This window comes from Amblyomma maculatum, chromosome 1, assembly GCF_055883805.1.
Source record: "Amblyomma maculatum isolate TAMU_Amacu chromosome 1, ASM5588380v1, whole genome shotgun sequence".
In the NCBI taxonomy this organism is placed as follows: Eukaryota; Metazoa; Arthropoda; class Arachnida; order Ixodida; family Ixodidae; genus Amblyomma; species Amblyomma maculatum.
In genome coordinates this window covers 259064295-259208473 of record NC_139344.1, presented here as the reverse complement: position 1 = coordinate 259208473, position 144179 = coordinate 259064295, and the positions used below count along the sequence as shown (strand labels likewise).

Genomic DNA, 144179 nt, shown 5'->3' with positions numbered 1-144179 from the left:
AGTCCACATCATATTTACTGCTAATATGACACATATTAATTTCAGCACCCACGGGACTCCATTCCTCCCAGCAGTGCTGCATTTATGTTCATACAAGCACTGAGAAAATTTTTTCCGTTCTTAATATCCAAGAAACCAGTAGACAACAAGTACTATCTGGCACATAAAAACAATACCAACTAAAAATGAGAAGCCAAGCTTGCAGCTCCATCTTTTGTGACATAATTAAAGCTAATAGTTTTCTAGTAGCTAGCAATCCACCGGCTTCTCACACTTTGGCCCCTCACTCATTGGCTGACAAATCACTGGTTTCAGAAGCGAATGAGCTAGAATGTGAGAATATACCTGACACAACTTATAAAAACAATGTTTCTGCACTGCAACCAGACAAAAAGCAGAGCACTGAAGGGGTGCAGAGTGGAGGCAGCTTTCTAGTCCCAACATCCAAAGGATATTAAAAAGGCAATGGAGAGCACTGCCTTAGTACCACATTTTATTTTCATCTTAGCACATACTGCACCCTCGACAAGGCTGTATTAAAAGCAGGAGTAAGATGCAACACAAACGAACAGAAAAAAAAAAAACATACAAAAACATTCAGGCATAGGGTTTTGTACTAATAAACAGGAACAGATATTTCTAACTAAAAAATTCCAAACTTTACCGCCAGGGTGGTGCAGTGGTAGGGCGCTCGACTGCTGTGCCGAAAGATGCGAGATCGAATCCCGGCCTCGACGACCGCTTTTCGATGGAGGCGAAAAGCAAGGCGCCCTTGTGCTGTGTGATGTCAGTGCACATTAAGAACCCCAGGTGGTCGAAATTTATGGAGCCCTCCACTATAGTGTCTCTCATAGCCCAAGCCGCTTTGGGACATTAAACCCCACAAACCAAACCAAATCCAAACTTTAATGGCGTGATGGAAAAACTGTACTAAAGAAGTCGGTGAGTGCATATGAGGATGAAATGCTAACTTACAGATGAAGATTTCCAAAAACTCCTAATTAATTATAAAGAGAAGAGGCAAATTGATCAAAGTGTACATGAATTTGAGGCATTCAAGATGATGATGTGTGGCAAGGGTACCCAAGTCTAGTTGGGGAAGAAATGATGAGGGTGAAAAATCCTTATTGAAGTCTTACAAACAAGCAGCACTGTTTTTTTTTTTTTCTGTACAGATTTTCAGTTCATTAGCATAACACAGTTCACAAGGTTCACAAACAACACAATTTTATTCAAGGATGTGTCCTGTGAGTGCTTTATTAGCTAGAAGCCAATTTTGTTTTAGCAGCAACCCACAGGACGCCAAGTAAGCACCCTAGTGCTTTGGAGGCCTTGATGGCATCACTGTTTGACCACGCCGTGTTGCGAGTTAGCAGAAGACTGAAATACTTGTAATTGTAATCTCCATGCAAGTTGGTCATATTAAATGACCGTGCACGATTGTTGCACGAAGGACACAATTGTTGTGCATATGACATAAGAACTGCCTTAGACAAGTTGATATTCAATTAACACATCTTGGACCAATTGCAGAAATGAGTGTATTAGCTTTTAAAAACACATTAATTGATGACTTAATAGTGCACTATAAAGTACACTCATTCGCATAAAAGCTTATCTTTACTGAAGCATGAATAGGTAAGTCAGTGTGTAGTAAGAACAGAAGGAGATGCAGTAATGAACCTCAGGAGACCTCGAATTAAACATTAGCATCTAATAAATTAGTCCAAAAGCAAGCAATGAGAACACTGGGAAAGAAAGTTTCATATCAGACAGACTAGGGACAAGTTCTTAAAAGCCAACTATCACAAAATTTTACTTTGGCTACAATGCCTTTAAATGCTATCGGCATAGCTTAAAACTAATCGTAACAAGGTTTCATAATGCTTACGAAAGTAGTTGTGTTGTTACAAGTGTTTCAAAAGCCGTGTACCAGGTGACACGTGCACCTGGTGGCTTGGTGCAGAGTTGGGCAACTTACCAGATATGATGTACGAACCGGCACTCGAGAACCATCCTCAAATCGGGCCTGTTGTGGATGGACTACGGATGGTATGCAGATAAAATAAGCCGGAGGCTGAAACGTGGCTTGGCGGTACTAAGTTGGCTATGACAGTTTTTATAACTTTCGTAGCGAATACCACACCGAAACGTTGTCAGGGCCACAAAAAACAAGGTGTGCAAAAACATGGGCACTGCATGAGTTTCAGAAGTATAGAAAACATAGGTCGAAATAAACTGCAGTTCCTGCTAGCAGTTGGCATTCATTCACAGTGCTGTAAATTAATGTGATTAGTGTTTGCGTCCCTCACAATACCCAAATATAACACATGCCCCCTCGCTGTGATTTTCACAAACAGCAGCAAGCCACCAAAACACCACAACTACAGCAGACGAGGGTCCTGCTGTGCCCCTTTCTATACCATTTCGAGCTCTCAATTGAGGCCACCCTTTTCCCAGTTGCGATTCGAAAAACTGTGGTTTTTGCGAGCGATTATCAAAACACTCCCTTCCATTACCAATGCTATATTTTGTTTTTAGCACTCTCTCTTGACATAGTACTAAAAAAAACACTCCTTATACAGAGCAAGAAATGTAGCTGCAGTTGGCCTTTAAATATAATGTGCAGCTTGCTGCATTAGCTTAGGCTGTGAAACTGTATCAAAGGCCTTTGCTCACTCTACAAAAAAGGCACCACCCTGGTCACCTGTACCCAGAAAAATGTTTCTACTGTTAACGAATTGTCAGTTGTATTATGGTACTGAAGCCACAATGAAAACCATCCAGGAAATGAAGTGATATTTTATTACAATGCTTGTAATGTATTGCATTGTAAATAAATGGGCCTGTAGTTAGATAATAATTGCCCATTACCATCTGAACAGGGGGAGAACTTAAGCAACTTTCTATGCGGAAGAAAGAATAGTGATTGTTAAGGCTTTCCAAAATATGTCACATTTGCCTAAACGGCAACATGCGTAAAGAAAACAATGACATTAAAATATACAGCTGCACGATAGCCTGGTAAGGCAATAACAGCATGCAAGTTTTCACTGCCTGCATGCAAGGCACAGTTCTGATTGGTAGTGCCCAATCTTGGCACTAGGCGAGTGGTACGTGCACAAACGCAACTATGTCAGCTCTTAACATCCTGAAATTTGTAAGTGGAATAAGTCTTCACATGCTAAGATTTCTGTAATCACTTTCGTACAGGTCTCCACAACAAATAAATCCTTCAAGAATAAATAACTAGCAGTGAAAAAAAAAAAAAAAATGCCAAAGCACCTCTTTAATGCAATCATTGTCTTCCTAACAAAATTATTCAATTTCAGTTCACAAACAAAAAAAAAACAGCAAAACAAAAGAAGAGGATAGGCATGATAAACAAGAAATCTAGTTGAGACCAGCCTTTCCTTTCACACAAAAGCATATGGATGCTCTAAACCTATCAGGTATAATGGGCATAAGCACGAAGAAACATTGGAACGGCACCACTCAGTCAGAGTGCTTCTTTAAGTCTACATGCCCCATCGTCACTAATGTGCCACAACTGATATGCAAAGTCTCACATAAATATGTCTATTTAGAAGATTCATATTCATTCTCACATAGTTCCTCAACAAGACATTTCTTTGAATCTAAATTTTTTTACATGCCACTTTGGAGAGGAAAATAAGGCTTTTTGCACAGTTCTAGGCAACTAAAATGACTACAGCAAAATTTTTTTTACTGAAAGTGTACAAATCCATACTAAAGCTGACTTAAAAAATAGTGCACCATAGTCCTGATTTCAAGATCATCCAGGCAATAAAATCTTTGGGCCTAACAGGCTATTGCTATTACTGGGTGTAGATAAAACATCTCCGTAAAAAAGGTCCCCGGAAGATACGGCCCCGGAAAAAACGCCCCCGGAAAAAGCAGCCCCTGAAGAAGCGGCAGCTAGGAAAAAAACATCCCCAAGGCAAACACTAGCCCTAAATATGATTTCTTCTGGAGCTCACATGAAAGAAAAAAAAAAAAAAACATACACATTTTATGCTATTCTTTCTTGGCTTTAAGTTAAGTGTAATCATTTGGAACCTGCGACCTTTCAGCGCCCGAGATGTTTACAAGAACTTTGTAAAAGGCTGAAGAGCCATCTGGCTCTTTATACATTGCGTGGTTCCAAGCTCCGCAGCTCGTTAAGCAACCATAAGACAGATCTAGTCAGCTTGGTAATACCACCCACTGAGAAATGTACAAGCGAATCGGCATTTGGTAGTCTCGGGGAACCGCCCAAAGCAGAAGACGTCACTAGAATTACCTCCCAGACTTTCTGGTGATGAGGTTCAACCGTTCTTTTGATGACAGTGTAGAATGGTGATAAGGGTGATGATGATGATGTTGTAAGCCAGGACGAGGCTTAACCGGTCTTGCACCATGGCCACCCTATTTAAAGCATCACTCCAAGCTTCTGGTCCGGTGAGGCCGGTGTTAGCTCGCCTTTTCCCCGCAAACCAGGCCAAGACGAGGCACTGTCACTGTATCATCGCTGCAATCATGATTTTTTTGTTATGAATGCCCGCATCAGTTCGATGTTCGCGGTCAATTTCAAGTCAACAGGTGAAACCGCTGTAATAAAGTTAACACATCATCCATTCATCACTGCAGCTCGCCATGGGGAAATGCAGTCTACATTTAGTGCAAGACTTCAGTCCTCGTTTGGCGACATTTTTTCCTGCTTAGCAAATAGGGACTTTTTTTTTTTCGGGGACATGTTTTCCGGGGCCATTTATTCCAGGGACTTTTTTACCAGGGACGTTTTTATCGGATCCCACTATTACTACCAGTTGGCTGCAATTGAAAATTTAAATTCCAAATGAACAATCAAATTCATTTTGCCATTTTGGCCCATGAAGTTGTAGAATTTTCCAATCTGGCTGCTGACTATTAACTATAGGCCCAGCTGGATTGCCAGGTTCCAACTTGGCCCCACACTTACACCAGCCATCGTGACTTAGTGGTTAGGGCACTTGGCTAGAAGCGCAGAAACCTGGCTGTGGCAGCCACGTTTTGATGTGAAACAAGGAAACTCATGTGCCGTGAAAAGTCAGTGCACATTAAAAATCCCCAGGTAGTCTGAATTATTTCACCCCTCCACTATGGCACCGCTTTCTCTCTATTTTTTACCCCACCTTCCTTTCTTCCTTCCCGGTGTAGTTGAAGTGTCAATGAGGTGTGAAACAGTTATCGTGCCTTCCTTTTCCCCAAAACGAATCTCCCGTTTTTTTTTTCCCACTTTCACTGCACGAGTCACTCAGATTTCCAAGTGCACTGTATCACATAAACCCATTAAAGCACAGGAAAGCATATTCACCTGGCTAGGAACTGGAAGTTTTCAGTAATGATTGAGCTCAGTCTCGCTTTAGTGGACGCACAGCTTGGCATTTTTATGTCAGGGTGCAACCTGTTCAGTTAATTATGATAACAATCAAGAGTCTTGGCTTATTAAATAGGTGAACAGTTCCCAGGCCCTTACAAATGCATATGAAAAAAGTGATATTAGTGAAAAAAACCAAATCCAGAAATCACAACTGGAATTGATTAGATCATAGACAATTCCATTTAGCTTCAAACAAGTCCAGCATTTTTTGACGGGAAGGGCGGGGGGGTGGACACCATTTAATTCAGAAGCAGTCGTTGGATATTACAAGATACTGTCAGGCACACATTGACGGAAATGGTTTAATCTTCTGATGCATGGCAAAATTTGCTTCTGAAGTTTGTTCTGCACTGATGAGTAACTAAGACCACCATAAAAATTAGTGGAGTGCATTTTTAAATAACCGTGGAGAAACTATGGACTATTGTAAGATGTTTGTATGAAAACATTAATAGAACTAACTGGCCTAAGCTTCCATTTCATAGAAAAATTTTGCTTTGAAGTTTGTCTTGCACTCTCGATGAGTAATGAAGATTACCACAAAGAACCAATGGGATGCACTCTCGAAAATAAATAGAAAAAAACAAATCCGCTTAAGGGGGAACTTCATATACATTGTCAGTTATGGTGTTATCAAATTATGTTCTCAAAACCTCTTTCCTAAAATTTCCCCAAAATTTCTGGCAATTTTTTGCTTGGAAGGGACTTGTAGTTATTTTCCACAAAAGATGAATTCACAGTATGCAGAACTCATAAACTTACATCAATCACAGCTTTGCCCTTTTTACATGCTGTTCATTAGAGATTAATGTAGGGTGAGACTTTAGCAGGAGTAATACTAAAATACTCAGTATCAGTGGTACAATCCAAGCAACATTAATAAATCTAGGGACAAATCAATATACAGAAGTTGTAGCTAGAAAAAAAGTCTGAAATTTGCAAAAGAGTTCTGAATTTCTTTATTTTACTAACACATTTCCCTGGAGCTTTTGAAGGCGATGCTGATACATCTAAAAAATCAGGCTTACAGTCCAAGTTTGATTCATGACTTTGCGAATCTCTGTCATACTGACTGCTTTGGAACTCAGTGTGTAAAATCTGGATCTTAGTAGTCCACATCATATTTACTGCTAATATGACACATATTAATTTCAGCACCCACGGGACTCCATTCCTCCCAGCAGTGCTGCATTTATGTTCATACAAGCACTGAGAAAATTTTTTCCGTTCTTAATATCCAAGAAACCAGTAGACAACAAGTACTATCTGGCACATAAAAACAATACCAACTAAAAATGAGAAGCCAAGCTTGCAGCTCCATCTTTTGTGACATAATTAAAGCTAATAGTTTTCTAGTAGCTAGCAATCCACCGGCTTCTCACACTTTGGCCCCTCACTCATTGGCTGACAAATCACTGGTTTCAGAAGCGAATGAGCTAGAATGTGAGAATATACCTGACACAACTTATAAAAACAATGTTTCTGCACTGCAACCAGACAAAAAGCAGAGCACTGAAGGGGTGCAGAGTGGAGGCAGCTTTCTAGTCCCAACATCCAAAGGATATTAAAAAGGCAATGGAGAGCACTGCCTTAGTACCACATTTTATTTTCATCTTAGCACATACTGCACCCTCGACAAGGCTGTATTAAAAGCAGGAGTAAGATGCAACACAAACGAACAGAAAAAAAAAAACATACAAAAACATTCAGGCATAGGGTTTTGTACTAATAAACAGGAACAGATATTTCTAACTAAAAAATTCCAAACTTTACCGCCAGGGTGGTGCAGTGGTAGGGCGCTCGACTGCTGTGCCGAAAGATGCGAGATCGAATCCCGGCCTCGACGACCGCTTTTCGATGGAGGCGAAAAGCAAGGCGCCCTTGTGCTGTGTGATGTCAGTGCACATTAAGAACCCCAGGTGGTCGAAATTTATGGAGCCCTCCACTATAGTGTCTCTCATAGCCCAAGCCGCTTTGGGACATTAAACCCCACAAACCAAACCAAATCCAAACTTTAATGGCGTGATGGAAAAACTGTACTAAAGAAGTCGGTGAGTGCATATGAGGATGAAATGCTAACTTACAGATGAAGATTTCCAAAAACTCCTAATTAATTATAAAGAGAAGAGGCAAATTGATCAAAGTGTACATGAATTTGAGGCATTCAAGATGATGATGTGTGGCAAGGGTACCCAAGTCTAGTTGGGGAAGAAATGATGAGGGTGAAAAATCCTTATTGAAGTCTTACAAACAAGCAGCACTGTTTTTTTTTTTTTCTGTACAGATTTTCAGTTCATTAGCATAACACAGTTCACAAGGTTCACAAACAACACAATTTTATTCAAGGATGTGTCCTGTGAGTGCTTTATTAGCTAGAAGCCAATTTTGTTTTAGCAGCAACCCACAGGACGCCAAGTAAGCACCCTAGTGCTTTGGAGGCCTTGATGGCATCACTGTTTGACCACGCCGTGTTGCGAGTTAGCAGAAGACTGAAATACTTGTAATTGTAATCTCCATGCAAGTTGGTCATATTAAATGACCGTGCACGATTGTTGCACGAAGGACACAATTGTTGTGCATATGACATAAGAACTGCCTTAGACAAGTTGATATTCAATTAACACATCTTGGACCAATTGCAGAAATGAGTGTATTAGCTTTTAAAAACACATTAATTGATGACTTAATAGTGCACTATAAAGTACACTCATTCGCATAAAAGCTTATCTTTACTGAAGCATGAATAGGTAAGTCAGTGTGTAGTAAGAACAGAAGGAGATGCAGTAATGAACCTCAGGAGACCTCGAATTAAACATTAGCATCTAATAAATTAGTCCAAAAGCAAGCAATGAGAACACTGGGAAAGAAAGTTTCATATCAGACAGACTAGGGACAAGTTCTTAAAAGCCAACTATCACAAAATTTTACTTTGGCTACAATGCCTTTAAATGCTATCGGCATAGCTTAAAACTAATCGTAACAAGGTTTCATAATGCTTACGAAAGTAGTTGTGTTGTTACAAGTGTTTCAAAAGCCGTGTACCAGGTGACACGTGCACCTGGTGGCTTGGTGCAGAGTTGGGCAACTTACCAGATATGATGTACGAACCGGCACTCGAGAACCATCCTCAAATCGGGCCTGTTGTGGATGGACTACGGATGGTATGCAGATAAAATAAGCCGGAGGCTGAAACGTGGCTTGGCGGTACTAAGTTGGCTATGACAGTTTTTATAACTTTCGTAGCGAATACCACACCGAAACGTTGTCAGGGCCACAAAAAACAAGGTGTGCAAAAACATGGGCACTGCATGAGTTTCAGAAGTATAGAAAACATAGGTCGAAATAAACTGCAGTTCCTGCTAGCAGTTGGCATTCATTCACAGTGCTGTAAATTAATGTGATTAGTGTTTGCGTCCCTCACAATACCCAAATATAACACATGCCCCCTCGCTGTGATTTTCACAAACAGCAGCAAGCCACCAAAACACCACAACTACAGCAGACGAGGGTCCTGCTGTGCCCCTTTCTATACCATTTCGAGCTCTCAATTAAGGCCACCCTTTTCCCAGTTGCGATTCGAAAAACTGTGGTTTTTGCGAGCGATTATCAAAACACTCCCTTCCATTACCAATGCTATATTTTGTTTTTAGCACTCTCTCTTGACATAGTACTAAAAAAAACACTCCTTATACAGAGCAAGAAATGTAGCTGCAGTTGGCCTTTAAATATAATGTGCAGCTTGCTGCATTAGCTTAGGCTGTGAAACTGTATCAAAGGCCTTTGCTCACTCTACAAAAAAGGCACCACCCTGGTCACCTGTACCCAGAAAAATGTTTCTACTGTTAACGAATTGTCAGTTGTATTATGGTACTGAAGCCACAATGAAAACCATCCAGGAAATGAAGTGATATTTTATTACAATGCTTGTAATGTATTGCATTGTAAATAAATGGGCCTGTAGTTAGATAATAATTGCCCATTACCATCTGAACAGGGGGAGAACTTAAGCAACTTTCTATGCGGAAGAAAGAATAGTGATTGTTAAGGCTTTCCAAAATATGTCACATTTGCCTAAACGGCAACATGCGTAAAGAAAACAATGACATTAAAATATACAGCTGCACGATAGCCTGGTAAGGCAATAACAGCATGCAAGTTTTCACTGCCTGCATGCAAGGCACAGTTCTGATTGGTAGTGCCCAATCTTGGCACTAGGCGAGTGGTACGTGCACAAACGCAACTATGTCAGCTCTTAACATCCTGAAATTTGTAAGTGGAATAAGTCTTCACATGCTAAGATTTCTGTAATCACTTTCGTACAGGTCTCCACAACAAATAAATCCTTCAAGAATAAATAACTAGCAGTGAAAAAAAAAAAAAAAAATGCCAAAGCACCTCTTTAATGCAATCATTGTCTTCCTAACAAAATTATTCAATTTCAGTTCACAAACAAAAAAAAAACAGCAAAACAAAAGAAGAGGATAGGCATGATAAACAAGAAATCTAGTTGAGACCAGCCTTTCCTTTCACACAAAAGCATATGGATGCTCTAAACCTATCAGGTATAATGGGCATAAGCACGAAGAAACATTGGAACGGCACCACTCAGTCAGAGTGCTTCTTTAAGTCTACATGCCCCATCGTCACTAATGTGCCACAACTGATATGCAAAGTCTCACATAAATATGTCTATTTAGAAGATTCATATTCATTCTCACATAGTTCCTCAACAAGACATTTCTTTGAATCTAAATTTTTTTACATGCCACTTTGGAGAGGAAAATAAGGCTTTTTGCACAGTTCTAGGCAACTAAAATGACTACAGCAAAATTTTTTTTACTGAAAGTGTACAAATCCATACTAAAGCTGACTTAAAAAATAGTGCACCATAGTCCTGATTTCAAGATCATCCAGGCAATAAAATCTTTGGGCCTAACAGGCTATTGCTATTACTGGGTGTAGATAAAACATCTCCGTAAAAAAGGTCCCCGGAAGATACGGCCCCGGAAAAAACGCCCCCGGAAAAAGCAGCCCCTGAAGAAGCGGCAGCTAGGAAAAAAACATCCCCAAGGCAAACACTAGCCCTAAATATGATTTCTTCTGGAGCTCACATGAAAGAAAAAAAAAAGAAAAACATACACATTTTATGCTATTCTTTCTTGGCTTTAAGTTAAGTGTAATCATTTGGAACCTGCGACCTTTCAGCGCCCGAGATGTTTACAAGAACTTTGTAAAAGACTGAAGAGCCATCTGGCTCTTTATACATTGCGTGGTTCCAAGCTCCGCAGCTCGTTAAGCAACCATAAGACAGATCTAGTCAGCTTGGTAATACCACCCACTGAGAAATGTACAAGCGAATCGGCATTTGGTAGTCTCGGGGAACCGCCCAAAGCAGAAGACGTCACTAGAATTACCTCCCAGACTTTCTGGTGATGAGGTTCAACCGTTCTTTTGATGACAGTGTAGAATGGTGATAAGGGTGATGATGATGATGTTGTAAGCCAGGACGAGGCTTAACCGGTCTTGCACCATGGCCACCCTATTTAAAGCATCACTCCAAGCTTCTGGTCCGGTGAGGCCGGTGTTAGCTCGCCTTTTCCCCGCAAACCAGGCCAAGACGAGGCACTGTCACTGTATCATCGCTGCAATCATGATTTTTTTGTTATGAATGCCCGCATCAGTTCGATGTTCGCGGTCAATTTCAAGTCAACAGGTGAAACCGCTGTAATAAAGTTAACACATCATCCATTCATCACTGCAGCTCGCCATGGGGAAATGCAGTCTACGTTTAGTGCAAGACTTCAGTCCTCGTTTGGGGACATTTTTTCCTGCTTAGCAAATAGGGACTTTTTTTTTTTCGGGGACATGTTTTCCGGGGCCATTTATTCCAGGGACTTTTTTACCAGGGACGTTTTTATCGGATCCCACTATTACTACCAGTTGGCTGCAATTGAAAATTTAAATTCCAAATGAACAATCAAATTCATTTTGCCATTTTGGCCCATGAAGTTGTAGAATTTTCCAATCTGGCTGCTGACTATTAACTATAGGCCCAGCTGGATTGCCAGGTTCCAACTTGGCCCCACACTTACACCAGCCATCGTGACTTAGTGGTTAGGGCACTTGGCTAGAAGCGCAGAAACCTGGCTGTGGCAGCCACGTTTTGATGTGAAACAAGGAAACTCATGTGCCGTGAAAAGTCAGTGCACATTAAAAATCCCCAGGTAGTCTGAATTATTTCACCCCTCCACTATGGCACCGCTTTCTCTCTATTTTTTACCCCACCTTCCTTTCTTCCTTCCCGGTGTAGTTGAAGTGTCAATGAGGTGTGAAACAGTTATCGTGCCTTCCTTTTCCCCAAAACGAATCTCCCGTTTTTTTTTTCCCACTTTCACTGCACGAGTCACTCAGATTTCCAAGTGCACTGTATCACATAAACCCATTAAAGCACAGGAAAGCATATTCACCTGGCTAGGAACTGGAAGTTTTCAGTAATGATTGAGCTCAGTCTCGCTTTAGTGGACGCACAGCTTGGCATTTTTATGTCAGGGTGCAACCTGTTCAGTTAATTATGATAACAATCAAGAGTCTTGGCTTATTAAATAGGTGAACAGTTCCCAGGCCCTTACAAATGCATATGAAAAAAGTGATATTAGTGAAAAAAACCAAATCCAGAAATCACAACTGGAATTGATTAGATCATAGACAATTCCATTTAGCTTCAAACAAGTCCAGCATTTTTTGACAGGAAGGGCGGGGGGGTGGACACCATTTAATTCAGAAGCAGTCGTTGGATATTACAAGATACTGTCAGGCACACATTGACGGAAATGGTTTAATCTTCTGATGCATGGCAAAATTTGCTTCTGAAGTTTGTTCTGCACTGATGAGTAACTAAGACCACCATAAAAATTAGTGGAGTGCATTTTTAAATAACCGTGGAGAAACTATGGACTATTGTAAGATGTTTGTATGAAAACATTAATAGAACTAACTGGCCTAAGCTTCCATTTCATAGAAAAATTTTGCTTTGAAGTTTGTCTTGCACTCTCGATGAGTAATGAAGATTACCACAAAGAACCAATGGGATGCACTCTCGAAAATAAATAGAAAAAAACAAATCCGCTTAAGGGGGAACTTCATATACATTGTCAGTTATGGTGTTATCAAATTATGTTCTCAAAACCTCTTTCCTAAAATTTCCCCAAAATTTCTGGCAATTTTTTGCTTGGAAGGGACTTGTAGTTATTTTCCACAAAAGATGAATTCACAGTATGCAGAACTCATAAACTTACATCAATCACAGCTTTGCCCTTTTTACATGCTGTTCATTAGAGATTAATGTAGGGTGAGACTTTAGCAGGAGTAATACTAAAATACTCAGTATCAGTGGTACAATCCAAGCAACATTAATAAATCTAGGGACAAATCAATATACAGAAGTTGTAGCTAGAAAAAAAGTCTGAAATTTGCAAAAGAGTTCTGAATTTCTTTATTTTACTAACACATTTGCCTCTTTTTCTTAGAAACAACCCATAACACAGCACTGAAATCAGCTCTGCAGAAAAAATTCATTTTGCTGAAGTGAAACTAGAATTGCAAGCCTGCAGCAATAACTATACTTCGTAAAGTTATATTTGCCAGTGTAACTGGTAATTCGAATTCACAACCTTTTTTTTTTTGAGGGGGGGGGCTAAGCGGGTGGGACACAATGACAAGCCTTCCATGAGCTATCATTCAAACGACTTCATGCAAGCATGAACTTGACCTCTGGACAAAACCTTTTTCACAGTTTTTCAGGAAAATGCTGCAACAACACACAGTGCAGTTGCTTACAACAAATGACTGCAAGTATGAAAGAACTATACAAAATAAGGGAAAGAAACCTGCATACAAAATGCCATAACACAAAAGAATAGTGGATCAACTTTACTAAACATAAGACGTATCAAACAATATGCTCAACTGTTCACATTTAAAAACTACTTTTCATTCCAACACACAACACACAAGAAACATGTCATCACCATAGGCATGAGCAGGGTTCTGTATTAGGGGAAGCCAAGTTTCAACGTAGCCCCTCCCCCTTTCCACTTCCAAGGCTCCTACAGCCAAAACATAGCGCAAAGATGAGGAATGGTTATAAAATTTATTTTGATGTTATGGAATAGTAACACATACAAAATATTCTGCGCTTAAGAAACACAACAAGTTTCATCATGGATGCAGAATTAAAAATTACTCGACGGCTCGCTTCTCACAACGGTTCCTTAATTCAGTCCCTGGCTTTCTAGAGAAAAAGGTGACTTGGAACGCAACAGGATGAATCCTCGGCTGCTAGTATAGTAAAAACTTCTACATGGTCATAACCCTGCACTTTTAAAAATGACGGCCCAGGTTCGACATGTGAGCGAACTTGGCACACCCCCTAGAGAATTAGAAGGAGGGGGGCATCCCCCCTCGCCCCCCCATCTGCACAAGCCTATAGTCATCACATTGCTGGCAACACGATTACCAGCATCTTTCATCCTTGCACTAAGTTGCATTTGTCAACTGCTTAATATTTTTTTCGCTTATCAGGCACCTGTTTTTGCCACCATGTAAATTTTAACTTCTGCCTGTTGCCATGATACACTTTTGCACCGGATGTACAAGTTATCCACACCCACCAGCTAGGGTCTCAAAAACGAAACTACAGTATTTGAAAATAAATAAATGCAATAGGTTTATACAATTTCGTGAGCATGTATTAATACAGTTTGGTGTGATTTGTACACTCAGGCCACGAGAGACGTTGTTGCGGAGGACTCCAGAACCACCCGAGGCTCATTAACGTGAACTGACATCACACAGTACACAGGTTCCTTGCTTTTCGCCTCCTTTGAAAAGTGGCCGCCACAGCTGAGATTCAATCTCGCATCCTTGAGTTCAGCAGTCGAGCACCCTAACCATTGAACCACTGTGGCAGAGCACAATACAAATACTAATACAGCATATATGATATCATACAGCAGCACTTATAACTGCATTCGATATAGCAGCTTAGTATACAGCACATAGAGAATGCAGGCCCATTCATCACCATTAACAAAAAGCAATGATGTGCTAAACATGACAATTGAAGAGAATACTGCTTTAATACTTACCCAATAATAAAAGATTATTAAAACAACATCCCAAAAGTGAGCACAAAACACACATTACGCAGTCAGGCTATCAGACCTGTTGGTATTGATGGCACATGCTGAGCAAGGTACAGCCATTTACAAATAATTTATTACTGCGCCCATATTCCGTGCAGTATGCACAGTACTATGGGACTTTAGGATGCTGTACATTCTTAACGTTTGTCAGGAGCTGCACCGACGAACATGTTCATTACCAAACCACTTCACATATAAAGAGCAACTGAAGTAGAGTTAAAAGAGCCATAGTGAGGAAAACTGGATGAATTAAAAGCTCAATATCTTGCATCACATGAAATGACAACTTTAATTTTTCTTGACACATACCTCTAGATGAAGCAACCCATACTTCTGTTTTACTGCATACAAGTTCAAGTGAGCTCACGCAGCAGACATCTACTTCCTGCAGGGTGTGTGTTGCTCTGGATAAAATTAATGGGGCTGTTTTTACTCACTTCAACAAATTTTGCTCAGTGGCTTTAAAGTAATAAGAACCTGTAGTGGAACTAAATGCATCCTCAAAAAGACAGTATACCATTATGCATATTGTGCAACTACTAGCTCCAAACCATTAAAAGACAACTTACACCTTGTGGGTGAAGGCCCATGCAAGTCAACTGCACCTTGCAGGCTTAAAAGCGCATCTGGAAGGCTGCTGCTATAAGATTTTTTATGGAACACATCATCAACAGTACACACTGCTGTGTACAGGCTTTTCACACACAGTGAAATATCCAGAGTGACGGCACCAAGGGTAGGCAAGGAGGGAGGTCTCCAGCTCAAAATATGCCAGGCCTACTGGAATATTTATGATAGTGCAGCCTGTGTTCAGTACCCTCAGAGAGGGTACTGAACATTGAGTGGCATTTTTATTAAAAATGCCACTCAAGCATACTGAACATTTTACCTCCCCCTGCTTCTCAGTACCACCCCACAGCGGAAGTCATGGTGCCGTTCCTGTACCCAGCTCATTAACCACATTAAGTAACCGCACCCATGGTGCAATGCATCGCCCTTTAAAGGTATTGCAGTCAGTCTGTGTTTCCCACTGATAATGAATGCTACCCATTCAATCAATAGCTCATCGTACGATTCTTTTCCCTGTCTGGCTCATGTAGCCCTTTCCAGCGGTCTTCTTGGCCAATTACTGTAATTCAGCAGGCGCTGGACCTGCTTCTCAAGAAGAGTGAGCTCAGCATGCAGTGGATCAAGGAAAGTTCCTATCCATTCTATCACGGTGTGCATGTCATACAATTGAGTCAATGCATCACCTAGGTACTTATGTAGGTGATTTGACGTGCTCAAAAGCTCAGTAAGGTTCTTAGTAGCCTCAACAATATGATCAGGACTAACGAAAGATAGACGGACCTGATAACTATCTAGCCAGCCAACATAATGACTGTTTTTTTCCATAACTTTCTTTTGATTGTATAAGGCTATCAGTTGCTGAACCCCTGTGAGTACTTTTGCACCCGGATACTGACAGAAGAGCAAGTGGCTCCCTGCATCATCAATCAATGGCAACTGCCTATTGCACTGTAAAAGTTCCTTAATCTGGGAGAGCTGTGGCTCATCCAAGCATCCATGCTGCAGATAGACCAAGTTGGCTGCCAATGATGGCAGACTTGCGGGCAGCAGCTCGCAGAGCGTAGCGAAGTGGTCGTAGCGCTGCCACCCAGTCAGGGTGATACCACGTATATTAAGCAGCTCCCTGTGGTTATTCAGAGTTTCCAACCATGAATGGTGGTTTCTTAAATGATACTTGGTATCTGGCAGCAGCTGTTTTGGGCCTGTAGCCCCTTTGAAGGCACTAGCTATCCACAGCCCTTGGAAGCGGGCATACTTGAGCCAGTGCTGATCCTCCAGATGCTTGCTGATATTTGGAGAATACTGCCAGACCATGAGGTCTACAGGGTGAGTGGCACCCCACCGCTGCACATCATCAGCCTCCATTCCACGTAACATATCATCCCACATGATGGGCCTAACCCCGTATTGAGCAATATGGGCTGCAACCTTCTCTACATGCTCCAAGAAAAGCTTATCTTTGGTGATGTTCACCATACTCATACGCCTTTCACAACGAGCACACTGTCCCAATGAATAAACCTCATCACAGCCAATGTGCACATACTGAGCATTTGGGTGCAAGTGGAGCACTTGGTCTAGCATAGCTTTGACCAGGGCAAGGGAGGCATTCAATGTGGGACACAGTGCCTGCGGGCTATGGTTTAACTCTCGAAGGTCTGCAAATTCAGGTAACTTTAACACAAACTCGAGGTGACCAAATGTCTGTACCAGGGGAATCACCTGCAACTGGTTGGCACGAGCAGAGGCCAAAATATGGGAGATTTCCACTTCCTTGTAGGCATTACTTGCTGCCAGGGGGCTAAGCACACCAGTATAAGGAAACATATCCTCATACTCCATCAGAAGTCCTGTGGCTCCAAGTTTACGCAGCAGTGGAAACACAGCATCATAGTACTCAAGTTTTGGAGGTGCACCTTTCAGGTCAAAATGAACAATGCGCTCATCAAACTGGATGGGTGGCACTCTTAAGCTCTCTTGAAAGCTGGCATGAGGTACAGATGCTGTGGATGGTGGATCAGTAAACACATCAGCCACCCACTGTACTGCTTCAACAGGTGTCCTGTCAACAGTCCTGGTGCTTTGCCAGTAAAGTATAACAAATGCTATCACAATGACAGCAGCAATTAGCTTCAAAAGACGTATCTTCATTGGAGCCATGGCAGAAGGCGACATTCCAGTTCACAAAGCATTCATACAGTACCCTGCAAGAAGAAAACAAACATTGTGCAATTAAATTTGCTAAAACTGAATAAAAATGGGACGAAAGATATAAAAAAAAAAAACGGACAGGAGATTTAGCGCTGTTAGGCCCAATGAAAATTAGGCGTGATAGCATTTCAGTTTTCACTTTGGTTTTGGGTTGCCCATACTTATTAGCATACAGCTGTAATTTACCACATTATGTGAAAAACCACCAAACACAGACATGAAATCTCACTTTAACCAATCAGTACAAACCTGCCTGCATGGCCAAGGAGTAGCATGTCTGACTCGGGGTTCAAGAGTTTCAGTGAGTTCGATTTCCATCTCAAATGTGCTGCCTAAGTTGGAAAGCCCTACTAATTTTGCCATGGCATGCAGTGCCATGACATCACACAAACCGCCAACCAAACAGAGCCCAGCCATGCTACCTGCCACCTGCCAGTGGCCATGGTAGTAACAGTGGCGGTGAAGAAAACTTGGGGTCATGAAATTAGGGTCCCGACCCCCAAATTCCACGCCTGGGAGTAGCCAGTTTAACGCCAATTCCACACCTAAGGGTAGCCAGTCTGACCAGGGACAAGAATCCCGTTTCACATCTCAAAAGTGCTGCCCAAGTTGGCAGCTGCTATCAGAGGCTTCAGACCGACGCAGACAGACACTGGCAAAATCAGCTACAAAACAAGCACAATGCGGTATGGGCATTGGGGAACGAAGAAGAAGAGGAAAACCCTTATGTCGATGCAACAGTTTGAGGTTACACAAACTGAGTGAACAACAAGATAACATTACTTCAAACAGCCATAGACAGTTCACTAGCTTTCGGAAGTTAGGACCCTGAAGGTGCCTGTTTCCAACAAAATGCTCCCAAAACAATAGGTAACAAGCTGGATTTGGACACAAACAACCTGATACCTAAGTTGCTACATATGCAGTAAGATTTGGCCTGCCGAGAGGTAGCCACCTTCTAATATTGACATTTTCTAATAGCTTCTAATAACTGACAAGATCAGCACACACAAGTTGAGCGGTCCTAAGAGGGAGCAATAACAAATGGGATTCTGAACCTAAGAACACCAGCCGCAGCTCAACAGTTCCACCCCTTACGCCCTCTCTATTTTAAAGGACGAAATTTTATACTACTACCGCACCATATATGTGTCCACATCAAGATTTGCTGGAGAAACAGTGATGGTTCACAGCAAGTCAAAGATAGCACTTTTTTCTATAAATTTTTCTATCTGTTACCAAAGGTTTGTACATACAAAAGGTTCATTCAACAGCTCAATCACAAACTTTCATACCCTTCACAGATTATGATTTAACCTATCATTGCTTGCAAATTCTTCGTTTTCCCTCAAGGTATTCTCAAGCCATCACTCAATATTCCTATACATGTGCAACAAGATAATCATGTCAGCTGGTCAAAAATAAACGGAAGTCGCTGTGTGACAACACTTCAAAATGCTGCATGAAGGCTTTCATTCAACTTTTTTTTTTTTCTTCTTGTAACGGGTTCAAATACTTTTCTCCGCTACTGCGAATCCATATACGCACGCAAATTTCTGAACACTTCATGGTGAAAATGCTACTCAAAGCGCCCGCTTCAGGTCGCGAAACACCTCGATTCAGATAACAATCACGCTTGCATGCACAACAAAGTGATTCCCATTAACAACAATACACACATGGTTGCACACGTACCATGGCACGTTACTACATACAGGTGTAAGTACAAGTGATCGCATGACCATGTGCTGCGCACGCGCAAGGGTAGGTGCATCCTCGCTGAATACAAGCACGAGCTGTGAAAACGCAAGGAGGTTAACATATAACCCACCAATTCAAATTATTCGCTGTCACACATTGAGAGCAATTAGAAAAGGATATTGAGAAACACATACGTACAACAGAACTTCGACGACTCCATACGTAGCTGTCGACGCACATCGCGCACGCTACAGGCTCGCATTGAAAACATCGGCATATACGACATCCAGCGCAGGTCATGGCACGCATGGCCAGGTAGAGCATAAAGCGTCCACGTTATCGTTGTAGCAGTTGTAGTCGTAACTAGGAGGAGCAAAACATCCCGATGTTAGCCACCGTACCGATGTATCGCAGAACGCCAGCAGCGATCTAGCAGATACACAACAGGGTGCGATGATGATGATGGCCGCGACGAGGGCGTTCAAGGTTCGAGCCCGGAAAAACCGGCGGAACGTGTACACGCTGCATGCGGAACCGTTCGCCGCATTCGTGGTGCGCGCGATAAATGATGTTTCCATCTGAAGCCGGCGGCAGCATACCGCGCAACAAATACTTGTTCCCGATAGAAAATTGCGTCGAAGTTTTGCGGCGGCCTTTCGCGCCTCTCCGATGGTAAAGATTGCCAGATTACGAAATCCCGGCCGCGGCGGCCACTTTTAGGAGGAGGCGGAAATCAAGGCGCCCGTGTGCTGTTCGATGTTGCCACACGGTAAAGAACCCCAGGTGGTCGAAATTTCCAGAGCCCTCCGCTAAGGGGTCGACGCTTTGGGGTAAGCTAGGGCTGCGGATTAAGAAAAGGCTGTGGCTAAAGGTACGTCCGACGGACCCGGTGCGTTTTTCTTCGGGATCCGTCCGACGGATCCGGGAAATATTTTTCAGAGGTACGGCGGACGGACCCGATCGGTAGGGTTCTTCCGACGGACCCAACGCATTTTTCTCCGATATGGGCCTTGGGATCCGTCGGGAAAGCCGGACGGATCCGAGATCCCCAGATGTGGTTGTAGGTTGTAGCACGGTTGTAGCAACCAACGTTTTTAGATGTAGCAACAACATGGTAGCCATATGTAGCCAAATCGAAGTTGGTATGAGGTGTACGTGCGAGGGGCAAGAAGTATGTACTACTGCATGCGTGAAATGTGAAATTACAAAGAATAGTACAGTGGCAAGAATATTGCCTAGAATGGGTGATATACTACGTGATGGCATGATGATAGGTTTACGTGAGTTGGACCGCGGCAGGGTGGCAAGCACGACCAGAGCGCAAGCGCATGTAATCGCGGTGTTGACAGCCAGCCCGCGGCCCGCACGCCCGCTCATTTGGTCCTCGTTATTATGTGGATTAACGTCTACGACGGTCGTTATGTGATTATGTAGTTTTGATTCTTCAAAGTTTCCTCACTTCCATCTGTGATGAGATGCGTCACGTAACGCATCGCTTTCTGCTCGCATTGAGGTTTGGTGCTGCAAGTTCTACGTAGTACAAGCGGCGCTGAAAAAGCTGGGCAACGCCGGCGTGTCTCTAGCCTAAGCATCGCGTCATTCGTGTTTGTTGTACAACTGGAGGTGTGGTTCGTGCTTACCGTGAGATGCTGTGATTACGGATTACGTCCTACTAGAGTGCTGTGTGAGACTACGAAGAGTGCTGTGATGAGTGCGCCGATGTCCGGACGGACATCAGTGTGTCCGTTTATGATCGGCGATGTTGCGCGTGCATGTCAGTGTTTATTAGGTGCAGTGCTAATTTATTTACACGCGCTGTGCAACAATCAGACGAAAATAAGTCATCGACAATTTGTTAGCCTGTACTACAGAGCTCAAAACTCGGAAAATGGGAATGCACATGATGCAGTTTTCGCATGTTGGAGTGGACCGAAAAATAAGTGCCCAGCCCACACCGCCGGGATGCGCATTACTACAGGTGAAATGGTTCAGGTTTCTGTAAAATAGCTGCCTGGCACAGCACCTTTCTAAATGTTCAAGCTTTGTACTATTGTTGAAGGCCACTTTATCATTAATAAAGGAACGAATATGCTTTATGTGTTAATGACTAGTGCTTTTTCAACATATTATGTTCATTTTTTTTTTTCGTTTTTCCTTAGTTTCCTTTGTTTTTCTTGCTAGACAAACACAAATAGTACACTTTTAAACTTGTCAGTCCAAAGCTGAACATGAATATCTGCAATGCATGTGACAGCTTTAATGCTAGAAAGGTTGACATGTATAGCATGTACGTACACGCTGCGACATCTTAGTGGCACGTTAGGCTACTTGCCCCAAGGTCGTGATGTTTAATACCAGTGATGGCAGTCGCACTTTGGTGCAGGTGAAATGCAAATGCTTCTGTTTTCTGCAAGATGTCAATGCAAAGTACAAAGCCCGGGCAGTCAAATTAGTCTGGAGCTCTCCACTACGGTATTCTTCATAGCTACATATGTCACTTTAGGATGTGAAACCCTACATGCCACAGGTAGGCTGCATTGTATTTTAGATTTTGTAACCTCTCATCTATGTTTTGCAACATTTGGCTAATTTTAGTTCCCAAACAGTTGCTAAAGATGAAACCGAAGCAGTTCTTGGCATGGTTTGCTGCTTAGATTAATTTGCTAATTGCAGTTCTTTGAAGCTTGCATCAATGCTGGACAGTTCAAATAGCAAGGAGTTGAATTACAGAAATGATGTGGATCATGCATTTCAGTGCTGACAAGTGGAAAGTAACGGTCCCCTCCTTGCATGCATAAGTGCCTTTAGACAAATACATACTCAGGTGTGTGATTGTGACGCATATCAAGGGTCAACAGAAGGCCATGTGGAGCCAGTGTGATATTCTTCATGAAAGCTAAAGTAAAATTGTACAACAGCTGCTGTACCGTGCAGAAAAAAATTGATCATTTAGTGCATGGTTAACTGACCATGAATAGCATCTTACTCAGAGTATGATGTGATATATATCTGGTTTAGCATCCCAAAATAACTACGGCTATGAGGAACACAATAGTTGAGGGCTCCGGTATAATTTCGACCATCTGGGGTTCTTTTACATGCACTGACACTGCACGGTGCATAACGGCCTATTGTTTCGCCTCTATTGAAATGCCCGTGCTGTGGCTGGAACCAAATCTGCATCTTTGGGTTCAGCAGCCAAGCACTCTAACTACTGAGCCAGCACAATGGGGCCAAGTATCAAAATGCATGCCATTACATTTCTTTCTAGCCTGTGGTTTTCTTGACAGAACTAATGTATACAAGGAAAAGTAAACAGCAAGAAAACACTAGTTTTATTGCACATTATATTCACATTTCAGCAAACATTCTCTAGGAAAAAATTTCTCATAATGTTTTCATGGAAACCATGAACAAAACAAAACAATGCACTTACTCCACTCGAATTATTAATGGGCAAGGTTGCATCTATGCTACTACACTGCACTTATCACAAAACCACAAGCCCCATCTGCTTTGGCCAATCACTTGATGAAACTAACGAAGACAGATGTCGCACACCTGACTAGTCGTCTCGCAACATATCTCTGCATATGTTGCATTTCAATTTCATGCCTTTCTACTTAGTTTCAACTGTTGCCAGCATTACTAGTCACCCATCTTTTCTGAAATTCCTTTTTACGCTGTTGGGATCAGCATCCTTGTTAACAATGGTTTCTGGCATTTTGGATGCTATCATTTTCACATCTTCCTCATCTGGAAGAACGAAGGAAATGACAAGCTTTGAGCAGACAAAAAATTAGGGAGACTCCTAATCTCCTGTGCGTCCTACCTTTCCTTCGTCCGTGTCTGATTAGCGCAGCTTTTTATTGCATTGAACCTAATCTCCACCTGTAAGGGTATGGTGTGCCAGCGTTAATGGTTCTTGTCTGCACATCCCACTGTGGATTCTCGTTAATTTACATGCCCTTTGCTACAAACATTATTACTAATTCCTTAATTCACGTCTCTGTTATCTAAGATATACTCATTAGCATACGGTCGTAGGCTGCCCTGTTAGGTGATAGACAACCTGGCATAGACCTCTGTAAGCCTCAACCTTTCTTAATTGGAGCTGAAACGTTGAAGCTGAAATATTTCAAATATAACTTTGAAAGCTTGGCTTAACAGCTCCTGCCATGTCGTGTGGCCTCGTGACATTTGGCTCGTGGCACTTTTGGCTTGTGCACAGGGGTCATCTGTTAAATACTGGTTAACATGCATGAAAAATACATTTTCACACAAACTGGTGGCAAATGGTCAAGTGGTGCACTGCAGATTCTGAAACGTATACCTATATTCATGCAAGGATCGCATCATCACATAACATGATCAAGAGTTCTATCAGTACCTGTAGTTACATAGCATTTCAATGCCCATTAAAGGACCACCTCAGACAATGGTTGTTGTTACCTCAAGACCTGTTCTAACAGCGTACTGACGCCATTCCACTGAGCGATGGACATGTATATGCATACCCTAGATATCTCATGATTGTGGATCTCATTTATTTCTATGACTTCCAAGGAGTTCCTGTCGTCAGAAACTTTATAAAATCGGGACAGTAGTCTTGAAAGGTGATGAAAAGAAATAACCAGGTTACCTTGACGCAATGCTAAATTACAGAGGGTGAATATGCTGCATGAAGATACCAAGAAGCTTGTACAAAGAAAAGTGAGAGTGAAATGGCAGGATTTTTGAAACATTGAAATAAACTACAAACTATACTTGTCAAACCTGTCATTAAGGAATGGAAATCATGCAGTAATCAAAAACACAACATGGAGGACATTTTAGGTCATCTTCACAAAACACATACCCAAACCTCACACACAGCTTCATACTTATGAAAGAGGACAAACCAATATGCAAGGAGTGTGGAGATGAACTAACAATAAACCATATCTTACACGTGCGCCAGAGTCGAGAAAAGAGGAAACATTTTGTACAATTTGCAACAGATCCCTTTCCATCCCAGCATGATCCTAGGAGAGACGTGCAAATTTCCTGCATTTTTGGTTTCCTAAAATGTTCCTAAACAAGCTACATCCTAAAGAACATTTTAGTCATTACACACAAAATAAATACATTAAACCTTGTTCTTGGTGCATGGCAGCATTAGTCGCTTAGGCACCATAAAAATCAACACAATGCTGTAAGGTATACCTTGGTTAGCTATGTTATATGAGACAAGCTTTCGGCCTGGTGTGGTCCTTATTCACGTGACAGCGCTGTCATGAGGGTCTATGTCCCAGCGATCGGAAAGTGACCTATTCCAATAATTTTACAAACTGAAGGTGATTGTACAGATTTCTAAAGACTGGAGTGCTCAACTGTGTTATCAACGTCCGCCTGCTTTGACAGCCTGGAGTGAAACTGTTGAAGAGAATACATTTTTGAACATTTAACGCGTTTCTGAAGGCGTTGCTTTCAATTACGGGGCCAACAAAAAGCAGGTGAATGTCAAACGCCGCCTAGATAGGCTTTCTAGCAAGACAGCGGTGTAGCGTGGAAAATCGCTCCGCCGATCCATCGCTGGCGCCGCTGACTTGAAAGGCGAACTGTTCAAACTTATCTACTGACCACACCTGAAACACTGAATTGCGCATGATCAAGGCAGAATTTCTCTAACACTGAGACTGGTAGCTATCGATTTCGCGCCCAATATTGTGAAAATCTGTCCTCTCTTCGATCATTGATACGTCCACGGTTGAACATTTATGCGCCTCGGGGTAGGCCAGCCGTGGGAACATGGATGCGTGGTTGTAGCAACGATCGCTTGCATGGCACACTCTGCAAAATTCCAAGAGTCAGCTTCTTCAACGAAATGTGCAGCGCACATTTTCTACCGCGTACCTAAGCCCGGCGATGCATGCATATCGATCCCGATCGTTTCAAAGCTGCGCGGCCGTTCAGTCGGGTCACGCTAACCTCGAGCATACGGGGGTTTAAACTACATGTACGCAAACTTCAACGACAAGAAAAAGATGCAGCCTAAGCACTTTAGTCTAGTAATCCCCTATATACCAAAGAACATTGCTGTTCACAGGGAATTCGGATCATTCACGCTTCCGGCTTTCCGGTTGTGCACTCTTGCGGTGCGGTGCAGTAGGTCTTCGCCTCGACGAGTCGATGTGCAGGCCTCTAGTAGATTCGGCATGTCTTCTGCCACGGCTCTGAGGTAGAATTTAAACGAAGAATTTAGCTAAAAACATCCTGTTTCCTCGGTCTGCATGTGAGGAACGAGCACAATGCCATTTCACATACATACTTTGGACTGCCGAATGTTCAGCTGCACGACGAGGTGTGTGTGTGTTGTGCCGGCGCTAGATCTTCAGAGGTTGATGCAGGACCTAAGACAGCGTAAATGCTAGGAATAGCTCGCTCGCATTACGGGCAGATCGGGGTGATAGTTTAGTGCGAAGCGAAAGCTGCTCGTGAATGTGCGTATCTCGATGCCAGCTGGTGGAGCTGGTGCAGTACGTAGCATATCGCCTGCAGCTATGTGCTTGACAGCGATGTTTGCCGTACACAACCCTAAGTGAAGACCGTGATCTATGTTAGAACGGATGCACTCTTCGTAGCACCTCATCGAGAGTCGCGGCTAGCTGATATCATAGAGGATGAGATCCATTCACGCGTAGCAAGCGGAATGGGGCCGCGTTCGACGTGCATATAGCCATGAGCCTGTATATCGACGTCCGCCGTATCTTTACGAGAATCGAATGGATCCGTCGGACGTACCTTTAGACACTTCGTTAAGAAAAATGGGGGCCCTGGGCAAAAGCGCAATCCCACACCATTGGCGGTCTTGATCCTTATTTCCATACTACACTTCTGCAATATACTTCATTTCATTTTAACTATACACGAGACTAAAAAAAACGAAGTCGAAATCACTAGACGCTAGTTTTTCAGACATATATCGAAAGGAGGGATTGGCAGGAAACCATAAAAAGCCTTTCTCCAATCCCTATAAGCAACACCTCATAATTAAGGAAAGGGACCTCCAGAGTGGTGGGAATTGCTGTTCTTGCAGTTCGACAAGGTCTCCCAACACGACAGATTAGGCACCCAACTAAATTTGGCCGACGTCGACCGTCGGTGAACGATCGACTGCACAGCTCTGCAGCCGGTATAGCCGGTATTCTCGACCAGCCAATGCAAGGCCAAATGTGGGTCCTGGTGTGCGACCAGTTACGCCGGTTAATATTGGCTAGTTGCCACCAAATTCTCGACAGCCAAATATCTAAGTTGCATATATATGTATACGTTTTAACAAATGCATAATTTTCGAACAAGGAAATTTTTTAATTAAAAATAGCAACGTGAACTTGCCCTCTTTTACTTTCCATTTTTACCACCGCAAGCTTCAAAATGATTGAAATAATTCATCTCGACCTTCGAGGGTCACACGCTCTGAAATGAACGCATAATATGGGGGGTATAAAAGCTCGCTAAAAATTGCTGTTAGATGTGTGCGCGCAGCACGATATGGTGTTTTGATTCGTAGTGTTTCTTTCATGTTTCTTTGGTGTATTGTTTCTTGCACGATTCACATGATGGACCTGGTCGCCTTGGGAATGCTTGTGTTAATTGTGTTCACTGCCAGACATTTCAAATGTTCGTTGCAATCTGCTGTCACAGTCACTGTATTGTTTCAGCTATTTTTTGCAGAGCATTCTGGCGGCCATCAGTTTTTTTTTTTTTTTCTTGAGAGGTGGGGGGGGGGGGGGGGGCGAAGAACGTGCGTGTTTTGAAAACGTTTGGACTGACATTTGAAACTGTTCAGGAAATTTTTGCATTGTTAGGATGGGCATTGCCTGCAGGGTCGGCCACCGACCTTGGTTTAACCTCAGTTTGACCTTGGTAACCATATACGTGAAATATTCCGATTAGGTTGTTTTTCGTCGGCCTAGATCGGGCCAGCATGGGACCTACTACATCGGCGTGGTCTAAAACCAATAACAAAACGAGCTCGGCCAACCTTGTTAACCAAGGTCGGCCGTGTTGCATGTCATATACGTTGGGCAAACGTAGCGCCACAGTCGATTTTTCAGTTGGGCTGGCCCCTCCTTGTTAAAGTTTTTGTTGCGAAAGCAACACTACGCTAGTCGTCTAGCCATTTCGCGTGGCACAGCGTGCGCCAATTAAGCTGCGCATGCACGAGGAGACGCGTGACGTCAGAGGCAGCAGCTGGTGTGTCGGACCATAGCCTCCTTTATACTCGTATAAAGGAGGCTATGGTCGGACTCGGAGCTGCATCGGCCAACTTGGAGAAGGAGAGGCCGGCCGCTGCTCAGCGCGTAGCCTAAGCTGTCCTAAGCGTAACCATGCAGCTGTTGCTTTCGCAACACAACTAGGTTTAACCGGAGCTAAGCCACTGCCAATTTTTTCACGTTGCTCGAAGTTCCCTGAATTTTGAGGTCACGTATATGAAACAAGTTAGAATTAATAAATGGGCCTCCTTCCCCTATATACCTCCAAGATGATGTCCTGCGGCCTGCACCTCCTTACAGCCCCCCCGTTATTTAGAGCTGCATTAAATCCCATGAAGACCTCATACATACATACATACATACATACATACATACATACATACATACATACATACATACATACATACATACATACATACATACATACATACATACATACATACATACATACATACATACATACATACATACATACATACATAAAGAACGAAATGTGTTCAAAAAGAAAGCTAACTTCTGCTGTAATATGACATCTACATTGTTCATTGTGCCACATTTTAAGCACTACCCCACTCAAAGCACTGCAGTCCTCTGTACTGGCAGTACACAGTTCCCATCGTTTCTTAAATTTCTGAAAGCCTCCTGGAACGCATTTTCTGGGATGGCAAGGAGGCATATTGTCGCATGATCCTGAATCTGCTATTGTGGTTTTAAGTTTAGGAAACTAGAAATTTTCGGTTGCGGCTAGGTGGCCGGAGAATATCGTGCATGGGGCACAATGAGAGTGCGATGTTTTGCAAGATAGCTGCAAACACGGAGCGACGCGTGAGCCGGGAGTTTGTCATGTTGCAACATCCAAGCCTGGTTTTCCAACAATTCAGGCCTCCATCTAAGCACAGAATCTCTTAAACGCGCTATACAAATTACTGACGGACAATGCCTTAATTTGCAGCAAAAAACACAACGAACATCACCTTCATATTTGACTGACTAATGCGTGCTTTTTGGACGAGTCCCTTGCCCATCCACTGCAACAACTACACCTTCGTTTCGATGTCATAGCCATACAACCATGTGTCATCTCCAGTTATGATGTTGAGGAAGTTTTCATTGTCATTGGCAGTGCACGGCAAGTAGTTCCTGTCCGAGTTCAACAGGGTATGTTTTTTAGCTGAAAAATCCACCATAGCTCTACGTTGAAACAATGTCGACATACAATATGGCCGACCTCGTCCCAAGCTCGGTCGATGAGGTCGGGCCGAGCTCGTTTTTGGTTATTGGCCTTCGACTGGCTGACCTAGTAATCTTATACTGGCTTTATATAGGCCCGATGCCGACAAGCGCAGCTTGACTGTTCTATAGGCACCAGTACGTTTACCAAAGTGGTACGAAGGTTAGCGCAAGGTTGGAGGCCGGTCTTGCAGACAATGTCCACCAATAAAAAATGTTGCCTGAATAGTTTCAAATGTCAGTCCGTAATGCTGCCAACAAAGCAGGCTTGTTCTTGGTGAAAAAGTTGGTGATGCTCAGAATATTCTCCAAACCTGAAATAAATACAATGAATTTTAAGACAACAGATTGCAAGCAAATGTTTGACAGTTAACATAATTATCACTAGTATTTCTATGGCGACCAGATCCATCATGTCTATCGTACAAGAAATAATGCACCAAAGAAGCACTACGAAACAAGATACCACCGCGCTGCAGACGAGAAATTGCGAGGTAGTCTTGAAGTCTTGCCTTTTCTTTATAATGCTGGCTGTGGGGACACTTTTGGATGAGTTCCGGAAAAATGAGGACCTCCTGTGGCGATAACGAAAATCTCGATGGGTTATTTTTGGGATATGCTCGGTTCGTTGGTTATAGAAGTCAACAGGAGGAAAGAAAATTTCAGAGCAGGTATAATAAATAATATTCGGTAGATGGCCGCAGGTGGCATCTGGACCCGGACATCCGGATCTGATTCGGGCTTCCGGAGGAACTTCCGACGTCCACCGGGTTGCCGATACCTTAGCCAAACTCTAAATGTCTACAAAGGGCTTACATGACAGTCTGTGAATGGAAGCGTACAAGAAAGTACGCTCTGGGCTGTTTACAAAACTGCTGCCCGGCAGCCCGTTCAGCGGATTATGTATTACAAAGGCACAAAAATATAAAAAATCTGAAATATCCGAAGCTGCCCAAAATGTGCACTAGAGATTGTTTTCTAAAAAAAAAATGGTGCATCTATCCCAGACATCTACAACACAATATTATGCAGAATGCAGTTGTGTGCCCATATGAAAAATCTTACTTTTGTATTTATTTTTTGTACTCCGGTAAAAATCAAGACTCTCAACTAAATTATCGCATTTAAATCTAGTTCTAAGATTGCAGTGGTGCATGCTCCTTGAAGGAGGCCCTCCAGAGTGTGGCGTCGACCGATTCTCATGGCATCGCGGATAATTCCATAGCAAAATAAAATCACGGGTTAAATGGTCCACCCTCCGATCGCGCCATCCACACAAGTTAACACAAGTCCCCTTGTCGAAACGCTGGCTTGGCTTGCGAACTGAGGCTCTCCATCTGCTCTTGTTCCGTTCTCTTGTCTTGCGTGCAGGTCTTTATAGAGTACTTTCTGTGGCTCGACTGAAAAGGCTAAACAGGAAAGTGAAGGAAACGGGCTTGGTCCCTGAAAAAGTGGCCACCGTTCCTTTGACTTCCAATTCATCCCGCCGCAACCGTACTCTGAACAGTAGATACCACAGCTCCAGAGACAAAAGTTTGAAGCCTTCCCTCGCTTGCCTTGCCTTCCCTGCAGCGTCAGAAAACTGTCCCGCTGTGTTCGCGTGTATGATATATGTATGTAACAGCCAGGCTCGAAATGAAACTGTCGGGCCTTCGCCCGCTGTTTGGCAGTATGGTCACCAAGTGTGGGTCAGGCTTGTGATGGCGGGTAAATCAGCGTCGTCAGTGGCGTCGCTAGGGTCACCTGCACCCGGTGCGGAGGCACGTCGCGGACCCCCCCCCCCCCCCCCCTCCCCCGGCTTTGAGCGCGTCGCAGCCAATAGCACACACAAATAGAAGATGAGAGGGAGAAGAGGATGGGAAAGGAACATGGAGGAAGAAAAAGCTGCGCATCTCGAGGTATCGACTAACTGGCGACGATGCGGCGCTCTCTCCAAAAGTCCGACCAGACGCACCGCGGAGTGAAAGCGGGTGGCCGGCGTTGTTTTCCCACGCCTCGTGGCTGGATATCCCGTATTTGCGCTAGCAACGCGCGTACTCGTTGTCGTCCACAGAGACTCTCTTTCTACAAAGCTTGTATTACACCCTCACGTTTGTGCTCAGTCGCAGCTTGAAAAAGAACCCATCTGCTCCTGCTCAGGGCGTTGTTCGGGGCCTCTGAGCGATCGTAAGATCAACTCTTACAAACACGGATCTTACTGCCAGGTGCCACTGCAACAATCCTTTGATCAGCGGTGCGGCTGTTCCAAGCACGTTCCAAAAATGAAGGCGCCTCTGAAATGTTGCAACCGGAAGTCTTCATCATGCTGCAGCTAACTGTTTTGGGATGTGCGGCTGCATTGGTTAGTACCAAGAGAGTGGTGGTTGTCAGCGAGGTCGCATAATGGGAGTTCACACGAGAAACACTTCCATCTCACTCTGTAACTGAACTCGGTCCTCAAAACTTTCGATTCCACGCGTTGTAGTTAGGTCACAAGCGGAGCCTTGTACGTGCCACATACATAGGTGAAAGCATTTTACTAAGCATTCTCTACATTCTCTACATTCCTCCTCTCCTTTCCCCCAAAAGATTGAAGTCGACTTCCGCATCCAGACTGCAAGGTTACCAACGCGCATTGATGCCGTACCAACAGAAAATATTAAGCGCGAAGCGGCCTTTTGAAGCTGGGAGACGGTGGGCATCTCCAAGCTCATTTTTTTTTTAAATGCTTTCAGTTTCCTTTCTCATTTTAACAATGTATTTACCTTTTGCAGAGAAAAAAGATAAGAACCGCATGAGCACCTTAGATATTTACTCTCAATTATTTTTTTTTTCTATAGTCAGCGCGTAGTGATCAGACTTGCTATTCCACAGAGCAGCAGGCATTGCGTGCCTTCGGTGTTTTGAAAGTGTGAGGTGGATGTGTGACTGTTACAAGGAGCGAGAAAGGCACCGAAGATATACGAACAAGACAAAAGACTGCCGAGCGTTCCGCGCTAGGGAAACGATAATGAACTGTACATACATAAAAAGAGGCCTAGCTCCGGCGTAGGGGCTTCCGCGGGTATAGTTCCGGGTGAATGCTGGTGTTTCCAGGGTACACGCATGTACACAGGCCCGGTTCAACGTTAAAATGGCGAGGAGTCTCTGGCATAAGGCATATGTGTTTTCAAGCACTCCTCAGAACAGAATAATTCGTTCTACGAGGAAACCACACTTCCCAGTCAGTGGTACCGATGCGCGCCTTTTCGCGCCTTTATAATTTATGCCGCTCCCCGCCTTTTCTTCCCTCTCAGTGCCCAGCTGCACCCAACTGAGCACTGCACCCGGTGCGGACCGCACCCCCCTCGCGACGCCACTGAGCGTCGTCCATGTTGGCCTACGCAGAATCCCTTATGCTCTTTCTGGTTATGAAACTCCGGCAAGAGTTTCGTCAACGCTGACCGTTAGAGGCGCCGCTGTGCACTGACGGCTACTGACGGGTAGTGGTCCTGTATGCTCCCACAGGCAGCGTATGCAAGAACACTACTGAAGGGCATAGAGATGCCGCCGGAGCTATCGGCAGCCCATATGACCCATATTTCTAGATGCATTTGCGTCTAAACGTTCGATTTGGACTGATTGATTGCACAAGATTTATTTCCATCAGAAAAAAAGGTTCCCTCCTCTCCGCCCCTAGCGCGCATGCCTAGGAAGACGGGGAGTATAGCGAGTCCGCGGATTAGCGGCTGGCAGGCAGCCCTTGGCTCTTTGCGGCTTCTACCGCCAGATGGATGGTGCTTCGCTGGATCGCATGGTCCACGCTTCGCAGCATGCCGGGTTATATTATATTTTGTCCCACCCCTGATATTGTGGGCAGTCATAATTTATGTAGTCGAGGGTGCCTCGCTTCACAGTGTTTGCATTATTGTCCTCAAGCTCCGGTAGAGCCTGAAACACCCAGACCGGGTACATGAAGGTATTAGCAGCATTAGTTTGTAGCCACCTACACGTCAACATCTGGTGGAGGTACCAGCCTGCGTCCCAACTTATAATGGTCGATGATTTCCCTGCAATTTTCCAGACACTCGTCATATGTCCAGTGTACTGGGGGTCGGCTGATACAGGTGGCAACGTGCGCAGGTGTCCACATTAATTGAATTTTTCTAGGATTTTGGACGCTTCCGGAGATATCGTCCCCATTTCCGAAATTTTGGATGGTAATTTTTGCTATTGCTAATTATGAATTTGGATTCCGTTCCTACACAAGCGGTTGCGATGGTTGTGGCTTCTGATGGCTGCCGCAGATACCTGCTGCCCTCGGCCATCGACTACCGAGGCTACCGCCGCACCCGTTCTGCGCCACTCGCCGCATCGACATAGGACTTTTCCTTTGCTTCCGCGTTTCAAACCTTCACTCTAGGGCTTCGACTCGTTTGGTCGTTCTTTCAAAGTTGAATTCTGGATGTTTGTTTCTGAGCAGAGGGAGGGGGGGGGGGGAAGCTGCCAAGGCGTTCCTGCTTTCCCTACTGATTATGATTTCCATTGTATCGTTTAATCCCTCTGTTTGGGTTGAGTCCTACTTATGCAAGGGTCACCCGGCCCGTCTCGGTCGTATAGTCTCTCTAAATGGGGGACTCGCACTGCCTCTGCCAATTCTACCCAAGTGTTCTGCACCTCAATTTCGAGCAGTCGCTCTGTCATTGTGCCCACGGGGCATGGGCAGTATAAGCGCCTTTGTAACGCATCTACGGACCAGGGAATTTAGTTTCTCCTTTTCTCTGGCCTTGATGTCGAGGCAGGGCGTCGTGTAACTGATTCTACTTATTACTTATGCATAGTTTTTTTTTTATTATTGAGGCTTATTCTTTTATTCGCGCTTCTCCTCAAGAGCACGATGGTTTGCATCGCGTATACCTGTCCAGTATTTTAATTAGGACTTCTCCTTAAGCCCGTGACATTGGATGACTATCCCCAGGATCCTGATCCGTACTACTTTTGGCACCACGGTTTTCCCTCTACCTAAATATTAAAGTCCCCGCTGTTTTTGCAGCGGAGGTATTTTGAGTTGTATGCGAACCCCTCTGATATTTGCGGTGAGCCCGAAAGCCCCTTTTCGGCTGCGTATTTGATGATGATGTCAATCGCTTCCTGCGAGAGTTTCTCCGTAGTCGCATCGGTCCCGTGGTTAATCTCGAGGTTTGGTCCGCATGCATGACATGCATCCATTTCGTCGCATCTACTGCACCAGTTATTTTCGCGCAATTTGATCTCGTAGTTTTCAGATCCCTTGTTATGCCTCCCAATCTGTCTTTGAAGGCTCTTCTTGCGTTCCATGTTTTGTTTAACCTCCCGCGTGGAGTAGTCGGTTATCGTCTCCCTCTAGCGTCTCTGTCGCCTCTTGAACGTGGAGTTTAAGTGCCTCCGTCCACTCCTCAATGTTTTCGATCGAGAAGTTCAGCAAAGCACGGCATGCCACAAAATTCACTCAGTGCGTGGAGTCTGGCTTCGGATACGTGGGTCGACACAGGTCCCCAGGCTTGTACCCAGACGGCCACTGACGTCCGACGGACAACCGAACTCGGCCGCAACTCGGCGGCCGATTTCGGACGTCCGCCGGAATTCCGGCGTACGTACGAAAGCGGATGGTCGAATCCGCTCGCCCAGCGGACAGCCGCCGTACGTCCGCCACTGGATTTGGTTTTACACAGCTATGATATAGTTTGTAGTCGTCGTGCTCGTCTGAATTGCGTATAAATCAGTAATGCCGTCAAGTCTGCATTATATGATGTCAGGGCGAATCGATGCGATAGAAAGCGTTTCCATTAAACAGTTTTTTTTTATTTTCCGCATGTTTCATCGTTGAATTCTGCCATCAAAATTTTTGATTAAAAGTTAAATGACCATTAAACATTTTTCTATCATGATGCTTCGGTGAAATTTTAATCAGTGGCTGAATAGACGCAGCAAGCAGCAAGCTCAAAAAGAACGAAACCGAACCTATCCTCAAAAAAATCTGATATGAGCCAATCCAATCCATCTGATAAGTTGAAGTTTAGTCATGGATGATGGCTTCGCGTTTCCGTGTTCTGCATTTACTGCGCAGTTACAAATACCTACGGCTGTAATGCACTGCTAGCATTGTTTTTGCTGTGGCTTGGTGCGGCTGGCACACTTTGTTCACCCGCCCATTCCAAAGTAAGTATTTCACCGAACTTTTGTTTCTTTAGTGGAACTTTTCGATGCACCGATGGTGCTGAGCTTTTGGGTAAGGAAACAGCTCTGTACAGCAGCCGAACGGTCGAGTGTTTTAAGCGCGACTGACTCCGCATAGAGAAACATATACTCTCTATGGACTCCGCGCCCACTAACTAAAGTGCAGCCTCAAGTCTGAGCGCCATCTTTCTCGGCATTACTGGACGCTGCGCCAGTAAGCCGCGCAACTTCTCTGTCTCTGATAAAGGAGTGCCTGCCCGAGCTTAAAGGAGTTAATTTGTTAACCATGCGCAACGTGCTGCGTTGTAAAAACTATACGAGAAATCTTTTGCACTCGAGCCTATCGTGCGACATGCCTACACTTGTGAAAACGTCGCGAGCTTTTTTTTTTTTTTTAAATGGACAGCCGCTGATCTTTCTCGAGATTTACGGCAACTACAGTTTCTAGAAGGAACGGCTGTAGCTACTAAATAACTAAAGGTTTAGTACTCTCCTTAAGCTTTGACAAACCAGGACAGCCCCTTGCGCATGTTGGTTATGCATGTGGGACCGAACCGCGCAGAACAAGCGGACAAGGAGATGAGAGAAAAAAATAAAGTCAGCACTTGTCTTTTTCTTGACCCGCTGTTCTGCGCTGTTCTGGCACGAATTTGACATACCGCCGCCGCGATACAGTTGGGCTGTGAGCTCTGGTGCCTGCAACGCCTTCTTTTATGCAAAACAGGCATACTGGGAGGCCATGCAAGCCGCAGGCTCAAAAAAAAAAAAAAACACGAGTTGAGCAAAAGTGAGATGAAAACAAAATTGTTGTTGCTTTATCCTTACAGATATTCAAAGGCTCCTCAGAACTTAATTGCATTATTGACAGCGAGATAATGCCAAAGCTACACTAGAGCCATGCAGCACCTTATAGTGCATGATACTGAGCTTATGTCTCGCACTGAAAGCTCTTACCATGTTCTTAGATTATCATATTAAAGTAGCTTTAAACCCATGCTTGTTAATACAGTGATAGCCATAAATTGAATCTAGGGCATCATGCTCACATACAAGGCTTCTGATAACTGCTGGTCACATGATGTGGGCTATAGCAGAAACCTGTACCTGGTCATCTTACAAGCATTTGTGCAATTGATGCTTTTAATGTGTTGTAAAAGTTTTTGTGTTCTGTTTCTGTATGGGAATGCTTTCCTTATTGAAGGCTAACATTTGGCTTGCTACAGCAAAACCTCTACCTAGTCATCCTAAAAACAGTACCGCAGTTGGTGCTTTTAGTGTGTTGTAAAAGTATTTGTGTTCTGCTTCTGTATGGCAATCCTTTTCTCGTTAAAGACTAGCATGAGGCTTCCAAAAATTTTTCAGATGCCATTTGCTGTAGCCGATTTCGTAGGCCAACAGGAAGCAGCACTTTGAACATGGAAAACTGTCATCCACGGGGGAAAAACAGCAACATCCCTTTGCATTCTCATTTCTTTGGTATGGCTAAAAGTGAGTATTGTATCATTATCTATATTATTAATATTGAATCATGATTGTCAGTGTTGAAGTTGTTTGAGCGTGATTTTAAACACACAGGACATCCCTTCGACATTAAGGTTTTAGCTTGTTTACATGTAGGATGTAGAACTGGTTTCAACAAACTTTATGCAGCAAATTCTTTTTACATTGTCCACCATGTTACTTTTTGTCATTGTCCATTGAAGTAAATAACCAGTATTTTACGTTTACACAGTCGTCCACTCTTAGCTTGAATGAGAATGTGTGGCATGCAGTTTGCAAAATAGCAATGCATCCGTCACAGCCATGCATCAAGGCTAAGTGGCTTGTGCGTAGAGGGACCAGCCGCTCCAGCTTCACGTCATCTGCATCTTTGTTTCGGTGTGCAGACGTGCATTGAGGCAAAGTGGTTTATGTGTAGAGAAACCAGGAGCTTCTTTGTCACATCTGGCTGTTTGTTACGGTGTGCAGATGCGCATCGAGGCAAAATGGCTGATGTGTAGAGGGACCAGGAGCTGCTGCTTAACGTCCTTCGCCTCTTTACTACAGTGCACAGCCGTGCATTGATGCTAAGTGGCTTGTGCATGGAGGGCCCAGGAGCTGCAGCTTCACGTCTGCCTCTTCGCTCAGGTACGCAGGTGCGTATTGAGGCAAAATGGCTTATGCATAGAGGGACCAGGAGCTGCTGTGTGGCGTAGTCTGTATATTTGCTATGGTGCATATCGAAGTACAATGGGGGGGCTCATGTGTAAAGGTACCATGAGCTGCTGCGTCATGTCGTCTGCCTCTTTACTATGGTGCGCAGGCATGCATCAAGGCAAAGTGGCTTATGCGTAGAAGGACCAGGAGCTGTTGCTTCACATCTGCTATGATGCGCAGCTGCATATTGTGGGTGGTGGTGGAAAACATTTCCATCAGATACAAATACATGAGGTTACTCACTAGCTGACCCTGAGGGGGCCTGTCCTGACAAAAACAAGGGGTCCCTAGTTTGGGACCCCAGTGGTGGTAGAGGGACTAGAGGCTGGTACTTCACAATGTCTGCCTCTTCGCTACGGTGTGCAGCTGCGATGGATGCAGTGGCATTTCAAAAAGTGCATGCCACGCACTCGCATGTTCAGCCTGAGTGGACGACTGTGTACCTGCTTTAGCTTTGTTATTCATAGAATAAACCTAGGCCAAGTTGGATAAATTATAGCTCACCTCATATGTGGTCAGCAAAGAAAAGCCACTCCAGAAAATCTGATGCATTTACTGTCATAGGATTCTTATTCATATACATGCTACTGACAAGTCAGATTCTTCACCCTCAGAAATTCCAGAAAAATAACCAAGGGTGCGTCTGTAATAGTCTAGCTTCCTCTTTCTCTGCAGACGAGTCAGATGTGTGTTCCATTGCTGTGGGTGGGACAGGTGTGAATCTTTGATTTTAAGCTTGCAACAAGTATGTTATTGTAGTTTAAAGGCAAAACGGTACTAATAATCGCAGCCCCCCGTGGCCTTTATCCCCTTTTAATAGTGTTGCTAGACACTGAATTATTAGTTTACTCTGCACTGTTTCTGTCTAGTTAATGTGCGGAGATGTACATATATTTATATGACTTGGAGTTGTCGACTTTGCACTTAGAAACATTGTAGCGTTATCTGATGTGTTGCTTTCATTTCTTTAATGATTTCTGTAAGGGATCGGTGGGTATGCTAGGCACCATTATTAGTCTGCTCTTTTTGGGTCACCTGTTCAATGCCCAGCTGCGGCCGTCTCCCACTTGCCCTCGGACAGGAGGCGGAGAGACGTGCACAGAGAGGCAGCTACAGCAGCTACAGTGCTTAACGGAAACGTAGGCAGAGAGGGAAAGAAGTCCCCTCTTCCGAGGACTTTGCTGTCGCACTCGAAGACGCGGGGACAGGCAGTTTGTTCTCGTTGCTGTGTCATGTAGGGGGCTCATTTTTATTTAAGGAGCTTTACGAACAGTATACAACTAAGGGGTCCTTAGTACTAAGCGTACTAAGGGGTCCTTAGTACGCTGACTGGACTCATCACCCGGAGGCAGCACAGCTTTGAAACGAGCACCTCTTTTGGAAGAACTGCTTATCGTTCAAAGAAAAAATACTGTCAGGTTGAAGGGTGTAAGGCCCTCTTCCTTGTTGGGGAGCCCATAAAAGTGACAATTATTCAGTGCAGGCGCGCTGAGTGGGGTCTCGTTGAGGATTCCAACCCTGGATGTCAACAATGGTGGGAGATGGCGGCGTTGAAAAAGGGGCAGTGTGTAACAGTGACGGTATGATGCGGAGCGGGAGGATGTGGGTTGGCTCTTCTGATGTGGTCCGCAATGTTGCTGACTCGGACGCCAATAATTGCTATAATTGCCCTGTAAAAGGAGCCGCCAAGGATGCAAGCTTTGGGAAATGGTTGCGCACGTGGGACACCGTTTTGATGGGTTCTAATTTTTTTTTTCTTTTTTTTTTCCTAGGGGACAGATTTTGGCATGTGACCTAGTGAGCCAATCATTTCGAGGTCCATTCTCTAAATTCTGTTTGTTGTGAAACGAATTTGTTGTCCCTTTTGCATTGCTTGTATTAGGGAGAGGGTGAAGAATTTATGAAAGTGGAAAGACATGCCAAAATGTTTGTTAGCCAGTCATGTGTGAGTTCGTTGTCATTGGGGATGAGAAATGTGGGCGGAGTCCCGAAGTTAATGAAACGGCCCCGCGGCCAGGAGAACTCGTTCTGAGCTAGATTTTGATCTCTTTCCTCTTCGGCATAGATCATGGTCATTGTTTCACCTGTTGTAAATACGTACATTCATGTATAAAATTTTCAGTTCATCTTCCTCTCCGTGTGCAAGTTGTTGTGGCCAGATGCAGTAAATTCACTATTTTCATTTCTATATACTGTGCCTTTCTGAAGATGGTGAGCTCTTTTGTCCAATCCTGTAAGAAAGCAGCAAAGCTCTCCCAAATCTTCCACAAAACTGTGTGATATCTTTAATCCTAACTGCGGCTTGGTGTCACTCAAAACATGTACTTGAGGTAGATTTCTCCCCCCCCCCTTCTTTTTGTTCGTTCAAATGAGGACCAGCGGACACTAACTCTTGCTTTTGTAATGCCCTAGGCCCCACCTTAAGGCAGTACTTCAATGTCAATACCATTTTTATAGCTATGGCTGTCCAACAGCACTAATGTCTTTTATACACTTCTTTTACTAATCTCTTACCCAAGTGGTGGCTTATACTGCGGGGGCGAAAGTCTCTGGACAGTATGTCTAGATTTTGGACTAGAATCGCAAATGTAAACGAATTGTGACCTTATTTCTCTTGCACACATGAAAGAACTAACGTTCAACTTTCACATCGACAAGTATGGTCCGAGTTTCCTGGTCGATGTGAAAGTTATGTGCTTTGATTGCAGTTTGTGTAGTCCACACACTTGTCCCAGATATTACATAGGGGCAAATTAGGCGCCTTTACAGGGGCAGTTTCTTTGGCGCCCTCTACCTTCCCCATAAAAAAGCTACAATGTTTCTTGCGAACAGCTGGCTGCATTTATAAATACCATTATTTTTTTTTTTGTAATTTGTTGTGCGTAGTTGAGAAATCTATGACATACATGCACAGCTGGTTGCCAGAATTATGCAACCATATTTCAGTAACTAACATCCATGCTGCATGCTGCCGGTAATACATCAGGAGCTTGTGGTTGTCAGCTTTTTGTGTTTTGTGTGACTATAAGCCTTGCTATTGTAATGTCACATATAGCGCTGTGGGTAAACAAATAACTTTACTTTTAACTCTTGTAGAAGCATGAACACTGCGCAATCACAGCGGCGGGCTATGCTTCCACATTGGGCTTTAGCCACATGTCAAATGTCCATCTTTATTCTGCTGCAGCAGCTTGCATGTGATCAGATAAGTTACTTCGTCGCAGCTGCTCTAAGGAGACGCTTTCTAGACGCTTGTAGCCTAGATGTTGATGTCGATATACCCCCGACACGCCCAGGCAATGTCTTCGGTAGAGGGTACATGGAAACCAGCGAAATGTGTAGTTTACAGAACAAAAAGGTAACAATTTTAAATGATGTTATTATTGATCACTTCTTTTCAGAGCAGGAACAATTACTTTAGAAATCTGCCTGTTAAACCGCTCAAAGTGCAGGTTTCTGCCGCCAATGCGTACCTGTGTAATACTGCAATGCTCTGGCTGTGCTTTATGTTCATATACAGCATCCTTTATGCTTAGTTTCTCTGCATGTGCACTCCATGTCTTGGGCATTGCTGAGGGTGCATAGCAGCAAGCATAACATGCCGTGTTTGGTCAGAGTGGCATGTTCAAAGAGACGACATAAAAACATTAAAATACTGAATGCCAGGTTCTGGTCAAACTACGTTTGTATATTTTGTTATTCTGCATGGGTTTTGCTGCAGTTATATGACCTTTCTATATAGTATGTGACAGTTCTGAATGGAGATGCATGCGTACAGTGCCATCTAGAAAAAGCAATTGAGAGAAACTGGCAGTTGCCCTTGGAGATGTGTAATCAAAGTTCAGCACAGATAACTTGAATTTAATTTTCCCTTCTATTGCAGGAGGAGCCCAGCCTGCTCTTTCCATCTTAGGCCTGAAAGACCAGCAACAGCTGATCGAGCAAATGCACAGGATAGTAACTGCTCCTGGAATCCCGGCCTGCGGAGGCCGCCCACAGAGAACTCGATCATCTCCTCGCTAATTCCGAAATATTAGGTTTCAATAAATACCTTTTCCTCCACCACCTCCCCAAGGGAAGAGCTGTCACGGCCAAGGATAATTAAAAAAAATTATTCAAGTAGATTCTTAATACTCCCGTTGGCCTGCATTTTACCATGCCATTCCTTAACATCGATATTTTTTTAGTGTAGACTATTTATGCATGCAGTTTTTGCAATAAAGCCAAAAAAATGCTTTTTTTACAACCTCGCATGCTGGTATGCCTATGCACTTAGCATGTTTTCAGGAATGGTGCATTTGTGTAAAGCTCAGCTAGCATATGTGCCTCTTTGATGGAAGTTTTAATTGCACACTACTGTTCAGTGCTTTGTGTGTGAAAGTAAAGCAGACAACAGGAAACTTGAACCTGTTGCATATTCTGTTGTCTGCTTTACTCTCACGACAAAGGCATTGAGCACTAGTATGTGACTGAAATTTCCATGGCACATGCTTGCTGAGCTTTACACGAATGTTATTGGCAAGTTTTTGCACCAATAGCGGGCCCTGCAAGCATGTTCCGGGAAACGTCCGAATGTCCGCCTCCGGCTGCCCGTCGGACGTCCGTGGGACGCGATCCGGATCCACGAACGATAGTCCGACGGACGTCCGCTGTACGTATATCGAACATAACCGGACTTCCGTCGGATGTCCGAAGGTCCGAAAACGGACGTCCGTCGGTCGACCGTCGGACGTCTATGGCCGTCTGGGTAGGGAGTAAAATCTAAAGTGCATGCCTCAGCGAAGTCGTTTCAGGCGATCTGGTTGTCGTCTGCGGATTCAGGACATGTAAAACACGTCTGCACTCACCTCGCACCCGTATAAGAATTATTTTGTGCACCGGACGCCGCGCTAGGCCTGACCAGTGCGGCTGACGCGATGTCGACGAACGCTGAGACCGAGTCAGGCGAGACGCTATATGATCATGGTACCGCGTGATCAGGCTCAGGTGTTTGGTACGTTTCGCGGGCGGAATTTGCGGCTGATTTTAGTTATCTAACCCCGCTGCACATCTTCTGCCTCTTCAGCAACAACTTCCATTTTTCCTTCACTTGCCGGGCCTATATCGTTAACAGCCCTGCCGTTTGGCAGAGAACCGCGTACGCAATATTGGCTGGTATGCTGGGAAGCTTCGTCTACATGGACGATATAATCATTTATAGCAGCACATTTGCTGAGCACTTAGAGGCAGCCGAGGAGGTGTTGATCAGATTGCGAGCCGCTGGCTTAAAACTGAAACATTCGAAGTGCCAACTTTTCCAGCAGCAGGTCAGATACCTTGGACATATCATTTCTGCGGACGGAGTAAAACCCGAACCAGGTAACTAAGTAGCGTCAGTGACTTCCCGAGGTCAACCGGAGTTCGAGGTGTGCGCGAGTTTCCTGACTTAGTCGGATATTAGAAAAGGCATGTTCGAAACTTTGCCCGAATCGCGAAGTCATTGACTGCATTAAATGCAAAAAACACCGAGTTCCTATGGTCGGGCGAGACATATGACGGCGTTCGAGGAGCTAAAAAAAAAAAAAAACTAGTCACGGTCCCTTTGGTGAGATCTGACTTAAGCAGGCCCTTTAATATGGCGACCGACTCCTCCAAGTTTGCCGCAGGCGCGGTGCTATCTCAGAACTTTGACAGCAGGGAGCATCCAGTCGCGTTCGCAAGAGCAGCGTTACAGTGCCACCAGAGTCCTTCAGTGGCACTGAGCGCGAGTGTTTTGCGGTAACTTGGGCCGTGCGACACTTTCGGTGCTAACTCTGCGGTCGCAGGTTCACGCTAGTGACCGACTGCCAGCCCTTTAAACGTATACTGAACAAATATCCAAGAATATTGAGAAAGCACCGCAATTGCATTCTTAATTGACACGATTACACTAGTCATCATCATCATCATCATCAGCCTGACTATACCCACTGCAGGGCGAAGGCCTCTATTTCTCCAATTAACCCGGTTCTGTGCTAGCTGCACCCACTTGACCCCTGCGAACTTCTCACAGTACAGACACACAATTCGGGTTAGTTTGAGCGGATGGCTGCATTTTTGACGTTTTCTGAGCGGCCGCCGGGTCAGAGGCAGCGCGCTCCTGACTGTTAGCCGGCGGCTGTGACGTCACAACTTCCATCAGCAACGTCATGGCCCCGCGATCCCGCCGCCCCCACACCTAAAGTTGGTTGACCGTCTACACGCAGTGTCGGTGCCCCCGCGTCACGCCGTGAACAATGATGCGAAGTGTGGAGGTCGAGGGGGACGCGGGAACGATGAATTGTGCCAGGAACACGATCGAGCAGCAAAAAAAAAAAGAAAAAAAAAAGAAAGCACGTCCGTTCTTATGCTTTGTGAGTGCCACGGGGGAAAGGAAAAATAAACGGGTGCAACCGGCCGCGATGGGGGTGTTGTGACGTGATATCCGGTTTTGTCAAAGCTTTTATAGAAGCCCGATAGGTGCGGCAATTTGATAAATATTCATAAAATACTTTCCGCTCATTTTGGTTCATAAAGTGGATTGTTTTGGCCACTTCCAATGCGATAGCTACCATATGCGCTGCAAATCTCGTCGGCAATTTTTTTATTCAGTATACTTTTCAGTTCAGTTCAGTCGTTCAGTCGTGTCCGACTCTTCGTGACCCTATGGACCATATCACGCCACGCTTTCCGGTCTCTCACTATCTTCCTAACATCACATAACTTCCTCTGCAGCGCCTCGAGGATGCCATCTAACCATCGCGTTCGCTGCCTACCCCTTCTCCGGTGACCCTCAACCTTTCCCAACATCAAATCTTTCTCCAGCGACTCCTCTCTTCTCATCAGATGACCAAAGTAGCTGAGCTTTAACTTTAGAATTTGACCCTCCAATGAGCAGTCAGGGTTTATGGTCGACAATATCGACTGATTTGATCTTCTGGCCGTCCAAGGAACTCTCAAGAGTCTCTGCCAGCACCACAATTAAAACGAGTCAATTCTTCGGCGGTCAGCCTTCTTCACAGTCCAACTCTCGCATCCATACATCACAACTGGAAAGACCATAGCACGAGTTATACGGATCTTGGTTAGCAGTGTAATGTATCTGCTCTTTACTAGGCGGTCAAGACTAGCCATGGCTCTCTTTCCCAGAAGCAGCTGCGTCTTCTAATTTCATGGCTGCAGTCTCCTTCCGGGGTAATCTTGGAGCCCAAGAAGAGAAAATCTGTCACAGCTTCCCCTTCTTGTCCCTTGATGCTCCAGGACTTGATAGGGCAAGACGCCATGATCTTTGTCTTTTTAATGTTCAGTTTAAGCCCAAACTTCTCACTCTCTTTTTGTACGCGCATCAGAAGTCTCTTGAGTTCCATTTCACTTTCTGCCATTAAAGTGGTATCATCTGCATATCTAAGGTTGTTGATGCGTTTCCCAGCAATCTTCACTCCAGCTGGAGACTCGTCCAGACCGGCCTTCCTCATGATGCACTCAGCATATAGATTAAATAGGCAGGGCGACAGTATGCAGTTGGAACAATCTTTGACACTGCCTTTCTTTGAAATGGGGATGTAAACTGACCTCCTCCAATCCTGTGGCCACTGCAGGGCTGTCCAAATTTGCTGACATAATGTATACAGAACGTTAACAGCGTCATGGTTGAGGTTTTGAAGCAACTCAGCTGGAATGCCATCAATTCCACTAGCTTTGTTCTTAGCAAAGCTGGCTAAGGCCCATTCAACTTCACTCTTCAGGATGCCCGGCTCGAGATCAGTAATCACAATCGTCTTATGTTGGGTTTGCACATCCGGGTCCTTCTTGTACAGTTCTTCTGTGTATTCCTGCCACCTCTTCTTTATCTTTGAGGCTTCAGTGAGGTCCCTGCCTCATTTGTCCTTTATCACGCCCAGCTTAGCACAGAAGCTTCCTTTGATATCTTTGATTGTCTTATACGCGTTCCTCAATTGGCTGTTGTCCTCAACAGCTTGGCACTGTATGTTCAGGAAGGCATTCTTATCTCTTCTTGCTATTTTCTGAAAATCCGCATTGAGAACCTTGAATCTTTCTCTTTCCCCCATAACTTTTGCCATCCTCCTTTCCTCAGCTATTTGCAAAGCCTCTTCAGATAACCAGTTTGCTTTCTTGCATTTCTTTTGCTTTGGAATTACCTTAGTAGCAACTTCTTGTATTATATCACGAACATCAGTCCACATCTCTTCTGGCTCTCTGTTTTCTAGATCTAATTCTTGAAATCGATTCCTCACTTCCACAGCATATTCTGATGGAATTTGATCCAGATCATACCTGAAATGCCTTCTCGTTTTCTGCGTTTTCCTCAATCGAAGCTTAAATTTGGCAACAAGAAGCTGATGATCGGTGCCTCAATCGGCCCCAGGCCTTGTTTTTACTGCTTGTAAAGCGCTTCTCCATCTCTGCCGGCAAAGAATATAATCAATCTGATTCCTGTACAGACCGTGCGGTGTAGTCCATGTGTACAGGCGCCAGGCGCCTCTTGTGCTGTTGAAAATGAGTATTCGCTATGATCAGGTTGTTTTATTGACAAAACTCTACTAGCCTCTGCCCAGCTTCATTTGGCTCACCAAGACCGAACTTGTCTGTAATTCCGGATATTTCTTCACTCCCCACCTTAGCATTCCAGTCTCCTATTAGAAAAAGGACGTCTGATGATGGAGTGCGGTCTAAAAGGCATTTCAGGTCAGCATAAAATCTCTTAACGTCAGCTTCTTCAGCAGTAGTGGTTGGTGCATAGACTTGGATAACTGTTACGTTGAAAGGGTGCACCTTGGATCCGCGAAGTGAAACCATTCGGTCGTTTTTGGGGTTGTACCCTAGCACTGCTTTGCCCATTCTTCTGTTTACTATGAGAGCGACCCCATTCCTTCTCCTGGATTCGTTCCGACAATAAAAGACAATTTTAAGTGGTTGCTAAATTTGAAAGACACAAGCTCGCGCCTCTCGCGGTGGAACCTGCAGCTTCCGGAATACGACTTGAGACAGAACACAAACCAGGGCGCATACTAACGTGGACGCATTAAGTAGAAATTTGGTTCGCAATGAGTTTTGTCCGGCCATAGACACGGAAGATCTCTGCGCTGAACTGCGAAATGGCAAAGCACTAGAGAAATTCTTTCGTGCTGCTTCGGGGAGGATCACCCATGACCCGGACAATGCTTACTTGGATGTACAACCGTACAACCAAGGGAGACTACAAAAGCGCACACTTCCAACGACGACGACAGGAAATATATGCACGGGTGTGTGTGGATCACTTGACGAAATACGCTGAAATAACGCGGCACTGCCTGACCAAAAAACAGAAACTGTGCCGCGCGTCTGTAGCCCGACGCAAGCGGGTCGGGTAGGGGGGAGCCGGTTGTCGAGCTTAGCCAGCCCGACCCGTCCGGGTTTACATGAGCTCGATTCTGTCGGGCAAAGATCGCTGCTACACCGTGCGTCGAGCAAATGAACCAGGCGCAGGCGGGAGAGGAGGAAGAGGAGGAATGCTCACGGTCCCGTCCCCGACCTGCAAGGAGGCAAGAGAGGAGGCGCCTGCCCGACGCGTCAGCGTATACATGCCCCTCGCCCATCGGGTAGGGTCGAGCCAACCCACCCCCTGCAGTCGGGCTGGCGGGACACGACCCGACGGTCCTTTAAAAGGCCCCAATATACGTAACGCACGCGCGCGCGCACGTCGGCGAAAAACCGAGGTCTATAGTCCAACGTCACGGCGTGATGGACGCAGCGAGCGCGAGCCGACGCGGCCCAACGTCGCCGACGCGCAAATAGAATCTCGCCTATTTCTCGCCGACCGCGTCAGCCGCGTCGGCCACGCTTCCCAGCATTCCTCACGCGCAGTGAAGATGGCTGCTTGCATGTAGACAGCGATTGCGCGCGCATTTCAGACACTGTTGCGGAAAAGCTGCTAGAAGGCATTCGAGCGCAGCCCTGCGTCTATGATATCAAGCGGATTGACTACAGACGCGTTCAGAGGAAAGAAAAATGTCTGGGATGCATACTGTCAGTAGTGCGACCGGGCTCAGCTGTGAGTTCTTCGCTGCGGTGCGTGTGCCATACTCGTTTTAATGCATTGCTCTAGAAGGTGTAACGAGGGTGTTGTTTCACTTATCTGCAGTACATTCAGTGGAAGAATACCAAAAACTGCAGAAGCGGCTTCGCATAGAGTTGTGACCGGTACACGCCGGAATCGAAGGCCGTACTCGATTTGGCCACACGGAACGTCAGCGGCTCAACAACCAGGGAATTCGCGAAATTTATGGAATTCTACAGGAACTGCAGCTGGCCGAGAAGTGATCCTCATTACTGTGTAATCTCTAACTTTTCTGTAATCGTACAGATACTTAAATTATGATTAGTTTTCAGTAAAACACGCACGTACACAATCATCGTTCCGTCTGTAGCCGTCGTCGACGCGGGCTCAGGCCGTTGCTGGGCAGCACGTCTCCACGGCTGGCTGTACATGCTTTGTGCCATTTGAACATTCGCAGTAAACACATCGCATCATTGCCTTGATGACAACAGTAATTAGTGCCTCGATAGGCAGTTCGTTCCTGTAGGTGCCCTGTCGTCTGCTCGAAATTTCACGTCGAAAACGTACCAGCCCTCGAGGGCGTCTTGTGCGCATGCGCGCCGCACCGGGCACGCCAGCCGCGCCAGACTGTAGAAGCGGCAATTTTTTGACGCGCCCGTCGTAGACGACGTGCCGTGGCCGACGTCGCCGACTCAGCCAGTCGCGTCGAAAACGTCGGACTATATTGGGGCCTTTAGCTCGACCCCCTAGCGTATACATGAGCCCGATAGCCGGTTTTTAGCCCGACAGGCCTCCCCGACCCGACTTTGTCGGTCTCATGTAAACCCCCTGTGTGTAGAAGCGGTCGTTTTGCGGCACGGCGTTCCAAGGCAGCTGCATTGATCAAGGGTCAAACTTTCTATCGAGATTGATGAAAGATGTCTATAGGCTTTTTGGGATTGACAAAAGGCCGACAACCCCTTTCCAAACGGCTTGTAACGGCGCTGTGGACAGGCTTAACCAAACCGTAAGCCAATTATCCCGCTATGTTTCGCAAGATCAACGTGATTGGCATTTATGAATACCGTTTGCTCTGTTTGCGTATAACGGCAGAACATGAGAGCTCCGGTGGCTCGCCTTTCTACCTTTTATTTGGCCGCGACCCAAACACGCCAGATGCGGTGGTTGACGGAGAGCTACGGATGCCATACGGTCCTTGAATAGAACTGTACAAGACGTGGGTGTTTTTATTTAGCCTCCACGATAGTATCGTACGGTCCACACTAACTAAGGCAATGGAAGGAGGAATAAACAAAAAAAAAATTTCTGGAATTTCCGCAATCAAATCTACATTAAGTTTGGGTCGCTGGAGGATTATCGAGCAGATCGAACTGACATCTAGATTGCAGGTGGTCCATGACGGGACAGCGAAAGCATTACGGAAAGCAGCCGACAGGAGAAAAAGGCAGTGCGATACCAGGGATAGGGCAGTTCCATTCAGGGTGGGAGACCGCGTATACCTTAAGTGCGTGCAGGTAAAGACAGGGCTTGTCCATAAATCCCCTAAATGGAAAGGACCGCAGCTCTCGGCAGTCAATTTCAGAATTCGGGAGATCTCAAGGGCGTCGACGGCTGTAGTTCACGCTAACAGACTAAAGCAAGCACCAGCCTACTCGTCTCTTGCCGATACGATTGTCTCACGGGAGCAAGAGGGGGAGAACGACCAGTGCACACTCGATCCCTGCCATTGTTAACAGCCCCGCATTACAGCCCGGGGGCAATAGCAGCCGGCACGAAAACTTTAGTCTTTGTGATGAACTGGAAAACTTTCTGCAGACGCAGCTTGGTGGCGCCCGATCGGCCGAAACTATAACGCAGATAACATTGCAACAAGCAATGCCAGCTGACCCGGTTCCCGCTCCCTCTCCTTCCTATAGACCTTTGTATTGGGCGAGGAGGACGTCAAAACGCCTCCTCTCTGGACTGTTGCAAACCGGTTCCGCTGCCGCTTCCACCGTGCTGACGTCAGGCGCACACAACAGCCCAGAGAGCAATATGGCGACGCCTAGGAGGCCCTCGTTGCAAAGGTCTTATAGACCTCCGTAACCGAGTAGTTGGTGCAGAAGTCCTTAGCTAACAGCTAGAAAGGATGAAACAGCTAAACTCTCTCTTTTAAAAAAACATTTTTTTTTGTTTAGTACCTAATGCTCACATTGATTTTAGTTGAATTTTTGTTTGTTCGTTGCCGAAGTTTTTATATATAGCGTTGTTTATTTTGTCATTGTGCACTCCAAGGGTATTTCTTGACGCTCGTGACGAAGAAAACAGCGACATTCGTGAACTCATACCGGAAAGGTTGTGTGTGCGTGTGTGTGTGTGTGTGTGTGTGTACGGTAAACTCCTAATGTTCGGCGAACATTCTTTTTTGGAAGGAGCGGGAGCGGATGTGACGGCTCGTGCGCGTGCACGAGGCTGCTGATGCCGGTCAGTGACTCATCGACACTGCAGAACTGCGCCATGCCGGCGTCGAGTGGCCAAACTCTAGGCATGTCCATATTTGGTATCACGGGACGAAAATCTGGCCATATATGAGCAGTCACCGACTGCTCCCTTGGGACGGGACCTGTGAAAGGGCGAAAGGGCAAATGCCGTGGTGGTGCTAACAAAGGCAGCCGGCGGCCGCGAAAACCGGTCAACCCGTGAAAAGGAGGCACAACAATGGAGCGAAAGGGCTTAAAAGAGAAGGCGAACGGGAGAGGGGGGGGATGAGGATCGCAGGCAGCGGACGAGAAGGTCGAACAGAAGACGAGCAACGCAAAAGACTGGGGCTGCGCCATGACCGACGAGTCCGGGTTCTAGCCGCCGTTCAAGTTCGGCCCGTCATCCTGACTTCACGCCTGGAAGCTGGTCCCCCAGCTAGCTGGAAACAAGGAAGCAGCGGCAGCCCTCGGCATTCCACCACCCGGCCGTGACGAACACTCAGCACTTCTTCGAAGCCCGTGCAGCACCACGCCGACATAGCGACACAGCCCAGTGACGACGAGCAGCAGCATTCGGCATTCTAGCCCTTTGCGGAGCCCGCGCCGCGCCACGCTAATGCAGCGAAGCATCTCAGTGGCAGCGAGCTGTAAGCGAAACCAGAGTCCTTCTGGCGAAGCTGAGCTAGTTGTTTTAATAAAATATGTTTAGAATTATATCCCGAGTATGTGCCTCAGTATCCTCATGCCCAGTGTGGACCGTCCTCTTCCAACAAAGCCGAACCGGATGATACTGCCCAGTGTATCCGGGAGATCCGTACGCATACTGGCTGGTGATTTGCTCCCTCCTCGAACCCACTAAGGGAAAAGGCAATGCAGCCCAAGACAGTGCTGGCGAACAAGCTTAGAAAGGTGTGTGGCGGGCCTAAGGCGACCTTCGTTGACCTTTCCAGACTACAATGAGGAGCAAGTACAAATCTACTCGCTAGCATCGACGTTCAGGAGCCCGGCCCGAGGAGCCGAATGCTAATTCTGGGAAAGCAAGCCCTACCTCCTACCTTCCCGGCCTCTGTCCCACCTGGGCTAACAGGAACAGTACGATCCACCTTGCGCGCAGGTCGCTGGGGCCACACGACACGACCCTCATGAATTAGCGGCCGTAGGAATGAACCCCAATGTCATGATGTCGGTTGCGTCGTCATCGCTGTTCGCGGAGTCGCCGCCGTGGATCCAGGAGATAAGCTGAGTTCGTTGCAGTACTGCATAAAATTTACCACGTGTTCGGTGTTGCATGTTTTGAGACGAAAAACAAGGATTTCTATTTAACTAGTATTTTCTATGACTAATACAGTGAAAGCTCGTTAATTCGAACCCGGATAATTTGAATTTTCGGGTAACTTGACCTCCACTACATGCTCCGGCCAAGCTAAATAGAGGTCTGTGTACAAAGCGTCGTAAAGCGAACACACAGAAAACCAGCCTTGCGCAAGCGAACGAGACGAGCAATCGCCATAGCCGCTGTCAATTCCCCCCTTTCACTAGGGCTAACGTCAACAGCAAAACACCGCGATGCTATCGTTGTGCAGAATTGCTCTGTGGACTGCGACGGACGGAGCATAGCGGAGGGACGCGCTAACGACTAACGCTTTTGTTATTACATACTCTCAGCGATAAAAGTGCAGGGTGGGATGGAATGGGTTCATTATGCGGGTAAATACTATAAATTTACCGTAATGCAAATGGTTCTTAACAGCACAGGTAGGCAAATGCCCCCATTTTTCACTCAGCGACACTCCATCACCCTCACTTTAAAAACATTTCCAGGCCCTCCCTCGCCCTCATCCTCATTTAAAAAAAATGCTTGGCTTAACTCACCCTCACCCTCATTTCGTCTGCCCTCCTTGACCCTCAACCTCATGTTCAGCAGATTTATTATTCCAGTTATTTTTCATTATTTTCGATCTATGACAATGTTATTGAGCCGAAGTAGGCGTAAAATTCTCTGCGTTAGTTTTCGCTGGTGGAGCCGCATCATAGCCTCCTTTTAGTGTATAAAGGAGGCTATGGCCGCATTGATCCTTTATGCTCAGCAACCAGAATTTCTCGAAGCTAACAATTGACTTCAAAAAATGACTGGAACTGCGTTCATGCCGTCGCGAATCACTAGCAAGAGTGCCGACAGCTGCTGACAATGAGATATGCACTGCGCGGAGAAACCAGGAGCTGTGAAAAGTGCGAAGAACACTTCTGACAGTGCCCTAAGATAGCCAATCAAAGGCGAAACTGCGAGGAGGAAGGAAAATAGCCACTGCCATAGTTAACCGGGTGAACCTGCCCACCAGCGAACACTCCATATGTTTGAAGGAGATAGAGCGACGAATACCCCACACCGCATGAGGAAGGAAGAGATTCGAACTTCAAATCAGCCGCAGACGGAAGACATGAACAATGTAATTCAAGTAACAACAAACGCTATCACACAGAAACGTAAATTTCTGGAGGGTCAGGGCCTCGATCGCTTCGCTTAGAGGATTAGGACATAGCATGAGAGCCTGGGGTAGTGCACTACAGTTTCAGACATGCATTTGCATGATGTCATTTGGGAGACGTCGCGTAAAAAAAAAACGGTTGTTTGAACGCGGCGCCGCAGGGTACCACCAACGATGTGATCCGATCACATCCGACTTCCTCCGAACATACAGAAAACGCAAAGAGAAACACGTAACTTTGCTGCGCTTCTGATTTTCACGAACGCCGCTTCAGTGGTGCCTAAGACAACGCCTAACTAGAGCTAGTACGATGTGCAAGATGAACAGGCCAGCAGAGAGAGCTTAGAACCGGACTGAAAAGTAACACATGCGCCAACTAGCTCGAATCCGCTCTCTGCGTCAGTTCGCCTACGTTCACATCTTCATGCTTCAAATTCCGGACAGTACCCGCATATGCGAAAGGCAGAAATCGGATTGCCCGCGCTGTGAAGGTCGACAAGAACCGCAAAATAATGAAACTCATCTCGAACCTACATGACGTCGTATACACCTTTCATTTGGACCGCACATTTCCCTAAAATATCCGAAAACACTGCCGCAATGGAAACTTATTCGCACACATTGTACATAAGTGTCACGTCTTGAGTGGTCCAATCGAAAGCTACACAGCAGCACAAACTGAAGAGCTTAATTGCCCTGCCGTTCCTGCCATTCGCAGTTTTTTTTTTTTCGGAGGCTGGGCTGAAGGAATACCCTTCCTTTGGACAGAGAGAGCGGGAAAGGAACGAACGGCGGTGGACGCGTGATGTGCACTTCTAAGAGAAATGCTGCCACGAGTACCCTTGTCTCCACCCGGCGCCTCAGGGAAATCTGATAAGACCAGCCACCATCGCTGCTTGAGTCTGGCCGTGAACCGTCTGCCCACCGCGCGGAAGTTTTTTCGAACAGCTTTCCTAATGACAGCTGCCGTCGCTATGGGAGTCTAGCCTTTCGTCTGCGCATTGCCACAGGGAGCGAAGCCCAGAGCACGCTTGTTTGCTTTGTGCTTTATCTGTCGCCTCCCATGAAGTACGGCTTACTGCCGAGTCAGTCTTTAAACGAAGCGCCGCCAGCCAAAGTTCTCGGGCGTGCAGGCTGAAGCAAGCCCCGCTGCTACCAATGTAATGTTCCAGCTGCAGCCTTCTAGAACACTGTACCCGCTCAATGGAACACCATCTTCCCGGCCTAGTACGAGCAGTGGCGTCCGTTGCTTCGCTTTTAGCTTGTTCACAAACACACATATGGTGTGTGCGTGTGTTTGGCAAAGGACAGAAAAGGGAGCAGATATCTCGCTGCTCATTCCATATACCTCACACGAGAAGAGAACAACCGCTTCCAAAACAACACGGGGAATCCGCGCAAGAGAGGAGGCCCCTTTCCTTTCACAGAAATGGCTAAGCAGAATCAGGTTTACAGAAAGCATTGCTGTCATAATTTCAACCTTCCAGCTAGATATCCACGGTCATACCATGACTACGCGGAATTGGGTTTAATTTAATCTCTACTGTCTGCTTTATTAAGCTTGAGCCTGTCTTACAGTGAGCTTGAGGCGCTGAAGGGCAGTGTTGCGCGTTCGAGAGTGGGTATCACGCAAACTCTCGATGTTTTCTTCCCCGAAGTCTTCCTCTTTTTCGGACCTGGAAGACACTTTAACAGTATGCGAGACAGGCATGCTCCCTGGTGCGACTCTCGCCTTGGCGGCATGCATTAAAGTACTCCATCACCGCTGGTCATCTGTATGTTAAGAAAATGTAGGGACACTTAAAACATTCTCATAAAGTCGTAAGCTACCATATTACAATCCGTTTTAATCAACTTCCAACGAATGTACCTGCGTGGATTTGGGGCAGCGGGTCTTACTCGAGGTCCAGGCGCACTGGAGGGCTGATTTCGATGTCACCCTCCCGTCTCAGTAGGTGGGTCCCGTGCATACCTCAGTCCCCGAGTGTGATATTTTGTAAATTTCCTCGAATCTAAACCCTGCTTTGTGTCAGTTAAAAATTTCACTTAAGCGGTACTGCGCTATTTCTGCAGCATTGAACCACCATCAATTTTTCGTTTTATATTGTGGTGTACCAAGCACAGAAAATCACGATTTCGATAAGGGGACGTTGAAAGCTGACATAAACGTGGTCCACCTCTACGCGAAGCTGACCTTGCAGAAGTAATGGCTAAGTAAGAACATTAACACGATGGTGTGTGTGGAAAAGCTTTCCATCAAGATAGTATGAACTCCTTAAGTTATCGGATAAGGCAACCGAGGTTTCAATTGCCAGCACAAGAGGCGAACTTCATCTTAAAACAATATATGCTTCATGTACTTTTCTGCTGAGTTTGGACGTGAACTTCTTCAAGATTGTCGTTTCACGTGACCGAGAAGCACGCCTCGGTTCTGTGAAACAGAACCACGGCAATGGCGATTAATGGACGGCCAGTTGCCCATCCCCCGCCACTGCGCCTACTCCATCAGGGTGCTCCTGGAGTGTGACATTTCTGCAACATCCAATTTTTCCTATATATATATATATATATATATATATATATATATATATATATATATATATATATATATATATATATATATATATATATATATATATATATATATATATATATATATATATATATATATATATATATATATATATATATATATATATATATATATATATATATATATATATATATATATATAGCTTTTGATACAGGACAGCGGTATCCGGTAAACGAAGGTAGGTACTCTTCAACGGGACGAACCTGCCTACGTGCTTGATGCTGCATTTGATTTCCTGCGTGCGCTTTCTCTGCACCATATATTTGCACACGCCAGCCAGTTTTTTTGGGTGCAGTGAAGATTGCTAGAACTACCTTTCTGAGCCACGTTTTTTAAGCGGTGGGAGATTTAATGGTAATATGTAATGGCAACGGGTATTGTACCTTGCACTTCATCTTCACTGCGGCGATGCTTCTCTCTACACCCTTAGCATAACTGGCAAGGGTCTCTATAGGTGACCACCTCACAGGGAAATCTTGCACTGATCAGTGTTTTCAGCCAGAGACCCGGCCACGCTATATATGCCATTTCATGTAGGCAGGATTTGTCAAGGGCGACATGCAGGTAGTTTTTAGCAATACCCTTCTTAAGAGCTTGTGAGCTGACTGATGATTTAAAATACCTCCTTTTTTAGCGAAGCTTATACTTCCAGCAGGCTTGGTTTTTGTGGACAGCGATAGCTATATCTAAGAACTGCAAGAATCCTTGCGCTGGCATTTCAAAGGTGAAGCGTAACCCGAAAGCGCATTGGCAAAGGTTTACAGAATCTTATTGATCACTGTCATACCCTATCATGCGTGAGTCTATCCCAACATACGCCATTACGATGCATGAAGCTTATTCTGACTACAGAACAGATACTATACATCGAATAAAGAGTACTAAAGAACCTAAAGAAGTGTTTGTGAAGAGCTTCTGCGCGTGCCTTGCGGCGAGCGACATATGGTGCTCTGGGTGCATATTCTTAGGCAGATGATGCACCTTAAGAACGCGGTGCATCGCAGGGGGAAGTGTATTTTTGTGTGGAGCAGTGACCGGGAGGCGAGAGATGGATGCGAGAAAGGATGTTGCGGTCGATGAGGGTAGATGATAGTCGCTCCAACTGGGCTAACCGGTGGGCTTCCGTGAGCTCAGCCAGGGAGTTATGGATGCCCATGTGAAGAAGGCGTTCATTGGAGGTGTAGCGGGGTGAGTTGAGGGCGGCCCTGTACGCCTGCCGGATAGGGGCGTTAACCTTGTCTTCCTCTGCCCGCGTGAGGAAGAGGTAGGGGAGAGAGTACACAACACGGCTCAGGACAAACGCCTGTACCAGGCGTCTGAGGTCATGCTCGCGCGTGCCACGATTGCTGTTGTATGGCTATGCGGCGAGTGAGGCGGATTGTTTGAACCATCCCCGTTAGCTTAGTGATGGTTGCAGTATTCTCGCCATTGTTTTGTGTCAGGATACTAAGAATCCGGATTTTGTCCACTTCTGGTATCCACGGGTGTTGTGAACTGTCACGAAAATGGCCTCTTGTCTGTCCGACATCTAGGAGGTCGGAGTATGAGAAGCTACGATTTGGTAGAGGAACAAGCCAAGCCGACATTTGCGGCAAAATATACAATGTCTGCTCCGGCCTGTAATGTATCTTCTATGGCGCCAATTTTACCTGTGGTTCACAAACACTATGGCTTCCAGACAGAGACCGTTTACGTAGACGCTGCGTCATAACCCTCCCGCCCTGCGTTCGCTCTCAGCGCTGTCTCCAACTCCTGCAGTTGGTCGCGGCCGTTACAACTTTTGCCTTCACTTCTCTGGAGGCGGATTCCCTTGCCATATATCTACTACCCGAGCCACCACCATCTTTAGACTCTATAAATCCGCCTTAAGATGGGTTCAGACGGGAGGAGCGGAGCGCGGATGGTCCGCGCGCGTCATCGCTACCCGCGCCCCACGTGACGCCGACGTCACTGCTCTGAGCGACGGCGGGCGGGTGGCGTGGCCGTCCGGGCGGAGCGGACTGAATATGCCAAGCGCCTTTTTCAGTCCGCGCGGACCGAGATTCTTTTTGCTTTATCGTTGCTACCTCCGCGTTGCTACGCCCGCGCTTTTCGTCTCGTATTCAGTTCGAGCGGCTTATTGATTGTTGTGCATGCGCTGCGTCGTTCGCTCTGTACGTGTTCGCTGCAGTGCATCGTTTTTTATGTTTGTGCTTGTGGGTGTGCCAGAGTTGTAGCTTTACTCGGTTTCTAGTGCTGATTATGGGTGAAGTAGCGAAAAAAGCGCTCAGTGATGAAGCGACAGTCACGATTTTAGCGCTCGTTGAGAGCTGCCCACCGATATAGAATATTGACGATGCTTGCAATAGATGAACGCTTTTTCGCTTCCTCGTCGTCCTCGCACACTTCACGTAGAACAGCCAGAGCAGCGAGACGACGGTTTCGCTCGGCGTCCATTATGAAACTCTCGGTAGAAAGGTTTTCGGCAGCGCTCCGCCACCGATGGGGAGGAGGGTACACGCGGATGGTCCGCTGGCTTCGTGTGAATGCTCGACGGCCGGATCGACGCGTGGTCACGTGGCACCAGATCCGTGCTGACGCGCGCGGACCATCCGCGCTCCGGTCCTTTCGTCTGAACCCCCTTTACGGAACTTCGCCCGCGGTCGAATCTCTGGCTCAGCCATGGGCTTAACCTTCCGGTTCTTCGCCTCCCTCCTCCCACCCTATTCAATTAATACGGGCGCTCGCTCATATGGGTTACCCAGGCAACGAAGCAGCTCTCTCTTTTGCTCGAGGATATACGCCAGCCGAGCAGGGACTGCCACCGCCTGGGGAGATGCTTGCGAGCGCATGGTATATCCTATCACGAAATCTCTCTCCATTACCGTGATCCAAGAACCATCTACCCTCCTCATAAATCTCGACTAAGCTACAACAGGTGACGTGGCGTCAGCTTCAATCCCGTACATTAATTCCCATTCCCTATACTTTCTTAGCTTTGATCCACCCAGGACTGTTCTTGCTGCAGTGCACCCTATGTGGGTCACCTAAAGCTGATTTTGAACACATTATTATCAAATGCTCGGAATTCCACCCTCCAGCCACTTGGCAACAAGCAGGAGGCTGCGGTGTCCCGCTCTGACCCGGCCGTTCAAAAGCGGCTGACGTACTGGGCTTTGGGAGTCGCTGGGAAGCACCAGCTTCCGGCCACAACACGTAGCCAAGAGCCGATCCGTCACTAGGATGTAATCACTTAAGGCTCCCAACATTGCATAAAGTTTTTCACCACCACCATGCGATATCCTTACCAACTCAACCAGTCGTCAACCTTCTTGAATATTAAAATGCCTCAATTAAGAAAACGTTCTTAAGACAGTACAACAAAAAGAGAATATGTTGCAATTTCTTGCCGCCCATATTTAATGCACGACATGACGGTTTTTGCTAATTCACAACAAAACAGAAAATGGTACATAAAAGAAAGAAGAAAATTCTGCTTGTTTTTGCAAACATGATTCACTGCTATTTGTTTATTTTCTATTGATTTGTTGCGAATTGGGATTTACACAGCTTATGAAAGCTCTATATAAAGCCTTGTTGCCCAGACAGTCCAACTACTCATGCAACTTAGACAACATACCAAATCCCAGGCACTTGCCGTTTAAATCCCTACCCCCCACATCTTAACAGGGTAATCCGCAGGATGTCCCTGCGACCTCCCTTCTGGGCTATGTTCAAACCCCCAAAGGATCTCTGTGGGACATTTCATTTGCTTGACCTTTTATAAGACCATGGTAAATAAACTCCAGGGCAGTTGTAAGGGATCTGCACCCTGTCGCACGAAAGCTAGTGACCAAGAACCAAATTCGCTTGAAATATCAAAAGCAAAAGGCATCATCACTATAACTGAAATTGGCACCGTCCCTGCTACGATACTCAACAGTTGCTAACTAAATTTTAGTTGCGCTTTTCCAAGAGTCTATGTTGGGGGGTTGCAGCTGATTGTTCATTGTGGTTTTTCAGGGCATATGAACAGCGAATGTAAGCTCATAACTGCATTAGCTGATGCATGGGAATTGATTCCTTTGGAAAATATATAAAAGGCGGTCACGAAATATGCTGCATTACATGCAGCCTACCATGATATGAGAGGTAAGGTTCAATGTGAATCATGTTCGTAAAAAGGGCATTTGCCAACTGCAACAGTTAAACGTGGCGCCCAACTTCTCCGAAGAACACAAATCAGCTCTAATGGCTTTATTTTGATTGTCGACAAAGAAATGAAGAGGCCCAATTAACAGAATGTGGCATGTGACCTTGGTTAACTTTACTGTTAACAAAATATATAACTATCCAAGAGAGAATTTTATATAGCTTTGCACACATGCAGTGTATTACTTGCACATATCAGGACACCCTTGTTGTGGAGTATATAGAAGTGCTTGAGAAGTGTGGTGATCTTAGACTTGTGACTCCTCTGTTCTTTGCAAAATGTATGTGCGCAAGTTGTGTGTGTAATTTCTCAAAAAACCCGTTTCCGCTGTGTATAGTACAGGTTACAGCATGCAGTGTTCAACGCCCCCCAATATTGCTTTGCACATGGGCGTTCGAGTAAGGAAAATGTTTTTTAGCCAAATATTATGTTTTGAATTGTTAGTTTAACACAAAATAATAACTAGAAAGTTTGAGAACGGTCCCCTCCGCATAGTGGTCTTTCCCGTTGAAATTCAACTCTGCCTCCAATTCTTCCCAAATCATACCTGCCCCAATTGTCCCAATACAAATTAAACATGGCAACTTAAGTCTGCTCATAACACCAACATGAGCTGAGATTCATATAATTGCATGCTTCTTACAAGGCCTCTACAAGAAAGGGCCTAGAATAACAAGCAGAGGAAAACCTAAATGTCCCAATAAGCTCTTAAAATACCCCAAACATTCCCACCTCGGTATAGTTTGGGACGTCCTTAGGAAGTGACCCCTTGCTTCATTTGGGATGTTTTGGGGATTTTTGTGGGACTTTCCTAGGACATCCGTATCTACCATAATCGGGATCCCTGGGATGTATGTGTTGTCTGAGAAGGTACTCCAGATGGGCAAAAAAAAAACGCATTGCAGGGTCGCAGCAAATACAATCACCCTCGCCTCGGTCTTTTGTGTTTAGTTTCTTCTGCGCATCCCCACTCTTTTGGACTTTTTTTTTCTGGACCTGCATTTCCATGAATGGCAAAGAAATGTTAGCAGTAGAAATGGCGGTCCTGAGCTTTGCCGGTCCCATCGCATTCCGTAAGGCTGGAAACGGCATAGCTCTAGGCGACTCCCTGCAGCTATAATAGGGACGCTTTTAAACTTTTTACCACGAGCGCCGGAGCAATTTTATGGCTCTCATTCCTGTTTCTTCGCCGTTTATAGTGTTCTTTTCTCTCTTCGAAGCCTAGCTGTAGCGCCTGTGCCCCTTCTATTCATGTTTGCTATACAACTTGGGCCCAGCGGAGGAAAAGTGTGTTGTCACCCATGCCTTTATTCTGCCGTGTACATTTTCTTACACAGAAACTACGCTTTTCGTGGAACATTTGTATTTGCCCCTCACTCTCCCGCGAATTTTGAAGCCCCGATTCTCCCTCACAGAGTCAAATCTCACGAGGCAAGGATACCCTTGTCTGCTTGTGAGACTTTCGTGGTCATTTAAGTCAACAGTCCAGTATGTTTTTGTCACACAAACATGCAACTTACATAACAATCTCATAACATAATTCTGATGTTCAGTGGCAGCTGGATTATGCTTGCAGGGCACCTTAATAATCGGGGTGTAAAACAAGAAGCTTCAGCACCTTGCCAGGCTCCATGCACTGCTGTAGGAACTTCTGCTCACAGGCTATTCCATTAGAACTGTTACATGTTTAAGACTAAGCAGAAATGTTTTTCCATTTGTCTAAGGAAGGAAATTGTCCTTACAGAAATGTTTTCAGAAGTACACCTATTCAAGCTTTCGTTTTGTGGCCGAATCACTTGGCCTCGATGCTTTTCAAAGAGCATTCCAAACTTCAAATGTTTAAACAAACTATCCGTGCATACAGTAGAACGTCGACCTAGTTGGCAAGACATAAAGCACATTCTGCTGCATGTTTCATCATCTCACATACACTGAAAGTACAACCAATTGCTTCAGCTTACAAATAAGACAAGCTGAACTACGTCTTTTCACTGTGCTATCCATCCCAAACATCAAAAAAATTGATTAAAGTGTTTCAGAAAAAGAAATACAACTAATTTTAAGTAGAGTTTTCAAGCCTACAATCACTGCTGCCAGTTGCAAAACTACACTATCACACTTAATCGTTTTGTGTTACAGCAATGTTAGTCTAGTCAAACTCAGACTAGTGGGCATATCTAACAAACATGAATCAAATAGCATGAAAGCCTAGATTAACATAGATAGTTGAGAGGCCAAGAGAAACAAAGCAGACTTTACAGAAGTGAAACACACGCTGACAATCAACACTTGCATTTGCGACAGCAAATGCAATTCATTACTGTGTGCCAATACTGATACTGTGACTACTTCCAGTAAACCCTAGGCCTGGACTGATATCGACTGGTTGCTTGTGAGCACAAGGCAGCAGCTGGTGCTTGCCGTTGATGGCAATAGCCATTCGCAAATGGCCACAAAGAAGCGACAAGACCACCTAGATTATTTTTCTTGCACGAAACACAGCAAGTCACCACGTTTATTGCAAAAACAGGATGGTAGCTGAGGTTACGACAATGATGAGTAATGTTGAAAATGGATGCATCTGAACAATGGAGAATACTACCATTACATCTTCTTACGGGTCCTCTTTGGGGCTGGCACCTGCACAGAATTTGAGTGATCAATAACAATATAAAAGCTTAACCTTTGACATAGCAAACATTCTGTGGGCTGTGCTCGATAATTTTTAGGAACTGGAAAAATTATCTAATCACACTGTAGAGATGCACAGTTGCTCTCAATACTTTTGACACTACAGCATTAACTTCAACTTCGCCATAGCCTAAGCTGCCCAAAAAAGCACTGTACATGTACCGGTGCGGAAAAAAGTAAACAGAGCATGCTATTTCTTGTAAAATTTTTCACGCCTTGCATAACTGAAACTGGAAGTTGTGGTATGTACATACCCGTAGTAGACACCAGAGCTTTTTCACTTGGACAAATATTTTCTTATCTCCAGTGCAGAAGGCGTGACTTCAATTTCAACACTAAAGCGTGCTCCATTTACTTATGTCTGCACCTGTACATGCTTCATGTGTGTCAACCTATCACTCACGATTAACAATAATAATTCAACATATTGTATTTTCCAAGATACTGGATGTTATCCTCAGTGTCCTTAATGCTCAATGGCCAGCATTTGTTTTTAAATATAAACGAAAGGCTCGGGTTCGACATAATTATCCCCCTTAAAGGGACACTAGAGACACTGTTGTCGCATATCCTACAGCAAAAAAAACAAATTATTGCAGAGATATTGCGATAAGAAGTTGAGGGTTTTTTTTTGTTCCCACCAGTCAATTCAAACTGTTTTCTCCTACTACGTAGTAGGGTAGGATGACGCACACTATGACGCAAGAGGAGACTGATTGCTGACGCGCGGGGAGCGGAAAATACTTCGCAGGTGCGTGCCAAGTCACGATCTTCATTCGATACGCACTCAGAGTAGGTGCATCTGCTGCTCCGAGCTCGTATTTCAGGTGCTGCTGGCCCAAAACGAAACTATCCAAGCACGCACAAGTGCCTGAGCCGGAACATAACCGAAACTGAAGTGGACGCCTGTGGCACCGCCAAGTATATTTTTATATTTGCCTTGCAACATTTACGTAGTCTTTTCGACGTCGTTTACGTGTGATAAAAGCATGTTATCATATTCGAGACAAAACCTACTACCGCATTCAAACGGGCAATGTAATTCGCATTTGTCAGCCTCCGGAATCCATTGGGAGTCACATGATTTGTAGTTGTGAGTCTCGACCATTTTGGCTGTGGTGGCAATACCTGTATTTCTGTTCTTCCTCTTTACCATCTCATAACAGCTGTTTTCAGTAAGAGTGGCTTTTTTGTAACCAGGAACTAGCATTTATCAATGCAAGCCCACTTCATTTTTCTCTTTAGTTCCCTTTAAAACATGCACTACTAAGGTGCAGCACTTAGTAACAGCACTCATATAATCTCATTTCATCCCAACGTAGTACACAAATATCTCCCTGCTCCAGTCACGGATACTTTACGACTTTTTTATGACTCGTGACTAGTCAGCGTGTCCATCCATGCATCCGCGAGAAGTGGGAGACTTCTTTGCGGGATTCCACTCATCATCCTGACGACGTCGTAAGAAAAAAATCCTGTCTCCACGAGGAATCAATCCTCGGATCCCCAGTCGAGCACTTTAACCCCTGCAGTGTGTTTTTTTATATTTTTATAACTAAAACTGCTTATTTTTTCATTGCTGATTTCAAATGATATTGGAATTCAAAGCAACTTCCCTATCTTGACTGAATAATTGGACCACATGCTAAGTCAGATTATCAAACTAAAGTTTACTTGTCAACATTGCATACAAACCAGCTGCTTGCCAGTAATAGACAATAAAAAACACTTAAAGAAAACAGTCACAAATGTCTAATCATGTTCACTTGTGTGGGCTAACCAACACTTGGGTATTTCACTTGGGAAGCTTCGGAACTGTGTGATAAATTTCAAAACAGGGAATGACACAGAGTGGCTTGTTGCAGCGCCCACACCAAAACCGGGTTTCTTTTCTATCTTTTTCCCACTTTTTCCACACTTTCGACAGCAAATGAAACATTTCCTCGGTGCTCACAAACTCAGTGCTCACATTTAATCACAAACTCACTGTTATTTTCCGTTGATTTAGTTGCGAATTGTAATTTACACTTTTTATAAAAGTTTTATGTAAAATCTTGCTAACTAGACAGTCGCGAAACACTATCAAGAAATACTTCTCGTACGTCAACTACTCATGCAAGCCACTCTGAAGGAGGGGAAAAAAAAAAAAAAAAACGCATGGCAGGGTCGCAGCAGATAAGATCACCCCCCTTCGGTCTTTTGTGTTCAACGATTCTACTGCGCGTCCCAGCTCTTTTGGACGAGTTTTTTTTTTTCTCTGGACCTGCTTCTGCCTGAATGGCAAAGAAACGTTAGCAGTTAGAAACGGCTGTCCTGTGTATTTCCCCGGTCCCATCGTGTTCCGTGAGGCTGGAAACAGCGACATCGCTTTCGGTGACTCCCTGCAGCTCTCTAGTGTCGTTTTTAGACTTTTCTTCACGACGAGCACCAGGGCAACTTTGTGGCTTTCGTTCCTGCTTTTTTTTTGCTGCAGCGCCTATGCCCTGTTCCATCTGTTCTCTATACAACACAACCCTAGTGGAGGAGAAAGTGTGTGGCACTTGTGCCTTTTGTGTTGCCGCGTGCTTTTTCTTACTATATACAGAAACTACGCCTTTCGTGGAAGGTTTGCCCTCTCCCCTCAAACTCTGTATCTTTCCCTCCCTCACCCTTGTCCTCACTAATTTTTTAGTGTCAATCCTCCCTTGCCCTCCTCACTGAATCAAATCCTCACGAAGTAAGGGTGAGGACGCCCTCATGAGGATGCCCATGTCTGACTATGAATACATGTCTTCTCGTGGCAGCGCAAGGTACCAGGGTGTAGTTTTAATCGATTTTCAAGTTTTATTCTTCCCGCAAATACAATATTTTCCGTAATTTTAAGCAATATTCATAAAATCATAAGACTGCTTGAAATCTGTAAGAGTTGGCAGGTATACTGGATGTGCAGTAGTACCAAAGCACCGAAACTCCCAGCTAAAAAAATAAAAAATAAAAAAAAACCACCCTGTGGTAGGTCTTGCGGACTGCTGAAGCGCAAGCCTGCAGCAGAGAAAATGCAGCCGCTCAAAGTCGTCACGAAACAAGGACATGGATGTATTTCGTGATGTGACCATTCCAGCTCCGTGCCTGCAGCAGGCTGACTGCCCACAAAATCGGCCTGTGCTATGTCTTTCTCTTGATCTCTGCTGGTACTGCAGCATGATTATAATTTATTGGTCTAAGTTGCACATGCACCGTAATGTATCCCATGTGATACTACAAAACAAAGTGTGGCAGCTATGTAACCAAACTGTTTGCATTGAAATGAGGTCCATACAAGTAATTCATGGAGAAAACTCCTGACTGAGCTTAACCACTTCTCCTTGGACACAGCACCTGCATCCAGTGAAAAACGATACAACGAAAAATGACATGCCAAGGCCAACATGACAGTAATTTTGTGCTGTTGTTCTAGGTCGCCACATGTGAGCGGAGAAAGCAATGTCGCTATGAACCGCGTAGAGGGACTGCTCAATTGATGCCTTGAACTAAATAAAACCAGACTGAAAAGGAGAAAAAAAAAGTGTGCTGACCTCTCCAGGTAGAGGCTGTTTTCTTGGCAAAGCCCAAAAAATTATGCGATAAAAGCAATTAGTGTTCTTTGATTCCATAGCCCCCAAAAAATGTAGGTAGCAAATGTACAACTAAATCATGTAAGGCACTGCAGGAGGCAGACTCTGGCATATCATGAGGAGCCAATGTTCTCACACTACCACACTGATGGCTGCACTGAAGAGGCACCGACCCAATTGGCCTGCATATTGCATTGTGGCTCTCGTGAATAGGCAGCATGCTCGAAGTGGCGGCATTTCGACAGTCCAATGTATGTCTATGCTTGTGTGCATAGGCAAAACATAGAAAATGCAATGTTGCGCATCAAAGCGACAATACTGCTTTTCAAACTTACAAGCACTGCTTACTCAGAAAAATCTGCAACTCTTATTTTCTCACCTCCTCAGATTGCTCCATTACTGCGGCCCGAGACTGGCCACATTTGTTGTCATCTGCACACTCTGCAAGAGAAAGATACAAATGACTGGATCAAAACTTAGTTATCCTTATTGCACTCTCACATGCACTCAAGACATATATGCATGACACAATCCATTGGTAACAGTCCAATGATGACCCATAAATGTGCACTGATCATTAAAAGAGACAGACCATTCTAGGATGCAACCTTTCCAAACATTTACGAGACCACATTTTGGAATAAATGGCAGTGACCTTCTAAAGTAACATCAAAGTTAATTCCTCAAGGCAAGATGGCATGCAGACTGTTTTTTCCCACTATTGATGTAGCACAAGGACAATTATTCTCTTTGCAGCACTGACTGACCAACTGCCAGCGGTGGGGCAACTTATACCCCTGTCACATGGTAATTTTCAGACGATTGAGTCGATAGCCTCCGAGATTTTCAATCGCGATTGAACTCGAAAAAGTTGTGCCGCTGCTACAGAGCGAAGCTCTAAGGCTGTTGAAAGAGTTCTGGCGGTTTTGCTTGTAGGACTAAAATCTTTCTACAAAATGTAAAATAAAATATAACTTTTTTTGACCGGAACAGCGCGCACTAAGACACAGACAAGAAGAGAGACACGACACACACGAGCGCTGAGTTACCAACTTGCCCAAGCATCTGTTTTAACAAAATATAACTGTTACCTTTGTTTTAGTAACTGCATGTTTTTAATTGTTATTGAAGGACAACTGTTTTTTTTTAATGCGGTACCGTTTCATACGGCTTTGCTTTTCATTGTTTGCTTTCTTCAGCAGTGCAAGTTAGTGGTAGAGAGTACAAATATAATGCGCCTTAAAAAAAGAGCAGCGCTATCTTTAAATTATTGCGCACACTGATACTTTACATTGTCAATTAAAGATATGAAATAATAACGCTTGTTCATGTTTTTGTATCATAAACGCGCTGTGTGCGAGAGTGTGCGTGGCGCTCCTCGGGTTAACGCTAGCAACCTTGCGTGACGTTCAAAGGCCTTCGATGTCTCAATAGAGTTCTGAGCTGTTCTGTTGACTGGATAGACTGTCGACTCAATGGTCATTGTAAACGCCCGTGTGGCAGCGTTCGAAGGCCTTCGAGTCAATACACCGTCGATTTGAGGGCCTTCGAAATGTCCGTGTGAAGCGTAGGCCCGCATGGAGCGTTTTTTGCACGCGCAAACGCGTCGCACGCCCGACGCTCGCGCCGGCATCGACGATTTCACTCCCGCATGGTCAGCAGCCGAGCGGCGTTTTTTTTTTTGCCGCCCAGTTGCGCGACGCACGCGCCCCCATCCGGCCGTGCGTCGAGGTCGCGCACATCTTGTTTTCCCTGTCGCCGCGAGCTTCAAGTTGTGGTTTCCTCTGTTTCTTCTGGGTCAGATGTGTCAAGAAAACAGGCATAGGCATCACTTCCAACAGCTATGGATCTAAATGCAGAAGCCATAGCACAGGCGAGGTATCAGAGGTCCACTGGCAAGGCTAGCAGCTCATAAACAGCCTACGAGCTCAGCGTAAACACTCGTGGCCCCAGCGGACGGCCTACCTTCACCGAACTCCAACCTAAAAACCTAAAAAAAAAAAAGGAAATGCATCGTGCCCAATGCCCGGACCTTGCTGTTGTCGCCTCGTGTGCGGAGCGGACTCCAAAAGACTACATTGCTGCTCAGCCGTTTCGGCCGAGAAACTCGAAACCCTCGGCGCAGGTCGGAGCGCCAAACCCCCGTCGTTCTTTCCGCTCTTGCGAGCGAGTCTCTCAGCCGGCGTGGGCGTGGCTCCGACCGGAATCACGTGACGGCTGCTCCGGCTCTCATTGGCCCTCTGCCGCTGCCGACTTCCGGCGTCGGCGCGTCGTCGTCGTTTTTATCTGTTCAGCCAGATCCCGACGATTTGGCATAATCGTCCTCTCCGGCGGCAAAAAAACTCTCCGCTGCCGTATCGCCCGGAAAAGCGCTCCATGCGGGCCACGCTTGACAGCAGTATTAAACAGGTCTTAGAGCAGCTCATGGAGAAGGAAAATATGCATTTTGGAGCAGCTATTCAGCAGAAATGCAATTATTTTGTAGCATTCTGAGGGCATACGGTTAAATTTTCAGTAAAATTGTAAAGGCCTCTACTACCCTCTTTGCAATGCAATGCAACAGCTGGTGCCTGTTTACAAACGGCCCAGTCATGTTTTGAGGATGCTTCACTGCACAGACTGTGAACAGCCAGCGTATTGGAAGTACATGGATGCAAGCTAGGTAAATATGCATATGAGTTTCACGTCCGCTGCTTTGGAAAAGCATGGCACTGGCAAACAATCTCAAGGGCAGGATACATGCAACACGTATACCCAAGACTGAACAGGTGTCACCATAGACAGCTGGTAGAGCACTGGACGTGAAATATGGAGGTTGTCAGTTCGGATCCCACCAGTGGCACGTGGTTGTTTTAGAGCGCAAGCTCCTCTCCCTGCACTGCAACTACCAAGGTCATTCACGTAACTCCACGTGATCTGCTGATACCACGTATCCAGGCGCGGGGTTTAATAACTAATAACTGCTTCGAAAGCACTTGGTTGCTCAGTCTCTGTGTGTCAATGCTAGTGCCGATGCAGTCCCATCAGTTGTGTGGTCTATTCAGAGGTTTTTGTCCCAGGTTACCAGCTGGATGAAAGTGCTCACATGGTGGAGTGCTCGTGTGCCACAACTATGTCCACCCTGCTGCTATCAGTTTCCATGCATGCTGTGCATCATGGAGACTGAAAAGAGCCAGTGCAGAGGCGCGTGTTCACATTCCATGTTAGGACGTTCCCTGCATTCACAGTCAACTCTTGGCTACATCTTGGCTTTGCAACGACATGCTATGAACTGTCAAACTTGTCATCTACGGTGTACACAGACGCTTGTGAGTCAATGTATATATACACTGCGTAATAAGGCACACATGTGCGACTTTTCAGCAGCAGTGCTTTTGGATTGAAGATTGGAACCCTAGATTTATTACCACTGAATCAGTCAAACGTTTCGTTAAGCAGTCAGATTTAAACTAATACTCGTGGTAACTACTTACAGCCTTCTCTGTTTCCCAGGCACATGAATGGCATATTTGCGGACCAATAAATAACGCTGGGGCAGCTGTACGCACGTGAACTTGTTGCAGTCAACGTCACTGTTGCCATATAGTTGCCGTCACTTTCAGAGTGCGGTAGGTCTATGGCAGCTTTGAAATGGGCCATAGTGATCGAGTTAAGGCAAGCGATTAATTGCCATGTACTGCGCGCATGTTGACGTCTGCTATAGGTTGCAGAGTCCTACATATGAATACTCGTTTTGGCAGCTACCGTCGTATGCCTGTGTCGGAACTGGCACTGCAAGCTCACGTGACCGCTTGGCACCACTGCAGCACTTTTCAGAACTAGTGCAGCCAGTGCAAGCCAAATCGAAGACACCACTAGTCAGTACTGTTTACAAATGATACAATTCTTGACTGCGAGTTCTGGGAAGCAGGATCATTAGCAAATTTTGGACATTCGCTTTGATACTTTAGAACGAAAGCGCACGAACATACCGCATAAAGTAAATAAAAGGGTCAATAAGGATAAGAAATTTGGGCTGACCAGGCGCATAATTGCGATCACTACCTCATTAGGTTGCATCTAACGAGCCCAATACAAGCTCAGTGAAAGTGACACCCACATGGTCATCAACATCATCTTGTCATAATAAAGGGGTGCAGATTAGAAGAATTGTCTGGTATAAACTTCAATGGCATATATCCCACATGATAACATGAATGGCACAATTAAAAAGGTAAAAGCAATGGCAACATCTACCTAATGGTCTGCACAGATAAAAATTGCACTGCAAAGACTGGTGCTACCAGACAAGTACTGAAAAAAAAAAAAAAAAAAAAAATCTTCAATATCCCACTTACCAGGCACAGCCTCAAGGGCTTTGGCACGTCTTCCCCGTGTTTTCCTAGGAGTCTCCTCAGCTGCTGTCTGGGCTATGTCTACTTTCACAACAGCTGCCTTTCGCCTGCCTCTTTTTGGTTCCAAGGTTGTGACACTTGCTAGTTCCACAGTAGCTTTGTCAATATTTGGGGAAGCCTTGACATCACCAGCCACTGCTTTACCCTGTTGCGCTTTCTTTGCTGAAGCAGCTGCACGGCGTGGTTTGGTGCTCTTTGAATTAGTTGTTTGCTCTGAGTAGTTAGAATCCTCTGCCTCAATGTGTTGCGGTACATCCTCAGTCGAAGCAACCTGCCGCTGGCGGCGCCCCCTCTTCGCAACGACAACATCTTGAGCAGTGCTATGCTTTTCTGTCTCTTCTTTCAAATCAATCTTGCGCTTGCCTCGAATTTTTCTTGTGACCACAACACCCTTAGTTGGAGAATTTTCAACCGGCAACACTGTCACATGCTTCCCTTGAGAAGCAGTCACCATTACCGGGCTACTGCCAGCAACATTTGGGTGTGCTTCATCAATTTCCTTGCCAACTTTCCCTGAGCCCCGAGCACGCTTGGCTCTGGTTACTTTTTCACTTGGTGTGAGGTCAGCTGCTTTCTTTTCTGGGGCCTCTACAGTGTCCTTCCTTGAGCCCCGAGTACGGCAACCTCTTGTGGGTCTGGCAGGTTCTTCCACTAAAGCACGCTCACTGGCTAACTCAGGGACCTCTTCCTCATCATTTGCCTTTTTCAAAGACTGTGCTGCCTTAGCCTGCAAAACTTTTCTGGACTTCTTGGTATTTGCTGCCTCCAGCTTTCCTCCAGTTGATGCCTCTCCAAGCTCCCTTAATGTTTGTACAGCCCCTGAAGCTTTCAAAGGGCTCTCTGCACATTCTGCTTCTTGCCCTGCTGTCTTCATATCGGCAGTTTTCAAATTTTCTTCACACTTGGGTCTGGCAGCCCTTCTAACTCTACCAGATGCTGGCATAGTGACGTCTGTGCTGTCTAAAGCCACATATTTAGATATTTCTGAAATTTCCTCTGCAGCAGTCGCCATTTCTGACGATGGTGACAATTTGGCTTTTGAGGGCGTGCCCACTGTGTCTTGCTCCAAAGCTGCTTCAACTGCATTCTCCTTGTTGGGAACCTGTACTTGTTTCCCCTCTGGAGCCTTCTTTTTCTTCCTCGAAACTGCTTGCCGCTTAGCACCTGACCTTCCCGTGGTTTCTTGTAAATGGGCTTCATCCAGCACAAGAGCCTTGACCGACTCCTCATTTGCAACACAAGTGTCATTTGATGATGCCGGCTCTGACTGTGAAGCATCTGTTTTTTGCCCAAGTTCCTCTTCCATGTTCTTTGTAACTAATGCTCGCTTAGCTGCCGAGGCACTGAGAGACTTTGCTGTGTCAGCTACCTCCTGCTGTGGAGTTCCATTTTTCAACCTCCTTGAAACAGCTTTCCTTGAATTGGTAGCTTTCAAGGAGCTTGGTGTGAGGCTTACCGTCTCATTGTCTCGCACTTTGTCATTTGAATTTTCCACGGCTGGTGTGTGGCTTGACCTTGTACTTCGCGTCCTGACGGATTCAGCCACCACAGGACTGTTGCTCACTAAAGGCGAGTATCCTTGCACTGTGGCATCTTTACCTGCAGTGAACTTGCCAGAAGCTGGGGTTTGTTTATTTCCTGATACACCACATGTATCATCAAACGACACGAGCTTAGACTGTGAGGCCTGTGTTTGCTTAGAGACCTCTTGCTCCTCCATTACCTTCTTGGATGGCGACGACCGCTTGGCTGTTGAGGTGTTCAGATACTTTGGCGAGTCTGCCACCTCCTGCTGTGGAGTTACACTATTCATAGTCTTTGAAACAGCTTTCCTTGGGCTGCTAGCTTCCGGAGAGTTTAGTGTGAAGCTTACTGTCTCAGCCTCTTGAGCCTCGCAATTTGAATTTTCCATGGCTGGTGCGCGGCTAGACCTTGTACTTCGTCTCCCAACTCCTTCAATCCCCACATGACGGTTGCTCATTAAAGGTGAGCATTCAACTGATGGTGTGCCCATCACACCCTGCTCTGTGGGATCTTCCTCTGCACTGAACTTGGCGGAAGATCGGGTTAGCTTATTTCCTGAAATTTTCAAGGGCTCAGGTGTGCTCGTTTCCTGCACTAAGCCTTCTTTGCTCTCCTTCAATACTCCAGAATCTTGCATCGAACCCTGAGAGCAGACTGCCTCTAGCCCAGAAGTCTCTACTTTCACATTCCTTGAAGCTGATGAGGAGCTAGACCTTCTGGGCCTGACCAACCCTTCAGATACACCACATGTATCATCAAACGACACGCGCTTAGAGTGTGAGGCCCGTGTTTGCTTAGGGTCCTCTTGCTCCTCCATTACCTTCTTGGACGGTGACGACCGCTTGGCTGCTGAGATGTTCAGAGACTTTGGCGAGTCTGCCACCTCCTGCTGTGGAGTTCCACTACTCACTGTCTTTGAAACAGCTTTCCTTGGGCTGCTAGCTTCCAGAGAGTTTACTGTGAAGCCTACTGTCTCAGCCTCTTGAGCTTCGCAATTTGAATTTTCCATGGCTGGTGTGTGGCTAGACCTTGTACTTCGTCTCCCAACTCTTTCAATCCCCACAGGACGGTTGCTCATTAAAGGTGAGCATTCAACTGGTGGTGTGCCCATCACACCCTGCTCTGTGGCCTCTTCATCTGCTCTGATCGTGCTTGAAGCTGAGGTTTGTTTACGTCCTGAAGTCTTCAAGGACTTTGGTGTCTCCAACATTTCCTGCACTAATGCTTCTTTGCTCTTTTTCGATACTTCAGAATCTTGCATGGGATCCTGAGAGCAGACTTCCTCTAGCCCAGAGGTCTCCATATTACCATTCCTTGAAGCTGATGAGAAGCTAGATCTTCTGGACCTGACCAACCCCTCAGATACAGCACTAGTATCATCAAACGAAACGCGCTTAGACTGTGAGGCCCTTGTTGTCTGCTTAGGGACGTCTTGCTCTTCTACTACCTTCTTGGATGTTGATGATCGCTTAGCTCCCGAGGCTTTCAGAAACTTTGGTATGCCCACCACTTCCCGATGTGGAGTTGCGGTTTTCGCTGTTCCTGACATGCTTTGACTAGCCCTTGCAGCTTCCAAAGGGTGAGGCGTGCCTTCTTTGTCATGCTCAAAGACATTTTCATTAAACTTTTCAACTGGTGTGTTTCTTGATCTTGCACTTTTCCTGAAAGACTCATTTGTCACAGAACCAGTGCCCATTACAGGCGTACGCTTAGCTGGTGATGTGCCCACTGTGTCCTCCCCTGTCGCCTCTTTGATTAAAGAAGGTGTCTCCTTACCTTCTAAAGCTTTTGAGAACTTCGGTGTGTTCAGCATTTCTGATGATGGAGTTTTGTTCTTCCTTAACATAGGGACTTGCTCAGTCTCTGAGCTTCTCATGGGATTTTGTGCATCCATTTCAACTAGGTAACGAGCACCAATGTCCACACTCCTGGAAGTTGGTGTGCAGCTGGACCTACTGCGCCTTGAGCGCTCAAAGGACTTCTCATGTGCAACACCCCTGTTCTGCAGTGATATACTTCTAGAATGCGATGTGCCTACAGCTTCCTCTTCATTCACATCACTTGATCTCTGTACCCGTCTAGCTGCCAAAGCCTTCAAAGACCTTGGAGTTCCAAATGTTTTTTGTTCTACTTCCTTCTGTGAAATAGAGGTTTGCTTTGCTTGTGAAGCCTTTTCATCTGCTGCAGCAACATCCACACTGTCCAATGCAACATGTGCAGGTGACTTGCTTACTGCCATCTGCTCCATCTCTTCACTTGAATTTCTTGGCTTTGAGGATTCCAAAGAGCTTGGTGTGCCTGCTGTCTCCAGATCAGACACCTCTTCTTTCACTTTCTTTGAAGTTGGAGTATGGCTGTATCTTCCACTTCTGGAGGGCAAAGTGATCTTCTCCGGCTCATCTATTATGTTTTCCAAAACTTGGCTTGAACGCTTTGTAGTTTGCTGAACCTTCGCAGAGCCTGGGCTCTCCATGCCCACTGCCTCCTTTTCTGGAGCCTCTGTGCGCACTTTCTTATAGGCCGATGTGCGAGCTGATCGCTTACCAACAGTCGCCCTAGGAGATTCTGCCACGACGACCATGTGCTCCAGTGACTCCTGCTCAGAATGCAACGTGTCTCGCACAGCCTGCCCTAGTAGACTTTCTTCCTCGTTCCCTTTTTCAGGAGCAGCAGCACCTTCTTGCTCTGGACTCTCAGCATTTCTGCTCTGATTTGATGCCCGGCTGAATCTGGTACTTCTAGTAGCTCTCTTCGAGTCATCTGCTGCGACACTGAGGTTATCCTGTGATACATCTTCACTGCAAGTTGGTGAAGCTACTTCTCTGTTAGTGACGCTGCTTCTTGCAGCCCTAACAGAAATTTCTCTAAGGCCCGATTTGTTGCCCGGAGATTCCTTGAAGCTCACCGTACTGCCCATCGAAGTGGTATGCTTGGAACCTGTCTTCCTACTAAACACACCGCCTTTCAGAGTGCTCATATCAGAATGGCCTTCATAGCAAGAATCTTTAAGTTTATCAGTAGTTTCAGCAGCAGTGGCCACTGCACTAGAGCTGGTGGTATACTGAGCGTTCTGACCAAGAGATGACTTAGCTCTATCACTTCTAGTATACTGGTCGGAAGGTGTCTGGGTGCCATTAGTACTTTTCTCCAAGGAATGTCTTGAACGGCGGCTTACAGGGATTGCTGTAACACTTTTTGTCTCACCTTGTGGGGAGTTTTCATTGCCAATGTGTGAAAGCCACTTATGAGTATGCTTGTTGTCAAGCGAAGAATTAGACACATCTGTCGTGGAAGACCCACACTCGTCACCGACAGAATCTGTATGGTTCGGAGTTTTGAACAAGCCCTCATAGCCTAAAGTGTCTTCTGATGTGCCCAAACTTGCTTGAGAGCTTCTGAGTGCTCTCTTTGAAACACCAGGCGAATCAAGGAATGATTCATCCGTTGTAGCATGACCATTTGGGTAACAGTTTTGTGACCCTGGGGTTACAAAACCACAGCTATTTTCCTGGTGCGAAAAAGAAATGCTTTTCAGAGACCTGTCACTCTGCAAGCGGCCATTTCTTGCAGTTCTAGTTCTTGTCACAGGTGTACTGGCAGCAAAAGATTGAGCAGACAAGCCTGGGTGCGCAAAAGCTTCAATGTGGTCCCTGCTGTCTTCTGCAGAACACAAACTTGAAGGACCAGACTGTACATTGGCATCACTGTGGCATACCAAAGATGAGCATCGAGCAGGTCCGTAGCTGCCAGACCGCCTCAGTTTAGAGGATTTCTCCTTTGCAGGGGTATGAAGAGATTGAGATCTCCTCTTCAGTGGGCTACGACTTTGTCTGTCGCGGGACGCAGGCTGCTCTTGTTTAAGAGACCTGTTAGCCATGCCTGCAAAAGAGCTCCTTGAACGCAAGGCTCGAATCCTTGGCTCATCAATCAAGGGTGTAGATGATGTAGAGCTGTTCCGACTGTTTCCAAGATCATCAGCCCCTTGAATGCTACCAGCACCATTGTACTCTTTGGCAGAATCTGATGCAGATAAAGGTGATACAAACATTTCTGGTGGAATGCGGGGTGTCTTGAAGAGCGACTGGTCAAAGGAATAAGTGGTAGGCGTAGAAGCACCAGGTGTTCCATTTGACTCTTGCACCAGGTGAGCTCCATTATCAGCCCCATTTTGCAGTGTTGAACTCTCTCTTCCATCTTTTGAAGCTATAAGATAAAACAAAAAGTTTCCGTTGATGTATGGTTGCATGTTCAAAGTACCTATCTGTTCTTGAACAAAATAATCTGTTGTCCAAAAATACAACAAAGGTGCAACAGGCAAGCGCACAAGGAGATGCTGCATAAGTTATCAAACTGTCTCACACATCGAGCCCTAACATTGTTTTCGACTCTTTATAAACTCTGCCATGAACAGAAACATTGCACTCTGATTTGAGCTGACACTTCACCAGCAGTACCCTCATGAGGGGCCATTAGCAATATGAATACCACACTTTCCACTCAATAAGTGGCAAGCCCTAACCAGTGATTAAAAATGAGAGAGAACACATATGTGAGCCGCACTGATGCATCTGTTCTAGCCATTCGGCGATAACCATGCTGACGATTCTGTCAGAGATGATGAAAAAACAACACTTGCGATAGCCACCATGCATAGACTATCCTTAATGCTGTTGCTGTTTCTTTTTTTGCTGGAGATGGTAGGCAGTCATCTACCAGAGCAGAATGTCGGCTTTCCGCTAGTCTGAGATCATTTTTTCTACTCATGTTGAACTTCCTCCCAGCCGCCTGTTTGCCATTCTACATTACGCCATATAGCACGGCGCAATTTGTGTTCAGCCACGGCCGATCTCGGGGGAGAGCGCGCGCTCTTTCTTACGGCCTTCTCAATTGCCACGGGAACAATGGGAACTTTTCTCCTTGAGTTGCGCTCTCCGCCACCGCAAGGGGCGCAACCTGCTCACTGTTCGCTCCGCGTCTGCTTCTGCGGCGGCGGGTGGCTTTTGCCTGGTTTCGCGCTGTCGCTCGCGAGTTTCGTGGCGAGTGCAGCCCCGAAATGAAAGAACACAGAAGGTAGATGCTGCAGCGGCATGTCGTCAACGTACTAGACATGTGAACGGATATAAAAAACACTGTCGTTCAGCAAACGTTCGACAGACATGGCATACATTGCAGCATGGTAGCTACTTTTGTCCATTTTAATCCGAATTTTTCCCAAGCGTGTACAAGAATAGGAAAAAAAAAAAAAAAAAAAAAAAAAAAAAAAAAAACTGAATGAGAAGTGATCACATCGAAGCTTCTTCAAGGCTAACATGACCGCAACTCGTCTGCTACAGCAAAACCGTCTTTAGCGCTAGATGTGAAACCATTCATGTAACACCGAAGATGAAAATAATTTCATAAAAATGTATTGTACATTGCAAAATGCTTTCATGATATAAATTATTAGTATAACTGTCAAAGTAAACGTTGTAGGGTTGAGTTTTAAATGTTATTACAATTCATATATTAGCCAATGTGTGGTATTATAAACATTGTTTTAATGAAATTTTACATGATATTAAGCTTGTTATGAAATCAATAAAAAATGGTTTGATATTCATGACACCACTTGTGTTCGAAGTGGTAAAAAAAGGCCAATAAATGATGAAGGTGATACTCGATGCAGTGACATACAAATGAGTTCACCTGCTATAGTATGCAAGAAACTTCTAAAGCATTAAAGAAGGATACTCTCACTGAAAACTCATTTCAAGCCCTATATAGCGACCCATTGAGGCTCTATTCGGGAAAGTAAGGTTAATGCGCGGAAGGGAATGACATATGCTAGATACGAGGGCCGTAACAGCTAGCGGCACATGGCTACATTGCCAAGACGAACGTTTCACCTGAGAGCAAAATCAAGGCATTGAAGGAAGTGATGGCATCTTCTACCATCCCATTTCCCACTGTCACATATTCCGGTTTACCTTACGCTGCTGGATATATCGTTTAGTTAATCAACTTCGGGTGTGACGCTTGCGCTATTCTTCTTGAAACTAGCGAAAGAAGCAGACCCATGTGTAGTACGCTCCTCTACGAGGACAATATTCTAGTGGACCACATTATCCGAAACCAGAGCTTGTTGCCCTATTGGACAAGCTTCTTTTTTTTTTTATTTTTTCGAAAAAGCTGCCGTGCACCTACTATACACACAAATGTTCTCGAAGTACTTAAGATCCTGATTCATTCAGCATTTCAGAATTCAACACTTAGTTGCCCGAAAGGAATTGACAACAGCTATGTTATTAGGTCCGCTTCTTTGATATTTGAAATATTTCTCAGAATTCTTCTTCTCAATTAATTATACCAGGAAAGTGACAGAGAAGACCGAGAGGCCAACTCATGTGCACAAGCCGTGCAGCAAGATTTTGAGACTGAATTTTCTAGACGCAGGTCGCATTTTGATGAATTGATGAATATATATGTGTCACTTTGAAGGACAATATTTTTATTGTTTGCCGCTCTTTTCAATTCTGCTTAACTGTTTATGCCCATTTCCTTGATTAAAAGTAGTCGCGAGACTACATATACATCTTCGGTCTTTCACCGACTGATATGCTTTGAACGAAGCTAGAACAGCCCACTCCACTAGACAAGTGAAATTTTTAGTATATGAATAAATTTTTGTTCTTTACTCTGAATCTGAGACGCGCCATGAATTTTTGCCTGCGCCTCTTCTGATCTAAACGAAAACGGTAGCGGTTGACAGAGTCTCCACCCAACAGTTCACCATGCACTCACGTCAAGTCGCGCTACACCTGCTTAAAACATTCAAAGGCACATTACATAGCCTGGCAAATTTATTTTTGTACAAAACTTAGGGGTAAAAAATGTTGAAGTGTGCCCGAAGCTTCATTCGACCGTGCACGGCCGCACTGACGAAGGAGCGCGCGCGTGAGCGGATTGTTGGCTGTATTTTATTCCTCGTACACGATAAATGTTCGATGTTGATTATGGACTTTGTACAAACCATAAGGGGCGAAATGTCAGGACCTGCCGGTTGCAACTGACGCAGGCGAAGCTAAAAGCGAGTGCACGTTTCCCTTGCGTGTGAACGGCTGTAGCGGAGGAGCAGCAGTGGGGCGGTGGCGACCCCACCGAGGCGCGGCGGGCGGTGGAAACAGACCCCATTGGAGAGGCCGTAAGAGAAGAGAAGCGCTCTCTCCCTCGAGACCGGCCGTGGTTCAGCTAGTGTGATCCGCTTATGAAAAAACTCAGCTGTGCCTGTGCTCCCTGCAGGAGTGGTTAGCACTGTGACACTAAAACCACCATTGGCAAAGGTATGTCATCGTACTCGTAACTATGTTTGTTTCAAACATATCAACAGAGTGTATTTACTGAGCACAGCAAAGGATGACACACGTGTACAATCAAAGCTTGTTATAAAAAAACTGAGATTTATGCTTTATCTAATCGCCTGCAGCGCTGTGGAAGCTAGGAGCCCTGTGCAGCCAATCATGAGAGATCGTTAAGCATGCTCCTCTGAGCCGTATCCTATTCTAAAACATTAATTTTAGAATAGGCTTTTGAGTAACGTAACACAGTGTCAAATCCACAATTTCAGTTCATTGTATGCAAATGAAGCAGGGTGGTAGTGTCGAGAGCTATATGTTGTGCCCAGCGGCCGGCTTAGGATGGCGACGTCTCATGCCAGGGTTGTCCATATTGGCCAACAGCCGTCAAGCATAGTGGACCGCAAATTTGGTCCCCAGCTTGGCACGCTTTGTATATGTAGAGCCAGGGTGAGGAAAACAGAAAATTTGGCCGTATTACCTGTTAGAAACGTTATGTTTTCTTTTTTTCTTTTCTTTGGGAGGGGGGAGAGAATCACAGTATTGTAATTAAACCAAAATGACATTTCTTAGTACGAAGTAACGGTCGCTGATGCATTATTTAATGCCTACTATTACTTGCCAGATAAGCACCGTGCACAGAATGTATGTACAGAAAGTGTCCGCAGATGTGTAGCTGTACAGTGCCCCAGTTGTTGTATGAATGGAAAGCTTATGCTGAGTATAATTTGGTTAGCTAATTGTGAATAAAAATGAACTTTATGCTTCAACATCGTCATATATCCTAGGATAGCTTATGTCAGTATAACTGCACTTGACTATTTGCAGGCCTTAATTAATTGATGTTAATGAGTTAACTGCGAATAAAAATCAAACAGCATGCTATAACATCGCCATATATATTTGAATAGCTTATACCGAGTATGATTGCACTACACTAATTGCCTGTTTCAATTATTAACTGGTAATTAGTTAATTGTGATTAAGAATTAGACATTAGGCTACAACATCAAGTCATATATCACAGGATAGCTTATACAGAGTATGATTCTAATACACTGATTTCCAGTATTTGTTACTAGCCATTAAATACAGGAGTGGAAGCAGGCTAGAGCATTTTGGAGCAGCTTTAGAGCAATAAAACGAAATTTTGGAGCATACGAATTATGTTTCTAAGGTCAAATGCTTTTAATAACTGCAATTTTCTTTTCCTGACATACAAAGATATCCAAGTTGGTTCAGTTTTATCCAACGTTCAATGCTTTGCTAACTATGCGCACACCTCTGACAAAACAAGACAAAAACATGTACAGATGCTCAAGATAACACAACTGCCCCGAGCAACAATTTGGAGCAGACCAGCAGCAAACAGAATTCTTGCTTCTACGCTTCATACCTGAACACAGTTTGACTAAAAGCTTTTTACTATTTTGACTTGGTAGACTAAAACGTGGTGTCTACCACTTTGAAGCATTCAAGCCCCACCACTACACCAGTAGTCTGCAGGTCACATCAATGAGCCACACACATTTTCGCTCCCTATCTTATATCCTTTCTGATCCTATGCATGTGCTGATAAGTTTCTGGGCCCTGGGCAGTAGTGCCATCAAGGAGGGTAGACTGCACTTAACGGTAGCCTTTTCCTCCTTCAGGTTCTTTACTTCATGGACTTCCACCAGAGGATCATGTTTTCACTTGAGCGATGCAGGGGCTTCTTTAATTTCAACAAGTTGGCAATAGGCCCTGAATGGCTTTCCACTACTCTTGAGAACATTTCTAGTGATTGGCACCTTCATGGCATCACCCCAATAATGCTTCAAGTACGCTTTTATCTAACATAAGCTTGACATGCTTGTTTTTCACAAAAGAACCATTAGTGCAGCTCATGTAGCTCTTTGCTGCCGGACGAGTTTCCTAACGGATCGAGGTAGCCCCCAGTGCCTGCTTTGCTCTCAGCTTCCACTTCTCTCACCACCGGTGATCCAAAAGGCTAGGAGAAGGTGCTATGTCAAATGTACAGGACATCTTTTCACAATTATTTCTTTTCAATCTCTTGTGGCTTGTTTTAAATTTACTGGTGTGCAAATGTTTGTTACACTCTATGCTTTTCTAGTTCATGAAAATTTTATATGTATTAGGCCACGTTCGAGATGCATTAAAACTCTGCCACAGGTGTGCTGCTATTGTTTCAACTGCGGTGACCCCATAGCGTGTACATGCAACTCGCAGTATGCCAACACCTCGCTGTGCTTCTCACAGTCATTTGATCGATTCGCACCTGATCACATTTTGCAAGTCACAAAATGGCCTACTGTGGGGCAAAAACTAGGGTTCGGCTAAATTTGATTGCAGAACATAGAAGTCGACAGTTTGGAGAATTTTTGAAGCAATACTGCGTTTTGGAGGAGGATGGTGCAGGGAAAGTAGTTTGGAGCAGAATGAAGCAGCATTTCCACCCCTGTAATTAGTTAATTGTGATTAACACTTCAACTTTAGCCTACACAGTCAAGTCGCATCACGAGATAGCTTATGTCAAGTACAATTTCAGTACACTAATTACTGGCCCTAGTTAATAGCTGTTAATTTGTTGATTGTTATTAACAATAACTTTAGGCTACGTCGTCATATATTACAGGATAGCTTATGTCAGCTACAATTTCAATACACTAATTGTCAGTCTTAGTTAACAAACAGTTATAATTATTAACAAATTAACAAGCTACAATGTCATATATCACGAGATCACTTATATAGAGCAATTATCGCAGCCAGACAGGCCAGTCGCCATCGGTGGACAATGGCCGTGTCCCTTCTTCCCGGCAGTATTTCGCTTCCCCACACCTTCCTTTCATAAGAATGTCGCTTGCATATTCGGGCGTCAGGGCCGCCCGTACTTGGTTTGGTTGTGTATATTCTTTGTTTAATAATAATGTTTAATACTGTATATTCTCCACGCCTCATAGTATGTTGCTTTGGATAGCTCCACAGTTAAGGGTATGACGTGACAGTGTATCTCATACACAGGCAATGTACTACACTCATTTAATTTTTCATTTTTTCTTTTTGATACATTAATACTTTTCTTCAGCGTACACTGGGTATCCATTCTGAGCGTTTTGACACCTTTGAACCCGCTTTTTCCATTTTTTTATTTCTTTAAATAATTACTTAATCACAGTTTCTTAACCTATCATCGCCTATCGCCACTAATCAATCATCTATCATCAGAACCAAAATTTACCATGATATGATTTTAAAAGCAGCCCCTCATTATTTCCAATACGCGGTGCAGACGACTACTACTACTACTACGCAGACAGCTTTTCCACCGGACGAACAGTATAAGCTATCACTTAACATTCACCGCAGTGCGCAACAAACATTTCACGCAGTGAGCAGTGAAAAAAAATATGGGCCACTGCATATCCTAGCGCCAATTCTCTCCTGCATGCAGAGTGCCCGACCGGGTCCGTTCAGTTGGGGACCAAAATAGCACCTTAGCACCGTTGGCAACATCTGTTCTCTAGTGGGCGGCGGCAAGTGCCCCTTCAAAGGCTGGCACCACTGTAAGCCAGGCACCGTTGCAATATGTAGGCCCCCTAGTAATGTCAGCCCAGTAGCGTCAACTGGTTTGTGAACCGCAACCATTTTCTCACCACACAAGCTTTCTTTAAGCTTGGCAGAAGCAAAATTATTACCAAATAAACAATAAAGGCAATTTAACGCTCATGATTGTTGCTGTAGGTGAGATGAGGCCAAAGAACGCTGCCTACACCATTTATGACCAATGAGCAAACCGAAAAACCCAGTAACACAGACGAGTTGACCGCGAAGCGGAGCGACCCGCTTCAAAGCTTGCCTTCAGCATATACAATACAGTTGAACCCCTTCACCGTTTTGTTATATCTACGAAGTTTTTAACAAAACTACTTATTTTTTTTATTCATAATTTCGGTTATTATTGCAATAAAAAGCTTGCATTCGATATTTAAAATGTTTTTCAAGCAAACACGAAGTCAAATTAGCATATTGAACTTTATTATTTCTCACAATACGGAAGAACTGCTCAGCACAAAGTCATCACTGTCGTCCTCGCTCCCTGAAACAATGTACACTTCAGTGTCTGAATCACCATCGTTCGAAGAAGATGACGACGAAGAAAAGCATCGTTTCCGAGAAGACGGGCCAGCAATGCACGCGTCGCCTCGCCGGATGCCATTTTTAAAACCCATGTTGCCATACGAAAAAGACGTTTATGTGGTAGAAAAAAACCAAATTATCAGGTCAGTGCTGCCATCTGTCGAGCAAAATGCCATCTAAGCCACAAACGAGCGCTGCTCGTCCGAAACGCTGAAGGGAAGAACCTATTCAGCGAGAACGAGCTATAGTCGTCCAAAACGGTTTGGGGACGGCTTGGCAAGGGGGTTAAAGGCCTACTTGACCGAAAATCCTCGCCGGTTAACTATGCTCCCAATGCATCGGCGATGTAACCAACATTACTAATCTGCGTTTTTAAGGCTGTAAAGCGTTTGGTCTTATAGTTACACGCGGTTAAAAGGTTTGGTAGCAGACGACGCAGCCCTCTAACGGCGTGCTAAGCAACTAACCATCAAACCGGAAATTGCGTACATTTGAGACGCTCCGCCGCGCCGCGGCTCCGCTACCACTGCCGCTACCCGTGCGCGAGCAGCCCTTTCGCTTTGCAATCTTAGCGCGCTATTTGCTTTTGCGCTGCTGCGTCTCGGTAGTCTCGCTGCGAATGCTGACTTGGCTACTGTGGCGTCAATATCTGAATTTTTGGCGCCATGCCAACAAAATGTGTCGCTGTTGGTTGCTTCAACACGCACTCGGTTCCGGGAATCAGCCTTCATCGGTTTCCGAAGAGCGATAAGCTGCGCAAGTTATGGGTCTTGGCGTTGAAGCGAGACCGATGGGAGCCGAGCAAGACAAGCGTTCTTTGTTCGGCGCACTTCAAAGCTGAGGACTTTGTGCATGACGCCGACATCGCCGCAAGTTTGCCGTGCAATCGGCTGAAACGACTTTTGAAGCCCGGTGCGTTGCCTTCAGTTTTCGCACACTGCAAGCGCAGCGAGAACCTTCGGCCAGCCTTCGAGAAGCGCCGTCATATGGAGGTGATTATGCTTCTTCACAGTTGATATTACAGTGTTGCACCACAGCAGCCTTTATCGTTTTGTATTAATTTTTGTAGATCGTGAATAACGCCTTAGCGGCGTCTGCTACTGCGAGTGTGGGCTCGTCTTCGGAAATCATTGCAGCGCCTGAAAGCAACCCAGATATCTGTCTCGATGTTTGCAGTAACCCTGCAGTGTCGACATGTGATGGTAAGTTGTATGAACTTACTTCAAAAAAGACGCTTTAGTGCTATATGGATAGGACACTGTAGCTGTATATGTGGCTGCGGCGCGCGAAAGCACTGACGTTTGGTGCTTGACAGAAACCTCGCTAAAACGTATAGTTCTTTACAAGGAATAGCTTTTCTGCCACTGTCCATGGAATGGACACAATGGCCATGGCACGTTTAGTGATGTATCGTCAAGTGACACATGGAAAAAAATAATAAAAAGAAATTGTTTACTGACACATTCCTGGTCACTTTAGTGTCACAGTGCATCTCGACCCCTCGATTTCCAGCACCTATCTGAGCTTGTAGTTTCGTTAACATTTCATTATGTTGGTCTTACTGCTATACCACTTTTGTTAGCTGTACAAACTCAATTGTTTTTTCTACCGATTTATACGTTTTGTGTGTCCATTGTTTGTTCTAATAAAAGCTGTTATCTGTAGTTGTCTCCACGTTCTGGAAAATGGCATCTCTAGTTTCTCACTAGCACCTGATGTTGCACTTCTCTACATTGGCGCATCTGCTATTGTACCCTATGACAGATTTTATTTTTCAATATTACATATTGTTCATCTTGTTTGGATAGCTACTGTTTCAGGGTCACTGATTTTTTTTTTTTTTTTAATAAAGCATAGTAGCTTATACAAAGAAAAATTTAGATCAGTTCATCTGCCCACCGGCCAGCCGTGTTTAGTGCCTTGTCGGGCGTTCGTTCCGCGAATGATGAGAAAAAATCTTGACTTGTTTGACGAAGATTCATGGCACTAGATATTACTTTTGCCATGACAAAGCTAGGCAATTAGTTTTATCAGCGAAAACGAAACTGAAACGCATGTTTTGCCTTTTGGCTTTTGGGGTACATAACAATGATAACCTACGAAATACGTGACATATGCTTCATTGTACAAGCAAACATGTAGGATATTAGTTCCGATCGCGAATCTGGCGAAGTGTATTCGGATGAAGAGACCAGATATGGGGTCGTTCCATATCAGTTCAAGCCGAGAAGCGATTCTGCCGAGCGCAACAGCAGTTCACAGTACCCGCCTTCGGCTCCAAGCCCCCCTAATTTAGACAGGATTATGAGCACGGCATGGTACGTATTCATGCACGTGTGTGTTGGACTGCTTCGTTGGAAATGCATGTGCACGCTCTTATCGCAGGTGCAGCTGCGCCAGATGCATAGTAATGCCAACCTGCGTGGAATGTGTGTGTTGCCGCGAAGATCAGCAGGTCCTGTTAAAGATAATGAATGGCAAGACTGGCGTCACTGAAAACACCGAATTCGTGACATACTGCCTCACGCCATTCATTCTCGAGGTCGAGTACAAGAAACTACAACATTACCACCCGCGCTTTCACGACGTCATTGAAGTGAATGCGTAATCTATTTCAGTGATTATTTCCAAATGCACACAATGTAATTTTAACTATATTCTGCATTATTTCTCAGTCGATACAGGTACACTGCGTACCGACAGTTTGCGTGGTGGGCGTATGGTCGGCTAGGCCCAGCTGTGTCCTAACACTAATAAGGAAAACATTCCCATCGGTTGAGTACATGGGCTTCAAGTGGTCCTAGGTAAGTGTGTTAATAAACACGCTTCACATATGACACCTTTTTGTGTACCGTACCTACTAAACTACGTTATTTCTATACAGCAGCATGATGCTCCGAAGTACGATACCTTCCCATCAACGGCACCAGCGTCATTTCGTGCTCATGGAATAAAGAGGAGATTCTGATTTTGAAAGACGTAAAACTTTCCTGCTTTCTTCGTTCACTTTACAAAAGGCATCTATTCTTCTTATGTAATCGGTCTGGACGCACTGTACTGTCACTGAATCACCTCGCGTTTTTTACCCCTGCTCGGATTTGCCATGCAATACCCGTGTCCGTCAGTAGAAATGACTTGAAGCAATCGGCTATTTGCTCTTGGGTTATACTGGATTATGCTTGATTCATTAAATGTGATCCGAACTCCGCATAAGCTCCAATTAAATACTTTAAGGCGAATATAGCAGCGTGACACGTGTAGTGCGAGCACTTTGGCCACTGTGAAATGCTTTCAAACCTGTCGTACATAGACCACAGGTATTTTACCCGAATGTAGGTGTTCACAGGCGGCATCGCGTGTTCGTTTACATATTATAGTCGTATAAAAGCAAAAAGCATCACGCGCAACCGCTGTCAGCGCTATGCAACAGCCGCCCCAGCAGACGACGCACACGTTTCCTGTCTCAAACAAGCGTCACTTCCGGCAAACGGTAATGGTGCCTGTTTTTCCAGTTTCGGTTCTAAAAATGCTGATTTTTGCGTCCCGCTTGCGCCGTAACCTTTAACCCCACTACAACAAACACCGCTTCAAAGAAATATTTCTAATTCCTCGTCAGTTAGCCACAGAAGTCAATGCAACAAAGTTCTCGCCACAACGGACCATTTTTCAGGCTTGTTTTCACTTGAACGAAATTTTCGCCGAGCGAGCTGAGCTTGGAAATTTACTTTATGAATTATTAGGCGTAATGCCAACTGTCTGTAACTTCTCCGACATCCCCGCCGCTTATTTTCACCAATAACATACGCCCACTGCAGCGCAGTATCAAACTAATAAAAGGGCACGATTATTAGGTGGTGATGATTACTTGGCTGGCCACCTTGTGACAAGCCGGAGCCACAGCCAATCCAAATCTATTATAGATCACGCAATTGCAGGTGCGACGAGGCCAGCAACAACGCAGCATTGGCCCATTTCACCATAACGACCCGTTGTCCGACATGAGAGTGACGCACAATACATTCGCCCCGCATCTTACACATTTGACGTTTGTGGCAATTTCATTGGGCCCATGACAACGACGTAGCGGTGCAGCTGCTGACAGAGTGTAAGCAGCGCAGCACGGCGCTGATATCTGAAGGACAGAGGCAAACGAAAATCACAGACTTTTTTCGGAAATAAATAATAGCTGTGAAGCGTGCAGTCAAATCTGAAAGTGCTTTTGGGCAAGTTTCACCCCAATTAAATTTTTCGCATGTCCCATCAGTTTCGCTGTAGAGATGTTCAATGCAGTCACGCATGCTAAACTCGGAGCATATATGAATCGAGTATACGTTAAAGGAAGACACTGCGCTTTGCGGCAGAAAATCTTCTAAAAATCTAATTTTTATTTCTTCATTTTCGTGGTCCTGAAACGTTTCTGCAATTATCTGCAAATTTCGGTTGAAAAATACTACCTATTTCACATGTTACAGTGTTCCAAAGTAGTGAATCTGAACGCTTGGCCCTTTAAATTGAGGTCAAATTGCGATGAGTTTTGACTGGCCGCAGGTCAAGAATTACACGCTCCACCGGCATCCAGATGGTGATTCAGTCTATTCCCATGTCACGATTGGCATCCGTGAGCGAACACTTGGCGTCAACTGCTTGCGGCCTGGCGGCATTTTGAAAAGGTCGCGTAGTTAGGCCGCGTAGTTTCACGACCACGGCGTGAAACACTGAAAATTTAGGTTCGAGCGTAATACTGGCCTAAAAAACGAAGAAAGGTAGAAATAAAAGGCGCGCCGCTAACACGGCATTCTGTTCAGTTTTTGTGGGCACGACAGATCAAGCACCCTGAAAAGTTAATGGCACGACGGCAGTGACGATCGCGAAACGGTGTCACGAACGGCATGCGGAATCACAAACCTTGTCGAGTCGCAGGGACAATTACCTCAAAGGGTAACGGTGCATTCATGCCAAAAACCAGTCATAACTGATTTTATCGAGTTGAAAACACTTTTCGCTGATTCCTCAAAACTGAATTTTGGACACAGTCACCTAACCTCGGCTCCTATAGACCTTATGCAAAATTGCTGCCATCGATCGGACCTTTAGCGAACCGCGCTACGCGATGGCATGTTCAAGGATTGAGTGCGTCGGCTGCGGCCGTCGCGTTAGCCGAGTCTGCTTTGTGCTGTGATTTCCGTGTATTTGTTCGCATTCAAAGCAAAAAATGACGGAATAATAGACGATTGACTTGTCTACGCTGCCTACATTCCAATTTTACTTCGTGAAGCGATACTGCACTGCCAAAACTTCTTGCTAACGGTGGTAACAGCGTAGCTATAAATGGCAAAACCCTCGTTGTTGCTCCGGGGCATTCCTTGATACGCTACTCAAATACGCGTCCATGAAAGTGCAAAACATATTGATATTGCTTCCGGGTATAAAAAATGTCTGCGATGTCATTACACGTACACGAAGAAGCTTAATGTTATTTTTTTTTTTTATTATAGGACTGATGCCCAATAAACACTGCGCTCTGATGGACCTTCACAGTTCCCAGTGAACCATGCGCACTTCTGTTTACATCCTCTGTCTTAACGTTTAGCAGCTGACGTACCTAGTTAACGTGTAATCAACCCTATAGCAGATCCCATATTCTATATGTTACTGGCCAAAACCCCCAACCATGTGAATTTGCCGGCGAAACGCGACAGGTCAACGACGTGATTCCGTGCGCGCTGATCCTCCTCGGATATGTAGCACCCGTTGCCTTCACACCGTGGTTCTATTTCGTGAAAATCAATATATAGCAGATACTGCTGCCTGCGAAGTCACATAGCAGAGGTCTGCCTTATACCCAAACGCAATGTCAAGCTCCTTCGTGGACGCATATTCGAGCAGTGCTTTCTGCAATGCGCAGTTTTTGCAGCAAAGTCTTTCACCTCTCCAGAATTGAAATATATTTCAATTTTTTTTATCTGTCCATGTCAGGGATGAGCTCAGTAGTGAGACAAGGAGGGGGGGGGGGGGGGGGGGGGGACGAGGTTTAATGGCTTTCTTTGCTTGTGAAGATATTGAATGAAAAAGAACTAATCGCACTGCGTTCTCATGCAATATTCGACACTAGCGACATTCTTCACGAAATCGTTTTGCGAAAAAGTAGCGAACGTATACGAGCTGTCTAATGTTAAATGGCGGTTTTCTTTCTATAGCTGCCGAACATATTTTGCAAAGTCCGAATTTATGGGGCGTCCAGTCAGCTGACATCTGAAAGAACACAAATGTTTTCAGTGTGGAGCTGTGATGCATGGGACTTTTTTTTTGCCATATTGCAAAACAACAAACATTATTTGCCAGCAGCAATCCAGGGAAGTACAGTGAAACCTCGTTATAACGAACAGTTAAAAAATCGGAAAATAGTTCACTCTATCCATAATTTGTAATATAAAATTTCGTAGAAAATACACGCAAGAGCAGCGAAATTCAATCAGAGAAGGCACAGCAACTCTGAGGGTGCCTACATGGGTCACGCCCATTTATTTATGTGCAAAGAACTGCGTTATCGCGGCCTGCCTTTTTGTGATCGCGTTCCGTATTACGCCCTGTTCCACAGTTTGCAAACACTCAACAAGGGCAAACCCACTGCTCTCAATAGCACTGCAGTGGCGGCGCAATAAATCCAATGCAGCAAGCGCTTCTTGTGAAGTCGGAATGTTCTCATCGTCTGCAGGGTCAGCCTGAGCTTCGTCTGCGGGATGTTCAGAAACTTCCACAGCGATTTCGGCGTCCGTCAGTACAGCCGTGGTCGCCGCGATGTCGTCGCTGCCTACAAAGTCCTCTACAGTCATTGTTGCGGGCATGTCACCAACAAAACGCGAAAAATCGTTCCAGGCTCATCAAGCTCGCGGAGCTCCGATTCTGCTTCGTCGGGATCGTCCCCATCGTCACTTGATGCACGGGCCTCTGCTGGAACAAAACCTACGTGCCGAAAGTAGTTGGCAATCGTTTTGCCTTTCACGCTGTCCAATGCCGCTTCAATGCTCTCAGCAAGTCGATCTTCAAGTCCTGCTTCATAAGAAGCTTCACGAGAAGAGTGTCGATCAGTCTCCTCTTGTAAACTGCCTTGAAGGCCCTGCTTTTATCTTGAGCGTGGTCTTTAACGTCAGTGCTGCTTTTTTTTTTTTTCACATTCACCGCCATCACAGCACTACGCACACCCGCGCACCACACTCGACGCCGCTGCTAATCTGCTAACACTAAAAATGCGAAAGAAGCAAAAACCAAAAAAGCAAAAGCAACCTTCGATCACGGCGCTGCCGCCGCTGCTGAAGCGGCGCTGTCAGCGATTGTGAGATGCGAACGATTTCTTATCGCCTCCGAGATCACCAGGGGTAATCTCGGAGGCCATAGATTTCTTTGGCTGTCAACTCCCAATGCCGTCGTGGCATCTGTGGTGCTGTCAGCGCCTGCGAGGTAGTCCTGATAGTTTGCTGCGCCGCACAACACACATGTAGTGCAACGAAGCCTGCCTCCTGCTATTAAAGTGAGGTAGTGCTTGGCGTCGCGAAGTTCGTAATATCCGTTTTATGCCGAATCGCGTTCGCTATGGGAAGTTAAAAATACATGCGTTTGACAAAATAATTTCGGAAGAGTTCAATATATTCAATAATTCGTAATATGAGTGTTCGTTATATAGAGGTTTGACTGTAGTAGAATGTACCAAGCAATGGGCATACAAGAAATGTGATGCATACATGTATAGGGCTGGGTACTTTTAGACAAAATAAAGTTGGAAGACATGTGTGCGTTCATTCTTGCTTCTACTGCGATAGCCGCAGTAGCAAACACTGCTAAGCGCGGTAAGGCTCACTACAAACGATATTGCTCTGTGGATAGTGTCAAATGGTTGAGTTTCAATCCCTACCTCATTACACTGTTTTCATGGCGTGCCATGAAGGTTAAACGAAGAAACGGCATTATTCAGTGATATGGATGGGAGAAAAGAAAACTGGCGTGGTCCAAATTAAGGCGTAACTCCTTTTCGATGCACCTCACACAACTCGCAGAGAAAAAAAATCTCGCACTAATAAAAAAAAGCAAACAGCGCGGTGATCGCCATCTCTATAGCAACAACAATCATGCGAACTCTCGGTAGACGAGAGCAGCTAAACGGTAGGGGCAGTTGCTGCCACGTATATACTCCGAGTCATTTCTTTTGCAAGTCGTGTTCTGGAGACGCATCTCAGCAACTGAAGCGTGGACGTAGTTGACTATATTCAATTCACCGATGAATTGAATGCATAAAGACGTTAGAATATCGCGCTGGAATTTAAGAGAGCAGTCTGGCGCCTTTGAAGTGCCGAAACCTGTTCTATCAGGATACCTGGACGTATACATACGGGCGAAATCTGTTGACAGCTTGTATGCATGAAACCTTAAAATCTGAGATGAATTAGCGCAACAAGGAAATCAGGAACTACACTCTTGCACATCTTTTATGCGAAAAGGCGATGCGCAGTCCGTCTGCCTTGGCACCGGGTACTGATTTGCAATCTTCCAATGCACATTAAATAAGATATTTTACAATTCAGGCGCGCCGTTGATCGAAAGTGCGCCTAGCACGACAACCACACGAGAGCAGATTAACACAAGCCTCAAGAAAAAAAAAAAAGCTCAAGGGATGTAATGTGCTGTTTTTCTTCTACACCCTTATTTTATTCTTGCGTACAAGGGACACAACAGTATGTTGATATGATCGGCAACAACGAGCATTAACGCAGCCGGCTACGCAACCCCCTATGCAGCATGCCGCTTCTCAATGCAGCTACCCTTGAACATGGCGGAAACGCGCGCGGCGGCCGATAGATGGCAGCAATTTTGCATAAGATCTATAGCAGGTATCGCTATAATTTCGGTCTTTGCCAGAAAGATAAAATCATAAGTTCTGCAATAACACTGCTTTTTAACCACTGTTTATTTGGCACAATTATCAAAATAAATCATGTAAACGATTTGTCCCAGTCACCAAAATGAGCTTTTTTTTTTTTTTGGCATGTCTGACAAGCCACAACTTTCTTCCAAATCAACCCAGAATGCTCATTTATGCTTTATTGCAGTCCTTTGTGATTCTAGACTATTTAAGGATCAAAATCCCCTCACGATTCGATGTTTATTAACCATGCTTCCTCCAAACAAAAGGCCAGTTTTCCTTAATATTAGAACTACCTGCTTTAAGTAAAAACAGTTTGCAGTTTTGGAATAGGCACAAAAAATTGCACAAGTGGCGCAAATGTGCCCATAAATAAAAAAAAAAAATGGTTTGAAGAGGGGTGTTCCCCCTTAAGTTTTGATCAAAAATAACAATTTGTGAATGCGCACTTTAAAACATGCCATCCAGTATGGCTTAAAGCCATTTTTTACTGCAATGGCAAACATTCGCCTCTACACTCATCATAGCTTTGGCAGTGCTGCAGGGAACTACTGAGATATAGTATAGAAAATGACTGGATAACACGAAGTGAAACCTAAGTTTCTTAATCTATGCTTTATTTTTACAGTTTTATCTGTATAATAAAGCAAAAATTTTTAATTTGACGCTCAATCGGTTACACCAAAGCAGTTTTTTGTATTCATGTGATGAAAAATGCGAGAAAAAAAAAATTACACCGTTTTTGTGCAGACGTACAATTTTCCGCTTAACTTCTAGCGGTATTGCTGTTCGCTTCCTCTTCTGCGCCGGTTCTGTCGCGCTTCTTGAAGTAGGATCCTCCATTGCTGTTCATGGAAAATCCAGAGCCAGCAACATCGTGGCAACGATGATGGTACACTAGAAGAACCACGCGCGAAAGGCGCGCACGAACGCTGCTGCACACCTGCCACAAAACATGTGCAACCGCAAATCGGGGGCGTGGACAAAGCAAATAAAGGAAGATAGTGCAGCACACCCTCAGAATGGACTGCTCCCCTGTGCAGAGGCAGAGAGGACGCGAGTTCCCTCGGCAACAGGCGGTCTCGAGGGGGAGCACTCAATGCTTTCCCTCAGAACGGCCGTGCCTAGCAGCCACCTTACGCCTTCCCTCCTCCTCCGCGTGAAGAAGCACTCCGCACTGTCCCGCGTCTCCATGGCATGCAAACTTCCCTGGCGCACCCGACCAACATGTTGGCTGGACGCGGTCTGTCCCCCCCCCCCCTTTTTTATTGTGGCTGCATCGGCATTGTCAGCATCACTGCGTACGCACGCGCTTTTGGAGTCGCTGCGTTTCTGAGTTTTTGCTGACGTTCAGTGACCATATTTTATTGTTATAACTGATAATATAATATGACACCATTGTAATAAGCAGTTTTTTTTACCATAGAACACATGGTAAACCCGACGGTGCAGTGGCTGCTCAATTTTATATCCGATATACAGGGGTGGAAGCAGGATCGGGCATTTTGGAGCAATTCAGGGAGCAGAATTAACGCCATTATGGAGCAGCTTTGAAGCGACAAAACTAGACTTTTGGAGCGCATTTCTAAGCGTAGCAGACCTGAGCGAATCACGTCACTCGCCCCAGCCCAACCTGCACATGACGCAGTGCGTCAGCACACTAAATATATATATGCCAGTTCATCACCCAAGACAGGGACTTGCACATGGTGGCAGCGTTGTCCATTCACTATATCTGCCCCATCGACGCTGCTCCTGGCACAGAAACCATTGGATACCTCGGACGACGCATGGACTGCTTGGAAAACATGGAAAAACGAGTTCATACTATTTTCCCACTAACACCCAGTTAAATAAGCAGCCTAAAGAAGTGCAAGCAGCGATGCTACTTGTAATAATTGGAAAAGACTGCCGGAAAACTTATAGCACTTTAAAATTCGACAACGATGAGGACAAGAACGCCGACATTTTGCTTAAAATGTTTGAGGAATTCTACAAACCATCAACGAATCTGACATTTCAGGGGAACTGCTAAACGACTGGTTGACAGAGCTAAAGCTCCTAGCAAAAAACTGCTAGTTCGGAGACTTAGAAGAATGCTTGCCCTGCAGGGCATTATCGTGGGAGTGCAGGACAATGGTTTACAGCAAAAGCTTATTGCCGAAAAACATGTCCGTACCCTTGACTAGAGCGACGCTGAACCCGGTTTGTCCAAAAAAGGAAAGATGTAGCAGAGCTGAGCAAACCTGATTTCACTCACCCCAACCCAATCTGTGCATGACACAGTGCATCAGCACACTGTATATACTAGTATATGTTTTCTTATCGGGAATAAACGCCAGTTATCACCCGACGCGGGGCCTTGCACACTAAGGTCAAATGCCTTTGATAATTACGATTTTATCTCTCTGACATACAAAATTCTTAATCCGATTCCTTCTTATGCAAGTTAGATGCTTTTCCAACTTTGCACTCATCTCTGACAAGGCAAACGGGCAAAGCATGTAAGGATGTAAAAGCATGTAAAGGCTGACCTGATTTGCCTATTTTGACTTGGTAGATTTAAATGCCGAGAAATCTGTCGAGTCTACCACTTTGATACCTTCAAGCAGTACCACTAATTTGGAGTTCAAATTTTTGGGCACGACATTTCCGCTCTATCTTGTGCATATCCTTTCTGATCGTATGGAAGTGCTGATAAATTGCTGAGAACTAGAAAGTGATGCATTCAGCAACGGAAGATGGCTCTGAGGGGTAGCCTTTACATCCATCAGCTTCTTTACTTCACTGCCTCCTGGTAATAGTTCATGATGCTGGAGCTAATTTTTAACATCTTAGCAATAGGCCCTGTATGGATTTCCAACACCTTTGGGAAGCTTCCTAGCGATTGACATCTTTGGTGTACCAACGCATTACGTTTCAAGAGTAATTTTGTCTGCCGTAGGCCTGATGACATGCTCGTCACTGACAAAGGGGCTCAATGGTGAAGTACCTGCTTGTTTCCACTGCGAAAGCATTAGAATGACTCAAGGCGTTTTTGCAGTCAGACAAGTTTCCCAAGCGCTCACAGTACTTTGCGCCTATCTGCTTCACTTGCTGATATCGCTTCTCTCTACACCATCAATTCAAAATGCTGGGAGGAGGTGCTGTACACCATATGCACAGTGCATTTCTTTTTTCGCAATTAATTCCTTCCAATGAGTTGTGGCTCATACTAAATTTACTTGCGGACAAAAATCTGTTATGTTCCATGCTTCCCTCCCTTACAAAAATTTTATTTCCATTAAGCCCAGTACAAGATGCATTATATCTTTGCCCCCGGTGCAGTGAGATGTTCCCGTGTTCTGCTGCTAAATTTGATGGCAGAACATGAAGGCAGCAAGCAATATTGCGTTTTGGACTTTTCACCCCTGGACATATTGTTCAAACCGGTATCGTTATAAGTGGGTTTGATTGTGCATCGAAAAATACAGCAACTACTGTACAGTAACCAAAGCCTTGTTCAAGAAATAAAGATGCATTGATTTACTATAACATCACCTAGCAACTACTGCATGGCATACCGAAAGGCTGTGCAATACTGTCATAACTGCTGACTGTATTATGCGTGTACAGAATTATAAAAAACTCCACCCTCCTAAAATTTTAAGAAAGAGAAATACTACAGTGAAATAAATACCTAAGACTTTCATATTTTAGGCTCTTGACATCTCATACGATAAAAACTTTTTTGCCGCTCCAGTTTCAGCTTCATGATGATACTCACACCCTCTAACTAAAGTGAGCGGAATCACCAAAGCAACAACCAGTATCAATTTTCTTCCATAGAGTGAATGCTAAAGTTCAACTTGCCCAGTCACACCTACGTGCTCTACCGCAGCAGGCAGAGCCTCTGCATAAGCATTCATCAAAGCTCTCTGAAAGGCAGCAAATTCAAATGATTGTTACAAGTCAACATCTTAGGCCATTATTGCATGAACAATAGCAAGAACTCAAGCAACTGAGCTAATAATGCAATCTGTACAAAGCAGCAGGAATAATACTGCAATTCAAGAGACGTACGTTACCTTGCGGCTGGTGAGAAGCTGCAACTGGAGAAAACTGTTGTCCTTTCTTCCGCTTTAGCACCCATTCAAAGCGAAACTGCCGTGAACCAATTTGGACAACATCCCTATGGTTGAGCAAAGACCCATTGGCAACGTCCTCTCCATTCCGCTTCACATCAGGAGTGCCAGCGACATTTACAACATGTGCCTGCATGGAAATTATAAAATCAGCACCAGTACAAAGGCCCCCATACAGGAATATATAATCTTGACAGCAGAGAACGGCTAGTGTAAAGCACCTTCGAGGTAAACACTACCATCTCTCAGCACACATAAGGCAGGAAAAAAAAGGGAGGGGGGGAGGGGGCAAGTCCTGCCCTGTGACTGAAAGGCAAGGAGGAAGCAGCCTGGCCACCGCATCTCACTGCTTTGTCCGTCTCGCCTCCTCCCCAAGGTATGTTTTGATGGAGCTCCCTCGGCCCTTGGGGTTGGCTTCTGCCCCCTCAATACCCGAAAAGCAAGAGTGTTTTGTGGCCTGTGCACAACCCGCTCATGTGAATCCTGCTATATTAATAGACTTCACATGCTTCCAAGATTTGGCACATCACGCAACACAAATTACAAATTGTGAGGTGTAACAACAAAAGTGACACATGAACTCTGAAAGACGGCATAGTAAAAGGCTCTGGATCGATTTAGACCACCCTGGGTTCTTTAGTATGCCAACATCAAAGAATTACAGGGCACATTGGAGCAAGAAGTAGGCATCATTTCCTCTTTTGAAGCTCAAAGTGAGTAGACAGCAATGAATGCTTCATCAGGGGCAGTTTGTTGCATGAAAGACCTGCGCGCTTCTAATCGCATACACACTACATGCTACATAACAGTACCAGTGCCACATGGTCTAATCCGTAAAGCACGTAACGAGTACGCATAGCTAAAAAAAACTACCAATTCACAAAGAATTTTCAGGTTTCATATTGTGCAATAGCTGCTTCCCACGGAAAGGGAAGCGTCCAGACTCAATGCCTTTTGAGTTTTCTTTATTGCAAACTTTTGCTCACGTGTGTGTCTTGATTCCTACTTTTCCACCATTTTAATGAAGATCGCATGCCTCTCAGTCCATTTTCAGCTATGAAGCCGAATGGCAAGGTCAGAAATAAATTTTTCGTCAAATTCACGAGCCCACTTGACAAGAGACAAAAAAAAAAAAAAAAAAAAAAAAAAAAAATGGTGCAGTGGCAAGCTGCCGCTGTAAACTGGTGGCCCACATTGTGCATGCCCTGATCAATTTAGCACTACTTGAACCCACTTTTTCCCAATTCCGAAAACTGCACAAATACTTCAGATATCCTTGCAGCTGCACTCCAAAGAAACAATTCTTCTACAGCACTGAAGAAAAACACCGAAACTAAAGCTATAATATATTACCTTTGCCCTCGGTTGCAACAAAGATTCTATCCTACTCCTTTTGCGCTACGCATGATTACAGTAAGCAACTGCGACATTAGCTATGCAAAACACTTGATGAGACAGTGGTAGTGGAGCAGGAGAGGATACGACAAGGTACACATAGTATGACAATACGGCTCGTGCCACAATTGCCTTGTACTGAGAGTGTACCTTTCCAAAGGATTAGAAGCTCTTGTCCATTTCATATATTACAAGAATTAAAATTATATCAGGAAATTGGTCACGGCTTCTGGCACAGAGTACATAATAACACGATCAGCATCTGAAAAATTGTGCCACTGAACGTGGCTCAGTGATGAGCTGCTAACAGCTGCCATCATGCAGTCAGCCACAAAGCTCGGTAAAGGAAACTACGCAGCAACATATACCCACTGGCAGTCATCACAGTTGCGCAACGGCAGGTGTGAAGTAGTTTGCACATAACAATGTACAATTCAATTCAGGCTTGAGGATGGCTAGTTCCATGATAGCTTGCCATCCTGGACAGACCACAACATAGCACCCTTTTGGGGCAAATTTTCAGTTGACACAGAGCCCGCAACCACTAAATTAAGTACCCGACTGACGTCACTCTCTCGCAAGCGCAGAATGTTCGGGAGAAAAAAACGTTTGAGTGAGGTGAAACTGCAGTTTAGACTAAGCCCCACTAAGATGCACTTATTACACAGGACGTTTTACATAACTTAAGCCAGGGATTAAAAAGAGAGAGAGAGAACAACTTTTATTTAAAATGCCTGCAGAATCGGTTAGGCTCCCTCCAAGCAGGGAGGACAAGCTTTTACCGTGACGCGGCCACTACGTCAGTCTCGTGCGTTGTGCTCCTTGAGGTCTTGTTACGTCCCTCGCTACTTCCGCGGGTTCGAGAGGGCCGCCGCCCCCTTCTTGGGGGTGCTGCCCCCCTCTCCTCGGTTTCGCTCGGTCGCTGCCTCTCTAGAGCTGCCGAGACCTGCTGGACGGCCTTGAGTTGTGTCTCTTGATCACAGCTCCTCGTTGCAGCCTCTAGCTGCGGCGGGATCGTCGTCTTCTCGCTGGCTTCGCGCGGATTTACGCTACAGTCCCAAAGGATGTGAGACGCGGTGGCTCTCTCCTTCGCGCACAGTCTACACATGTCGCTCGCGTGCACACTCGGACACATGTGCTTAGCTAGCACCGGGGTGAGCAGGGACCCCGTCTGTAACTGTCTGTATAACACTGCCTCCTTCCGGATAAGCCCCGGGTGAGGTGGCGGCATAGTCTGTCTGTTCAGTCTGTACCATTTCACTATTTCGTTGAAGGTGGTCATCGTGTCCTTGGCACTGCGCCGCGACCAAGACTCCGAGTCGGCCATGCTTGCAGCCGCGCGGTTGGTTAGTCCTCGCGCGGCCGAGTTGGCCGTCTCGTTGTGGTTCACGTTTCCGCGTTCCGACACGTCACTGCCCATGTGGGCCGGAAACCACTTGATCACCACAGGACTTTTGCGTCCGATGTCTTCGGCCTTGCGCAGTATGCGCGCGGCCTCACTACATACCCTACCCTTGGCGTAGTTCTTCACTGCCGTTCTAGAGTCACACAACACTGTAGTGTAGGATTAAAAAAAAAAAAAAAAAAAAAAACGGTGCATAGCAGCCTGGTGAAACAAACGGCATATCATCTGCAGTCATGTAGCACTCCTCGCAGTATTTCCTTACATTCAGTTTAATTCCTTCATTAACTCACTAAACAGATTATACTGACTCTTTATTATTCAGTTTAAGGCCAAGTATGTTTCATTAAAGTGAGACGCGGGCCTTACAGCAGTCAAAATACTGATTTTGAGAAAACTCATTTTCGAAACGTTTATCCTTTTGAGAACCTGCACTCAAATTAACGCTGAATTCGGTCAGGAAATGCGATAAAATCAGCTTTCAAAACATCAAGGCAGCCACGAAATGCCCCCAAAAAGAGGAAATTGTTCGGACTTCCCGCATGCAGAGCGCGCGTTACACTCGTTACACTTTGACCTTGGTTTGAAGCAAGCAGAGTGGCTGCCTATACAGGTTTTCTGAAGATCCCTTTCAAGTCTCTGATTGGCTCACATGCTGTGTGCCTTTCAAACACGCCGTTCCGCATCTCCTATTGACTGACACGGACGGCACGTTTTTTTCTCTTCTTGTTTTGCGTTCCCTGCCATGGCTGGCATTTTGTATGCGTTTGCGTTTGCAAATGGTGTTTCTCGACAAACTGTATTTAGGCTTTGGCTAAGTTTTTCTGTGCCACTGAGATGCTGGATACTAGATTGTACAGTAGATTGTAACTGTGCAAGCAACGAGCTTCTGGAAGCCATAACAATGAACGTGAAACAAAAATGAGAGGTTGTCGGCTCCAAGTGTGCCATCAGGGCCTGTGTTGGAGTCAGCGTCACCGCCACATTCACAAACACGCCTTCACTCGAACTTCTACTCCAAGCAGCTTCGAGGCCTGTTCTTCGTTTCAAAAGAAACCTCCACCTCCACTCCAAAAGGAACCTCCACTTCTCCCGCGGCGGAGAAAACTCGAGTTTTCTCGAGAATCTCGAGCTGGCGATGACGCTACCTCGGCTGCTCCTCGACCGGCACTCAACTTGTAAACATGGCGGACATCGCATCGCTCGCTCGCTGTGTGGACTTCATTCTACCGGTACACCAAAATTTTCACGACAGCAGATACGATGAGGATGCACCGAACCTTTTTCTAAAGTACCGGCTGAGAGTGACAGCAAATCAGGACTTCTGGCACGTTATTGTTTTACCGGTGCTACAGTGGCTAGCCTCCTGATGTTCCTGCCGCTCACTCCGAGTGCTGTAGTTGATCATCGCATTACGCTTCTGTGGCGCGGCACATTTCAAGTCGTCACCGGACAAGTGAACAACTTTTTTTGGAGCCTACCGACTGCAGAGTTGAGGCGCAATTTGACCGTTGATGGTGAGCTCGCCCGCAGCCGGACTACAGATTCAAGCGGCGACTCGGCGGAGGCGCACTCTTTTCGTGGCTCGCCCTGCACAGTGGCTTCCGCAGACGGCGGCGAACTGTGGGGGAACAGAGTGTTCCATGCAGTAAGCTGGGAGGCACCGGAGGCGCGGTGCGGCTATGTGGACATCTGTGCTGCACCCCACGCATCAATGCCTTGCCCGTCGCCCGAGGGTACATAGTACGTCCAGTAGTAGCACGCGCGGCGCCGTCGAGGAAACGCGTTAGTATGCTCGTCCTATGGAGGGATATTCGCAACCGATGAAGAGCGTTGCTTTTTAAGCATGTTTGAAATTAGGGCTTCCAATTCGTTTAGAAACTGCATGCAGCATTTGCTTCTGGAGAGTCGAATTCAGTTTGCATGAGCGTTGCAGTTCATGCACACTGCGCTGCGAAGCAGCACGCATGTTTTCACTGCTCGAGCCCTATGAAGGCCAGTGCCATGCTCATAGGAGTTGGCAGCTTCTACTGGCAAAAGACGGACAAAAAAAAAAAAAAAAAAAAGGCAAAGTTGCGAAGGGCAAGCGTAGATCTCACATAAAAAAATAAACTGAAGTATTCACGCCATTTCCCGAAGCCTATGTCAGGTTCTGCATAAACTCTATGTCACCAGCAGAGACTGTTGCCAGATGCAAAAGCATTTCCAGCCATTTTTCACAGCCGCCTTTTTTCGAGCGTGTTACACACTTCAGCGCACAGTTTTCAGGCCAAAAGTTCATCTCAATCTCGTCCCCATACACCATTTGCGCTGCTTCAAGTGGAGGAGGTATTCTCGAGGAGACTGTGTTGGAGGAAACGCCGAAGGGCGTTCATGATTCCGAATCGGCCCTAGAGTGGAGGTGGAGCATCAAGTCGAGGCGTGTTTGTAAATACGAGTATTAGACTCATTAGATCTGCAGGGAGCATCAACCACACTGCCCGATGACGACACCGAGAGCCCAAATTACAGCGCGAACTGCATTACGGTACATTTTGTTTTGATGCCGCATATTACTCTACAGCGGAGCCGGCTCAGCGTGTTGAGCAAAGTCTGTTCTACCAGTAGTGACCCAGCCTAAGTTTCACCTTCTTGGTGTCAGCGCAGAGTCCCGGAACACAAATGCCGGTACCAAGTTTGTGATTGCGGACAAGAAAGTGTTAAGTTTATCGCGCATGTGAAGTGCAGAACCTTGGCGAGATCGAGAAGACGTGAGCGACCAACTGCCCAGGTGTCATACGCAACGGTCCTTTTCAGGTTCACCCTACTGTTTGTTATAGTGGGGCTAATACCGCTGTCACACGGGCACATCGGATCGCGATCAAGTCGATCGAAATCAAGCTCGATGCAGATCTGGCGTTGCTAAACGGCGAAATCAATCGTGATCGCCCACGATCCTGATCTACTACTACTACCGCCTCGAGTGAGGTCGAGCTGTCGTTGCCACCCTCATTCGTGGAAATTAATTACGAATTAATTACGAAGAGGGAGATACCCATGCTGGAAAGTGTTCAAAATAAAAATGACGACCTGCCGAGCTTCAAGAAAACCACCTCGTGGAGGTTGTTGAAGGACACTGGTTTCGCATTCGAGAAAAGAAAACGAAATCTTGCTGTCTGGAGTCAGCGGAACCTGCGGGTGATCAAGCTCTCATTTATGACAAGACGCAGGACATGCATTTCTAGGCAGAAAGAAAAGTAGAAAAAATTGACTCATTAAAAATTAATATCAGTATAGTCTGGAATAAGGAATATAAAAAACAAACTGCTCGCATGAAGTGCATCGCGATATTCCACAATGGAGCGCTTTTCAGTCCTGTACCATCTTGAATACTCAATCAGCTGCTCTGCTGGACGAACGGAATCGTTCATGACATGCCCGGTATCGCGACAGGGGCTCAAGAGCGAGTATAACGCCTTCGGTTAAATAAAGACCACCTTGCACCATCATGTCAGCCCGGTATTGAAGGTGTTCTGAATAAAAAGATGATTTAAATTGGTGGCAAGTACAAAATGCTATTAAAAAAACCGCAAGGTGGATTCAAACCCAAGTACCTAAAGTTCCCCGTCATGCCAAATAAAAAATGCTGAAAAAAAAAAAAAAAAAAAAAAATGTCTCGCGGCGGATTCGAGCCTACGGCGGCGAAGTTCTAGTCGCCCATGAGCGACGCGTTAAACACCTGATGTTTGAAACGGAGTATAGGTTGTGTTCGTCACCGTTTGTGGCTTTATCTAGATGTTTCTTCGCAGCCTATAAATTCAGCGCTGACGGGCGTGACAGGCATTCCCGTTCGACGACCAGAGAGCACATTTATTGCTACTGCCGACACCGAGTTGTAGTTCTTTTGTGGGTGCAGGTCATCCCAATAAAGAGTTGATTCCAGTGCGATTACACCTGTCTTCTCTTTTGGCGTTTACAGCCTTGTCAACACATGTGCCAAGATATTAAAACAAATGACGTTCACCGTGCGCGTAGCGCCACCTCTCGTGTAGCGATCTAACTTGATCGGAATCGAGTAGGCGTGTGTAGCACAATCCATCTCAACTGCGCTTGAAACCTTAAACCCGATCATTACCGATCGCGATCCTAAGTGCCTGTATGACAACGGTATAAGGTCTCCTTGTTTCTGGACCACTAGCTCCTTCAACAAACCATTTTCAGGGCTCAAAATACTGTCCTTAGAGCTGGACACCCAAGCCCTGTGCTATTGTCTCAAAAAAATAAAAGAAAACAATCAATCTGTAACTTCCTAAAAATATATTTTTTTAACAATTAGATCATTTTTTTTTATGTTTACTTCGATGAAATAAGGCACTTTTTGTTTTGTAGGAAAACAGATAAGGAGCATCCAAATAAAACCTGTTGCTGATTCCTCCCAAAATTTTCAAATGAGATTTTCTTAACTTCATATCGTTGCAGCATATTTAAAGAGCTAGAATTACAACAGACGAGCTTTTTTGTTTGCCACAGCCACCTTTCCTTCGCTTGATAGCGGGTGGTTCACATTTCCGGGAATATATGCATTCCTGCTACAATAACATAGTTCAGTATCTGAAACCAGAGCAAACTCCATGTAGGAAAAAAAAAGAAAAAAGAAAAAAAAAAAAACCCCGAGAATGTTGTACTTTTTTAGCCCCTTAAGCACCCCCCCCCCCTTTTTTAAATAGAAAATTTAAAGGCGAACGAAGAGGATGGGACGAAACGAGAGAAGAACATGTGCACAGAGAGCGCAGGCTTCCAACTTAATTTATGTCATGAAAGCAGGGGACTATAAATAAGCAGAGAAAAAGGCACAACCAGGAAATTGAGGAATGTACAGGGTCGTCCACTTCTAGCTATAACACGGTCACTGCTTTCAAAGCAACATTGCGCCCGACGTAGGCATATATCGATGCTAAGCGATGCGAGCACAGAAGGACCCGGGCGTGTTGCTTCACATGGCCTGCCACTAAGCTATATTGCTTGGCCGAGTCGGACGTAATGATGCTTTGAAAGCAGTGACCGTGTTATAGATAGAAGTGGACGAGGCTGTACATGAGGCAAGGATAACAACAGGACGCATGTGCATAAGAATTTCTAAGAGTTCTGATGTGTCCATCTAAGAATTCGCTTTTTTCTTGATAGCGATGCCTCCCCCCCCACTCCAATAAGGCGATGTAAAATGCCTGTGCAACTTCTCTTCCTGTTTTTGTTTTTGCCGTCAATACGAATTTTATCTTGTTTTCAAGATAAAGCAAGCAGCCTTTGCTGTCACAGCTCTTGCAACGCAGACGGAGATTGCTGCCTGTGCCGGTGCGCATGTATAAATCGCGCCGTGTTCCAGAGCTCACTCATTAAAATAGCACCCACCATCCAGTTTCTCCTTTGTAGGATCGACTGCACGACCGGGGAGTCTCGTAAACAACATCTAAAGTGAATTTGGTGATGTAGCTTGTTCTGACGCAACATTCTTCCTGCGTGAACTGAAATCTCTTTTTGCAGTAGCCTAAACATGCAGTCTGGATACTTTTGGCAAAGACGGTACCTTCCCAACTTTCAGCGGCCTGTACACTTGCTCAGTTTTAAATTTTCTAAAACTATGAACCAACTACCCCAATTTCATATCTTAGTCCCAGAAAATGAACTAATACCAGCTTCATGTAATGCAGCAGCAGACATTACACTGTTAACAAACCTGATTGCTCAACATATATCTGCTGGGTGCTTCATGCACCTTTCCTTGAAGCTCCAATAAGTAGTAAGATATACATCGGAGCCAACAACGGGCTCTGGACATTCGATAACACTGCATAAACGCTGTGCCTTGATTTCGGGGTGGAGAACTCAAGCTGGAAAAAGGCTCACGTGAGCTGCATCTCACGAAGATGAGCAGTTTGGGCGCAGAGACGCCACTGCGTTGAGTTGCGGCAGAATTACACACCGCACAATCGGCACAAGCTGCGTCGCTCTACACGCTTAGATAGACCTTGCGAGGACTCACAAGAATAGCGATAAACATGCAACAGAGATGAAGGAAAAAAAAAAAAAACTAAAAAAACGTTCTGCAAAAGAGGGCGTAGTATGTTGACTGCTAGCGCGGGCAGCGTTGGTACAGAGGCTGTTAGTCCGGTCAAACGACAAGCGCGCCCCCGCTCGGCGGGGCAACGAAAGGAGACACCGGCGGCGGCGGAGTTTGCAAACTGAAAAGTAATCTAGTAACGTTAGTATAGCTTTCCTCTGCAGCCGTAAGGCCGCGCTTGGTTGGATGACAATGAGTAATTACTCCCTTATTACAAAATCTACTCCACCTTGGGGGACTCTCCTAAAATATTTGATCAACATGCCATCACCCTGCTGCAGTTATCACAGCCGTTTAATCAAACTGCATCAGATTGCATTTTTTGCACGGTTGCAAACCGTGTCACACTAAATTTGTTATAGAACATTGAAACAGCCGTTTTGGAGCAGGAAAAGCAGTTCGAAGCATATTGGAGCAAATGATGCAGCACTTCCACCCCTGCCTACGGCCTCCTAAAGAGCCCAGCAAACTTTCTTCAATAGAAAACCCTTTCCTCAAACAGTTCCTTAGACAAGGAACCTATCAGGCTAAGGAAGCCTGGCATCAGTGTGCAATAGGTGTCCTGAAACAATATAAAGCTTACATGAAATACCTTTTGAGTCATTTGTTATCTCTGCAACTTTGGAGGGCAGTAATTTTAACATGAAAGATTCAGGTTAGGCAACAAAAGGATGAAATTATTGGATTAAATTGCCATCGCTCCAAGGGATGCCAAGTAAATTACCATCCCGTATGCTCTCCTTAGCCTTCTGTGTGTCTGTATACACATATCACTGAACAGTTAATAAGACGATCAAACACAGCATGAAACACTCGCTGCAGAATTAAATCAAATAAATATATATTCACCTGCTTTTGCTGGTCCACAATGATCAAACAGTGGCTTGACCCAGCTCCTCGTATTTGAATGTCACAGCTAGAAATCCTAAAGTAATCATGGCTAGATTAGTCTTGGGTAATGTAGTGCGACATAATTTGCTGACACTATGAAATCATGCTACCAGCAAATCAGCAATCATCTTTCATTGCCTATAACGTAATAAAACAGTGCTACGGCAAGACAACACGGAAGAGTGACACAAAGAATTTGAAAACTAATGAGGATACACTAAAAATTATCCATATTTTCTCACTCTACAATTTACTTGCACATGGGTAAGCCTACAAAATACACCATATATTGAAAAAAGTCTCCTCCTTTAAAATACACTTAGTACACCAGGTCACAGATGGCAGCGAGAACAAGCACCTTATAACCGGGCGCCAGTGGTGCTGGAAAGGCCACATGACCGAATATGGCGGTGATCGTGTCATGTTGTAAAGCATCTATTCTGTACGTGTTAATAGATTTCATATAAACAAAACAAAACAAAGAAAAAATGGTTCACACGCAAGCGAGGCATTGAATCTTGTTAGAAAAAGAATTTTACACAGCAAAAAAAAAAAAAAAAAGTTATTTTAACCTTACATTGTTGTATTTAATGCTGCATGCAAATGAATATCCCTACTAAGTCTTGCTGGACATTTCACTTCAACTCCATAACGACCAAGTTTAGCACGCAATTGTTGCTGAAGTAGCATGGCTAAACATTGTGCGCACATCTGATCCGATCACCGCCACTTGCAAAGGCGAAGAGTGGCAATAAGCAGATGGGCACAACTTTTCTCCGTAAGCAGGCCAGTTAGACCCCAATCACTTGGTCCATGGCGATGTGACAGTAATACTATGAAAAGCTGTATTACTATACACTGCTCACTCATGTGCTTTCGTTCTGTGAAGGAAAGCTTGACAACCAAGGCAACCAAATGAAGCAAAACAACACTGTCCTCACTAGACTGAAATGCCAGTTTCCCATCTCTCAAAATCAACACCACCGATTTAAAACCCAAACATTGACGCAAGTCACTAGGGGCAGCTGCCGCAACCAGGGAGCAAACTGACTGTTCTAATGATTGCACTTGAAAGGGTGGCCCGTGTGCTGCTTTCCCAAATTAGTCCGTCTCAGGACAAGAGTTGCCAATGTTGAATGTCAAGGCTGATTCACATGGCAGACCACGGGTCCATGCATCACATGTTCACACATCAGTGCAAATTGGTTTGTGTCCCGATGGCTGCAAGCGGGCTCGGCGGACCAAAAAAAAGCAACCGCATTGGGTAAACCAACGTTGCCAGACTACTCTAAAGCCATTGGCAATGCCAGGAAGGAGACAAGAGAAAGAGACGAGCTTTTGTCCATGCACTCCTCAAGCCTACCGACCCTGTCTATCTAAATTTCCTCTTTCAACCCTCCACCACCACGTACACATGGTGGACGAGCCCATTTCCGAGGGCCGAAAAATTTGGAAGAGTGGACTGGTTGCCATACAGCACACAAAGCTTCGCAGCCCACTGCTAAATCCCGCTGGAGCAAAGCCATTTGAGATTTCTTGCCTCACAGGCCCAAGGGCCGACACCGTACCTCGCATAGCAGTGACATAAGAACATGTAATGAGCGGATCGACAGTTCTTTGTGTATCGTCTTTTACCAACATTGAGAAGCCACACGTGGAACAAGCTTCCGCTCACTTCCACAGCACCACTGACGAATTACTCTTTTGTGACCTTGTCACAAAACTGTAAAATAGAGCAGTGTGCCACTCTCTTATAACTGGTGCTTTTTGACCAAATTGTATGTACAGGCAATTTCACAGAGAGAAGTTGGAAACATGTGGCACATGCAGAGTGCATATCCTGCCCTCTTCCTGGTCATGCTTGGCTGCACATACACTTCTGGTGCAGCCAAGTGTGACCAGACTATACTTTTCCAATTAGCCTTTGTCTTGACCCCCAAATTGCAATAAAAAATATTACCACCTTAATATGTCTCCTCCAGCTGTTGCTGCTAGCTAGAATTAAGTGAATAATGGAAACGGGAAATGAGACGAGACAATTCAAATGCTTTGTGCCTGGTTTATTGTCCTTTATTTCAAAGTAGATTACCAACTTTCTTAGTTTCTGTGCTTCCAAAATATCCCCTCACAAACATGGCAGCTGTACTTTGATATATGTGTCCTATCAAATTACCCTGAACACTCATAGTAGACACACCTCCTACAAAAAATATATATCTATATATTTATATAGGTGTGTTCAGATAAGAACGGTAATCGAGGTCTCATGACCATTTTTTCCTTTCAATTAAATGTTTATAAGAGGTGGGCAAATGTCTCGACACAAAGGAACGAACCTTAGTTTTGCAAGGTGTGCGGTGGTTTTCTCAGAAAAAAAAAAAAAAAATCATACATCGCTAGAGGTGGAAAATGCCATTTTTGCCATTTATAAATGTTTCAAGTTTGGAAACCTGCTGCTTCCGCACTAAACTCTTGTCATCTATTTCAACTCTTGTCATTAATTTCAGGCAAAATGGGACCTCTAGACCACTAGGTGTGTTCTCTACAACGCATCAAATGCGCCCAAACGCATCATAGGCACAACTATGATTCCCCTTTAAAAGAAAAACATCACCTTCAATTTTTATGAAAATCCCTCTCAAGGATCCTCAGTACCTCAGAAATATTACGGATTAAAAATATGGTGCATTATATCGTCTAAAAATAGAAACATGAGCGCTTGTCTTGAAAAATGTCAATATTTAGCCCTACATTCTGGCGCGACTTAATAAAGTGTTGCCAGAGAAACTTCTCTGTATTATTTGTGTCTTGTGCTTTGTTCCTGGAAAAATTTGAAGCTCTAGATTTCTCCGTTCTTTCTCCCATGTTATCTTGAAATCGGCCAACATCCAAAAATATATATAGAAAGAACAACTTTGATTAAAACTTAAAAAACTACAGCATGTTTGATTTTTATCGAATTCTACTAAAAACAATCCCAAGTACTTCGTAAGCACTAGGCATAAAATGTATTGCGTTATGTAAACTAGAAATATAAAAATAAATATAAATCTGAACGCATGTTTTCATTGTATAGAAGTTATATGATTGTATATGACGCTTCCCCAAGGAGTAAGCGTCATAAGTTCGATTGATTACTTTCTGAATTTAGTTGAATTTTTAACTTGTGCAATATCCAAAGCCTCCTCAATGCTTAGAATGTTGTTTATATCCAAAATCCAAAGTGTTTATGATTGGAAAAAGCTTAAATTGGAATAAATTCGCTATTTCTGGTAATTTTATGGGAGAATGCAAGTGACGGTTTAACATTTTCTTTATCCTATATATATATATTTTTTGTATCGAGGTACAGTGGTATTCAATCCTGTTCTTCATTTCATTTCCGGTTATGAGAACAAGTAACAATACTCTTTTCATGAAGACTGTTTTTAATATGCACTTGGGTACAATCCTGATCAAAACACTTTGCAGCATACTAGTGTTATCGAAATTGTATATTTCTTTATAGCAGAAGCTCGAATGAGCCTAGAGGATGAGTATTCTTTTCAACAGAGCTATGTAGCTCACAGAAAAGGCGACCCAACACAGAGCAAACCCGTCATCCCCGTAAACTGAGGTTACATACGCTTTGCAGGTTAGGGGGATGGCAGACTCGCTCCGTGTTGGATCACATTTTTTCTTAGCTAGATAGCTCTGTGGAAGAACGGAGAAATCTAGAGCTTCAAATTTTTCCAGGAACCAAAGCACAAATAATATAGAAAAAAAGTTTCACTGCCAAGATTTTAGCAAGTCTCGCCAGAATGTTGGGCTGCATATTGACAATTTTCAAAACAAGCGCTTGGTTTTATATTATTTTTTTTTTCTAATTTTAAAAAATATAATGCATAAAATTTTTAATCCGCAATGGTTCTGAGGTACTGAGGATTCTTGAGAGGGATTTTTATAAAAATTGCAGATGATTTTTTTTTTTTAAGTGGAGTCAAAGTTGCGCCTTTCTGGCTTTTCTCGAAATTTTGGGCGCATTTGATGCATTGTAGAGAACACACGTAACTGTCCAGAGCTCCCAATTTTGCCTAAAATTAAGGAAATTATCTGAATAATAAATAGAAAAATCTTTATGCTAACAACGTAACGCATCATGCCCGTATTAAAGGTTGAAAATGGACTTTTTTGTAGCGCATTGCTTCTGGAGCGATGTTTGCGATGTTTTACTAAATCAACAGCCTCAACAAAACAAGTTTTTAATAATTCCCGTAAAAGAAAACTGCATAGCTTTAGTGGGTAAAACATAACAGATGACAAGAGCTCAGTGCGGAAGCAGCAGGTCTCCAAATTTGCAACTTTTTGAAATGGCAAAAACGGCGTTTTGCACCTATAGCTATGTATGATTATTTGTCCGAGAAAACTACTACACACCTTGCAAAACTAAGGTTCATTCCTCTGTGTCGAGAAATTTGCCAGGTACCAAAATTTCATTGAAAACAAAAAACGATCATGGAACCTCAATTACCGTTCTTATATATATATATATATATATATATATATATATATATATATATATATATATATATATGTATATATATATATATATATATATATATATATATATATATATATATATATATATATATATATATATATATATATATATATATGTATACATATACACATATTTTTCTTGAAATGACAAACGAAACATTTAATACCTCAGCTAATGGGTGTTCCTGCTACACTTTGGACCCTCAATAGCATGACAGTGCCATCCAGCCTTGGCACTAGTTTTTCCATGGAGGTGAAAAGAAAAGACACCCATGTGCTGTGCAATATACACTGCACGTTAAAAAAAAACCCAGATGACAAATTTCCGGAGCCCTCCACTACAGCATCTGCCTTAGTTGCTTTAGGACATTAAACCTTCTAAACCAAACCGAAGCAGAATGTGAGACAAATTTCCGGCAGTAGTAGTAGTCAGTTATAACACAGAAGTAAATTAGGCCATATTTCATCAAGCACCAAATTCACTGCACACAGATATCGGATCCAGGTTTCATAAAGTGAATGTTATTACTACTATACTCAAAGGTAACAGCGCTCACACAAAACAGCAGACCACGATGACAATGTGGTCCATTGTACAACAACCACAACCACGGAGTGAATATACTTACCCACCAACCGAGCATCGGCCATTTGGAAATGGAAACACGGACCCTGTGGTTCCATCCTTTTTAATAGTCACAATTTTCGGATACCATGCCATCTGTGGAAAAAAAAAGAGAAAAGAAGCTACATACACACACACGAGTGTGCTTATGGACAGAGAAAAGTGCATGTCAAAACTCACTTTAGATACTAGATAAACGACCCCCGAATATGCAAATTAAAACTGAAGTTTAACCCCTTAAGCGTTTCAGACGAGCTGCGCTCGTCCTTGCCAAGCCGTCCCCAAACCGTTTTGGACGACTATAGCTTGTCCTCGCTGAATAGGTTCTTCCCTTCAGCGTTTCGGACGAGCAGCGCTCGTTTGTGGCTTAAATGGCATTTTGCTCGACAGATGGCAGCACTGACCTGTTAATTTCGTTTTTTTTCTACCACATAAACGTCTTTTTTGTATGGCAACATGGGTTTTAAAAATGGCATCCGGCGGAGGCGACGCGTGCACTGCTGGCCCGTCTTCTCATAAACTACGCTTTTCTTCGTTGTAATCTTCTTCGGACGATCACCATAACTCAGTGAAAAAGTTAAGAAACTGTTGGCCGTGGTCATTTTTTAATTTTTATTGCTCATTACCAGCAGGCAGTTGGCTTACCGTATTGCGAAAAATAATAAAGTTCAATATGCTAATTTGACTTCGCGTTTGCTTCAAATATTTTTTAAAGATTGAATGCATGCTTTTTATAGCAATAATACCCGAAATCAGGAATAAAAAAGTAAGCAGTTTTGTTAAGAAATTCGTTGATATAACAAAACGGTGAAGGGGTTAAAGCAATCACGCAACATCTTACACCTGTGAAAATGTGTACTACACAGTCAAACCGTGGAAGCAGCAGCAGCATATTGTGCAAGTTTAGCGTGCCAAGGTAGAATATAATTGCACATGTTCAATCATGTCAGTTCACAACAGTAAGACAAAAGGTGTTGTGTTGGGTTTTTTGGCACATAAGCAACTAAGGCTATCATGCGCCAAGAGCAAGGTTATTTTTTGTGTGTGAAAAAAAGGGGGAAACCACGTGTGTTCTAACTGGAGTTTGGTTAGAAAGTCTCCTTTTACGAAACAGGTTGTGCTGGTTTTTATGGCGCATAAGCTGCTAATGCAATGATGTGGAAAGCTTAAAGTTTTAATTTGTTTACTGATGCACACTTGATTTATTCTACAGTTTGTATAAAACATTTGCTTCTTTTAGAAAACTGAAAACGCAAGACAAATCTACAAGTCCATCTTCGCCTAAAATCAGTTTTGGGTGAAAAGAAATGTGTTGTTTGTAAAATGGGGTAAAATATTTTTTTCTTAATGTTTCGAGATCTGTGCATGATAAAGACGTGGTTAATAGTTAGTTGTTCACATTTTAAGCATTGAGGTTTCTCTCTTTTTGTCAGAAGAAAATTGTGTGTCAGGTGTGTGTGTCCAATGCGGAGACGGCATAGTAATACTACTATGAAACGTTCCTGATGCCGGCACGACATCCATTCTCCCAAAATGGGCTTTACTAAGTGTAGTTTGTTATCCACTTTACTATTCCAGGAATACTGCCATTTTTCTTTTAGTTTGTGATGTACAAGTTTCATACAGTCTTTGTAGGGTAGGTTTATACTCTTTATTGGCTTGTCACGGGCTTTAGCAGCACACGTGTCTGCTCTCTCGTTGCCTTTAATGACCATGTGACTCGGGACCCAACAAAATTTTGTTATATCCTCGAGCAATGGCCGTTGTTATACTGTGTATTATGTCTCCGAGCAAAGGAGCGGCTGCATTTCTTGGATTTAGAGCTGTGAGGATGGCTAGGGAGTCTGTGTACATAATGCTGTTTGTAACGTTTTCTTTATTTATTTTGTCTACAGCAACAAAAATGGCGTGGGATTCAGCAGTGAAAATAGATGCGCAATGTGGAAGTCTTATTATTTTCTCGGAATCTCCTCGCACGACTGCACTTCCCGTGTACACAGCTGTTTTCGATCCATCGGTATAGCACTCTGTGAAGCTTCTGTATTCTTCCTGAAGTTTAAGGAATTCCTGAATAATGTGCTCCTGTGGGGTTTTAGTCTTTGGAAACTGTGTGAGAGTGAGAACACAGATTGTGGGAAGATTGTACCATGGCGGTAGAGGGCTGTTGTTTTGAGCGATATCCGGTAATGTGTCCAGAATATGGAGTTTGCAACATATCTCTTCAAACCGTTTTATCAATGGCCTCGTTGACTGAGGCCTATTTGTGAAAATGACCGGAAGGGCAAGTTGCGACTATTGAATAGCACAGGCGTTTTTTTTTTTTGTGACTTTATTCTGAGGACATACGCGCATGTAAGTAAAGCTCGTCTATCTTTCAGTGAAAGCTCGTTGCTTTCCACATAGAGGCTATGCACAGGAGACGTTCTGTATGCACCACAAGCAAGGTGGAGGCCTAAGTTATGCACTGGGTCTAATTTCTTTAAATATGATTGCCTAGCTGATCCATAAACTATGCTTCCATAGCCCAAGGAGGAGCGCACAACAGAGCGATATATATGCAAAAGGCATGTCCTATCAGATCCCCAATGTTTGCGTGAAAGGACTTTTAGGATGTTTAGGGATTCGGAAGCTTTCTTCTTTAGTGCTTGTATGTGGGGGAGGAAAGTGAGTTTTTTTGTCAAAAGTAATGCCCAAGAACTTATGGTTATTGTTTACGGGCAATTTGATTTCATTTAGGTGTAAGGTAGGATTGGGCTGTATGCCTCGTTTGAGCGAGAACGTAACTGCCACTGTCTTCTGCAGAGAAAATTTAAACCCATTTTCACTGGCCCATTTTGTTAGCTTATTTATTGGTAATTGGATCTGTCTCTCACATGTGGACATGTTGCATGATGTGTAGGCTATTTGAAGGTCGTCCATAGAGTGAATACATTATGGAATTTGGTATTACTTTACTAATCGTATTCATTTTTACAACGAAAAGTGTGGTGCTTAAAATGCACCCTTGGGGCACACCATTCTCCTGCAGAAAGGTTCTTGACAAAGTGGTCCCAAGACGTACTTGAAACAAATGATGTGACAGAAAGTCACTTAAAACCTTTAGCATTCTGCCACATATGCCTAAATCTGCCAGGTCGCGCAATATCCCAAACCTCCAAGTTGTATCATATGCCTTCTCAAGGTCAAAGAAAACGGCAAGGCAATGCTGTCGGTGTATAAAAGCCTCTCTGACAGTGTTTTCGAGACGCACGAGATGGTCAGTTGTTGAGCATCCTTCTTTAAAACCACACTGATATTTATTTAAGAGTTCATGAGATTCTAAAACAAAAGTTAGTCTGATGTTTAAAACACTTTCAAAGGATTTTGCTAAACAGCTGGTGAGAGCAATGGGCCTATAACTACCAGGAGATGTCGGCTCCTTTCCGGGTTTCAAAAATGGTACGACAACAACTTTTTTTCACGCCTCTGGCAATTTTCCTAGGACCCATATTTTGTTAAAAGAAATTTAATAGTGCCTCTATAGCAGGTTCGGATAGGTGGGCGAGCATTTCGTAGTGAATTTGGTCAGAACTAGGTGGTTTGTTTACCGGCAGCTAGGACATTTTTTATTTATTGTAGTGTAATCAAGCTATTATACGGTTCTTTTGTACCACTACTTGTAGGGAGTTTTTGTTGCTCTGCAGTGTTTTTGTATTTTAGGAATGTTTGAGTGTAGTGTGATGGACTGGAAACTGCAGAAAAGTATTCACCTAAAATGTCGGCCAGTTGTTGTATAGTTGTCTGTACTCCGGGGGCTGTTAGAAGGGGAATGGTAAATGGAGAGTAGCTGCCATTTAGCTTTCTAACCTGTTCCCACATTTGTTCTGATGTTGTTGAGCTGTTTATTGAAGTTACATAATTCTGCCAGGAGGCTCTTTCGGCGCGGCGGCGGATGTAGCGGGCTTTGGCTCTTGCTTTTTTAAACTTTACGAAATTGTCGTGTTGGGTACCTGCGAAAAATTCTCCATGCTTTGTTTTGTTCCTTTTTTGCTTGTTTACATTCTTTTGAATACCAGACTATGATTTTGTTTCATCACTCCAGAGGACTGAGGAATTGCTATGTGCGCTGCAGTAAGAATACAATTTGTGTAAGCATCATTTAGTTCATCTATATTATACTTATCTGAAGTAATTTTTTCTAGGCTGGCCTTCTTTCGGAACAGTGCCCAATCGGCTAAATGCAGCTTCCAGCGTCGCGGCTTGGATGGGATGATTTGTGGTGAAGATGTTAAGCTGATTAGTAAAGGTAAGTGATCACTTCCGTATGGATTATTTAAAACGCCCCATTTAAAATCTGTACATATAGAGGGTGAGCTGAGAGATAAATCAATACAGCTCATTTTTTATGAACTAGATGAACAGTAGGTTGGTTTCCAGGTGTTAAGGAGACAGATATTATTACATAGTATACAACCCTCTATGATTTCGCCTCTCGTATCTGTTTTTCTACTGCCCCAAAGGATGGAATGTGCACTAAAATCTCCTACTATTAAAAAAGGCTCTGGAAGCTGCTTTAAAAGATCTTCTAATTCATGGATACTAAATTTAAGGTGTGGCTATAAGTATATGCAGCACACAGTTATTGTTTTAAAGGCCTGTAAGATCACCGCTATAGCTTCAAACTTAGTTTTAAGTTTGTATTCTTGAACTGCTACTCCATTTTTTACTATGATGGCAACGCCACCCGAGAGCCTGCTCTCGGTCGCGACGGAAGACTGTATAGTTTTTGAGTATGTTCTTATGTTTGGGACTTAAATTTGTTTCTTGCAAACACAAGGCTAGTGATGAGTGAGTGGCCAATAAGTATTTTATGTCATTCATATTAGTTAAAAGTCCTCTGCAGTTCCATTGTATAAAAGCCATTTTGTATTAAATGAGTAGAGAATTCTAAGTTTTGTTTTCGAGCCCTCTGATTCGGGGCTTATCTCTTTTTTGTCAATCCAAGGAGCTGCGCCGTCCGTCTGACGTCAACGGCACAGGACTGCCTTGGCTTGTGTCCATCGCCTCTTCTGACACGCCGGACGCCCGTGCGGACCGCAGAGGTGCGTTTGTGTTTCCCCTCACCGCATGGTGAAAGGCCTTGGGGCCGGCTGACCTGGGGGTCTGCGCAGCCTGTTTTTCTGGTGGTGGCGCAGCGCTGGCCGCAGCCACCAAGGGCACGGATGGCCCTGCTCCCGGTTCACTGTGTGAAACCTGGGCAGGTGCCAGACTCTCTTGTGGCTCGGTGCCCTGTTGTGCCACAACAGAATAGGCAGGTTTTTCGACAGAACACGATTTTTTGCTTCCCGGAAAGTTATGTTTTCTTTGACCTTGATGGTAATGATTTCCTCTTCCTGTTTCCATATTGGGCATGTGCGTGAATAGGCAGGATGACTACCCTCACAGTTGGCACACAAATGTGGCTGAACCTCACATTTCTCGGAATCATGTTCACGGGAAGCACATTTTGCACATCTCTGCTCGCCGCGGCAGGTCTGGGAGCTGTGACCACAGCATTGGCACTTGAAGCAGAAGCGAGGATTTGGAATATATTTCCTGAGTTGAAGTTTCACATTGCCTATTTCGACTGATTCGGGGAGGATGCTTTGTGCAAATGTCAGGACTAGGTGCTTGGTCGGAATCTTTTTGTTATCACGCCTCATTTTTATCCTATAGACATCTGTTACGTTTTGTCTTTGAGGCCTTCTAGAAGTTCCTCTTCGGTCAGGGATCTGAGGTCGTCGTCATAGATAACTCCGCGGACGGTGTTCAGAGAACGGTGTGGACTGATGGTCACTGGGATTTCACCAAAAGACTTCAATGTGGACAGCTTTTTATGCTGATGATTATAGAAGATTTCCAATAGAAGGTCTCCGTTCAGAAGTTTCTTCACGTTGTAACCCTGACTTATTACTTCTGTCAGTGTCTTGGTCACTATGAAAGGTGAGATTTGTCTAGCTGTTTTCTCAGCGTTGTCACTGTGCACTACATGAAATCGTGGGAACCTGTTTGGGTTTTTCAGGAAGAATTTGGAGGTATCATCGGTGCGACCCCTTTTTCGGGATCGATCATGTGAGAGTAAAGAAGCCATAAAAATAATGTTGATGTTCGGCCAGGGTGGCGGCCACCCACCACCGAGCCCAACAAAGGGACGGGACAGGAGCTTCCGAGAAAGTCCAGCCCATGCCAGCCTTACACCTTGACTATAACCAAATATGGCGTAACACAGGGTGGTTAGCCACACAAGGTTAACCCTTGCCACCTGGAAAATGAAAAATCCAAGGAAAGAGGAGGAGACAGGACAGTTGTAAGAAAGAAGACAGGAAAGCAAAAGATGGAGGGGAGGACAGGAAAAGGCAACTGCCAATTTCCCCCGGTCGGGTCAGGCCGAAGGTGCCGTCTATGGGAAACGTGGGCCAAAGTGGTGTGTTGCCTCCACCGAGGGGCCTTAAAGGTCCAAACACTCGGCATCGGCTCAACCACCAGGATCCCCTTTTCCCCAGACACGACGATGCCACGCACGGCTAAGCGTGGGTGCTCGGGGTCCGTGATTTGGCACAAAACACACAAACACCTGCTTTAACAGGTGCCCCCTGCGGGGGTAAGACAAAGGCTCACCGTGACTATGAATCAATAAAATGGGCAGGAGAGTGGCGAACTGTGGTCACAAAAGCCAGAAACACAATGCTGTGCAGCCACTGCAGCATTTCACGAATTTCGGCTTTCACAGATTCCGCGATTTATTATGCATATCTGAAACTAAGTGCATTCAACATAGATGGATTTATCTGAGTGTGCCTCAAAGCCAAGCAGCCTAAACAAGCACACACCAGGTCAAAAACAAATATGACGTGCGCCATACATCACAGACAATTTAAAAGCATTCATTCAAAAATGAGGCATGCAAAAAAGCAATAAGGCAAATATGTGCATGCCAATAAATGTCAAGTCATAAGAGACCTGCAAATGAGTCATGGGACGCAGAAGCCGCCTGTCATTAGCCCTGTATACATGGACTCGACAGCACCGGGTCGGGTAAGCGTCGAGTAAGCGAGGTCACCATTACTCGACCCGATTGGTGTCTACAAGAACTCGCTTTCTAGCGAGTAAGTATCGCAGCGGCGCGTAGCGTCGAGATTTGCAGTTATTGTGCAAGTTTCTTACTCGTATTTGATTCCGTTGCATTTTACTATCGAGAGCTTCGATTATTCTTTTTTATCGTTGATGAGGGCTAAAAAGCATTCAACTTCGCTGACGCTCCTCGCCGCTCCGGTTGCTTTTTAATCCCAGAGTTCGCCATAACTCGACTCGCTGACTCGACAGCGTCTACATGCTTTTAGACAAGCGGGTCAAGCGAGTTAACCTACCCCCTGCAAGCGAGTTAACGCGACCCGCTCCGCGGCTATTTTACTCGACCCGACTGTATACATGAACCCGACAACTGGTTTTTTACTCGACAGGCTTACTCGACCCGACTCTGTCGAGTCCATGTATACAGGGCTATTAAGAGCAGACATATTGAGGTCTGGCAAAAGAGAATCATAGTTGTAGAAACTATAGTATTCACTGTACTGTAGTAGAAAAGTACGAACTTGAACGCATAAACTTATGCCGAGCATTTTCAATTCTCGCGCAATGGCTAACAGAGACGCTATTCTAGGATACTGACGAGAGTTCAAGACGCGGTCTCAGAAGTGCGCAGTAAAGAGTGACGCTCATTGCGACAAATTTTTTTTTTTTAGTGTAGAAAAAAAAAACACTGTTTCAACGAGAGTAAGGCAGCTGAAGATACACGAAATCGGAGATAACATCTTCAATCAAAAATAACACCAAGGTCTCGTACATGGGGAGCACGAGATTTGACCGGTCACGTTTTCTAGATAGATACAAAACGAAAATTCTTCTTAAACTATCTTCGCCGATTCGCACGTTCACTGAGGAGACGTTTTTGCACAATGCAAACAAGCTATGCTGTTTGCACTGCGCAGAAGAGGGCTTCTCGAAATGCTTTCTAGCTCGAAGTACGCCGCGGCGTGTTCTGGCAAAAAATGCAATTGACAATACATGAGTAAGAGTAAGTAAAAATACAGAATGTCCGGTTGGTTTTACGCCAACATCAACGCTTAATTAAATGAGACAAAAGAAGTGCACGAACGCTGGGCCGGCGTCGCTGGCCTTAAAACACGGCGATCGGCGCAAAAGCGTAGATTCAAAAACGATCGTCGCTGGCTTCCGCATTTGGCCAGAATATATTCTAAACAACACGAAAAAGCGTTAATCACTGAAATTCACAATACGCTAAAAGGCGCCTTCGCTTTTAACAAAGGAACACTGAAGATCGTAGTCCGCTGCGGAGAAAAAAAAAAAAAAAGGAAACAAAAAAAAGTCTGCCAGCTGCTGAAAACCATGGGAGGAACAAGACACTGCACGTCAGAGAATACCTGAACACTTTCCGAGTCAACAACAAAGCTTGATTTTGAAATTAAACTTATTCACTAAGTATATTACATACTAGCGTGGTACTTGCCTGCCAACCACATGGCCGGCGTGCGTTTTCACAACACGGCGACGAGCGCAAAGGTTGGAGAAAAAAAATCAGCAGCCCGAATCAACAGCTACAATAACATAATACGAGTTTAAAATTCAAATTAAATCCAAGTGAGTTTCGTATAGCAAAAGTATGTACTTACTTAGACCGGTGCGTCCGTTGCACGCGCAACGGTTTTTGTTTTCTTGCCACTGTCCACTTAAAGCTTCCTGGGGACAAAAAACGCTTATGAAACCTTCAAAAGACATATAAAGAAAAGAGAGCACCTTACCTGAAACAAATCCAGAGGATTTACTTACCGAAAACTTGTATTTTCTCAATTCTCCAAGAACCGCGCGTTTGAACGCAGGTACTACGATGAGAACAAGCACCACAAAACCCGCGCGAAGTTACAAATAACCGGAACTCCTCCGCGCAGCGCTGCACGGCGCAGTAACCGATCAGGCTCTCCGCTGCAAAACGTAGATCTCTCGTCGTTTGTTTAAGAACTCCATTTTAAATAATTTCTTGCACACATTTTCTTGCGTCGCAGATTCAAATAGACACATTCAACGGAATATTCAACGCTGTTTAAATTAAACTTATTTGATTTTCCCTCACATGCGTTCCTGCGTCTTCGCGCCAATACCAAGGTCCAATACAGCGGCAGACTGGAGGACGGCCGTTGGTTGGAGCGTTTCAGTTTCTTTTTGCTTTTTTTTTAAGTTAGTCACGTGGCTCAAATTTGAAGGGGACCCGCCTGACCCGCTTTTTGCACGGAGTTACGACGTCAGCTGAGTAAACGCTTCAAGCGTTAAGCATTTTTAACTGCATTTATTTTTTATTTGATTATAGATTTAGATTTTTAGTGTCTATATTTGTTCAAATGACACCGTAGCTTCATATCTTGGTGGCTTCTGCATGAAAAGAGGCATGCATACCAATCGTACCATCGTACGATTCCGTATAGCTGCGTTTTCCTGGAGCCTGTACAGCATTGCTCGTGAGTCGTGACAGTCTGAACGGCCTGAATCTGTTGTGATCGCTGCTTTGAGCACTATAGTAATGGACAGTTGATACCGTAACGTTTGCGCACTCATTATTGTTTTTATTGTGTGGCTGGTTGCCGAGAAGATTGAAGCACTATCAGAATGAATACTCGGTAAATAACTGCAAGAAATAAGCTGACATTTTAAAAAATCAAAAACTTGTTCACAGTCATATAACTATGCAGCTTTTGCATAAAACAAAAACATCTGTGTAGAGAGTAGTTGCAGTAACGGTACCCCTCATGTAATACCCCCTAAATGGGGATCCTCAAAGGCCCCATTTAGGGGGTATTACATGAGGGGTACCGTTACTGCAACTACTCTCTACACAGATGTTTTTGTTTTATGCAAAAGCTACATAGTTACATGGCTGTGAACAAATTTTTGACCTTTTAAAATTTTTTAAATACTAAATTATTTGTTTGTGAAATGTCATGGTGCATATACAGGCTTCCACAAATGGCTTGTGGAAATGTCCAGCAGAATAAAAAGTTGGAGCATACGCCACACTCAATTTACAAGCAAATAAAACTAGAGAATAGGCAGAAAAAAAAAAAAGCACACAGTTTAAAACAGGCTTCACGTTCTTCGACTGCTTCAAGAAAAAACGCTAGTTGGCAAATCATAAACCCTTAGCACATTGAAAGCATGGACAGGTTCACCATACCTTGTCCACACTGTGGACAAAACAAAACAATCATAAGGTTGTGATTGTTCGAGCGCGGACATATAAGGAGGCAGAATACATTATTTTGCCTATACTTCAGAACAACACTTTTTTATGTAATAATGTGAACAAAGGCATACGAAAGCACAAAAGCAGGAATTGTTGGTAATTGGCATATCTATAGCAGGGTACAAATTATAGATGTTAGTAAAGATAAACCTTGTTGCATGAACACAAGTAAAAAAAAATTCCATATCGCAGCATGCTGTACACCAATGCATGTGCTATTGTTTTTTCTGTGTTAATTAGGCATAGGATATAGCAGACAATCTATTCGGGCAGCCGATCACAAACATTAGCCAAATGACTGCTTGAAAGGTATGGAATAAAAGAGTAGGTACTGTCATTACACTGAAGAGAATGAAGAAGCAGACTGGTGACTGGAACAAGTTTCAGAGGATCATGGAAGCATACTAAAAAAGTTTTATTTTTATTGGTAGAAATTAAGTTTTCCCAGTACCAACTCGCAAACCACAGTTGCTCTGCCAATTTGTAATTCAGCCACAGCTTGGTTATAATTAGTGTCATGGGATACTGAAAGCACGTCTCATACACAAAAACCTCACTGTGAGTAATGGCTTGACTGAGATCATTAAGTTGAATAAAAGGTTGCTAAAATCCATCTTCAAAATTTCTATAGCCAGGGGCCTGAGCTTGCTTCTAATATTTCCAATTACTACTACTTGGGTGTGCAAATAATTCTCGAGGAAAGGTGTGAAGTTTAAGAAGTAATACTTCATTGTTATGAAGATGTATGCACACACACACACACGTGCGTGAAAAAGAAATATAGAACACATTGCTGCTGCATTACATGTACATGTCGCTTCCTAAATTCTGTGATAACATTTTGAGGATAAAGGTGTCTGTTTAAATGACCTTGAAGTGGCCTTATTACATCCAACTTGAGCATAGCAAGTCTCTAGCAGCTGCCGCCACTGTCTCCGTCGACTCCTGGTCCACCTGTTGTTAGTGGGCGCAATTGGAGCTAGCATTCTGGAACTGCATAGTGGTGTTGAGTGCTTCTACACTAGCCGCACACAAAATAAGCTACCAATGTCTTTCCTGGGCTATGTTTCTCTTCAGATTGCATTATGTGATGTTTTTGATCCTTAATAGCCGCAAAACCAGCCGTGAACGCAGCCAGGAGGTGACGGTGTGACAATGGTTACACTGCACAATTACCTTCATCATAATCATTTCCTGCCTTCATTGGGTGTATGTTACCTTTAGGCTGCGTTCAGAGACACCTCTCAGCAACAATTGCCGTTTAACTCGCTGAGAGACTACCAATGGAGAGAAAGAAGTTCTGGTACCCTACCATCAGTGACACATTCATTAGCTACGCACAGAAATGAAGTATCTTGTTGCAATTTTCTGTATTGTGAGGGTTGTGTGGCAGCTGTTTTGCTTTGTGTTTAGGTGTGTGTGTGGCTCGTGACTGCTTCTGGTCTCAATGTGTGACTGCTTTTGCTGTGTTTGTTTGGCTTTGTTTCTTTGGGTGGACACTGCTTTGGCTAAGACATTTCATATCTTTTCGTTTTCAGAAAGGTAAAAATTTCATTGTTGATTAGCTGAACCAGACTATTAAAAGGAAAAAAATGTGTGAAGTGAGGGCGTGTAAAGGGTGCAAATAAAATCAAGGATAAAATTAGAGATGAAAGCAACCTCCCTGTGCTAAAGGAAAACAGGGGCTATGCTCATGCATTCATCCTCGAGGTTTGCGATAGTGGCGGCTTCCACTATTCCGCGTGTGAGCTTTTTTTTGGCACTTTTTCAGAATGGTTGTTTATTCAAAAACAGGGGTACATTTTGCATTGCTGTCACATTTGCAATGTTCACTGCAGATTTCTGAACAGGGAGCATTTAATGTCATTTCTGTGCTTTATTAGTCTTTTATTGATAGGTACAGCAAAGGGAAACAATGGTTGTACTATATGACACAAAAATCCCATTGTAGCATGCACAGAAATCGTCATATACTCCATTCCACTATCTTCTGGCAAGCATATATCGGCCAAACTGGCCAAACTATCAATAGAAGACTAATTTATAGAGTGCAGCAATGATATTAAAGTTTCATGGCCCAGAAGCCTTCCAGTGCACTGTGACAAATGTGACAGCAATGGAAATTGTTCCCCAGTTTTTGAACACACACCATTCTGAACAAATACCATAATAAGCTCACACGCAAAATAGTGGAAGCAGCCATGATCGTGAAGCTCGAGGGTGAATGTGCCAGCACAACCTGTGTACATAGATTGCATCTCAAGTACGTAGATTGCATTCATCTGTGGTTTTATCTGATTTTATTTGCACCCTTTACATGCCTTCATTTTATAAATACCTTTTTTCCTTTTAAGTTTGGTTCAGTGCTTGTTTATTCTGTGTGCTTCTCCATGCTCTGTTCTCATCCTGCAATGTGCTGCTGAAACAGACTGAAAACCAACGAGCCCACAATCCATTCATTAATGAAACTTTCATACCGAGTAATTCTGACAAAGGCCACATTTTGCTGCATAATGACATCAGCTAGTATGCTGCATGTATGTGTTACACAAGTTGCTTTCTCACACTTCATTTCTTGGCCATGTGCTGTGGAGGTGACTGGCCTGGGCTAGTGACAGTATAGTACCTGTTTTCAGCAGCAGAGTGTAGTTAAGTTTGAATTCTGTAGTGCAGGTTTCTTCCCCTCACATAATCAGCACTTTGTTTTTGCTTTCTGCAGTATGCAGTCAGAGGAATGTCCAGCTATAGTTCGGTGTATACTTGTACCTAGTACCAAGGCACTGGCAAGAAATGAACTGAATCTGTCACTTCTTATTAGGCGCTCAGAGTGGTCATATCTATAGCGTCTGCGTTGCATAATGCGGACTTTTTACACTAAGGTATGTGTTTACAGTGTGTCTGGAAAACAAATATATTGCATTTCAGTCTTGCCACAGTGGTGCAAAGGTTATGGCGCTCGACTGCTGAACCTTAGTATGCAAGATCAAATTACAACTGTGATGGTTACTTTTGTATTGAGGCAAAAAGCAAGATGTCCATGTGTTGTGCAATGTCGATGTATGGTAAAGAACCTCAGGAGGTCGAAATTTCCAGAGACTTCCATTATGGTGATAGCCCGAGTCACATTGGGATGTTAAACCCCATAAACCAGATCATATCAATATTGCATTTCAAGAAATATTTTGTTGGTTATGGGTTATGAATTGTAAAACATATATAGACTTGCTCTTCCAGCTACATATGCTAAACTTTATGAGGTTGTGGGTTTAGATCCTACTGGCAGCATCTGTTTTTTTTCCCTTTTTTTGCCTTGTAATCAAGTTTCAGCCATAAAATAATATTGTTTCCTCGTTGATCAATGCTGCAAATTAGAAAGTATAAATACTCCCTTATTCTTTCCTTTGGTTTAGCAACTGCTGGCTTTTTTCATGTCTATAACTTTGTACTATTCTTTCTGCCAACCATTGATAAAGTATGCATGAATATATATTAAAAGTATGCTGCACTCCTTGCACACCTGCCTGTCATATCTGGATACATGAACAGTGTGCATTGTTCCTTTATGTTCCACTAATTCTATACTCTATCTTGAAACCGTTTGCAAGACTGCCAAGGGCAGGGCAACCTGCCCCAATCCTGGCGCCTCTCACCTCTGCGCACTATAACAGATATGTGTGCTCCTACTGTTGACCTCACCAATTGAGGGGGGGGGGAAGGTGAGGTATATATGAGCACTATTTCCTATTATAGTGCATAGGATGAATAAAACTACCACCTTGAAAGTGTTCAGCCTTATTATCCCTGGCTGCAAATAATATTGCTAAATTTTGCCTTCTGCACTTTGCACTCAGGCTGATGGTGATAATGAGTATATGCACTGCAAATACTTGTCCAAGCCTGACAGCCATGAAGATGCATTGATGAGTAGAGGCAAAGTTGCACATCTCTAATATTGTTTGTAATAAAGTATGTTGAACATAAAAAATTGCTTAGCTTTCGATAACAGTGTTTTGCTTTGGCATACTTTTGTTTTGTTTTTCAGAAAATCGTTCCAATTTTGGATACAACTCCTGCTGTAAGGATACTGCTTGCCTCAATGCTGTGCCGGTATGACCAGATTGAAAACCTCTTGAAGACTGGAAGCAGTATTAATTTCATCAATAAAATTGCCATCAATGTGATGCATTGTACTTTGTGGCCGTTAGTTGCTTTGTAGAGGCATGCATCCCACATACTTCAGGGTGCATGCCCAATATCAAGCATTTCATGGACTCATATAAGTGCATGGAGTCTGCCAGATTTATTAATTGCCTGCAGTAATCATAGATTGCTTCTAAGTAGAGGAGGTATCACTTCCGAATGTCCTCAATAGATACGCCAACGGATATCCGACGCGGATCTCCGTGGGAGATTCAAATAATTATTTTTGTACATCCGTGGGAGGTCCTTTGGACATCCACGGATCTCCGACGGATATTCGTATGTCCAGCACCGGACGTACACTGAACGTCCGATGTACGTCCAGTGGTTGATTGGGTTAGGTTTTTTTAATCGCACTGTTATTGATGGTGCCCACACTCTACTATGCGAAAAAGTTATTAAAACCCTTTCGTAGCTAAAAATAAGAGTCGAGAAGGGGGAGGAGGGTACGTATAACGAGGGGGCGACTACTTTTGCGTGCGTGTGTGATCTGCACATCAGATGCAGCGTTTTATATGAAGGGATCCCGTAACTATTTAGTCAGTTTTAAGGAGAGGGCCACACTCAGGATTTCTTTCTTTTTTTTTCGTTTTTGTGCACCGCATGTGATCTCAACAGCAGTGTTAGAGCTTTTGCCTCCCGCCATACCCTCTCCCACTCTCTTTCCCAATTGGACGTAATCGTGGCTTCGCCCCGCGGCCACGTCGCGAAGTTATTCTCATGCAGCATGGCCTCCAAGATCACCACCGCGTGCGCACGTTTCGCGAGCGCGGGGGGGGGGGGGGGGGGGTGATCGCGGAGGCCATTCTAGCAGACGCTCATCGCGCCAGCGGAGCCAATGTAGCGGAGCAGCCGCATGCAGGCGACTTCCACGCATTTTAATAGTCTTAAAGATGTTTCAAACCGACAGAAAATGAAAAAGGGCTACACATGCAAAAGCGCGCCTGCAAATTAATGTTTCGCGCGCGCGTAACACATGTATTGATATAGAAGGTAACGCTAGCCCCACTACACAGTCCCTCAGTGAAACAAACTGCCAATTTCAATACTATGGCGACGGGCGCGACGTTGCAGGCACTGTTCTCCAGGAGGCACTGTCGCAACTTGTCAGTGACTTCACAGCTATCGTTCGGCGTTTGCAATCAAAACAGAAACTGCACAACCGAATTTTTTTGTTTGCGCAATTCACGTGGATGATCATTCGAGAGACAGAATTAACAATTACACCCTTTGTCAAAAGTTTAGAGCCCAGTGGGTCTACATATCTGAGCCATATGCTATGTGGTTTGCAATGCATTCCCACATTTCCAAACTTGCTGAAGGCAAGATTTCTTCGTCCTACCATCTCCAATGGCTAGGACTTCCACGATTTTTAAAGAAGTCACAATAAACGGCTTAGAAGCAAACCCTAGCTATTGGCTCTAAACTTTTGCCAAAAGCTGTACAACTAGAATTTGATACCTCTGCTCCCTCAAGAAATTTTCAGTTTTCCTTTACAGGCGTTTCTTTCGTCAAAATTGTGCCTGGAATCTTTGTGGTAGCTCGGTCATGGCCTCAGCAACGGAAGCGTTGTAATAAAAATAAAGGGTCTCTGTAATAGAAAAGGTCCTATATCGTTTGCCTCTCATCGTTTACCTCTTATTGCAGTGCTACATATAATTAATAATAATTGTTTCAAATGAAAAGGCGCAGTATCTGTCCCACATTGTTCTGTGCACACAGCGCCGTAAGGGAAGGAAGGAAGGTGGGAGTTAAAGCGGAAAGAGAGAAATTTGGGGTGCCTTAGTGGAGGGCTGCTGAGTAATTTCGAGCACCTGTGGATCTTTAACATACACTGACATCGCAAAGCGCACGGACGCAACTTCATTTCGCCATCACCAGGTTGGTCGTGCAATTTCTGTACGCCATTCTGACGCCACTACTAATGACTAACCGACACCAAAATGATACAGTAAGAGAAAGAGGATGTCGTATGATACTGTAAAACGCCTTAGCGGGATCAATCTGCAGCATGGTCACTTGGAGACCTTCACTGTCACAGTGAAGGTTTCCGAAGTGGAGGTTTCCGAACGCCTGAAGCTAGCGCTCTTCCATTTTTCTGAATGTTCTATCGCTGTGAGCTATTTGTGATCTCGTCATCCTTCGGTATGGCGGGCGCACGACCCCTGCGCCCACCCGCCACCATCGAACATGCTGCGGCGTACTCGACGGGTCACCTCAACGTCGCGGACGTGGAGCTTCCAGACTCGGCAGATGACTCCACAGTGACTGAGATGGATTCTGACAGCAGCCACACGCCTGTACAATCGCGCCGCCTGAAAAGGAAGCTGCGCCGAACATCAGTAATGAGTGAGACACCAAAGAAGAATGCTGAAAAGCAAGGGATCTTTTCCGTGGCCTTCGTACCAACAACAGCAACGGCGAATCTGAATGTTATAAACAGACAGCACCTGACCCAGTTTTTCGACCAGCTTGTTAAGTTGACGAAGTCAGAATTAATCCCTGGAAGAATGTCTTGACCGTGGATGTCAAATCCCAGGCTACAGTGGACAAGCTGAAAGGAATTGGAGCGCTTGGCAACATGCCGGTCCGTTCCTTTTTTGCACATGGGAAAAAGACTACTGCGGGTGTAATCACCGACATTGACCCCGAGATAAGTGAAAGCGATCTCTGCACGCTGATCAAATCTACGGCGCGCATTGTGGATGTTCATTGTTTCGGCCGCTCAAAGTGCGTTAAATTAGTTTTTGAAACTGAATCCCTCCCGCCCCACGTTAAAGTGGGCTATGTGAGACACCCAGTTCGGATGTACGTTCCAAGACCTGTTTAGTGCCACAAATGCCACAAGATCGGACATGTAAGTGCCGTTTGTCGAAACATCCTGCCGTCGATGCGGCGGTACGCATCCTCATGACACATGCCATGGACGGAGACTATCAAGTGTGCGAACTCCTCGGGTGCCCATGAAGCAACGGCTAAGGACTGTCCTAAAATTAGGAACGAAAACGTATACTAAAGAAGATGGTGCGAGACAACTCGACTCATCAAGAAGCGGATGCATCTATTCGTCGTAGCAAACACCGTTCCCGACGCCGACACAAGGAATCGGAAAGCAAGCCTAGCCTGGATAAGTCAACTTCAGAGTTAACGACAGCTCAGGTGCCACAACAGATTGGGTCTAATCCCGTTAAGAATACTCTTGCTGTAATGTCACAGGCAATGTCACAGGCCAAGGATCAGACAGAAGCTGTTGTGTTACCTGCCGCCTCTGATGTTGAGTGGCCTGCTCTACCATCAAAGGCCATCACCAGGCCTCATCCCAGTTTGGTTGCCACACGTGCTGAAAATTCCAACAACCTCGACAGCCAGCAGGTGAAAGAAATGCTTAAACAGCTGGTTCAATCAATGCGGGTGCTGCTCTCCAGCATCAACACGCAAAAAGCAAAGTTTGCTGTTCAGTTTTTGGACGCATTTGAGCCGCTCTTGGCGGCATTGCAATAATTCACAATGGCGCAACAAACTAACACCACCTCTGTGACGATGCACTTGCGCCGCAGTGTAGTGATGCAATGGAATGCCCGAGACCTGCGTGGTCGGCTGAGTGACTTCCGACAGCGGGTACAGATACCGCTTTCCCGTGATTGTGATCTGTGAGCCCAACATGCCGGCTGCTTTCCGCCTTTCTGGATATGTTCTGCTGTGGTCTCGAGAAGCAGACGAAACAAGCAAAGTGCTGGTGTGTGTACGCCAAGACATTGCGCACGTCCGCCATGCTCTGCAGCCCCACAGCACGAACCACTACATTTGTTTGACATAACCCTGAAAGGACGAGTATGTTCTGCAATTGGCGCCCATATTCCACCGAGAGATGGCTTGGACAAGTCATATCTATTTTCGACAATCCAGTGCTGTACAGCTCCTCGTATTATTGTGGGGGACTTTAATGCTCACCACCCTCAGTGGGGTAGTGCCATAATGAGCAATCGAGGATGAGACCTGGCAGATTTTATGCATACGCAAGATCTCGTCAATATAAACGACGGCTCACCGACGTTTCTACGCGGAACAACCTACAGCAGCTGCTTGGATGTGGCGTTTGTTTCCAGAAGCTTCCATCCCTCTGTTTCTTGGTGTAGTGATGTGGAAACACATGGGAGTGATCACATACCAACGTACGTATGCATCAAGTGGTTTGCACCTGCCACTTCGCCTCGTGTGCAATACACAGACTGGCCCGCCTTTAGGGCATCGGTGGAGATTTCCAGCACGGACCTCCGGTCACCATCTCAAATAGAGGGCCTCATTACTTCCTCTCTAGGTGAGAACACTCGCTATGTTTGTGTGCCGATGTCAGTGTCCAGCAGCGACGTGGAATTCGAGCGACTTCGCGCGATCCGTCGGCGAGCTGAAAGGAAGTACAGAAGAACGATATCCGCGCAAGATCTCGCACTTTCTCGCAAAGCTAAACGGCACGTTCTACGCCACCTGGAGAGGTTAGGACGGCAACGTTGGAGGCAGTTCTGCTCATCACTGGATCCCCGTAAGCCCCTGTCGCGTATCTGGCATGTTGCAAGAAGCTTGCGCACACCTCAGCGAGAAAGGCACCCTTTTCGTGCCCTGGCCCTTTATCAAAGCTGCAATGAAGTTGACGTAGCTGAAGATTTTTGTAAAATGGTTGTGGGCACAAACCAGGCACAGTTACCAATTTCAGAGGTTTTCGCGCCACCTTCGCCGAATGATCAATATGACGTGCCCTTTACAATAGCTGAATTAGACGCCGCTCTTGCTTCTTGTCGGCATTCATCTGCATCTGGTCCTGACGGGATTACTTATACAACCTTATCAAACCTAGGCAAGGCTGGCAGAACTGCACTACTTAATTACTTCAATGATATATGGGCTTCTAGTACTGTTCCTGAACACTGGACGATTAGCCGCCTGGTTGCTCTTTTGAAGCCTGGAAAGCCTCCTCTCGAACTTACCTCATACCGGCCAGTTGCTCTAACAAGCTGTATTGGAAAAGTTATGGAGCGAATGGTGCTGGCAAGACTGGAGTGGTATCTAGAGAGTAATGGTCTTTATCCGAATATGATGACTGGATTTTGCCGCGGACGCTCTTCCATTGATAGCGTCATCGACCTTGTGGCGACAGTAGAACACGAAAAGCGTCACCGTCGACTAGTAGCTGTCTTTTTAGATATAAAGGGAGCTTACGACAACATCCTACATGATGCTATTCTTGATGCACTCGACGACGTGGGAGTTGGTGGCCGGCTGTACTTGTGGATTGTAAGCTATCTCTGTGGCCGCTCTGTTTACATGACTACGCCTGAAGGAGATACTACCCGCTTTCAGGTCGGTCATGGAGTTCCACAGGGAGGAGTCCTCAGCCCAACTTTATTTAACGTTGCGCTAATTGGCCTGGTGAGTGAACTGCCAGCTAACATCCACATAAGTGCATATGCTGACGACATCTGCATCTGGGCTTCTGGTTCGACGCGCCCACAACTACGTGCGAGATTGCAACGAGCTGTGTCATCGACATCGATGTACTTACGGCGTCAAGGCTTATATTTAGCGGCAGAAAAGTGTGCAGTGATTGCGTTTACGGGGAAATGTGTCAGCCGCTATCCGATTACCCTTCATGGAGTAGTAATACCATACGTCTCCAGGCACAGATTCTTGGGAGTAATTATTGACCACCGACTATCTTGGTCGAAACATGTTACTATGGTGAATAAAAGGCTAATTAATTTTTGCCATGTACTTCGTTACATGGCTGGCATCAAATGGGGTCCAACTGAGCGCTCCGTAATACGGCTTTACGAGACCCTGTTTGTTGGCTACATCCGGTACAGTCTTCCTGTACTCTCTAGTATGAGCATTTCATGCTTGCGGACTTTAGAGAGCGTACAATCGCAGGCACTGAAAATATGCCTTGGACTGCTTAGATGCACCTCTAACAAAGGTACAATTGAAGAGGCACATGCTCGCCCAATATCCATATACTTGTCACACGAACCACTTCGTGTATATTTACGAGCACTTACAAGACACTGTTTTCACCCGCTCAGCAAGATACTGGATGAAAGGCCGGACTGCATTTATACAAGTGCACTCCGCTGCCATCAGTCGCAAGTACCGACAGGATATTCCCTCCCATATATCGTCCCGCCTAACCACCTTGGACGATGGATAAACCTTTGGTGCACCTTCGTGTTCCCGGAATACTAAAGAAATCAGTGGTACCAATTAGTGCACATCTGGTCAGAATCCTCATTATATTCACGTATACACACCGATGGATCTGTGTCAGCACAGGCATCCGTTGCAGCTGTGGTCATACCAACTCAGAAAACGATTCTGCATTTCCTTTTGGGACATACCTCTACATCAACCGCTGCTGAACTTGTAGCCATTCGGGAAGCTATTCGCTACATATGTGAGGAACCACCTCAAAAATGGTGTATATTCACGGACTCAAAAACGGCATTACAAATTTTGGAAATCTTCTTACGCCACACTGCCTATCAGTCCCTGGCACTAAACATTATCGAGCTCCTCACATCTGCCCAGCTGCAAGGCCACAGGATAATGTTTCAATGGATCCCTGCCCACTGCGGGCTCCATGGGAATGAACAGGCCGATGTTGAAACGAAAAGCGCACTCATCAATGGCCTCCAAACAGCTGTGCCTTTTTCAAGAGGTGACACGACGTGCCTTCTTACGAGTTGTATGAATAATGCTACAGCAGCTTACTGGGCCCAGCCAGACGCCCGACACATTCGTCTAAGAAGGCTCGATCAAACATTAAAATTTTATGTTCCGCGTGATATTCCGCGTCATCAGGCATGCTTACTACATAGACTTCGTTTAAACGTGACTTTCACGCACAAGTACTTACATTTAATTGGACAGATGGACTCGCCGGAATGTTCAACTTGTGGCATTTCAGAGACTGTGGACCATATATTATTGGTGTGCCCAGCGTATGCGCGCGAAAGAAGTGTGCTAGCGGCTTCCTTGAAGCGTTTAGACAAGAGGCCTCTGTTGGAGGAACTGCTGCTGGGCGCTTGGCAGGACAAGGGGAAGGGTGTCCAGGCAGTGCGTGCTCTTTGCCGTTTTTTGTGCGCCAACGGACTTGATTCGCTCTTGTAAAACAAGCTACTGTGTTTGTATATATATTTCATATCCCTTCTCCCACATCGTCACCCATCATGACCTTCTTCCTCCTCTCCTTCCCCTTCCCCAGTGCAGAGTAGCAGGCCAGATCTGAATTATTCCGGCCAACCTCTCTGCCTTTTCCTTTCAATAAATACATCTATCTATCTTCACTGTCACAGAGCTCTCTATGCTCCTTGCCACATGGATGTTTGAGTAGATCATCCTGTTCTTAATACCACATGTCTGGTGGGGACCAATTAGCTCTTTGATAACAAGCCTCCTAGCCAAGATTTTCATAAGGACCTTGCAGTCGACGTTTGTTAGCGTTATTGGCCTATAACCATTAACAGAGCGGAGTCTAACTTCCTCTTTGCTTTTAGGTATCAAAACAGTGTGAGCGCACGTGAAAGTAGGATGATAATGATCCGCGCTCGTAAAGATCCCATGAAAACCCAATGCAAGGTTGCGGCGATGTTACATATAAACTACTGATAAGAGTCAGCACTTAATCCGTCAGGACCCAGTGATTTTCCAGGGTTCAGTTCGTCAATAGCTTTTTCAACTAGCTCACCGACTGTGATATCTCTTTCTAGAGCTGTCACAACCTCGAGGTCTATCTTTGGAATGACGGACCAAAAATCTTCCCGAATCTCGGGCTTCTCCGGTAGTCGACACCCAAACAGCTCCGTATAGTGATTTTCAAAAGCGTTCTTGATACCTGACTGGTCGTGTGATGTTACCCCGTAATACTTTATTTTCAAGATCTCTTTGCCTCCAGCGTAAGATTTCTCTTCCGATAAGGCGCGTTTATTAGTCTCCTCACCGGCCAGCAGCTTCTCTCCACGAATCACTGTCCCCTGTATTTATCCTCATCGAGCTTCTCCAGTTTTAGTTTGATTTCTCTGATTTCATGAAGAAATCCCCCAGGAATTGCTGTCTGGAGTTTAACTAGTTCTTGCAGCCCCTCCCTGAGGCGTTTCTCCTCCTTTCGTGCTGTGAACTTCAGTTTGCAACCTCTTTCTACTGCTTTCATTTTAACTTTTTGTTTAAAAGTTTCCCACTTTTCAGTTATGGTCCTTTTGTCAGGGGTAGCAAATATTGTATTTTTTTTTTACTGTGTCTGTCATAAATGCGACATCTTTTAAACATTTCGCATTGAATTTCCACATGTCCCAATCTAATTTGCTTTTTTTCTTTCTGCCGATCGAGAACATAACCAAACTATGATCAGTGAATGACACAGCTTCGACCAAATAGTCCTCGCAGTTTGGTGCAAGTTGGGGCGAGATGTACGCTCGATCCAATCTGGCATGGTCTGAACCATGATGGTAGGTGAAATGTCTGCGTTTTCGCCCATTCGACAAATGCGCTACATCGCATTCACTACGTCCGTTAAGAAATCGGCACTCGCGTCTTTGTGGACATTCCCCGGAGTTCTCTCCTCAGCTTCGCAAACACAGTTGAAATCTCCCATTGCCAACAGGATCGAGCTTATTACATTTGAAGAAAGGTGTGACATCCTCAAAAAACTGCGGTCTCTCCCTAGGCTTTGTCGCCTCATACACAGCGACCAACTATTATGCTTATATATTCTTCCTTTTCTAGCGCTATTTTGCTGTTTCGCACTTTGTATCTTTTCCTCGAGGGCAGCCTTCAGCGATTGCCCTGTAAACACGCCGAACCTTCCTTTTTTTTTTTTTCTATCACCAGGGGTGGCCAATATCATCCATCATTCAAACGTATCAGTTTTTTGCACGTGCCGTTTTTTGCAAAAGTTAGGGAGCCTACGCGCCTCCGGCCTTCGGAGCAGCGCGGTGCAAAGCGGCGGCACGGTGATCGTCGTTGGCGGCCGCCGATCCCCGGCGGCGAGGGTAAAGTCGCTGACGTAGACTGCTGCCATCGCTATCGTTGTTGGGATAAAGTATAAGCCAGTAGCATGCGCGGTTCCGATTTCCTGTTTTCGCGGAGCGCTATGCTACTGAGAGAGGGCGCTGCGCACAGCTAAAAAATAGAGTCACTTCCAGTGACTCTACTAAAAAAATGGTCTTGGGCCGGAGGCCAGAGAACAACATACTTCCGCCATGGAACAACTTGCCGGCCTCTTTACGAGCATCATTCAGGGGGCTCCAGTGCCTGAAGACTGGCGGCAGGGAAGAGTCACTCTTATACACAAGCGAGGCGGCGACACTGATAGTCTCCGATCGTACTGCCCAATCACTGTCACGATCGAGTGTCGTGAAGTGGTGGCTAAGCGGCTGGGCTGAGGCGGCCGTTGTCCTCACCGAACTACAAAACGGCTTCCGCTAGGGCCGCCGGTCGGACGTTAACCTTTTTGTTCTCACATAGTGTGCCGACATTTCTAGACGGGAAGGGTGCTCCTTTCTATGCTGCTTCCTTGACGTCGAGCAGGCCTATGATAACGTACCACATGCAGCCCTGTTCAAACGCCTGTCGGAGCTGGGGATGCCTGAAGAGTTGCTATGCACCATTCGCCGCCTGTATGATAGGAATGAAATCGTAGTACACTTCGACGACGCAATATCGGCTCCCATCACTGTAGCGAAGGGCTTGCGCGTCAAGGATGCCCCCCCCCCCCCCCCCCCACCCACTCTATACATCTTATATGCCACAAGCGTTGAGCGGGCCCTGCTGCAGGCACACACTGGCTTTCGCCTGTCGTGCTCCACCAGTGGATGTGACGAGGAGCAACGGTTGCCGGGCCTAGCCTTCGCGGATGACCTGGTGCTGACGGCGGAGTTGCAGGCAGACATGCAAGCTCTGCTGGACGTGTGCTCCGCCGAAATCAAGCAGTTAGGCCTGAGGTTCAGCAGCCGGAAGTCTGCCGTCGTTTGGCTGGCGGGAGAAGGGGCGGAAACAGCAGACCTCACATTGGGCGGGGATTGTATCCCGGTGTGCAAGGCGTTCAAGTACCTCGGGGTATGGATAAGCGCAGAAGCGGGCATGTACGACCTACATGAGACGCATCTTCAGCAGGCCGTTCTGAAGGCGCAGTCCATACTTCGTCGCCGCTGCCTCTGGGGATTCAACCTGTAAGGCCAAGATAAGCGGCGCCTTTTTTTTTGTTTAGGGAAAACTGACCCTGCGAGAACTCGCGAAGATGTTCGTTCCCACGCATCTCCGCTACTAACCCGCCGGACCAGCCATGACACCTGTCTCCTTTGTTGACCGATTCAAGCTCCCGTCACGGTGGGGATTAAGGGCCGGTACCGTCGCTTCGCGACACTTTTCTTCGGACGCGACTCGGAAGGACGCCCACTTCCCATTCAGGGACTTTAAGGAAGATTCACCAAACAATGCCCCTCTGTCTGGACGCTAGGCGACAGGGTTCGGCGACCAGCGACCACGAGCATCACCCAGAGCACCCAGACCCTGGGAACCCACTAGGCAACAATCGTCCGCACGTCCAGCCAGAAGCAGCAAGGTGATCCAGGCCCCGAACCAGAGACAGCGTTCTGGGGAAGGACTCCGACGAGGCTGCGGAACCAAGGAACGGAGGCCCCACCTGGCGACACTAGCACGGGTTAGCGGGATTTCTTGCGCTTTGTTGAAGTGGCTATGGCTCAAGTGTAAAGTGGCGTATGGTTTTAACACGGAGCATGATGGCGAGCGTAGGTGAGATAGTAACAGGGGGATATATAACAGATGACAGCGAGCAGTCGCAGCAAGCGACAACTCAGCCTATAGCAGGAGCACTACGTGAAGTAGCGGAGATGTCGGCATCCGATGCGGTTGCAATTCGCCGCATGAAACTATATTTTGAGCTGGAAAAATTGAAAATTCTTTCACAGGAACGCCTAGGGTTACAAAAACTTGGGCTAGATCCAGCGGTTGCATTGGCGATAGCGGGAAGCGGGCAGACGTCTGTAAGGTCAGACATTGACGATCACCGTCAAATGGGGCCCGATCCAGTCTCCCAATGTGCTAAAGTCCTTAAGGGACTGAAGCTGCCGTGTGACGCGGACGTGCTCGAGGAAGTCGAGAGAATTTTCACGACGTACAAGATGCCAAACGAAAGCCGCGTTCACTTAATCATGCCAGCACTAGCTCGGCGTGTCAGGTAGGTACCTTCTCCGTAACCTCGGGGACGATGAGTGTGGCCGCTACGACTCGGTAAAAGCAGCCGTTTTAAAGGAGCTGAAGCTTAACCCCTCAGAGTACCTCGAACGCTTTGAGCGCGCGACGAAACGCCGCGATGAAACTTGGGCGCAGTTCGCTTCGCGCACTAAGACGTACATCCAGAACTACCTTCGGTCAAGGGACGTAGAGACCAAAGACGACCTGGTATCATTGATCATCGCAGATCGCATAAAGGGTAGCTTGAGCCCTGAGGGCTTAGAGTATGTGCGTCTTCGCGAGTAGAAGAGGTGGCTAAAACCGGATGAGATATCTGACGTTCTCCAGACGTTCGAACAAACTAAGGGCAAGGGGCGCGCAGCGAAACAAATTGTCGTGTACGCGGAAAAATCGAAGGGACCCCCGCAAGCGGCGAACAATAATGGAAAACGGTCGATTCAGTGTTATGAGTGCTGCGCATTTGGCCACCGGGCCAAGTAATGCCGTCGCAGTTCGCAAAACGCGCAGAAGGAGAAACGCGCTCGAGCTCAAAAAGTAGCTGTAGCCGACGTAGAAGTATGCGAAACACCGGCAACAGTAACCTCGCAGACAACCCTAGTGGCATAGATGAAAACGCCCCAGTCATTCGACGAGGTAGGCAAATCGAAGCTACAGCAGGTGGAGATTAAGTGCGCAGGGATACCGGCGACAGCTATTATTGATACCGGTAGCGAGATTAACGTGGTCAGGGAAAACCTCGTGCAAGTATAGGTCGGGAGCCATCCGGCTTGATAAAGCTAGTTTCGGCTTTTGACGATACGGTTAAGCAAAACTGGTCACTCTTGCAGTAAGCATCAGGCGGTCCACCGCACACATAGCAGGGCCCGAAGCAGTAGACATTGTATGCGCGCTTTCTGATAAGCTGGTGGAGGGAGTAGATTGTTTGCTCTCCAGGGAGAATTGGGAATTGCTTTCGGAGACAGTCGTTATGAGGCACTTGTTACGAGTGAGGCCCGCCCTCTGTCTGAAGCAGTTAACGCGTCCGTCGCCATGGCTGAGCAGAGCACAAAGCTGAGCTCTACATCACACGAGGAGTAAGCAGTGGGAATTGAGGCAGACAAACTAATGAGTGGTGAGCAGGGTGTAGCGACGGAACAGCCCTGTGAAGTAGACCGGGAAGAAAGCGAAAAGGAAGATGTAATCTCGACCCAGGATGACGCGGAGGAAGTCCTAAAACAGCGCCAGGTATTCAGATCCGACTAAGTATCAGATGAAACCCTAAAGAAAGCGTGGGCTGACGCAAAGGCAAGGAAGGCCGGCATGTTTGTTTCAGGCGGCTTTTTGTATCACTGGGACTCGATCTCCGGTAGCAAAATGAAGCAGCTTGTGCTCCCCCTTTCCAGGCACGAAGAGGTACTCTCCCTTGCGCATGAGTCCCTTTGGGGAGGCCATTTGGGGCCAAGGAAGACAAAGACTAGAATTAAGTACAGCGTTTTCTGGCCAGACTTAGAGGGAGACGTAACGCGACACTGCAGGACATGTCACGGCTGTCAAACCCGCTCAGACAGGCGAATTAAAGACAGGGTTTCCATCACACCTCTCACCAGACCCGACCATCTGTTTCAGGTCGTAAATGTCGATATAATCGGGCCGCTCGATGTCCCGTCAGGCAGGAGTCATAGGTACGCTCTCTGCCTTGTGCATGCACGCGGTGGCCGGAGGTAGTCTGTTTGCGATCCCTGACCGCTAGGGCAACATATGCGACGCCTTGCTTACGATTTTCAGCCGCACGGGCATACCTGAGGTTGTCTGTTCAGATCAGGGAACAAACTTCACGGCACAGCTAACGCGTGAGATGTTAGCAAGACGGATGCGCGCCGCGTTTTTCGACTCCTGAGCACCCGGAGAGCAACGGGACAGTGGAGAGGTGGAACCGCGTTTTGAAGACCATGTTGCACCATGTTATTGAGAAAGATCCCAAGAACTGGGATAGACTGGTCCCGTTCGTTCTCTGGGCGTACAGGGAAGTCCCCCATGACACTACAGGCGTGGTGCCGTTCCGGCTTTTATTCGATAGGAACCCTATCGGACCGCTAGCAATTCTGCAGCGAACATGGACAGGCCAGCAACCTCTCCCGAACACACTTAGGGAAGAGCCCGCGAAGTATTTGCGACAGCTACGCGAGCAGCTAGAAGTAGCAGCAGAAGTAGCGGGTTTGACGGCGAGCACACATCAGGGAAGTTACGCGCAGGCATATAACAGGAGCCCGAAGCAAGACGTTTGTCGTCGGAGACCAGGTATTGCTTTTTGACACACACCCTGGTAGTAAAATGGCCCCAAAGTGGCTCGGTCCATTCGTCGTAACCGCGCTAGAGAGGCAGAACTCGTACAGAATCGACAGGGGAGAGGAGGCTACAGCGGTATTTCATGCGAACAGGCTGTGACCTTACTACGCACGTGTCAGCCATCTCTGAGTAGTTTTCGAGGAAGACGAGGAGTTTGGTGAAATCGAGTACACCCCTCGGTCTGTGCCTGTGGTGGTTGTCCCATAGATGCGGAGAAACTCGCGCACTATACCTACTCAGAACCGCCTCGAGATCTCGGAGGTGTTAGCCGCTTACGCTGATTTGTTCAGCGAGAGGCCGGGAGTCGCACTGGTTGGTGCGCATAATATAGAGATGCACGAAGGCCACCAGCTCAAACGCACTTTCCCAAATCGCGTGCCGGGATTATTAAGGAGCGAGGTGAGCCGCCAGGTAAACGAGTTGCTAGACCTTGGGCTGGTGTGTCCGGTGGAAAGCGAGTGCGCCCATCCCGTTGTATGCGCGGATAAGAAGGAGGGATCGGTGCGCATGTGTGTTGACTATCGCGCTCTAAACGCAGCGAAGCACACGGATGCCTTTCCAATGACACCCCCTAAAGAGCTAATCATGAGGGTGGGCCGCGCTAGATATATCACTCTGACTTGCGACGCGAATACTGGCAGGTGCCGGTAGCTCCGGAGAGCCAACATCTGACCGCTTTCGTAACCCATGAGGGACAATATGCTTGGCGTGTCATGCCGTTCGGGCTAAAGAACGCCGCGGCCACCTATCAGCGGATAATAAACACCCTCTTCTCGAAACATCAGGCTTATGCGGCCGCATACCTCGATGACATCGCCATTTTCTCTTCCTCGTGGGCTGAACACTTGCGGCACTTGAAAATCATTTTTGATTTGTTGCGCGGCGTCAGGCTTAAAGTGAGCCAGGAAAAGTGCCAGGTTGCACAGGCGCACATTAAGTACCTAGGACACATAGTGGGAGGCGGAACCCATGGGCCCGATCCAGAAAAGATATCGGTATCGGCCATTCAAGACCTCGCGCCCCCCGCAACGAAGAAACCGCTCCGAAGTATGTTAGGCTTATGTGGTTACTACCGCGATTACGTTAAAGGCTACGCTGAGGTGGCCGCACCATTCACGTCTTTGATGAGGCGAGGTGTACCTAACACGATTCCGTGGAGCCAGGAAGCGCAAAACGCGCTCGACAGGCTCAAGTCAGCTCTGTGCCAAGCTGCAACGCTGAACACCCCCGAGATTAAAAGGCCATATTGGCTGTTCACCGACGCGTCCGACGTCGCAGCGGGGGCTTGTTTAGCGCAGATGGGAGACGAGGGACGGGAAAGGCCGATAGCGTTTGCCAGCCACCGATTCACGCTAACGCAGACCCGCTGGTCTACGATCGAGCGGGAAGCATTCGTCATTATCTGTACACTAAAGAAATTTGATCATTGGGTGTACGGGGCAGAAATTAACGTGTATATCTGACCACAACCCCCTCTCCTATCTCACTACTAGTACACGCCTCATGGGGCAAAACTCGCGCGATGGGCGCTGGCCGTACAACGCTACGATGTGGCAGTGACCCATAAAAAAGGGTCAAGCAATGGGAACGCCGACGCGTTATCCCGGGTCCCCAGTGTTACTTGGAGTGTATCAAGCACACGATTGAGCCATGGCCTTTCGGCGACGCGTGAATGTTCCCGAGTACCCGGTGCAATGTGTGATGTGAACGGTGAAGTGCACGTGAACTCTGTGTGAGGACATCCAATTGCTCACGCGCGGGACTTTCACGAACAATGCCCGGTCCGCCGATGCGAATGTGTGTGATTCATTCTGCGTTACTCATTTTTTGTCACGAGATTCATTTTGTGCCGCATTCATGTGTGAAGTGTCATACATGTCTTGTTTTCGTCGCGGTTTGTTGCGGCGTTGGTTTAGGGGAAACTGACCTTGTGAGAACTTGCGAAGATGTTCGTTCCCACGCATCTCCGCTACTAACCCGTCAGACCGGCCACGACACCTGTCTCCTTTGTTGACGGATTCGGACGCGACTCGGAAGGGCGCTCACTTCCCATTCAGGGACTTTAAGGAAGATTCACCAAACTATGCCCCTCTGTCTGGACGCTAGGCGCCAGCTTACCCCCCCCCCCCCCCCCCCCCCCCCCCCCCCCCAAGCGGCATCCGCTTTTGTCGCCGGGGCAATAAACGCCCCCGCGGCGCCTCTTTGGAAAACGCGGCAACGACATTTCTGTGTTCCCATGTGGACCGCCTTGAAATAGAGAAAGGAGGACGAGCGCCGATGGGGAGAGGTTGATAACCCTCGAGTGGAGAGAGCGTGCAGAAAGCACGCTGCATTTCTATTTTTGGAGAATTGAGGACCTGGGTCCGAGATTATGGCCATCCCACCGGGGTTGGGTCTTATTAATCAACAGGTCTGATTGGCTGCGTAATTTTGAGGCAGACCATGTGAAGCGACCGCCCTCGTGTCTTTGTTTGTCGTTGCCATGAAAAAGCGGCCATCAGACCCGGTTGAGCAGTTATGTCCAGTCGAGCACAAGCTGGCGACTCCGGGCTCGACACGTAGCCTTCCTCTGTGTGAGCTAAGCGGTTCTCTGTGTAAGATGTTTTGTGCTTGTGATGTACCCTTTTTCTAGGGCGGTGGCAGCTCTGTGTGAGGCCACCAGTGTAAATTCAGTTGTCATTTGTGTATATAAACTGTAAATATACCATCCCTCTTCGTTCAACTTCAATACAGCCTGACTTGTCATCTTACTTCATCAACCTGCCGAACACGAACTTAACATCACTCAACCGCTACATCATGGTCAGAAATCTGGAAGCTAGTTCATGTGCCGGGCCTCACATTCGTCAACGCGGTGGTGTGCCTCTCGGCAGCAACAAGGGATTGGCTGGAGCGGCGTCAGCGAGAAGTGGGCCGCACCGCGCTCGTATGTCATGGCGGGGTAGCGAACGAGGCCATTCAGGGCAACCTGGAGAGATCGACCTTAAAAGCCCGGGAGGCAAAGAGCAAGTTGGTGTAATACCTCGGCCGCCGGCGGTTCCTGTCCCGAGACCAGTGGGCCCACCGGGTGTTTGAATGCCTTTCAGCAACATACCCCCGGACGACATGGACACGCCGCATATACCAGCTGGAGAAGGAATACGGCATTTTCCAGCAGCGGATTGTGGCCGACACCACGACCAGGTGGGCGGTTGAAGTTGAAGTGCGTGAGCGCGCGTTCAGCTAGCTGAGCGAGAGGTGTGGGGTGCAAACATGGAGAAGTGCACACTGACCTTCTACCGCCTACACAAGACCGACATCGAGCCTGTGCCACTATACAAAATCAGCGGTGCTAGCGGCCTCCTATTCGAGGCCCGGGCTGGGGCTATCCGGACGCTGGAATATCGCAGCCATTTTGAGGCTACAGTGTCGTGCACCATGTGTCGGGTGTGCGGGGCAGAAGCGGAAACGGTGGAGCACCTCGCCCTCAGTTGTAGGGAACTCGCGACACCGCCCTTGGAGGGCGCCACGCTGTCGGAGGCGCTCTGATCTCGGATTTGGCCAGGTGAAACCGGCAGCAGTGGCAGCCTGTAAGCGCCGCCTGGCTGAGTGGTGGGCCGTGGTGCGAGGATGCGACTGATGGGACCCTATGGGCTGAACAATGTGTTTTTATTTATGTTAGACTTTTTGACTTTGGTCGGACACGTGAAAACCAACGTCCACCCGTTGCAAAGGGCATCACCGTGACATCATCATCATCATCATCATCATCGCTGAACGCTCGTTTTCGACTGTGGCGAGAAACATGGGCTCTTTGTTAAAACACCTTGCGTGTTTATTATCAGTACGCAGCTCCTGTAGATACAACGAGTTGAAAAACGCGTGCTTTCTCTTTTGCAGTGTTATCGAAGTAAGATGGGGGAAGGTTCTCGAAAAATCGATGTGGTTTTCCTCTCTATTCCTATTCGACGGGTGTAATGCTTCATTGAGGTGGAGGAGAGAGAAAAATGGGGCAATATTTATCTTACTTTCAAGTGCTGTTATTGCTGCATATGTAACGAGGCGTATCCTTCAGTGCCGCAATTTGATGCCGCTATGTAACGCACAGTACAGATGTGCGTAATGTTTTGGCTCTTGTAACGCAAAAGCGGATGCAGAAAATTTGAGTAAGGAGTGCAACTGTGTCAAAAATATTTGGCAGTATTGCAAATGCGTTATGTAAATGCTCCCTAACGTATTGTCCCCCCAAGAATATCTCCCTATTAGAAGGACGACTATGAATAAATTGTTTTTTCTAGTGCAATGAACTTCCTGCTCTCCCGTTGAGGCGACAGACCTAACAAGGGAACAAGTTCCAGGCTCCGCACGTGATCTTGCATGCCATTCGAAGGTTACATACAGCGTTTTAGAATTTCTGATGCCACCCAGTGGTAAAGAACTTCAGAAAATTTCGAAACCTGTTGTGACAACAGAACATTCTGTCGTAACATCAGAAATTTCTGTAGTTACAACAGAAAAGTGCTTCAGAACTACAGACAACAGAAATATACTACAGAAGAACTACAGAACTACAGCAAAGTACTACAGAACCACAGAAAAATCTGATGGTTACGACAGAACTACAGGATATTTTGTCGTATTTTTGACACAGTTTTGTAGATTTTTTTCGACTGGGTACCATTTTCCCAGCGGGCACTGTACTATCAATTAACTGGCTCTGTAATAGATAGTAACACAAAACTAATTCGCAGTCCTAACGCCGCGCGCGTGTCTAGTTTTCTGTTCATTTCGAGAACAGTCTTGCTTAAGCCGTAAAGAAACGGCTGCACGTATTGAGAAACTGAGTGCTGTATGTTAAAGGTTTGAGAATGTCATTTTTTCATGCATCGTTAACAAGGGTCAAGCAGATCAATTCAAGAATTACCGCACGAAATGCATTACGCACTATTGCCCGTTACTAAATGACTAGAAGTGCAGTACGCAGCAACGGGGGCACTTGAAATGGCTCGAGATTTTGCCTAATTTCCCCCTTAACGAAGCGGCACAACAAAGCCGGTCGTAGTCAAAAAAGAAGGTTGGGAACCACAGAAAACTTCGCATTGAAATTCGGAGATCCGTTGTATTCCGTTTTTCCCAATATACCAAAAGAGCAGCAAAGCAAGAATTTGTCCGATCGTGACAGCTATATGAGCTTCATGTTGGTATTAAACGCCCAAGTTATTTTAATGAGTGGAGCGTTTAGCGGGTTACTTTTTGCTAAGCGAAGCGCGCTTCCTCGGTGTCACAATGCTCCGAACGCGCCATATCAGACGCCACACGCGATTACTTTTTATCATCCCAAGGAGGAGACCAAGGGAGCTCGCTTACGTCAGCTAGCTTACGCAGCTTACGCTCGCTGCCGATGACCAGCGGCCAGCCACCGAAAGGGGTTTACAGCGACCACGATCGTATCGCTGCCTCTCGGCCCCGCGCCTGCTCCGCCGACCGGCGGGGGCAAAGACGGAAAATCTCAAAATATCCGAATATGTTATGTGCTGGCTATTTTTTCGTCGCGTTAGAGCTAGAGCTCATTTTTCTTTCTTCTACAGAGGTATCTCGTGCAGCGCCGCATGTCATAGTGCATTTTTTAGCCTCACATGTTGCCATTGGAGCAGCGGCGGCAGTATTTCACTTT

General features: G+C 45.3%; 2 protein-coding genes and 1 pseudogene across 5 annotated transcripts; 1 reads left to right on the top strand and 2 right to left on the bottom strand.

Annotated features, from left to right (window-relative positions):
• Window positions 1-11237: 11237 nt before the first annotated feature.
• Window positions 11238-17387, bottom strand: LOC146206334 (hexosaminidase D pseudogene; annotated as a pseudogene).
• Window positions 17388-61230: 43843 nt separating this feature from the next.
• On the bottom strand, window positions 61231-119592 carry LOC146206333 (uncharacterized). 4 transcript variants are annotated; one of them, XM_084590999.1, is made up of 8 exons: window positions 119250-119592; window positions 119121-119187; window positions 110417-110508; window positions 105207-105282; window positions 95407-95593; window positions 69374-75157; window positions 65416-65477; window positions 61231-61392 (listed from the first exon to the last, which is right to left on the bottom strand). In XM_084590999.1, the coding sequence occupies exons 3-8, from the start codon at window positions 110506-110508 to the stop codon at window positions 61357-61359; spliced, it is 6237 nt and encodes a 2078-aa protein (XP_084447125.1). In that variant the 5' UTR covers window positions 119121-119187; window positions 119250-119592; the 3' UTR covers window positions 61231-61356. The 4 variants fall into 4 exon arrangements, with proteins under 4 accessions (XP_084447125.1, XP_084447124.1, XP_084447126.1 ...); XM_084590998.1 differs by having other exon boundaries at window positions 119278-119592; XM_084591000.1 differs by having other exon boundaries at window positions 119121-119183; window positions 119278-119592.
• Window positions 119593-133428: 13836 nt separating this feature from the next.
• LOC146206332 (uncharacterized) lies at window positions 133429-135160 on the top strand. Its single transcript, XM_084608799.1, has 2 exons — window positions 133429-133434; window positions 134762-135160. Exons 1-2 carry the CDS (start codon window positions 133429-133431, stop codon window positions 135158-135160), a joined length of 405 nt encoding a protein of 134 aa, XP_084464925.1.
• The last annotated feature ends 9019 nt before the right edge of the window (window positions 135161-144179 follow it).

Bases quoted from the DNA above. Each gene is read 5' to 3' on its own strand.
- LOC146206333 (XM_084590999.1), bottom strand. From the start codon at position 110,508: ATGGCATGGTATCCGAAAATTGTGACTATTAAAAAGGATGGAACCACA. The intron at 105,283-110,416 runs GTAAGTATATTC...TGATTACTTTAG, and splicing joins GGCCGATGCTCGGTTGGTGG to GATTTCTAGCTGTGACATTC. The intron at 95,594-105,206 runs GTGAATATATAT...ATTTCCATGCAG, and splicing joins TTGTGGACCAGCAAAAGCAG to GCACATGTTGTAAATGTCGC.